The sequence below is a fragment of the Sphaeramia orbicularis genome, chromosome 13 (genome assembly GCF_902148855.1).
Source record: "Sphaeramia orbicularis chromosome 13, fSphaOr1.1, whole genome shotgun sequence".
Classification (NCBI taxonomy): Eukaryota; Metazoa; Chordata; class Actinopteri; order Kurtiformes; family Apogonidae; genus Sphaeramia; species Sphaeramia orbicularis.
The window spans coordinates 30407671-30529377 of NC_043969.1; the positions used below are offsets into that span (position 1 = coordinate 30407671).

Genomic DNA, 121707 nt, shown 5'->3' on the forward strand with positions numbered 1-121707 from the left:
GGTGGCCAGCAGACAGGAGAGACACAGGAGGAAAGCTGTGAGCAGGCCACAGGGAGACAACAAGATGAGGACACTGAGCAGGCGGCACTCCACTGGTAATATGGACTTTTTCATTAACATTAAAATGACTGCTCAGGCTTCTGAATTTTGTTTTGAATCACTGACACTGACTAACATAGGCTATGAAGGGTCTTACGAAAATCTTAAAATTTGATCTCAAAATAAACCTATTTCATGAAGTATGATGTAGGCTGTTTGTAAATATATTACTTTTACTAGTAATGTGCACAGTATATACCTGGCTTTACTATGAATACTCAAAGGCAATAGTACCTCTAGTGATTTCTTGTACACTTTAAAATAAAAAATAAACTCAAATAAATGCACAACAGAGTGGAATTTATATCTGCCAGTCAAGGTACAGGTGAAAAGGATGCCTGACAGTGAGCCTGTTTACATGCACACCAATACGCTGGTCATTATCCGATTTCTGAAGTTGTCAGATTATTCAAGTGACCATGTAAACAGGATAATCTGATGGACGTGATCAGATAGCGGCAGTTATCTGATTATAAAAAATCATATTAACATACCTGGATTTCTCCCCAATACTTCAGTGTCTTCTGCATGTATACACTTAAATCTATTTTATTTCATTCTTTTACGTCGACGCATGTGTAAGCGCAATTAAAAATCGTAGAGACCGGAAGTTAAGTACTCAAATGTGAGCGGAAGACAAAAGGAAGTTTGAGTCTACCATCGCTATGTACTTGTGTACTCTGAAAGAAATCTGATAATGCACGGGAGCATATAAACAAGGGTTTTTCAATTACTGCTGTTCATAAGTGCATGTAAATCCATTAGATCTGATTATTACAATTAGCCAATTACTCACAGTTATCAGACTTTTATGGTCACGTAACAAAGTTCAGTTACCAAAGAAAATTCATCCTGGTGCAGGAAAGACACCAAAACATGTTAATCTAACATTGATTATTCACATTTGTTTTGTGGAGCAATGAAAGTAGCTGCTGACATGAATATAATGGTACAGGCAGAAAAAATTTAATCATTAAAGAAAAAAAAAAACTACAGTTGATTCTAATATGAAAAAAATGTGATGCCATGTCCGTATGAAAAATGTTATCTACCCATCAGGTGTTTCTTAGTGTTTTTCTCAGGCCTCAAAATAATAATGAAACATTTAGGAGCAAAGATGCAGAACAGTAAACCATAACTGGAGGCCAGGATTGCAAAAATTTCGACAGCGACCACATATTTCCCAGGAGAGCTAACATAAGCAGGGACAAAGGCCACCCAAACAGCACAAAATATCAGCATGCTGAAAGTGATCAGTTTGGCCTCATTGAAGTTGTCAGGGAGTTTCCTGGCGAGAAAAGCCAAGTGGAGGCAGGTGCAGGCCAGCAGACCGATGTAGCCCAGAACCAGAGAGAAGCCCACCACAGAGGCCATGGCACACTTCAAAGTGACCTTTGACCTTTGGATACCCAAGTCACGGTGAGGTACTGGAGGACTGAGAGACAACCATATGATGCAGATGATGATCTAGAAGATAAGAAAACACATTTGAACTGAATGTTTTAAATGAAACGGCATACAGTACACAAAATTGAACAACCTAAATTATTTTCATCATTCCCTCAACAAATGGTTCCCACCTGTACACTGGTGAACAGGCAGACACTTCCTCTCTGTAGACCTGGACCAAACCACTTCATCAAAGCTGCAGCACCAGGACGAGCTGAGCGGAAAGCTGCCAGAACCACCATGGTCTTCACCAGAAGACAGGAAACACAGAGTACAAAGCTGATCCCAAAGGCTGCCTGCTGGAACCAACAAGACCAGACTGATGGATGACCAATGAACACCAGAGAACACAGGAAGCAGAGCTTCAGCGACAGAAGAAGAAGGAAACTCAGCTCTGAGTTGTTGGCTCGGACCTAAAAGTGAATGACAGTGAAGGAACAGACAGAAATAACACAACTCAAATATAATTTGTTCATGAAAAACAAATCAGATGGTTGAATGTTGCAAGTCAGTCTCACCATAGGTGTTTGACGGTAGTACAGAAAGACCACAAACACAGCTGTTGTCACTAAGACACCAGACACAGCTACTGTAGTCAGAGTAATGCCCAGTGTTTCATTAAAGGACAAGAAGTCTGTCTGACGACGTATACAGACAGTTCGCTCATTATTGGACCAAAACTCAGATGGACAACGTTCACAGTGGAGGGAACCTTGGAGAAGAAAAATAAAAATTAAAGACGAACTAAATCTGTTATCCAACATTAAACATGGCTTTCTGCTATTTTAATTTCCTCACCTGTTATATTACTAATTTCTCCTTCTCCACATGGAATACAGTCAAAGCAACAAACAGGTTCTCCTTTCCTGTTGGCCTTTCGGGTACCTGGGGGACAGCTCTTACTGCACACTGACACAGGAACCTGGAAATTATAATAAATCATCTTCTTAATGATGGAATCTGCTGAACTGACAAGTCAAGAGCAAGCAATGTAATTACAGTATTACAGAGAAATCTGAATACCTCATTGGATCCTGTGTTCCACTGAATAACTGACTCGTTTAGGTGGATACCAAACTCATTCACATGACCAACCAACACAAATTTGAGTGAACCGTCAGGGGTTTTCTGCCAGTTAATAATGTCATACTTTGGCAGAATATCAGCACCTTGGAAGTGAAACATTTCTCCATGTGGTGTGGAGATGTTTACTTTGTTCAAGTGCTGTAAAAGCTGAAAAAGAATCAATGTCACAATTTCCCTTTAAAGAAATATATGGAATACACTGACTTATTTTACCTCTTTGGGTTTGATGTGTTTTGCAGAGGAGCAGGTGGAGCTGTTATTTGTAGGGCTGTCTCTGTTTGGGCAGGAGAGAAGGCTGTGAAGGGCATGAGCTGCTGCATAAACAGCAAGGTAGATATTATATGTTTCCCTTAGTTGAGACATGTCAATAAAGACATCCTGCACATCCTCCAAAGACTCTGTCCCAGTGCAGGGTGGCAGAGAAGATTTTGGAAGACACTTATTATCAAGAAATGAAGTAGAAGAATTTGATGGATAGTCAGATTTTAATGAAGAGGAATGTGAGTCGAGAGGTGCTTTATGGGATTGTGTAGCTTCAGGACTACATCCAAACTCTCTTTCCCATAATTCTCTTATAAACACATTGTCAGGATGATTATATGGGTTTACACTTCGGAGATAATTTTCAAATCCAGGTATAGTTGAACTTCGAATGGCCACACCAATGACACCACTTGAAAACGTTGTTACAGCCAGATCTTGCATAAGTTCATCACTGGTGCTCCAGGCCTCACTGGCCAGAAACTGTCTGTCAGTCACCTGTAGTGAGAGGACACTAATGTACATTACAACATGTAACACAGCTGATGTTTTTTCCCAGGTAAATGTTTGTGTAGCAATAAATGCAATTAGTTATACAGATTTAGTATTTAGTATTAACTTACATTTCTCTCAGCCAGTGCCAGAAATATTTGCTTTACATCAGTATGCAAACAAAAAATCAGTATCACCCTTGCAGTTGAAGCTTCAATTGTAATTGCTGCTTTCTTGGCATCAGTGATGATTGTTTGTCGGGTGACAGTCTGTACAAAATCGATACAGACCCCCTTTCCTTGAGTCTCTTTTTGGAACGCCTGAAAAAATAAATATTTGATTGTTGTCATGTCTACTGTACACATGAAATGCATTAATGTATTTCAAAGAGATGCATAAATATTAAAGGTAAGCAAATACATATACACCTGTAAAGCAGAATGCCCATAATCAGTGTTTACGATCACCACTCCAACCCAGGCCCATTTGAAGCGTATAGCCAGTTGTGCCATAGCTCTTGCTTGGTAAATATCACTTGGGATTGTTCTGAAAAAACTTGGATATTTATGCCTGTCACTAAGACACGGGCAACTCGCTATGTAGCTAATCTGAAATTAAAAGGAAATGGATGTAAAAAAGTGTTAAGAAGTGTCCTTATTTTTGTCTGATGTGTCTGAATTTGTCTGTGACTTTCTCTTTGATAATAAAACTCACAAGTGGAACAGATAGAGGCGCCAACACTTCAGACACCATTACTGCTGTTGATGATGAAACAGCACCAATGAGCAAAGGAACAGTCTGACCACCTGATGACAACATTAAATATATGATTAAATAAAGACAACTATGATTTGACATCTAAACTTTCTTTCGGCACATTCTGTACACCTTGAGTTACACACTTTTTTTTTTTTTTTTACCTGTTTCCTCTTCAGTTCGTTCGTCAGTTGCAGACTGAGTAGCAGAAACATTTGTGCTGCAGCTGTGTGCGTCTCCTCCAACCAGTATCAGAGCTGCCTGCAGAACCCAGGGGTATCGGCCACAGCTATTCAGTATACGGTAACCCAGCTTCACTCCTTGCAGCAAACGGTTGTTACGATTTATCTCCTCCACCGCAAATACCATAGCATGAATATATCTGACTGTGTCAGGTCTGAAACTGAAACAATGAGAGGCAAAAGCATTTGGGAGTTAAATACCTTTTAACCAGTCACAACAGTTATCAATGAAATATAAAAACAAATAAAGTACATACAAAGTTGAAACTGTTAATCAAATATTATATGTATATGTATCGATAAAAGTATAACAAAGTTCTATCAATATAGCCCATATATTAAGGGATAATTTCAATAAATAAAACTATATTATAATTCTCACTCATTAATGTGAGTGCATGTATTTTAATATGTCATAGCACAATGAAAGTTAATACACACAAACACATGGATATAATACTGTGAAATAAAGAAATGACAGACACATCATGGTACATGCTGTGATAAAATTTTACCCTGTGCAAGTGTCATGATATGGTTTCTTAGTGAAGTCCTGCTCTGTAACTGTAGGCTTGTAATAGAGGCTAAATAAACCACCGATAATCACATCACCATTCAGCAAAAGGCCCTTTTTACTCTGTGCATCCCATCGAGAGCAAACTGATGCCTGAACCCCCTCCAGTCCTATTTGTCTGCTCAGTACAGTGAGAAGCAGCAGAGGGAAGGATGAGCAGGACCATGGAATCAAGAACCAGAGAAACCAATACATGGATGTAGCTGACCTGGACATTGAAAATAAAAATTACTTATTTTAAGACAAAACATGTATTAAACCAAAGCCAGATAAATTCAGTTTGTATACAAGCAAAAATGACCTACCACACCAAACCTGATGACTGAGTTCAACAAGTACAGGGAAAAAATGGTTAAATACCCTACAGATGACATCAGACACTCTGCAAAAGACAAACTGTAAAAACCTAACATCTCCAAATCAAATATAACATCTCATTGTTTACCTGCAGAGAAAAGTGCTTATTAAATGAAATGCATTACTATTTTGTTAAAACACCTATCACCAGGTAATTTTGCAATATCATTTATCTATACCTATCTCATACAATCTGCCCAAGGACAGAGTTGGATGTGAGCTTTTATAAAAGGTACAATAGGATTTACAAGAAGGAAAAACAGATGACATAATCACATGAGTAAAAATGATTCCTCTCTCGTGTGATAGCATGTAAACAACTAGAATGTGTAATGGTGTGTGTGTGTGTGTGTGTGTGTGTGTGTGCGTGCGTGCGTGCGTGCATAGGTGTGTGTGTGTGTGTGTATTATCACATTTCACAAAGAGTAGCTCCCACTACTCTAGAAACACTCGATGTTTAATGTTTTATTCTTTCTTTTTTTTTTCCCTGGTGTGATCCAGAACATGTCTGAACCATATCAGGTTGTTGTAAAAGCCTGTTTTAACAATACTAACATATTACATATGAGCAGTATAGATGGCCTGATAGAACAGCTGAATAGGAATAAAAATGAAAATAATCAACTGTACTGACAGGAGAATTAGCCTATGTATAAGTGTCTTTAACGGTGGGGGAAACAAAAGGGACAGAAGAAACCAATGCAGGATGGAAAGAAAAAGCAAACTTCACTCAGAAAGGCCCCAATTTGATGAGGAAATGAACACAGAACCTTCTATATGTGATACAGAAATGGAAATCATTACACCACCATGTATTATAAGATGACATTTCTGGATAAAAACTATCAAAATATTTGTGATATGCTAATAGTATTGGCTGACAAATGCATGTTGTTTACTGTTGATGTTGACTTCGTCTTCCCATGTCTACAGCTTTTGTATCTGTGCTAAAATTTCATAATAAGCTAGCTGCTTTTGCAAAACTGTAAGTTCAAAGTCAACAACATGTGTTGTTGTCATCTCAAGTGTGTTTTATTGTTTTGTTTTACTTTTCTTTCATTGGAATTATGGTCACTGCAGTTTTTTTCTGCATATCATTTATGTGCTAGATTTATATTTATATGCCCACATCACCAAGTGTATTGAAGATTTTATGAACACCAAGACCATGACTGTCTGGGCCAATCAGAAGCCATGGCTTACAGTGGAGGTCTACAGGCTCCTGAAGGCTGGGAACACTGCCCTCAGAGCTGGTGATGAGGTGGGCCTGAGGACAGCCGGGGCCAACCGGTCATGAGGCATCAGAGACTCTATGTGCACTTACACACCGCATACCCGAGTCTGTATCTGTGTCCGTTTGATCCCAAAATCTACTTAAATTTATCATTGTGAGTGCAAACGTTCTGTGCTTGAGTACTGTGAGTCCAGCTGAGAAGGTAGTTCTGGGTACAGACTGTGTGGACTCCAGTACAATATGTTACTGTGTGAAAATGATCCATGCCTGAGAACAGACGTGACCCAATCACCACTCTGACAACGGAAGTGACTTAATCACCACGAGACCATAGACGGTGCTCCTGTTGTCTCCTGAAAAAGCCTTGGATCTGTCCACTACGGGCTCGCCTTACTGACCAAACCACTCGGTGATATATCAAGGACAATGAAGGTTGCTCTTCTTCATTTTACCTCAAACAGGCTAACAGATAGAAAACTGTTGCCTCCATTGTAGACAAATGAACAGAACCGTCGCTTGGTTGATGACGTAAGGGTTTGTCGTCTTCTGACTTCTGCGTTTGTTGGATCATGACAGAATTCCTTCCACACCACCACCCACTGTTTTGGCCCTTTAACATCCACTCATACTTGGGCACGGGCCACGGTATGTACTTATGAACGCAACATCTGCAGGAAAGGTGTGAACATATCCAAGTACGGTACAGACTTGGATATGCAGTGTGAAAACGCCCTAAGAGGCAGTACTCCAGGATGAAACAACAGAGACACTTGGAGTCTGCAGCAGGGAATACAGACTATTACGGACTACAAGTCCACGCCACAGACCTGTGAAAGCTCCATCTCCCTGCTGAATCATCTGAACGGCTTCTTTGCTTGCTTTGACGCACTGAATGGCACCCCTGCACACAAGACTCCACCCCCTCCTGGTAACCAGGTGATGACACTGTCTCCAGCGAGCGTGAAGAGATCAATTGGGAGGATCAATTCAGGCAAAGCTCAAGGTCCAGACAACATCCATGGTCATGTATTGTGAGACTGTGCAGATTAACTCACAGATGTCTTCATGGACATCTTTAACAACAGCCTGACTATGGCTGTTGTCCTCACATACTTCAAAGCCACCACCATCATTCCGGTCTCAAACAAGTAATCTCCCTCATGCTATAATGACTTGCTTTTACCCCCATCCTCATGAAGTGCTTCAAACAGCTAGTCATGAAGCACTTCAAGTCTGTCATCCCGCCTTCCTAGACCGCTTCCAGTTTGAATATTGGCTGAACCCCTCAACTGATGACACTATTTCCACTGCCCTCCACTCAGCGCTCACACATCTGGACATGAAAGATACATATGTCAGAATGCTGGTGATTTAGTTCAGTATTCACAACAATCATCTCTCATCAGCTCATTCATGAACTGGACCAGCTGGGGCTCAACACCTCAATGTGGAACTGACTTTTGGACTTCCTGATGGGAAGGCAAATAGGCAGTATGGGTTGTCAGCAGTACATCCAACACCATCACTGTGAACACAGGGCCCCCCCAAGGATGTCTGTTAAGCCCCCTCCTCTTCACTCTGCTGACCCATGACTCCACACAGTGACACAGCTTCAACCTCTTCATAAAGTCTGTGGACGACATGACCATGGTGGGTCTCAGCAGCAGAAATGAAACAAACTACAGGACTGAGGTTAGCCACCTAGCCATATGGTGCAAACACAACAATCTATCTCTGAACATTGATAAGATGAAAGCGATTGTAGTGGACTTCAGGAGAGCACACACCCAGCATGATCCTCTTACCATCAGCGGTGCAGCTGTGGAGAGAGTGAGCAGCAACAAGTTCACAAAATCCCAGGTGTGTACTTCACAGAGGACTTCTCCTGGACTAACAACACTGTATTACTGGCCAAGCTCAACAACATCTCTACTTCATTCACAAGCTGAGAAAACCTACAACCCCAGCTCCCTTCATGTGCACCTTTTACAGAGGCACCATTGCAAGCAACCAGCTGTGTGGTACGGTGCCTTCCTAAAGACCTTCCAGTAGTGAGAGCAGCTGAATAGATTGCTGGTGCCCCCCCTTCAGGATATTTATAACACCCATTTCAGTCCTGTATTTTCCTCTGTATTAGAGGTGATCCCACTCACCTCACAGCTTCCTCAGCCTGTTTTCATCATGAGGAGACTGCAGAGTCTTTTGACCATGACCAACAGACTCAAGGACTGACTTTATGAACCATATGTTCTCAATATTAAAAAGTTAATTACCTGCCATTAAACTCCATTAAAATTCATTCCACTCTATTGTCTTTTCTCTTGTATCTGAGAAATAAAAGAACCGTACTGTCAAGCCTGCAACCAGATGTTAGTCTGGGTTTGTCTGTCTTTTATGTTGTTTGTCACTTCCTGTTTTATTTTGTTAATTTTCCCTCATGTGTCATGTCTGTCCTCTTTACTTCCTTTCCCTGATCGTGTTCACCTTTTCCCTGATTACCTGACTCCGCCCTGATTTGTGCCACCTGTGTCTCGTTGTCTTCCCTCCCTTTTGTGTATTTAAGTCCAGTCTCTTCCCCTGTTCAGACGCCAGTTTGTAATCTCTCGTAGTTACTTACCAGTGTTCTGATCTTGTCAGTTTGTCTGATTTCCAGTGTTTGACCCGTTTTGCCATCTCGATTTTTGTCTTTTGCCTGCTCCCTGTCGGTTTTGTCTGCCTCATCTGCCTTCCTGGTTTTGACCGCCTTGCCTGACTTATTGGTACGTGAGTTTGTCTATCCCTTATGTCCTGTTGCCCGTCTGTTAGCTTACCCGTGCATGACCTGTTTCCGTCGCTGACCTCCCTCTGCTTTTCCCTAGTCGGGAAACCGGCTCCGGTAACCGAGCTGAGCAAAGGGTTCACGTCCTCAGCCCAGAGGACGGATCCGAAGAGGATTTCACCATCCACTGTCCTCAAGATTGTGTCACTCATTCTCATTATCAATCTGTTTGTATATTCAGTGACAAATAAATCCTGTGAACTTTATTTTCTGCCTCTGAGTTCTACATTTGGATTCAGTGCCTGTACTAGTACCATTACACGTACATATATTTCTCTTGGTTGTGTCATTGAAATTTTCACTCACATTGAAACAAATAAAAATATGTAACATAGGATAAGTCACCCCCACCATATTATAATATTTATTATTCATATTTGCTATGTAGAGAAAATAAAAAATTAACATGACATGTCCATGTGGATGGTCCAGGCAGAAGCACCTTTATTTTTGTCGTGAAATCGATGATCTCAAAAAGTTTTTCAATTACATTTTCTTGATTAAAATATAAATGTTCACATGAACAATGTTATCTACCCATTAAGTGTTTCTTACTGTTTTTCTCAGGCCTCAAAAGGATAATGAAGCATTTTGGGGCAAAGATACAGAACAATAAACCGTAACCAGAGGCCAGGATTGCAAAAATCTCAACAGCAACCACGTATTTCCCAGGAGAGCTAACATAAGCAGGGACAAAGGCCACCCAAACAGCACAAAATATCAGCATGCTGAAAGTGATCAGTTTGGCCTCATTGAAGTTGTCAGGGAGTTTCCTGGCAAGAAAAGCCAAGAGGAGGCAGGTGCAGGCCAGCAGACCGATGTAGCCCAGAACCAAAGAGAAGCCCACCACAGAGGCCATGGCACACTTCAAAGTGACCTTTGACCCTTGGATACCCAAGTCACGGTGAGGTACTGGAGGACTGAGAGACAACCATATGATGCAGATAATGATCTAGAAGATGAGAAAACACATTTGAACTGAATGTTTTAAATGAAACGGCATACATTATACAAAATTGAACAACCTAAAGTATTTTCATCATTCCCTCAACAAATGGTTCTCACCTGTACACTGGTGAACAGGCAGACACTTCCTCTCTGTAGACCTGGACCAAACCACTTCATCAAAGCTGCAGCACCAGGACGAGCTGAGCGGAAAGCTGCCAGAACCACCATGGTCTTCACCAGAAGACAGGAAACACAAAGTACAAAGCTGATCCCAAAGGCTGCCTGCTGCAATCGACAAGACCAGACTGATGGACGACCAATGAACACCAGAGAACACAGGAAGCAGAGCTTCAGCGACAGAAGAAGAAGGAAACTCAGCTCTGAGTTATTGGCTCGGACCTAAAGGTAAATGACAATGAATGAACAGATGGAAATAACACAACCCAAACATAACTTGTTCATGAGAAAAAAATCAAATGTTTAAAAGTTTGCGAGTCAGTCTCACCATAGGTGTTTGACGGTAGTACAGAAAAACTACAAACACAGCTGTTGTCACTATGACACCAGACACAGCGACTGTAGTCAGAGTAATGCCCAGTGTTTCATTAAAGGACAGGAAGTCTGTCTGACGACGTATACAGACAGTTCGTTCAGTATTGGACCAAAACTCAGGTGGACAACGTTCACAGTGAAGGGAACCTTGGACAGGAAAAATAAAAGATAAAGTAAATCTGTTCTCCAAAGTTAAACATGGCTTTCTGCTATTTTAGTTTCCTCACCTGTTATATTACTAATTTCTCCTTCTCCACATGGAATACAGTCAAAGCAGCAAACAGGTTCTCCTTTCCTGTTGGCCTTTCGGGTACCTGGGGGACAGCTCTTACTGCACACTGAGACAGGAACCTGGAAATCATAATAAATCATCTTAATGATGGAGTCTGGTGAACTGACAAGTCAAGAGCAAGCAATGTAATTACAGTATTACAGAGAAATCTGTATACCTCACTGAATCCTGTGTTCCACTGAATAACTGACTCATTTAGGTGGATACCAAACTCATTCACATGACCAACCACTACTAGATTAGGTGGACCCTCAAGGGTTTTCTGCCAGTTAACAATATCGAACCTTGGTGGAATATCAGCACCTTGGAAGTAAAACATTTCTCCATGTGGTGTGGAGATATTTACTTTGTTCAAGTGCTGTAAAAGCTGAAAAATAATTTTTATTATGCTAATTACATCATCCATGTAATAATTTTCCTTTAAAAAATATATGGAAGGCACTGGGTTCTTTTACCTCTCTGGGTTTGATGTGTTTTGCAGAGGAGCAGGTGGAGCTGTTGTTCGTAGGACTGTCTCTGTTTGGGCAGGAGAGAAGGCTGTGAAGGGCGTGAGCTGCTGCATAAACAGCAAGATACACATTATATGTTTCCCTTAGCTGAGACATGTCAGTAAAGACACCCTGCATCTTCTCCAGAGACTCTGTCCCAGTGCAGGGTGGTAGAGAAGATTCTGGAAGAGACTTATTACCAGGAAATGAAGTCAAATTATTTGATGGATAGTCAGATTTGAACAAAGAGGAATGTGAGGAAAGAGGTGCTTTATGGGATTGTGTAGCTTCAGGACTACATCCAAACTCTCTTTCCCATAATTCTATTATAAATACATTGTCTGGATGATTATATGGGTTTAAACTTCTGAGATAATTTTCAAATCCAGGTATTGTTGAACTGCGTATGGCCACACCAACAACACCACTTGACAACTCAGAGACGGCAAAATCTTGCATTAGTTCATCACTAGTGCTCCAGGCCGCACTGGCCAGAAACTGTCTGTCAGTCACCTGTAATGAGAGGACACTAACGTACATTACAACATGTAACACAGTCAGCAATTTTTTTTGCTAAAACATGTATTCATGGCAAATAACCCAACTGGATTTACAGATTTCAAATATTCACTTACATTTCTCTCAGCTAGTGCAAGAAGTATTTGCCTTACATCTGTATGCCAACAAAAAATCAGTATCACCCTTGCAGTTGAAGCTTCAATTGTAATTGCTGCTTTCTTGGCATCATTCATGATTGCATGTTTGTTGACAATCTGTACAAAATCAATACAGACCCCCTTTCCCTGAGTCTCTTTTTGGAATGTCTGAAACAAGGAATATTTGATTGTTGTCATGTCTACTGTACACATGAAATGCATTAATGTATTTCAAAGAGATACATAAATATTAAAGGTAAACATATACATATACACCTGTAAAGCGGAATGCCCGTAATCGTTGTTTGCTATTACCACTCCAACCCAGGCCCATTTGAAGCGTATAGCCAGTTGTGCCATGGCTTGAGTTAGGTAATCATTATTTGGGACTGTCCTGAAAAAACTTGGAAATTTATGCCTGTCACTCAGACAAGGGCAACTTGCTATGTAGCTAATCTGAAGGAAAAAGAAATGGTTTTTAAAAGGTGTTAAAAAGTCTCCTTATTTTGACTGTGATAATAAAACTCACAAGTGGAACAGATAGAGGCGCCAACACTCCAGACACTACTACTGCTGTTGATGATGAAGCAGCACCAATGAGCAAAGGAACAGTCTGACCACCTGATGAAAATATCAAATATATGATTAAACAAAGGCATTTATGGTTAGACATCTAAATTTTCTTTGGGCACATTCTGTTCACCTTGAGTTACACATGTTTTTTTCACCTGTTTTCTCCTCAGTTCCTTCATTATTTGCAGACTGAGTAGCAGAAACATTTGTGCTGCAGCTGTGTGCGTCTCCTCCAACTAATATCAGAGCTGCCTGCAGAGCCCAAGGGTACAGGCCACAGCTATTCAGTATACGGTAACCCAGCTTCACTCCTTGCAGCAAACTGTTGTTACGATTTATCTCCTCCACCGCAAATACCATAGCATGAATATATCTCAGTGTGTCAGGTCTGAAACTGAAACAATGAGAGGCAAAAGCATTTGGGAGTGAAATACATTTTAACCAGTCACAACAGTTATCAATGAGGTATAAAAATATATATTATGCATAAGAAGTTGAAATTGTTAAACGAAGGCCATATGTATCAATAAAAGGATCAAAAACTTGTTTCAATATAGTCCATATATTAATTGATAACTACAGTAAATAAAACTGTATCACAATTCTCATTCATGAAAGTTGCTTTTTTGTACTTTAACATGTCTCAGCATAATGATAGTTAATACACACAAACACATGGGTATAATACTGTGAAATAACTAAGACATGACAGACACATCATGGTACATGCTATGATAAAAATGTACCTAGTGCAACTTTCATAATATGGTTTCTCAGTGAAATCCTGCTCTGTAACTAAAGGCATGGCATAGAGGTTAAAAAGACCCCCTATGACCACATCACCACCCTGAAAGAGGCCCATGTTGGTGTGTGTTTCCCATCGGGAACACACTGATGCCTGAACCCCCTCCAGTTCTATTTGTCTGCTCAGGACAGTGAGAAGCAGCAGAGGGAAGGATGAGGAGGACCATGGAGTCAAGAACAAGAGAAACCAAGACATGGATGTAGCTGATCTGGAAATTGAAAATAAAAATAACTTCAATGAACCGTCAATGAAACGTCAGATAAATTCAGTTTTTTATGTAAGCAAAAAATTACCTACACTACCAAACTTGACAGTTGAGTTCAACAAGTATACGAAAAAATGGTTAAATGCCCTACAGATGACATCAGACACTCTGCGAAATAAAAACTCTGTAAAAATCTAACATCTACTAAACCATCTCAAAATTAAATGTGACATCTCACTGTTTACCTGCAGAGACAAAAGGGGCTTATAAAATAAAATGCATTTCTATTTTATTAAAATACTGCTCCTAACACCAGGTCATTTTGTAATATCCTTTATCTCTCATACAATCTGCCCAAAGACAGAGTTGATACTGAGCTTTTATAAAAGGTGTTATAGCTTTTACAAGAAAGGAAAACAGATGACATAATCACATGAGGAAAAATGATCCCTCTCTTGTGTGATAGCATGTAAACAACTAGCATGTTTAATGGTGTGTGTGTGTGTGTGTGTGTGTGTGTGTGTGTGTGTGTGTGTGTGTAGGTGTGTGTGTGTGTGTGTGTGTGTGTAGGTATGTGTAGGTGTGTGTGTGATAGAGATGGTGTGTGTATATGTACTGTCATGTTCCACAAAAATCAAAAGTTTCTCACACAACTGTAGAAACGGAATTTAATGTTTTTTGTTTTGTTTTTTCTGGTGTAATCCAGGGCATATCTGAGTCATATCGGGTTGTTGAAAAGTCATCATCATCATCATCATCTTATTTTTGCACATTATCTTTACTCCATTTGGACCAACTATGATGAAAAAAAAGTTGTTTTTTTGCTATTCTTACTTGTATTTTAGAGTGTGACATCGTGGAAACAATTTAAAACAATGTGCAAACAATGCATCTTGACCAGATGCCTGAACCACCTCAGCTGGATTCTCTCAGTATGGACAAGCCGTGGTTCTATGTTGAGCCTCTCCAGGATGACTGACCTTCTCACCCTGTCTCTAAGGGGGAGAACCCAGCTCCCTGCAGAGAAAACACATTTCCACCACTTTTATCTGTTATCTTGTGCTTTGAGTCACTACCCACAGCTTGTGACCATAGGTGAGGGTTGGAACGTAGATTGGTAAATCGAGAGCTTTGCCTTTTTGCTCTTCTCCTTCTTTACCACAACAGCTCCTATTCCATCCTTCCTTCACTCATGAGCAAGCCCCAGAGAAACTTAAACTCCTCCATTTGGGGCAGCTACTCTTCTCCAACCTGGAGAGGGCACTCCATCCTTTTCTGACTGAGAACCATGGCTTTGGTCTTCACACTTGGCAGCAAACCATCCTAGTACAAGCTGGAGGTCACAGCTTGATGAGGCCAACAAGACCACATCACTTGCAAAAAGTAGAGATGTGGCCCTTAGACCCTCAACCCAGACCTCCTACTCCCCCTGGCTGCACCTAGAAATTCTGTTCATAAAGATAATGAACAGAATCGGTGACAAAGGGCAGCCCTACCGGAGTCCAACCTGCACTGGGAATGAATCCAACTTACTACCGGCAATGTGGACCAACCTCTGGCTCCGGTCTTACCAGTTGTATGCCCAGTGCAGCAGAACATGGACCCTATACTCTCACAGCAACCCCCCCACCCCCACCCCCAGGATTCCCAAAGGGATGAAATGAAATGTCTTCTCCATATCCACAAAACACACGTGAACTGGATGGACAAACTCCCATGAACCCTCTAGGAGCCTCATAATTTGTAAAAGAGGTGTGATGGATAAATCAGTTTAGCACTGATCAGAATGGAGTGCTGGGTCTATCTCCCAGTTAGATAATTGATTACACATTGTGTCTGCCACTAGCCAATAATCCATTCTAGATCTGGTTTTAACCAAGAAAACAGTTTGATGTTGGTATTTTTATCTCCAAGGATCATGGAGGCATACTGAGGTGCAGAACAGTCAGTTAACTATTGGGATAAAAGTCTATAAATCTGTCTACCGATTCATCTAAAACTATGTTCCATTGTCTTAGTAACACGTTTTCAGTGACATATACAGTATATATTTTTCTAAGATGTGAAACCATACTATCTACCAGATGTTTTCTATTTTCAGCACAGAAATAATCTGTGATCCACAAGCATAGAATCCAATTACCATAATTGCAGGATGTGGCTGACACTACACTGTCTCCGGGCAGTTATTAAACAAAATTGCAGCTCCTGCTGATTTGTATGTACCATGTTAATCAGATGCATATTTCCGTTAGATTTGGGTTAGTCGATGCAATGGAAACCTTGTTATCGTTGTTGTTATTTCTTTGTTTTGAGCAGAAGAAAAAATAAAACTTGTCTGGGTACAAGGAACTAACAGCAGAGCAAGTAAATGAGTAAATAGAGGTGATCAAAACAATATAGCAGTTGCAATGTACACTTTTAATAATAACATAAATGTAATATGTATTGCGCGAAAAGGAGTGGGAAGAAGAAAACTTATTAAATCCCACTCCCACCTCTCATTTATACAGCATAACACATTACTTTTGATTCTTTAATGGCAAGATTACATCTATTTAGACTCCTAATAATGTAAGTAACATATAGAAAACAGATTTGGAGAACTTTTGTATATTACACTTAGTCACTATCTAATTGATAGTCTGCATAACTTATAATACAATATATTTCAACAATAACCTAAAACATTTTACAGTATACATTGTATACTGCTGCCATCTAGTGGTTACTGAGTGAAACCCTAACATTTTGAAATGTCCATTAAAAAAAAACAAAAAAAAAACATAATTGAATAATGGGTTCAGGTTTAGGAATTTCTGCCACTGATTTTATTTATTTTATATTATTATTATTATTATTATTATTATTATTATTATTATTATTATTATTTAAGTTATTACACTTGACCAAAAAATGTGACACTGGAAAAATTCAACCAAGGTCATATTGTAATTCTTTTGGAAAAATGTATATGTAATGTACATATATATATATATATATATATATATAATATATATATATATATATATATATATATATATATATATATTTATATATTTATATATATATATTTATATTTATATTTATATATATATTTATATATATATATATATATATATATATATTTATATATATATATATATATATATATATATATATATATATATATATATAGTGCTATTTTTGATGTATTCAACTTTTTACAACTATTACCAGAGGAAAATTTTGTTTGGTTTATTAAAAGCATAATCAATGAAAATTGTATTAACAACAGATTACACTGATATGAAATACACAATTTGTTTCCTTTCTGGAGCTTGGCTTTAAGATAAATTAAAATCTACTCAAAACTGAAATGTGTTTCAGTAATGTCCAATAAAGAGGAGTTTTATTTGTATGAAAGAACTTCACAAATGACATAGACAATGCCTTGTGGACAGGCCAGGCTGGTGCATGTATATTTTGTTCAATAAAACTATGCACAACCTGGCTGCAGTCAAAGAAACTTATAACCAATCAATCAGTCAGTCATTTTCTGAACCACTTTATCCTCAAGAATGTTGCGGAGGTGCTGGAGCCTATCCCAGCTACCTACGGGCGAAGGTGGGGTACACCCTGGATGTGTCGCCAGTTCATCAGAGGGCTGACATTTACAAACGAACAACCCAACCATTCACTCTCACATTCACATCTATGGGCAATTTTAACTTGAACAATTAGTGTGTATATATATATATATATATATATATATATATATATATATATATATATATATATATATATATATATATATATGTATATACAGGGTGGGGAAGCAAAATTTACAATGAACATTTAGTTGTTTGTTTCTCAGCAGGCACTACGTCAATTGTTTTTAAACCAAACATATATTGATGTCATAATCATACCTATCACTATTATCCATACCTTTTCAGAAACTTTTGCCCATATGAGTAATCAGGAAAGCAAACGTCAAAGAGTGTGTGACTTGCTGAATGCACTCGTCACACCAAAGGAGATTTCAAAAATAGTTGGAGTGTCCATAAAGACTGTTTATAATGTAAAGAAGAGAATGACTATGAGCAAAACTATTACGAGAAAGTCTGGAAGATACTATTAAAGAAGAATGGGAGAAGTTGTCACCCGAATATTTGAGGAAAACTTGTGCAAGTTTCAGGAAGCGTGTGAAGACAGTTATTGAGAAAGAAGGAGGACACATAGAACAAAAACATTTTCTATTATGTCAGTTTTCTTGTGGCAAATAAATTCTCATGACTTTCAATAAACTAATTGGTCATACACTGTCTTTCAATCCCTTTCAATCAAAATATTGTAAATTTTGCTTCCCCACCCTGTACATATATATATATATATATATATATATATATATATATATATATATGTGTGTGTGTGTGTGTGTATATATGTATATATATATATATATATATATATATATATATATATATATATATATATATATATATATGTATATGTATATGTATATGTATATATATACAGTATATATACAGTGTGTCAGGTCTGAAACTGAAACAATGAGAGGCAAAAGCATTTGGGAGTGAAATACCTTTTAACCAGTCACAACAGTTATCAATGAGATACAAAAAGAAATATTTATACATTTAATGTTGAAATTGTTGAACAAAGACTATATCTATATGTATTAATAAAACTATCTAGAAGGTGTATCAATATAGTCCATAAATTAATAACTACAGTAAATACAACTGTATTACAATTCTCACTCTTTAAAGTTTCTTTTTGTACTTTATGACAATTTATACATACAAACACACACACGTGAATATAATACTGTGAAATAACTAAGACATGACAGACACATCATGGTACATGCTGTGATAAAACTTTACCGAGTGCATTTTCCATAATATGGTTTCTTAGTGAAGTCCCACTCTGTAAATGAAGGCATGTAAAAGAGGTTAAAAAGACCCCCTATTATCACATCACCACCCTGAAAGAGGCCCATGTTGGTGTGTGTTTCCCATCGGGAACACACTGACGCCTGAACCCCCTCCAGTCCTATTTGTCTGCTCAGTACAGTGAGAAGCAGCAGAGGGAAGGATGAGGAGGACCATGGAGTCAAGAACAAGAGAAACCAAGACATGGATGTAGCTGATCTGGAAATTTAAAATAAAGATAACCTATTTTAAGACAACACATGTATCAATTCAAAGTCAAACAAATTCAGTTTGTATGCAAGGAAAAAATATCTACTACATCAAACCTGACAACTGAGTTTAACAAGTACAGGAAAAAAAGGTTAAATACCCTACAGATGACATCAGACACTCTGCAAAAGACAAACTGTAAAAACCTAACATCTCCAAATCAAATATAACATCTCCTTGTTTACCTGCAGAGAGAAGTGCTTATAAAAAGAAATGCATTACTGTTTTGTTAAAACACCTATCACCAGGTAATTTTGCAATATCATTTATCTATCTCTATCTCATACAATCTGCCCAAGGACAGAGATGATTGTGAGCTTTTATAAAAGGTACAACAGGATTTACAAGAAGGAAAAACAGATGACATAATCACATGAGTAAAAATGATTCCTCTCTCATGTGATAGCATGTAAACAACTAGAATGTGTAATGGTGTGTGTGTGTGTGTGTGTGTGTGTGTGTGTGTGTGTGTGTGTGTGTGTGTGTGTGTGTGTGTGTGTGCGTGCGTGCGTGCGTGCATAGGTGTGTGTGTATTATCACATTTCACAAAGAGTAGCTCCCACTACTCTAGAAACACTCGATGTTTAATGTTTTATTCTTTCTTTTTTTTTCCCTGGTGTGATCCAGAACATGTCTGAACCATATCAGGTTGTTGTAAAAGCCTGTTTTAACAATACTAACATATTACATATGAGCAGTATAGATGGCCTGATAGAACAGCTGAATAGGAATAAAAATGAAAATAATCAACTGTACTGACAGGAGAATTAGCCTATGTATACGTGTCTTTAACGGTGGGGGAAACAAGAGGGACAGAAGAAACCAATGCAGAACGGAAAGAAAAAGCAAACTTCACTCAGAAAGGCCCCAATTTGATGAGGAAATGAACACAGAACCTTCTATATGTGATGCAGAAGTGGAAATCATTACACCACCATGTAATATAAGATGAGATTTCTGGATAAAAACTATCAAAATATTTGTGATATGCTAATAGTATTGGCTGACAAATGCATGTTGTTTACTGTTGATGTTGACTTCGTCTTCCCATGTCTACAGCTTTTGCATCTGTGCTAAAATTTCATAATAAGCTAGCCGCTTTTGCAAAACTGTAAGTTCAAGGTCAACAGTGTGTGTTTTGTGATTGTGCTTGTGTGAGACTACCATGAGTATTTGTCACCAAAGGTTATAACAGTGACCAGGTGGAGAATGTTGTGATTATTTACACCATTATGTTTGACATTTAACATATGCTTCATTTTTGTTTTGTCAACTGTGTTTTATTGTTTTGTTTTACTTTTCTTTCTCTAAAATTGTGGTCACTACAGTTTTTGAGCTGGTGATGAGGTGGGCCTGAGGACAGCCAGGGCCAACCCGTCATGATACATCAGACTCTGGAGGCAGTACTCCAGGAGGATAGCCCACCACCTCAGCAAAAGCAGAGACACTCAGAGTCTGCGGCAAAGAGCACAAACCATTACAGACTACAAGTCCACACCACAGACCTGTGAAAGCCCCATCTCCCTGCTGAATCATCTGAAAAGGTTCTTTGCTTACGTTAGGCACACAACAGCACCCCTGCACACAAGACTCCACCCCCTTCTGGTAACCATGTGATGACACTGTCTCTGGCTAGTGTTAGGAGATCCTTGGTAGAATCAATTCAGGCAAAGCTCCATGTCCACACAACATCCATGGTTGTATATTGAGAGACTGTGCAGAGGAACTCACAGATGTCTTCATGGATGTCTTTAATATCTCACTGGCCTTATCCCAATTCACCCCTTACTCCTACCCCTCCATTTTGTAGGCTCATGTGAAGGTGCAGGGGATTTCCGATTCTTGATGAGTCGGAGGGGAAGGGCTAAGGGGGAGGGCTGTTTGGCCCTTGAAACTGAGATTTTTCAGGACCACACTACAAACGGAGGGGTATGAGACATCTCAAATAATTCTGTTCAAATCATCAGCAAGATAAAGGTAAACACAGCAAAAAAGTGCAGCAGTGTTATAAAAGAAGCATACAAATGTACGTAATTTTGTCGTAAACAACTTAATCATTTGATTGACCATTTGATGCCATTTCAATGTGTTGTAGACATCATTTCAGCAGTTTGCAGTTGATAGTTGCAAAAATATACCCAAAGCCTATGCAACAGAGACAGTTGAAGCTGCTGACGGCATGGTGAATACTTTCAGAAATAAAGTTGTCACATCTGTTTATAGCAGCATCGATAAATGCTGATGACGTAACAGGTCTCGAAGGGTTGTCCCATTTCGTAGGGGAATTTTTCAACCCCTACCCCTTGCAACTCTGTCACAAGGGGTAGTGCAAAGTGCAAGGGGTAGGGGTAAGGGGAAGGCTCAAGGGGTGAATTAGGATTGGGCCACTGAGTCAGGCTGTTGTCCCCACGTCCTTGAAAGCACCACCATCATTCCAGTGCTGAACAAGTCATCTCCCTCCTGCTTCAGTGACTGCCGGCTGGTTGCACTCACCCCCATCCTCATGAAGTGCTTCATCTGGCTAGTCAGGCAGCACAATAAGTCTGCCCCCCACCCCCCACCCCCACCCCCCCACCCCCCTCTGGACCACCTCCAGTTTGCATATTGTCTCAACCACTGAACCGATGACGCTATTTCCACTGCCCCCACTCAGCTCTCACACATCTGGACATAAAAAAGACACATATATCAAAGTGCTTGTGATTTAGTTCAGCATTCACAACAATCATCTCCCATCAGCTCATTCATGAACTGGACCAGCTGGGGCTCAACACCTCAATGTGGAACTGGCTTGTGGTCTTCCTGACAGGAAGACCACAAGCATTACAGGTTGTAAGCAGCACATCCAGCACCATCACTGTGAACACAGGGGCCCCCCAAGGATGTATGTTAAGCCCCCCACTGTTCACTCTGCTGACCCATGACTGCCCAAGCACTGCTCTGCAGAGACAATGATCTCCCTTTGAGCACTGATAAGATGAAAGAGATTGTTGTGGACTTCAGGAGAGCACACACCCAGCATGATGCTCTTACCATCAATGATGCTGCTGTGGAGAGGGCGAGCACTTCCAAGATCCCAAGTTTCTGGGTGTGTACTTCACAGAGGACCTCTCATGGACTGACAACACTGTATCGCTGGCCAAACTCAATAACATCTGTACTTCCTCCACAAGCAGAGAAGAGCTAGAGTCTCAGCTCCCTTCATGTACACCCTTTACAGTGGCACCATTGAGGGCATTCTAACCAGCTTCATCATTGTGTGGTACGGTGTCTGCATCGCCTGTTTCACTCCTGTATTCCCCTCTATATTGCAAGAGATCTCACTCACTCATCTTACAGCTTCCTCAGTCTGCAGCCATCAAGAAGGAGACCGCAGAGTCTTCTGGCCAGGACCAGCAAAGTCAAGGACAGCTTCATCCACCAGGCTGTCAGGAAGGTAAACTCCATCCCTGCTCTTACCCCTCTTTGCCTTTTACCACACACACACACACACACACACACACACACACACACACACACACACACACACACACACACACACACACACACACATACAGAAACTCTGAAGTCATCCTCATCTTTCACAACCCCAGTAAACTTGGCCCTGTCCACCACCACCACTTACTTGTTTACTTTTCAGTTCCTTGCTGTTTATAGTTGTATTCTATGTTAATCACATATATATTTTTACTATGTTGATTTGTTGCTTTTTGCACTGTGGGCCTTAGAGTTTTGGAATTTCAGTTTTCTGTGTGTGCTGTACATGTGGCAAAGCTGACACTAAAGGTGACTTGCACTTTAACTGGATTTCGGTACTGACTTTATGCACTGTATGTTCCCAAGATTAAAATGTGAATGACCTGTCATTAAACTCCACTAAAATTCATTTAACTCATTTCTCTCATATTAGAGAAATAAATGAACTTTAAATATATTTGTCTTGGTTGTGTCATGCAAATTCTCACCCACATTAAAGCAAATAACAGATATGTAACATACAAAAACTCACCCCCACCGTATTACTATATCATTTATTTTTCACATTTGTTAAGCAGAGAAATAAAATTTACATATGGCATGTTCATGTGGATAGTCAAGGCAGAAACATCATTATTCTAATCATTAAATAGATTATTTACAAAAGAATTTCAGTGACATTTTATTGATTAAAATATAAAATTTAGTGTCCACATGAAGACAGTTATCTACCCATCAGGTGTTTCTTAGTGTTTTTCTCAGGCCTCAAAAGAATAATGAAGCATTTTGGGGCAAAGATACAGAACAATAAACCATAACTAGAGGCTAGGATTGCAAAAATCTCAACAGCAACCACATATTTCCCAGGAGAGCTAACATAAGCAGGGACAAAGGCCACCCAAACAGCACAAAATATCAGCATGCTGAAAGTGATCAGTTTGGCCTCATTGAAGTTGTCAGGGAGTTTCCTGGCAAGAAAAGCCAAGAGGAGGCAGGTGCAGGCCAGCAGACCGATGTAGCCCAGAACCAGAGAGAAGCCCACCACAGAGGCCATGGTACACTTCAAAGTGACCTTTGACCCTTGGATACCCAAGTCACGGTGAGGTACTGGAGGACTGAGAGACAACCATATGATGCAGATGATGATCTACAACAAATGTTAATTTTAAAAAAAAGGTTTGGTTATATTTTTTATGTGTAATTGTATAAATATATATGTATAAAGACAACATTGTTCTCACCTGTACACTGGTGAACAGGCAGACACTTCCTCTCTGTAGACCTGGACCAAACCACTTCATCAAAGCTGCAGCACCAGGACGAGCCGAGCGGAAAGCTGCCAGAACCACCATGGTCTTCACCAGAAGACAGGAAACACAAAGTACAAAGCTGATCCCAAAGGCTGCCTGCTGGAACCGACAAGACCAGACTGATGGACGACCAATGAACACCAGAGAACACAGGAAGCAGAGCTTCAGTGACAGAAGAAGAAGGAAACTCAGCTCTGAGTTGTTGGCTCGGACCTAAAGGTAAATGACAATGAATGAACAGACAGAAATAACACACATCATTTTTTCATGAGAAAAAACAAATCAAGTGGTTGAATGTTTGCTAGTCAGTCTCACCATAGGTGTTTGACGGTAGTACAGAAAAACCACAAACACAGCTGTTGTCACTATGACACCAGACACAGCGACTGTAGTCAGAGTAATGCCCAGTGTTTCATTAAAGGACAGGAAGTCTGTCTGACGACGTATACAGACAGTTCGTTCAGTATTGGACCAAAACTCAGATGGACAACGTTCACAGTGGAGGGAACCTTGGAGAAGAAAAATAAAAATAAAGTAAATCTGTTCTCCACAGTTAAACATGGCTTTCTGCTATTTTAGTTTCCTCACCTGTTATATTACTAATTTCTCCTTCTCCACATGGAATACAGTCAAAGCAGCAAACAGGTTCTCCTTTCCTGTTGGCCTTTCGGGTACCTGGGGGACAGCTCTTACTGCACACTGAGACAGGAACCTGGAAATCATAATAAATCATCTTCTTAATGATGGAACCTGGTGAACTGACAAGTCAAGAGCAAGCAATGTAATTACAGTATTACAGAGAAATCTGTATACCTCACTGGATCCTGTGTTCCACTGAATAACTGACTCATTTAGGTGGATACCAAACTCATTCACTTGACCAACCACTACAAATTTGAGTGAACCATCAGGGGTTTTCTGCCAGTTAATAATGTCAAACCTTGGTGGAATATCAGCACCTTGGAAGTAAAACATTTCTCCATGTGGTGTGGAGATATTTACTTTGTTCAAGTGCTGTAAAAGCTGAAAAATAATTATTTATTATGCAAAGTACACTATCCATGTCACAATTTCCCTTTTAAGAAATATATGGCACACATGGACTTATTTTACCTCTCTGGGTTTGATGTGTTTTGCAGAGGAGCAGGTGGAGCTGTTGTTCGTAGGACTGTCTCTGTTTGGGCAGGAGAGAAGGCTGTGAAGGGCGTGAGCTGCTGCATAAACAGCAAGATACACATTATATGTTTCCCTTAGCTGAGACATGTCAGTAAAGACATCCTGCATCTTCTCCAGAGACTCTGTCCCAGTGCAGGGTGGTAGGGAAGATTTTGGAAGAGAATTATTACCAGGAAATGAAGTAGAAGAATTTGATGGATAGTCAGATTTCATTGAAGAAGAATGTGAGGAGAGAGGTGCTTTCTGGGATTGTGTAGCTTCAAGACTACATCCAAACTCTCTTTCCCATAATTCTCTTATAAACACATTGTCTGGATGATTATATGGGTTTAAACTTCTGAGATAATTTTCAAATCCAGGTATTGTTGAACTGCGTATGGCCACACCAACAACACCACTTGACAACTTAGAGATGGCAAGATCTTGCATTAGTTCATTACTAGTGCTCCAGGCCCCACTGGCCAGAAACTGTCTGTCAGTCACCTGTAATGAGAGGACACTAACGTACATTACAACATGTAACACAGTCAGCAATCTTCTTTGCTAAAACATGTATTCATGGCAAATAACCCAACTGGATTTACAGATTTCAAATATTCACTTACATTTCTCTCAGCTAGTGCAAGAAGTATTTGCCTTACATCTGTATGCCAACAAAAAATCAGTATCACCCTTGCAGTTGAAGCTTCAATTGTAATTGCTGCTTTTTTGGCATCATTCATGATTGCATGTTTGTTGACAATCTGTACAAAATCAATACAGACCCCCTTTCCCTGAGTCTCTTTTTGGAATGTCTGAAACAAGGAATATTTGATTGTTGTCATGTCTACTGTACACATGAAATGCATTAATGTATTTCAGAGAGATACATAAATATTAAAGGTAAGCATATACATATACACCTGTAAAGCGGAATGCCCGTAATCGTTGTTTGTTATCACCACTCCAACCCAGGCCCATTTGAAGCGTATAGCCAGTTGTGCCATGGCTTGAGTTAGGTACATGCTATTTTGCATTGTTCTGAAAAAACTTGGAAATTTGTGCCTGTTACTAAGACAAGGGCAACTTGCTCTGTAGCTAATCTGAAGGAAAAAGAAAAGGATTTTAAAAAGTGTCAAAAAGTGTCCTTATTTTTTACTGTGACAAATAAAACTCACAATTGGAACAGATAGAGGTGCCAACACTTCAGACACTACTACTGCTGTTGATGTTGAAGCAATTCCAATGAGCAAAGGAATAGTCTGACCACCTGATGAAAACATCAAATATATGATTAAATAAAGACATCTGTGATTATACATCTAAATTTTTATTTGGCACATTCTGTAATCCTTGATACAGAAGCCAAGAATAGCTGTGGATTTATATATTATTTTATGGTTGTTATCTGACGTTAACAAATTAATTAATTTGTTTTCTCAACACAACAAAGATCATTTTTTCGTGATAACAAATAAATTTATTTTGTTACTTCATAATAAGAACCTTATACAGGACCTAGATGCAAGCAAGAACCACATCCTCCACATTGCAGCTTTCACATGTGTTGTACAGAGCAGAACACACATTCAACAACTTATAGCAAGTTACGGTAACTACGAGAAAACAAAGTTTGTTATCTTGAGATAAAGTAATTAGTACGTTATCACAAGATAACCATAAAATATGTATGTCCATGGCCATTCTCGGCTTCCGTACCTTGAGTTACAGACTTTTAAAAATATTTTTTTTCACCTGTTTTCTCCTCAGTTCCCTCATTATTTGCAGACTGAATAGCAGAAACATTTGTGCTGCAGCTGCGTGCATCTCCTCCAACCAATATCAGAGCTGCCTGCAGAGCCCAAGGGTACAGGCCACAGCTATTCAGTATACGGTAACCCAGCTTCACTCCTTGCAGCAAACTGTTGTTACGATTTATCTCCTCCACCGCAAATACCATAGCATGAATATATCTCAGTGTGTATGGTCTGAAACTAAAACAATGAGAGGCAAAAGTGTTAGGGAGTTAAATACGTTTTAACCAGTCACAGCAGTTATCAATGAGAAATAAAAATAAATATTTATACATACAAATTTGAAATTGCTAAACAACGGCCATATCTGTATGTATCAATAAAAGTATCAAACAGTTATATCAATATAGCCTATATATTAATGAATAACTTCAGTAAATAAAATTGTATTACAATTTTCAATCTTTGAAATTTTTTTTCTGTATTTCAACATGTCATAGCACAAGGAAAATTAATACATACAAACACAAACACATGGATATAATACTGTGAAATAACTAAAAAATGAAAGACACATCATGGTACATGCTGTGATAAAATTTTACCTAATGCAACTGTCATAATATGGTTTTTTATTGAAGTCCTGCTCTGTTAATGAAGACATGAAATAGAGGTTAAAAAGACCCCCTATTATCACATCACCACCCTGAAAGAGGCCCATGTTGGTGTGTGTTTCCCATCGGGAACACACTGATGCCTGAACTCCTTCCAGTCCTATTTGTCTGCTCAGTACAGTGAGAAGCAGCAGAGGGAAGGATGAGGAGGACCATGGAGTCACAAACCAGAGAAACCAAGACATGGATGTAGCTGATCTGGAAATTTAAAATAAAAATAACCTATTTTAAGACAACACATGTATCAATCCAAAGTCAGATAAATTCAGTTTGTATACAAGCAAAAATGACTTACCACACCAAACCTGACAATTGAGTTCAACAAGTACAGGGAAAAAATGGTTAAATACCCTACAGATGGCATCAGACACTCTGCAAAAAACAAACTCTGTAAAAACCTAACATCTCCAAATCAAATATAACATCTTATTGTTTACCTGCAGAGAGAAAAGGGGCTAATAAAAAGACATGCATTACTAGTTTATGAAAATGCTGCTCCTATCACCAGATCATTTATCTATCTCTAACCCTATCTGCCCAAGGACAGAGTAGATGTGAGCTTTTATAAAAGATGCTCTTGCTTTTACAAGAAAGAAAAACAGATGACATAATCACATGAGCAAAAATTATCCCTCTCTAGTGTGATAGCATGTAAACAACTATCATGTGTAAAAGTGTGTGTGCGTGTGTATCATCATGTTTCACAAAAACAAAAAATGTTTTTTGTTTTTCTTTATTCTGGTGTAATCTAGGGCATATCTCAACCATATCAGTTTGTTGAAATGCCTGTTTTAACAATACTAACATTACAAGCAATGTAGATGGCCTGACAGAAGGGTTGAAAAGGGACAGAAACAATAATAATCCTTATGGAGTCATTCCAATGGCACAAGTGAATGTAAATGTTCTTGGAGCAGTGAGCTGCAGTTGATGGCACATGGGGCCATCTTCACATATTTTCCTCCGCCAAGGAGGTTATGTTTTTGTCGGCGTTCGTTTGTCTGTCTGTCTGTCTGTCTGTCTGTGTCTGTCTGTCTGTCTGTGTGCAAGATAACTCAAAAAGTTGAGGACGGATTTGGATGAAAATTTCAGGAAATGTTGATACTGGCACAAGGAACAAATGATTCAATTTTGGTGGTGATCGGGAGTGGTGGGGTAGGGGGGCCACTGATCTGCCTTGGCGGAGGTCTGTGCTCTCTTTTCTAGAAAAGCACTCGTAAAGCACAGACCTCCTACCAAGGCAGATATGTGCCCCCCACCCCTGATCACCACCAAAATTTAATTATTTGTTCCTTGTGCCAGTATCAACATTTTCTGAAATTTCCATCCAAATCCGTCCATAATTTTTTGAGTTATCTTGCACACGGACAGACAGACAGACAGACAAGGGGGGGGGCACTGATCTGCCTTGGCGGAGGTCTGCACTCTCCGAATGCTTCTAGTTATCAATCCTTTGGTCAACTGTAGTCACAGTAGAATTAGCCTATGTATAAGTGTTTTTAATGGCAGGGGAAACTGGAGGGCCGGTGGAAACCAATGCAGGATGGATAAAAAAGGTAAACTTAACACAGAAAGGCCCCATTCTGATGAGGAACTGGACACAGAACCTTCTGTCTGTGACACAGATATGGTAATCACTACACCACCAGCCAACATTGTTTACTTACAACCAAATCATTGCTGTGTTTTGTCATCTGTTGTTTGGGACAGCCCAGAAATCACATAGTGTATATAGTGCATACCTGAATTTACAGGAAATATATAAATATGCAAAATCTAAAATCCTAGTACCAGTAAAAGCTTTCACTTTTCTGGTTGTTTTGTGTTTGACTTTAAAATAAAGGTGAAGTCACAAAAATCCACAGCAGAGATGGATTTCTTTCAGTCAGTTAGGGTCCATGTAAATAGGCCTGACAGTGATGTAAGAAGAGGAGCAAGACAGGAAGAAGTAACCCATGGTGTTACATAATGTATGTTATATGAAAGCTTTGTTTCAGTTTAGTTACACATGTAGTTTGGTGCGATAAGGCACAATTCTTGCCAAAGCTACAAGAAGCCACTGTGCCTTTTTTACGTCTCCCTCAAGTTGATGCATGACATGATATGACATAGAGAAAAAACAGGAGTGTATAGCCTTTATGCGTGGAATGATTTGCCTGGTGAACTGTTTCCTGAATTGGTGAATATATTATGACATGTCATCTCTGTACAAAACCTATTAAATATTTGTGATACGCCTGTTGTACCCAGACCTATTGGCTGACAAATGTGTGTTGTTTACCACTGATACTGACTTAGTCTTCCCATGTCTACAGCTTTTGTATCTGAACTAAATGATCATAGTATGCACGCTGCTTTTGCAAACACTGTAAATTCAAGGTCAACAATGTATATTTTCTTGTTATGTGTCTGTGAGACTACCATTAGTATTTGTCACCAAAGGTTATAACAATGACCAAGTGGAGAATTTTATGATAATTTGCACCATTATGTTTGACATTTATCATATGTTTCATTTTTGTTGTGTCAGCTGTGTGTTGGTTGTTTTGTTTTACTTGTGGTGATGGCTGTTTTTTTATGCATGGCATTTATGTGCTAAATTTAGGCACTGACTTTATGCACTACATGTTCCTAAGATTAAAAAATGAATAACCAGTCATTAAACTCCACTAAATTCATTCAACTCTATTCTCTTTTCTCTCTTATAAGAGAAATAAAAGAATCCAAAATATATTTGTCTTGGTTTTGCCATTCAAAGTTTCTCTTGCATAAAGCAAATAACAAAGATGTGACAGAGGAAAAATTACTCCACTGTATTACTAGAACACTTATTCACATTTGTTATGCAGAGAAATGAAATTAATGTATGACATGTCCATGTGGATGATCCAGGCAGAAGCGTATTTATTTTAATCATTAAACAGATCATTTACAAATGTGTTTGAATGTCTTTTTTTTTTTTTTTTTTTTTTGATAAAAATGTAAAATCCAATGTCCACATGAAGACAGTTATCTACCCATCAGGTGTTTCTTAGTGTTTTTCTCAGGCCTCAGTAGAATAATGTAACATTTTGGGGCAAAGATACAGAACAGTAAACCATAACTAGAGGCCAGGATTGCAAAAATCTCAACAGCAACCACATATTTCCCAGGAGAGCTAACATAAGCAGGGACAAAGGCCACCCAAACAGCACAAAATATCAGCATGCTGAAAGTGATCAGTTTGGCCTCATTGAAGTTGTCAGGGAGTTTCCTGGCAAGAAAAGCCAAGAGGAGGCAGGTGCAGGCCAGCAGACCGATGTAGCCCAGAACCAGAGAGAAGCCCACCACAGAGGCCATGGCACACTTCAACGTGACTTTTGAACCTTGAATGCCCAAATCTTTGTGAGGTACTGGTGGACTGAGCAACAACCATATGATGCAGATGATGATCTTGGAAAAAGAACACATTTAAATGAAACAATATAAATTATGCAACATTCTACAACAGCAACATCATTTTCATCCCTCATTCCCTCAAAAACATGGTTCTCACCTGTACACTGGTGAACAGGCAGACACTTCCTCTCTGTAGACCTGGACCAAACCACTTCATCAAAGCTGCAGCACCGGGACGAGCTGAGCGGAAAGCTGCCAGAACCACCATGGTCTTCACCAGAAGACAGGAAACACAAAGTACAAAGCTGATCCCAAAGGCTGCCTGCTGGAACCGACAAGACCAGACTGATGGACGACCAATGAACACCAGAGAACACAGGAAGCAGAGCTTCAGTGACAGAAGAAGAAGGAACTCAGCTCTGAGTTATTGGCTCGAACCTTAAAGTAAAAGTTCAAACAGTTTTAATACAATCACTGGCCTATTTGTTTATAACAAAGAAATCAAGATCAAATTTCATATCCAATCTTACCATTGGTGTGCGACGATTATAAAGAAAAACTACAAATACAACTATTGTCACCACTGCACCAGACACAGCTACTGTAGTCAGAGTAATGCCCAGTGTTTCATTAAAGGATAGAAAATCGATCTGACGACGGATACAGACAGTTCGCTCAGTATTGGACCAAAACTCAGATGGACAATGTTGACAGTGGAGGGAACCTGTTATATTACTAATTTCTCCTTCTCCACATGGAATACAGTCAAAGCAGCAAACAGGTTCTCCTTTCCTGTTGGCCTTTCGGGTACCTGGGGGACAACTCTGACTGCACACTGAGACAGGAACCTGGAAATTATGTGAAATAATGTTTTCATGAACATGCTCTTTTGAATTGACACAGTAAGCATGTAATTGAACTTCCTGTTCATCCGAATACCTCATTGGACCCTGTGTTCCACTGGATAACTGACTCGTTTAGGTGGACATTAAACTCATCCACATGACCAATCAACACAAGTTTAAGTGAACCCTCAGGGGTTTTCTGCCAGTTGACAAGGTCATACTTTGCAGGAATATCAGCTCCTTGGAAATAGAACATTTCTCCATGTGGTGTGGAAATATTTACTTTGTTCAAGTGCTGCAAAAGCTGAAACAAAGAAAATATTATGCTAATTAATTCAAGCATGTCACCATTTTCCATGAAAGAAATGTATGTACATATCACAGGTTCTGGGAAAGGCACAAATGAATGCTTAAATGTGATTTATTTGTTAGTAAAATGTTTGAAACTTATATAATGCTTCTAATTGTTCTTCAGTACAGATTAGAAAAAAAAAAAAAAAGACAAAACAGCAGACAATTTTGACAGAACTGTTGTGACTCCAAAACTTTTGGCCATGACTCTAATGTTAGTTAGTTGGGGCCTCAACAGTTATCTCTGACTGTTATCCATAACTGTTATGTAATAGATGATTTTACCTCTCTGGGTTTGATGTGTTTTGCAGAGGAGCAGGTGGAGCTGTTGTTCGTAGGACTGTCTCTGTTTGGGCAGGAGAGAAGACTGTGAAGGGCGTGAGCTGCTGCATAAACAGCAAGATACACATTATATGTTTCCCTTAGCTGAGACATGTCAGTAAAGACATCCTGCACATCCTCCAGAGACTCTGTCCCAGTGCAGGGTGGCAGAGAAGATTTTGGAAGAGACTTATTATCAAGAAATGAAGTAGAAGAATTTGATGGATAGTCAGATTTTAATGAAGAAGAATGTGAGTCAAGAGGTGCTTTATGGGATTGTGTAGCTTCAGGACTACATCCAAACTCTCTTTCCCATAATTCTCTTATAAACACATTGTCAGGATGATTATATGGGTTTAAACTTCTGAGATAATTTTTAAATCCAGGTATTGTTGAACTGCGTATGGCCACACCAACAACACCACTTGACAACTTAGAGATGGCAAGATTTTGTATCAGGTCATCACTGGTGCTCCAGGCCTCACTGGCCAGAAACTGTCTGTCAGTCACCTGTAATGAGAGGACACTAACGTACATTATAACATGCAACACTGCTCACATTTTTTTTTTTTTTTTTTTTTTTTGGGGGGGGGGCGTTTTTTTTTTTTTAACAATGGTCCAAATTGGATATACATATTTCAAGTATTCACTTACATTTCTCTCAGCCAATGCAAGAAAAACTTTCTCTACATCTGTATACCAGCAAAAAATCAGTATCACCCTTGCAGTTGAAACTTCAATTGTAATTGCTGCTTTTTTGGCATCATTCATGATTGTTTGTCGGTTGACAATCTGTACAAAATCAACACAGACTCCCTTTCCTTGAGTCTCTTTTTGGAACGTCTGAAACAACGAGTATTTGATTGTTGTCATGTCTACTGTACACATGAAATGCATTAGTGTATTTCAAAGAGATGCATAAATACAAGAGGTAAGCATATACATATACACCTGTAAAGCCAAATGACCGTAATCAGTGTTTACTATCACTGCTCCAACCCAGGCCCATTTGAAGCGTATAGCCAGTTGTGCCATGGCTCTTGCTTGGTAAATATCACTGGGGATTGTTCTGAAAAAACTTGGGAATTTATGCCTGTCACTGAGACAAGGGCAACTCGCTATGAAGCTGATCTGAAGGAAAAAGAAAAAGAAATGGCTGATGACAGGGTTTCATCAGAGGTTAAATTTTACTGTGTAAAACTCACAAGTGGTACAGAGAGAGGTGCCAATACTCTGGACAATACTTTTGCTGTTCCGGATGAAGCAGCACCAATGAGCAAAGGAACAGACTGACCACCTGATGACAATAATATGATTACCTGAAAACATCATTCATTTCCATACACTATAACCATGTCAAACTTTTTGCATATTCAGTTCACTATGTGAATATCCAGTCATACCTGTTTTCTCCTCAGTTTGTTCATTCGCTGCAGGCTGGGGAGTAGAAACAGTTAAGTTGCAGCTGTGTTCGTCTCCTCCAATAAGTGACAGAACTGCCTGCAGAGCCCAAGGGTATCGGCCACAGCTATTCAGTATATGGTAACCCAGCTTGACTCCTTGCAACAGAGAGCTATTATGGTTTATCTCCTCCACTGCAAATATCATCGCATGGATGAGTCTTATTGTTGGTGGGTCGAAACTGAGACAGTGAGAGAAAAAAAAGTATTTGGGAATTAAATACCTTTTAGCCAAATACAAGTTGGAATAGTTGGAATTGAATAGGAGTTGATCATTACATGTGTTTTCTTCATTTCCACAGATATGTAATAGCACAACAAAAATAAATACATACAAAAACAAACACATGGACACCAAACTGTCAAATCAGTAAGCTAATGGATTATTTTGAAAATGTTACCCTTTGCAAGGTTTATGATATGGCTTCTCTGTGAAGTCCTGCACTGTAGCTGAAGTCATGTAAGAGAGGCTGAATAACCCGCCAATAATCACGTCACCATCCAGTGAAAGGCCCTTGTTACTCTGTGGACTCCATTGAGAGCATAGTGTTGGCTGAACCCCCTCCAGTCCAATCTGTCTGCTCAGTACAGTGAGAAGCAGCAGAGGGAAGGATGAGGAGGACCATGGAGTCAAGAACCAGACAAAACAAGACATGGATGTAGCTGGTTTGGACCTTGAACATAGACATAAAAGTTATCCTAAAGTTAAAAAAAATAATAATAATAAAAAAGAATATGAGGTATAAAAAACAAAAACTGATATCAAATCTGACAGTGTGACAAGCACAGGAAAAATGGTTAAAATCCTCAGACAACATTCATCTAATCATCAAAGACAAATAAAATATTTCATCAGCTATCTGCAAAAAGAAAGCACATATACATAAAAATATGTTTCATTTTGTTAAAATGGTGTCAGAACATAAACATTCATATCATTTATATCTATCCATATACATGAATCACACCCCCTCCATTCTGCTAAAGTGAAGTGTTGATGTGAGTTTTTATAACAAAAAAGATTCACAAGAAGGAAAAACAAGTGACGTAAACCTGAGCCACATGTTCACTGCGCTGTAGAGTGAACACGTGAGCAATTATAATGTGTGTGTGCATGTACTTTTACACAGTCATATTATGACTAGAGGTTTCTGAAAGTTGATGAGCCAATTTTATGTTTAAAATATGCAAATATTATTTAAGTCTAAATTTATATAAATATTTGCAGATTTCTTTTTTCTCTTTGTATTTCATGTTTCACACTGAATATTTTCAGCATGTCTTCTCCGCACTTTATTTTTTTATAACTTACTTCTGCCAACTGTGAAATTTCCTCATGGTGGGATGCATAAAGTCTTATCTTATCTTATAACCTTTAGGCAGTCTAATTGTCATTACTGGGAGTCAGCTGGGAACATCACTCACAGATTGGGTGTTTTGCTCAGAAAAAAATCTTAGAAAAAAGAACTGGAAGGGCTATAGGTTGTATTTCCTTTTTCAAATATTAACAAATCACCTAAAATTCTCACTAGAGTGTTTAGAATAAATGTCTCTGAAGTTATGCAAAGGATGTGGGTGTACTGCGTTATAGTGGTATATGTACTGCCTCATACTAATGGTCCAAAGGATTTATGTGACCACTAGAGGGAGTAGTGAGCCTCAGAAAGTGACAAGATGGGATGAGAACCAAGTGAATTAAGAATTAACAAACCAAGACCCAAGAACCAAGAATAAAGAAACAAGTGGTACCAGGCACAGCACCCCCTCCCCTGCACTTATTGTAGCTTATTTTAGCATTGAGCCAGCTGTTCATCATGTCTATGCCTATGCTGATGTCAGCATATCAATTGCCTCTATATATGTGCCAAGTTTGAAGATAATTGAAACAAAATGGATGTTTTCATAGACATTTGAAATTTCGCCCATTACAGGTAAATGAGAGAAGAAAAAAGATATTTTAAAATTCATTAAAAAAAATTGGAACTTTGATCTACTTTTCCCAAAATGTAACCACATTTATTCTGGGTCACTGGAAATCTATCACCCCAATTTGGTATGAATTCAACCAATAGCTTTCCTGCCACAGACATTGGAGATTTTGCCCATTATATGCAAATGGGTAAAATAAAAAAGATTTTAAAAATTCCTAAAAAATTGAAATTTTGATCTACTTTTCCCAAAATGTAATGACATGTAGTCTCGGTCACTGGCAATCTATGAACCCAATTTGGTATGAATTCAACCAATAGTTTTGCTGCTACAGACATTTGAAATGTTGCCCATTATATGTAAATGGGAAAAAAATAAAGATTTTAGAAATTCTTAAAAAATTTTGAACTTTGACGTACTGTTCCCAAAATGTAATCAGATCTATTCTAGGTCACTGGCAATCTATAAACCCAATTTGGTATGAATTCAACCAATAATCTTGCGGCTAGAGTGTTAACAGTCAAACAAAGAATCAAACAAACAAAACAAACTGAACCAAAAACAACACCCCCTGCCTCCACTGGGCGGAGTAATGCCTTTTAAAGTCAAAGAAAGTGAGAAAATGATATAAGCTGGAAGTACAGTTATTTTCACTACTGAACACAGCTCTAAAAGGAGTGATCCAGTCTGTGGATACATAACATTAATCTGTTGGTGTTTTAGTAGTTGGTGGTAGTCCTGTGTTCTGGTATGTGACTTCCACCAGCTGCTGATAATTTGGGAAAGCAGCACTACATATAACCCCTTTACAAACATCATACACTTATGAGTCTGGTTTGTCCCTGGTAGAAACTCTGAAACATTTCAACATTTCTGCACATATATAAACACCATAGAATCATTCAGGAAGCTGATGTGGACTGACTTCCAAAGATGAATGCAATCTGGTGCAGTAGACTGAAAAGCTTCTCAGGACAGGAGTCAAGGAACTGAAGAAGGATGCTGATGATGAATAGTGCAAATATATCTGTACTTGTCTATCTGTGTTGTCATAACCTAGGAGGCCAAAGAGGAAGCCAAGAACATAGACATATAAGGCCTCAACTTTGCCATATAGATCTTACCTTTTGGAGGGATGTTCCCTGGTCAGATGAAGCAAAAGTAGAACTTTATGGCCATAATATAGAGGAGAGGTAGGAAGGAAGGCAATGAAAGTTGGTGACTCGTAAACTCATTTTCCTAGATGAAAGACTTCAATTCATAAAACATGTGGCAACATGAAGAAGAATTATGTTAGATTTTAAAAATTTCACGCAAACAACTAAACAAGAATGCAATAATCCTAAAATAGCAAAATGTGGTATAAGGCCGTAGTACATTTTTTGGATAGACCTTCACATAATTCTGTCCTTAATTCAATAGAAAATGTTTAAGGCCAGCTTGTGCAAGGGCACACAAACCAGACACAGTTGACAAGTTCTCGGCCAGAGTGTGGTATGAAGCTTGTTGAAGATTGTTACTCAGTGACTGATACACAGTAATTAAAGGCAATGTCACCAAAGTGGATGCAAACGTTTGATCCTCTGATAATGCGACAAAAAGAAACTAAAAATGTTCCGTTCTCCTCATTATTATTCATCAAGTTTCATTTCTTCAAAATTATTAGGGGATACATAGTGAAGTGAAACCAAATGCACTTAACCCAGGTCTGTGTAAACATCAGATACATGTATTATAAGGATGAAAATCTGTTTTCACACAAACTTATGGGTCTGAACTTCTTTTGGGGGGCAAGTTGCTAAGAGCTGTCAGTTAAGAGAATGTCAATGTATTGGATTGTAGAAATATGAACTGCCTTATACTGATGGTCAAACAGACTCGATCTCCTATGGTGAGGAAAACTAACATGACAAAAAGTGATGAACTGGGAGATTAAAAACACTAAGAAACCACTTTTAGAGTTAAAGAAAGTGACAAAGTGATAAAAGCTAGGAGCACTGTTGTTTTCACCACTGGACACAGCTGTAAATGAAAAGAATGTTTATGAGATTGATGGTGAAATCGCAGTTTTTCTTCTACAAGGGTGAGTTATTATGTGATGTTAATATATTTACTATGTTCACAGTTTATTGGAGTAGGCCTGTTGTGTTCACAATTAAGGATGACCAAGTGACCAAGAAATTAATTTAAATCAATGCAATGTTTCCTGATCCCATAGAAATGTGTATGTGTGTGTGTGTGTGTGTGTGTGTGTGTGTGTGTGTGTGCATAGAGTTTTACATACAAAAATATAAATGATGTCATTTGAATGAGCTAAGGTCAGGAGGGTTACTGTGATATCAGTATCAGTATAGAGGCAGTCGAGGTTGCATCAGTACAGGGATTTGCAAACGCAGAGCAACAGGTGTGCCATCTGTGAGCTCCATTAAAGTAATTTCACGAGCAATTACATCCAATTATGCATAAGGTGCATGGGAATACATTAGGATGTTTGTGATGCACAGTGAATAAAATTTTAACTTTGCATCAACATTTTATTGTGTCAAACTTTATTGTTATTTAACAGAACAGAGCAGAAAAAACATGAAATGTGTTGAAATCAAATATTGCAGAATTTTATTGCATTGGTAGGAAAATGCTCACAGTCCTCTGATGAGCAGCAATACAAAGAAAAAAAAGGATGATTTAACACTGAAACAATAATAGAAAAACTGCAGTTTTACCACAGTCCCTTCCTTAGCATGGCCCTGTACGTTTGTTACTCTTTTTTTTTTACCATTTAGATATACAAAATAAAATAATAAACCAGAACCAACAAGAAATTATTTTGCAGTTTGTATCAAAGCAATTACAAAAATAAAAACCTTTAAACTCCAAATCTTTAAAATTTTCAATTATGTTTTTAAAGTCTACAAATCACAGAGAGCAACAAGTCCAAGCAGGGAGGTTTATGTACTGTATTGCACCCAATACAAGCAAGCCTATGTCCTCTGTTGTATCCAATGCAACTATTATTGTGCAAATGTTGAGCAATGCAACATCTATTGTATAAACTGGTGCATAGTCATGCTTGACATGTTCACAGGTAACATGCACAAACATACATGTAAATGTACAATTAGAACTGGATCTTGAGTAAAACCCATCTTAAAATAAAAACAATGAAAAGAATATTTACACACAACACAAACAAAGAAGTACCACTGAAAAGGAAGGAAGACTTAAATTTAATATTTGAAAATATGAATCCAATATAATAAAAGTGGCTCTTTGACTATACTACACATTCATATGATACAAAAAAAAAACATTCCCTCTCAGCTTGAAACCAATTTATCATTTTTTTTCTTCTTCTTCTTCTTTTTGCTTCATAGTCAGTGTACGCATTTTGACAGTAAATCACAAGGACAAAGATAACAAGTATCTGTACAATCAGTCTAGGAACCCAATAAGAAGGAATCCAAGTTCCCGATTACATTTACACATTAAGCAGAATATCAACAATACACTGCCAGACTAGAAAGACCATTCACTGAATAGACACACATTTCATACATAAATCCATGCTGTCACATCCAACCATGGATCACATGTGATGTTTAATTAATATCGTACAGACTATACTGTCTTCCAGAAATAGTCACTGAATAGGATTTCTTTAACTGTATTGAGGGTAAACTACTGCCCTGACCACATGAGAACAAAGACTGGTAAATATTCATTCCCTTATTCACATGTCTTGCGATGAAACTGAACATGAAGAACCACTACTTGATCCTTAAGCTCAGTTTACATTATAGTCAGAGCTACAGTCGAAGTAGAAAGTACACCTCAGGTTCCGACGCAGAATGCGAGGAGTTTGGAGTTGGAAGAGAGTCATCTGTATAATAACGGTCTCCATAGTGATCCCCATTTCCGTAACGCAATGACGTACAAGCTCCTTCAGGAAGCCCCCTGTCCTCCACACGACCAAGATAGCCTGCTATGTAAGAACCAGTAGAGTGACGGTTAGCTGGTGGATTTTGTGAAGCCGGTTTATTTCTTAATACCACCCCACCGATGCTGGCGGTATTACTTATCAGTACGCCGGCCCGGGGTTTTAGGGCCTCTTGCTGTCTTTCGCGGGCACGGCTGTTGATGTGACGTACTCGGCTTTGGCTGCGAGAAGACAGACGACGGGTGAGAAGTGGTGGGGAACCCTCTACGTTCTCAGGAGCACATGGGGCTAAGTTACTTGCATCTTGTTGGGATGCTGAGGATTTTGCTTCCTGATGCAGCTGTGGAGACTGAGGCCTGTCTCTGTCGTTGTCATCCCCTTCCAGACTGACCAGCTTGCGAAGTTGTGCAGTAAGTGGATCACAAGACTGTGACTGTAAAGATACTGTCCCCGTGGCACCCATCATCCTCTGCTTCCTCATTTGGGGCGTGATAAAACTCCGACTAATAATATTATATTTGCTCTGGAAGTTGCATGATATGTCTTCAGAGGTCAGATCTCCCAGAGACTTGGACTTACATTGACCTGGTGCTGTGTCTTTGGGATTAGATGGGGAACAAGTTGAGGAAGGACCTAAAGTCATCTTCAGTGAATATCTATTTTCAGGCTGTGACTGATGTCTATTATTATAAAGTGAAACAGTTTGGCTCCATGGCTGCTTTGCTGTGTATGACTGTGTTTGACTTTGTCTATGTGGATGAGGTTTGTGAAGAGCCGAGGCCTCTGATGTGGGTGTGATGCGGTTGTAGTCGACATGACTGTACATTGCATCAACCTCAGAAAAAGGAGAAGATAGAGCTTTGTCCCTACATGTGTTAACAGATACTGCAGAGTGGCCTGGGAGATTTTCAGCAGAGGAGGAACCATTTTGGAAGCATCTTACAGACTCTCTTTCCATCTCTTTATATCCTATTCTATCTTGGTTAGATTTGTTTAGCATCTGGCTGCCACAATAGTTTCTTTGTTGCGTGTAAGGCCTGTTAAAATCTCTCTTGTCACTGCCATTGTCATGATAGCTTCGGGGAACAGGGTAGCTGTTCAGATGGAATGGACTAGATTCGTAGGACCTACAGTCTACAGGTTTGTGGAAGGAAGAAGGTTGAGAGTTTGTCTGATGTTGATGGTCACTGGGCAGTTTGTATGAGGCTTGATTCATTGGAGAGGAATGTTGTGGAAACGGTACATGAGACACATGGGAAAGAGGCTGCTGCTGGGGGTCACAGAATGACGCAGGCTTCTTTTGATGGAAGTAACTGGTAGCTGTGTCAGTGTTTTGGTAAATAGCATGTCGTTTGGTTGGACTTGTGAGTCCCTTCCATGGGCTGCAATGTCGCGGTGATGCCAAAATCCTCTCTAATGGGTCCTCATCAACATTAATTTCTACCTCTGTAAAACCATTTTCAGCTGAGTCATAGAAATCCTGGTAACATTTGTCATTTAATGACAAGCCCATGTTTGCTGTGGAAGTATCTCGCTCTCGCTCTGATGTTAGTACTGGGGGATCGTACACCTCCTCATACACACTCTCTTCCTCCTGCTCAACTTCTACGCTTCCACTTTTCTTTATTTGCAAATGGCCTTTACCTAAACACTGATTGAGTTTTGCTGGTGAGGACCCTAAGGTGTTTGATGGGGTGCTTTCCGTACCATCTGCCTGAACACTGACTGTCTGTTTCTTCAGGTTGTACACTGATACAGGTGATAGGACCTCTTCATCCAGAATAGTATAGACCTCTTCAAGCTCAGCAGTTTCAGGGCTGGAAAAGTGAGTCTGAAGAGGTGGGTTTGTATGGGAAGTTTTGCACGGGGAAAGAACATGATTTGTTCTCTGAGCTTCCTTTTGAGGACTGACTGGATAATCCTTTTGAATAGGACTCTTGAGAGGAGATCTGAGATCTTGTAATACTTTCCCTGTGGAAGGCCTGAAGTTTGAGTGATGGGACGGGGTTCGATCATGAGATAATGCAAAATCATTCTGATCCACGGTGCTATCGAACTGGCCAATCAGAGCGGAGATAGAATCGCATGTGTCTTGTTCATTGTCTAAAGACACAGCATCAATGAGTCTAGAGATGGTGCTATCTTGCAAATAACCTGGACTTGTCAACACACAGTCTACACTGACAGGGGAACGAGGAGCTGCAGATGAAAGTGCAGAAGAGGACGATGAGGAGACTGATGGTGCCACTGTGAACATTGTGCTGTTTGATGAAGTTTCTGGTTTATCCGTTCTCATCTGGCTGTTCATAGAAGGGGAACTGTAGGACAATTCATCTGTTCTTGTTGAGATGATCCTTGATTTGCTGATTGCATTATCTTTTGATGGGTAGTTAACATAGTCCACTTCATTTGGCATCCTTCCTCTTCCAATAACCAGATAAGATGCCTCTTCTATTTGGTCCAGTTCTTTATTTCTGTGGATGCATGTCTTAGACTGGGAAGAGCTGCTTAGTTCAATAGAGGCTGATGAGTTAATGAGAAGGTCAACAGAGGAAGATCTGGGCCTGTCGAAGGAGCAGGAGCCTGTAGACACACGAAAGTGCACAAAAGAAGAGTAAATATTTACTCATGATTTAAAACAGTAGGTTCACCAACAACTAAATGATGACAATTAACAGTCTGGCCAATGCAATACAACAGCAATACACAGACAAATGGATCACCATGTGGACCGGTGAAGGGGAAGCTGGAGAATGAAGAGGATTATAAAAGGAAGAATACATGTTCGCAAACATCAGATAAGGAAAGAGATGGTCAAATGGGGTTGTTTTGATCAAATGGGATCAAATGACACAGCAATATTTTTATCAGACCACTGCTGCACAAAATACACTGGGTGGACGCAATACTGATATGTTTCTGAACAATGCAACCTTCAGATAAGAGGTATTTTAGATTACCTGCAGGAACATCCTAGTCAGTTTTCTACTATAAAGAAACACATGAAGATGGGACAGAAAAGGCATGTTAAGGTATCATGGAGAGTAGATTGTAGTCTGGTTGTTTATAAAGTTACATGAGGTTTAGATAGTTATTACAGGAAAAAACATAGAAAGAAAGAAGAGAGAGAAACAGCTTTAATAACAATGTAAAAAGCAATTTGATGGAAAATGCTTCCATAACGGCAAAGTATGTAACACTTATCAGTTGTCTAAATAGGGAAAGAGCAAGTGGTATAGTGAGAAAAAAATATGTGAAATAGAAAAATAAAATGTGATTTTCTTTTCTGCCACAGCAGTTATGTTTAAAAACATTCATTCATCTATATCTTTGCACTCCAGAAATGTTTTAGAGGTAATACACAGCCAAAGAACAAGCCTTCTTATTTCTGCTGTGTGCGTCAATGACAAGTCTGTTACAAGTGATATGTCGAGGGTTCTGTCTGTATATGTGCTCTATGTCCAGAGTTTTTTCCTCTCAGACAGAAATGTGCAATAAATGAGAAAAACAGAGAGTTATATCATTTTGGCTGTGTACGCTGCATGTCGGTTTTATTCACTGAAGCTACAAAACAGACAATGCAAAGGTAAATAGACCATTATACAGTACAGAATGAAGATTATGCGTATTAATATTAAGAAGAATTGTACTTGAAGTGGTTTTAAGGAAAATGTTACATATGTTACCTTTAATAAATGTAATTTCAAAGAATCTTATCAGAAAATTCAGAGCAATTGCATGATGTAAAGAAATACAACTGCTCCCTTAGTTGTCAAAGTAGTGACTACAGCATGTTGGTTTTTTTTGTTTGTTTGTTTGTGTTAGATAATGAATCGCAAAATGTTCTGATGCAAATTTAAATGGTATAAATAATTTGATGCAGTTTGCAAAAGTTGTAATGTATATTTAAATCTGTGACTGTGAGGAGAAGAGAATACTAACCAATGACACTGTCTGTACCCATATTGTGCTGTTCCTTATCTGGAGAGCAGATGGATAGCTGCCCTTGGAGAAGCCTGTCTAAAGGCATGGACATAGGTCTGTGGATCAGGGGAGATCGGGGTTGGTAACGTTTCTCCACCCCTCCATCCTTCCCTGACGTGCCTTGTCCTCCTGCCCCTGCGCTTGTGCCATTCTTTTGGTCTGATATAGAAGCTACTGACTCTGATAGCGCCATCTTGGTCTTCTTGCGTCCTTTTGCGGGAGCACTGGCAGTGCGCCGCAAGAGGTGATCACTGAGGGAGCGTTTCCGAAGGCCACCAGAGCTTGTATCCACAGAGGACTTGGAAGAACGGTTAAACAATCCCCTGATACCTCGCAGCTGATGACCCTGGAAACAGAACAAACAGTCAGTTAAAAAGAAAAAAAATAATAAAGAATTATACATAACTCTTTTCACACATAATGGCTTAATATTAGAGTGGTATAATGTACATCCCCATGTTTATCACATTAAACAAAAAAATGCATGCTTTTATGTGTATTGCCTCTAGATGGCACCCTTACCTTTTAGGTTACCACAAAGAGCAATATGCAAAAATGCATGCATGTCTATATTTCAAAATATAGCATTTTTGATGACAAGGAGAATGGCAGGAAAACAACAATTGCGAAAAAGAATTCAGAACAAAATAGACTAAAGTAAAAGTAAAAAGTACCACACTCTTGTTTAATGTCACACAAATATTTCATTGAAGATACAGCCGACCACAAACTGCACTTTTGCATTCATGCATTACTGTTTCATGCAGCAGCACACAGAGTCTGGGGCATCAGGATACCTTGTTAGATCCTAGAAAGTGCATTATGGTAAAGCTGGGATTCAGGACTAGAGGGCTCCACTAGAAAGACAGAGGATTGAAGGTTGATCTTACATGGACTGAAGTGTTGAAAGGAGACATGTTTGACATTTTATTTCCAAATTCGCTCTTATCTGAACAAAGAGCATCACAGGGGAAACTCTAAAGTAAGTATGCGCGCCAGACAGCACTTACCTTCCCATAGACATCATGCACTGATACATGCACGAAGATGGAAGCCTCCGTCAGTCCCTCCAAGTAAACATGTCTATATCCTGTTGTTAGATATCAAGGGAAAAAACATGTGAGCGGCAGTGAGTCAAAGAAAGATAACAGCCGTCAGCAGTGTCGTGATTGTATAGTTGTTGCCTGAAGAGAGGGCATGAAGGGTTCATGGACAACTCTGATGGAAACAGACAACAAAAATAACCTGCAGAGCCACAGGTCTTTACTATACAAATCAAACACATCATGGTTTAGAAAACTCAAGATAATGTGCCCTGTAGCAATAGCATTTCTAAAGGATGTCTGTTTTTAATGATACAAACTGGTAGTGACAAACTGCGCCGCCTCTTTAGATCATGTCACTGACGCACATGTTCTTTTTTTTATTTTTTATGAAACCTGAAAATACAGAGGAGTTCTGCACAAACCAGGCATTAAGCTGCTGAAGGCAACTGTCCGTTGACCGATAAAGTCTCTTCCAATAGGGTCATGGTCCCAGACGAGGAATCGCACTAGAGCCACCTCTGCCATGTGAAGGGTAAATGACAAAGACTCCTCCCATACTGGGTTAAAGCCTAAAACACACAGTAGATGCAAATATAGATGAAATACACTCATTAACACATATATACATTCATTACAACATATGTTTTTAGTAAATTCAGGAAAATATTGTGACAGACATGCATAAACTTGAGTTTGTAGTGACGTGTCAAATTATGTATTTCAAGGATCAGTGGCCCCCACACTAATCCCATAATACTGCTGAGCTCCCAGGGCTCCATAACCTTTCCCAGAGGAGGCGTTTCCCCTCCCCCCGCTGACTCCCCTCATCTGTAGAGACATGTTAGGGGTGACACCGGTAGACCCCTCCATTCTGCTTCAATTATGCCTCTAATTAATTAATCTGCTTTATAAGCCTGGTGGCGCTGCACAGCTCAAGGTATAAAACGCAGCATCTGTGACAAATGAATTCTATGGTTTTAGCTGTTTTATTGGAATTAAGGCAATAATAAAAGTTGAAACATTATCAGACTATGTCCTTTAACAACTTATTGATTTTGTATGGCTGCTATCTTGGCCAGGTCTCCCTTGCAGTATACATTCCAGATCCCAATGGGACTTCCTGGTTATAAAGATAAATAAAATAAAAACATAAATATGTGCTATAATATCTATAGTTATCATAAAGTATGTATTACTGTATTTTATCTCTACAAAGTATTTAAAGTTTGATTGATGTGAGAACACTTGAACTACAGTCTCAGTCAGTGACATAAAATCATCATTGTGCCACAATCAGATAAATGTCATTACAATTCAAAGTTATTCTTGAGGTATTGTTTTTCCTAAATAACATATTATATTTCAAATTGATGTGAATGTATGTGGATCTTACCATTGTCATCAACAACTCGTGTCTGCTCTTTGCAGCAATCAACTGGCAACCCGATAATCTCCACCTCGACAAACGGATCAATGATCTGTAAGAGAAGGCCATGAAATGACAAAAGTGACAATCAATTCGACTTCTTTTTCAAACACTCTCATAAGCTGTTGAATACGTCTCCCAAGTGAGGTGTTTGAGTTATGGAGATGCTGACAGACAGAGCATTCATTGCAGATGTTTGAATGGTTTTGTACCTCTCCACGGTCCCCCAGCATGGAGTCTGGAGGTTTGGGCAACTGCTGTCCACTAATGATCTTGAGAATGAGCTGCTTCTTTGGGTAAGCTGGAAGTGGGTCATCACTGAAAGGGTTGAAGGAGCCTGGAGGGAAAATATCAGGAAAGCAATGTGTTTGATTTATGCCATCACTTAATCTTAAAACAGTAAACTACATGTTTTTAAAGTTAACAATACCATCTAAAAACTATGTTTAACTATTATGCAGTGTTGTATAGTAACAAAGTAATAATACTTCACTACTGTACTCAAATATGTATTATTGTGTATTGCCTATTTGAAATTAATTAATTAACATAGATTGTCATGATTAGGAGATATTATCACATTTATTAATGATTATATTTGTAGTAAATATTTAAAGTGCAAATAAATATTATAGTTTATATTAAAAAAGTTTGATTATGTAAATCTGATTGTGTGTGAGGTGACTAAAAAAGTGTATGTGAATGGTTTGTATGGAAGTTTTGTGTTATTGTGAAAGTATATATTTTTAAAAAATGTGTTTTAACAAAGCAAAGGAAGCAGAATTAATTCAATTAATAGTTTGTAAAAAGGGGGTGTGAGTCCATAAGTTATATTTCTTCCCACTCCTTTTCGAGCGCCAAAAATTTTGTTTGACATGTTTTATGGTTCTTTGTTAACTGATGATTTCATGTGCTTGAAATAAAACTAAATTAACTAAATATGTTTTGGAATAATTTGTACTTAACTGAGTATTTTTTATCCTGTTAACTTTCACTTTTACTTCACTACATTTCCTAACTCAATTGCATACTTCTACTTCAGTACATTTTTAATGCACAGTATCGTTGCTCATTCCAAAAAAATAAATGAAAGGAATTTGGTGTTTTCACCGCTGAGATTACCAGTGACTGCAACAAAGTCAGGAAACTGATTTGTCATTGGGTCTAATTGCATAATAAGCAAGTGCAAACGACAGTCCACACTCAACCTGTCGGCAATCTGTTGACATGAGCAGCAGTATAACATTCCAAACTCTGACTGCCTTTGGCTGTTATTAACATTTAATTTTACTTTTGTTTTCACTACTTGAGTACATTTAATTGTAGATTACTTGATGTACTTAAGTATTGTAAATACTACACACTTAAAGACTTTAACTTGAGTAGTATTACTGAAGTATTTTTTTGGTAGGGTACCTGTACTTCTACTTAAGTGTGACTTTCCAGTATTTTATACAACACAGCTATTATGGAATGATACAAAGAGGATTATCTCGAGGTGCATACAAGCATATTTCACAATATGTAAATAAAATCTAGTGTTTCTAGAGTGTTACTTTTACTTATTGCGAGATGCATTAGTTCTGCTGTTTAAGTAAGGTAACTGTTGTGCACTAATATTTCCTGCATCTACAATAGAAGGAGCTGCAAAATATATTTGTAGTGCATAAAGTCAAAAGCTAGTTGTTTTTGCTGGTTACATATGAGCTACATTTCACTTTAAATATATTAACCCTTACATGCATTAATTATTATAAAACTAAATATGATTATTTCTCCCAAAAAAGACTTAAATGAGTCCAAATGGATTATTGAGTGAGGTACATATTTTACAGTTGACCATTTGTAGCTTAAACACAACTTTAATCATAAATATGCTTTTTGTTTTGTTTAGTTTTGTTTTTTTATAATAGTGTCCAAAAGCCTCTTCGCATAATGTTACATACAATGTGATCCATTTAGGAAAACTTAATGTAAAATGTAACTGTAGTGGATATTTATTTATAATTAATCAGACAATCCATGAAGTATTTTTGGTTTTGTAGTACTATATCTATATAGACAAAAAACAGCTAAATCAATTATTACAAATATTATGGTTTTAACCAAAGTTTGAACAACAGAATGCACAAAAGGGTGAAAAAATCTCACTTATCACATACACCATTATTAAAATTTCCATTTTGTATTAGTATATTTTAAATAGTCTCAGTCAGTCATTTCCATGCTTGTATTTGTGTGCTTGTTTGTACATATGCATACAGTCTGTTTGTACCTTTGCACATGGGAGGGGGCTTCAGTACATAGCCACTGCCTCCGTTCACCATAAACTTGGCTCTGTTGAGCTGCATCATCCTGCCCTCTGTCTGATAGTTCAAGGCCACTGAAGGAAAGAAGGAAAAAAAAAAAAAATCATATGAACTGACTGGTCCACCTCTACCATGCATACATTGGTTAAATGTACAGGTTTGGGATAAAACAATAAAGTAGGAAAAATCAAGAAAAATGTTTCTAGTCATCTCTGTATGTATTCCCTGTGGGCAAATTTCTTAGAAAAAAAATCAATATAGCTAACTGACTCTCACAGAAAAATCATTTCATTGCTTATAAATGGCAGGAATCCTTGGACATTCCATTTATTTAAGTTGTTCTTTTCCACTCAGTTAAAAATACTTTATTGCAGTTTTTGTTACTGGCCTCCCCTCTGTGAATTATAAATAGTATGTACACATCCTCAACATGGAAATATTCTTTGAAGCATTATTTTTCTAGGACAGAATGATTAAGCAACATATAAAACAAAATAGAAAGACACAAGTTATTATTAATATAATTAATTTACTTTGGGTTTCACTGAAATCAACACAGGGTCTAAATACTAACCAAATTCTTGTTGTTTTCTTCTTAAAGATATAGAACTTTGGAAACTATTAGACAAATTCAGAATACCGCCCTTCATCATAATGTTTGATATCCAGTTCATTTTCAACATCGTATGATTAGAGCTTAATAATGAAACACAGTGAAGTATAGTTGTTTTTGTAGATCAAACATAACTGTGACAATAAAAGGACTAATATTTTTTAGAAGACAGTGCCTTTAAGTTCTTTGTTTCCTGAGTATAAGATGATCTTAATTTATGTTCAATGTTATTAAGAAAATATTTTTTGTTACTGTTTAAATGCCACTTATGTCTTTAGTAAACCTGTAATACAGATATTTCATGTACCTTTTCTCAATTTTTGCTCACATTAACACACAAGTCCTGATGCCTTTACCGGTCACATTAATGACAAATGTTGACTCCTTTGTCACAGTGGAACCATAGTTATCCCTTCAGCTTTTTTCTGCATCAGAAAAAGAGCAGTTTGAAGAAAACACTGAAAGTCCAATATTATCATAACCTTAATCCTCACAAATTCCTTTTCCGACTGTAACTGACTTCATTAATTGTGACACTTGCCAACCCAACATGACTACTCAACTCGTGGAGTCTATACTCTTACCCCTTAACTTCAGATAAAATGACTACTAACAAACCACTGGATGTGATGTGAGTAAAAGCAGTGTGATCCATGCAGGCCACAGAAGAGATCCGCATGTGTTTGCATGGTACATTCACAGTCAGTTAATATGTAATGGCAGATATAAGGCTTAAGGGAAAGCACCTGGTGTTTCCATTAACAGAAAACATCTATACAGGTTAAAAGTTCAAAGTGACAGACAGCTGTCTTACCCAACTGACAGCCCACATTCCAGTAGAACTGGGGGTTGAAATTAGATGAGTCAATGCGATAGGCTGATGGATAAATCCGTGACAGTTGCCTCTGGTTAAAGCCAGGAACTGTTCAGTTTTGTGATTAACCAGGGACTGGGCTCTAGTCTCGCTGAATGACAGAACGTCACCTGGAGTACCTGAAGAGGGAACATGGGTTAGGCACTAGAAAACGACTCTGAGGTAAACACTGAAGCATATGTGTGTGAAGCATTTGTTTGAGAGCGCAGGTGGCAGAATTTGGCATTTCACCTTCATTTAAACACTCCTGTGAGGCTACGGAGTTTGTGAATACCACCAGGTTGGACAGATCTCTACTCAGCTTCATCGTCTTCCTCTTCCTTCCACCCCTGCAGTGATTGCCAGATGGCAGGGGACAATTGCAAGAAAGGACAGAAGAAAATGAATGAGATCATGTAACTATACACAAGATATGTAAAGGAGACGCACATATAGTAACAACTGTACACACTCATACCCCTTCATGAATTTACAGTGGCAACAGCCTAGCAACCAATAGAGGACTGTCAATCAACAAGACAGTGGAACCACAGGAAACAGCATCAAAGACATAAAGCTTAATAAGGGGGCACTGTGCATGTAGTGTGGTAATATTCACATACATTCCTGCACATATACATCAGACAAATACATACACAGTCATGCAGAAAAGACAGTTAGTCATAGAGCATCTGAGATACATGCTTGCAAGAATCTGCATTGGGACAGTTCCTGAGGACATGCATATATGAATACCTAACCAGGGACATAGCGAAGAAGAACAGAGGAATGCAAAGGGCTTATAAACACAGAGCAACAGAGGGAGGTGGAAAAAGCTGAATCTCCATACTTCTTGGTAAATGCTCACTTACAAATGAAGAGAAAGAAGAGGCAACACAGGATAAGGAAAGTGTAAAGTAAACAACGCTGTGTTCAAGATGCAAGATTCATTGGTGAAAATGTGACTCATGTTTTTATTTTTTGCAGAAAGTCAACAGAGATTCAGCTGCTTACTAATTCATCTGACTTTTAAGTCATTTCAATAAAACGTTATCACGACCCCATACTGACGCTCAAAGAAAGGAACTGTGGAAACACAAACTCTCAGTGGAGGGCAGAATTTTGAAGATGAAATGAAAGCAAAATCAAAGTGTCACTGACAGAGACCATTCTGCATAATGAGTATTTTTATTTTTATGTTTCCACTCATTTTATTTCCTCTTGTTAATCACATACACATTTAAATACAGCACTTTTATGTGCGTGGGAAGATGTGTTTTAATATTTTAAGATCACATTTGAAAAAACTAAATCAGTATTAAAAGATGCAACATATCTTAAGTCAAAGTTTCCTTTTTTCGTGATCATATTTGAAACAATTATCTCAGCTAAGATTGGAGAGTGGAGCTGCGTGACGGCACCATATGTGATGCCTCTAGTTTTGACCCGATTTTAATTCATCCCATGTGTTCTGCCTTTCAGTCCATTAAAGTAACTTAAAAATGCACCAGTGTATGATCCAAGGTTGTAATTGAGAAGCCTGTGAGTGTAATGTAGACAAGAATCTAACAATAAAATCAGGGAATGCCATTCATGTTCTATCAGATATTACATGATGAATGAAAGCAGGAGGAATCCCACTTCCCTTCCTTTGCCTGCAGATGAAACATTCAGATCAGAAGCTTTAAGTCTGTCACTGTTTCTCTTACATAAACAAAAATGATTGTGAGTGATCTGAAGTTTCAGTGGTTTTCCTGGCACTACCACTGAATCTCATTTTAATGTAATTCTTGTGGCAGTCAGCAACAATCGGACGTCTCACTTGTCAAGTCCTGTCAGTGTTGTGATGAAATAGGTCAAAGGTCACCTGTTGAACTGTCCGCCAGCCTCCCTTCCAGACTTCTCTTGACATTCGTCCTCCTTTTCCACGCTTTGGCAGCTCAGCCTGGACTTGGAGTGTCTCTGGACATTGATACAAACATAAAAAATACATATTATATAAGAAAAAATTAGCAATGTTTACCCATTTATCTACTATGTAAACCACATTAACTTCACTCTGTATGAAGAGATGCTTATTTTTTCCTCTATTCCTCTATTTGTTCATATTTGCTACCACTCTATTCACTACAAAGATTTCGATGATATTCTACGTAAAAACCTGTAGTAACCAGAGTATAAGCCTTACAGACGGTGATTATTCCTTTTTCTAACACTTAATCCAGTGGATACAATCTTTTACAATCTTGCTTCCTAGATGATGTTTCCAAATTACTTTTTTTTAACCCTTTCATGCGTGAATAATAAGAACCTTAATGGGTCAAAACACAGTAATGTCTCATCAGAGAGTGAATATTAATTGATTGCCATTCCAACATTTATTTCCCTATAAAGTAGCTCCTTGTTTTGGATGATCCCTTATCGTTCAACTAAAGCAAAAATTAATTTAAAAGTAAAAATGTGGATCAAATTGTCTCTAAAATGTCCCATCAGAGATATTTTGAATACCGTTTTTTGACCCTAATCAAGATATTTTTCCAGAGTGTTTTTATTCCTCTTTGGGGATGAAAAAAAAAACAATGCAATTGAATAATTTTTTATGAACCTATTTTTCATGGAGTTGCAAAAATATCCACTCAGTTGGACACCATGCATTTAATTTTTGAAGCAAAGAAACATGTATTTACTGATATACAGAGTGAAAACTATAAAATATATATTTTTAATGCTGCTAATCTGATGTTTTGTTACATTTTAACATATCTAATATTAGTTATTACTCACTTTATGGAGATAATATGCAATAAAAAAAAAACTATTTTGTTCAAGAAAAACAGTTAATTACAGTATAATAACAATAACAAGCAATTGATTTACACTCAAACATGTTAGTGCAGATCAGATTTATCAAGAACAGCAAAGTTACAGTAATGGTATGAATTGCAGTGTATGGGATGGCGCATAGGCATCCACTGTGTTGGCTGATATGCAAAGAGAATAACAAAACCTATGAATATACAAGAGAACAGCTGGAGAATAACTGTCCACTGTGGTGACCACTATGCATGAAATGGTTAATCTGTGAAACCCTGAGGTTCAGGACTGTTTTGAGTATACTCACTGGAGCATACACAGCCCAGCCATTCCTTTGGATAATTTCTGCAGTGATTGATGTGTTTCAGCTGCTTTAACTCTAACTGATGCAGTGAGTAGCTTCTCATTTCTTAAACAACCACCAGTTTGATAGAAGTATAAAGGTTGGACTGTGTTTTGATGCAAAAAGGTCTGATGAGTCCAGACTGACCCGGTTTCAGAGAGGCAGATGAAATGATTACCCATCATGCCTAGTGCTTACAGTACAAGCCTGTGGGGGCCAGTGTTATGATCTGGGGTTGCTTCAGTTGGTCAGGTTTAGGTTCAGCAATGTTATATGTCCAAAAAATAAAGTCAGCTGAACTTGAATATACTGAACTGGACATCAGTGGAGTTTTTTCTTCACCGATGACTCAGATATATTCCAAGATGACAATACTAGGATTTATCAGAATCAAATTGTGTGAGTGGTTCAGGTGCATGGGACATCCTTTTCACAAATGGACTGGCCCCTACGGAGTCCAGACCTGAATCCTGGGTTGAGGTCCGAGGATCTTAACTCAAGGAGACTCAAGCAGTGGTCCAACTCTCATCATCAGTACAAGATCTTGCCCAAAAATGAATGCAACTATTAAAAGGAATAAATGTTATATAATTTCTTATACCATTACTCAACTCTTAAAGATCTAGAACTAATTTGGTGATGACTTCCAAACTGATTTTTCTCTATATCTGACCATTCCTAAGTGATCAATCACCATTTATTATATCATCTTCTACATTTTGTATTTTTCAGTGAAAACCAGGTATTCTCAAATATTTAATTTTACTTAGATGTTCATAAAAGCTCGGAGTAAATCAAAAAGTTATTAAAAAAAAAAAAAGCTACTCTTTCAGCAGAATATATCATTAAGTGAACATAAAAACAAGTGCTTGCAACCATTATTGATCAATCTACATGGGTTTTTCTGGTAAATCAATGTTGCAGAGGATATTGACGTTCAATGTTCACTATGGAGCCTCTAAACATTCAAATGGGTAACATTTGATGACAATGAAAAGCTGTGAAACTGCATATTACCTCATTTATTTTCATGCAATGATAGTGTTAATGGTTCAAAACGTATTAAATATTTGATATCAGTAGATGCTTTGGTCTTTGGCAGCTGTTTAGGTTTGTGAGGATTAAACACTGCGTGGGATAAACGTCAAAGCTAAAGGTGTTCCAACAAAATATTGTGTCTTTGACTTCTTTTTGCCTCCTGCAGTGTATTTCCACCAAGGCAATTTTATAAAAAGTGAAAGAAAAACACAACTCATGCCATTTTTTTAGATCCACCCTATAATTTCTGGGATTTGTTCGTGCCTTACCCTTCACCTGTGTTTAATAAAAATCAAACAGATAATTTTTTTCTCTATCCTGTTGAAAGACAAAACAAATGGTAATGAATTATTTGATGAATTGCCATGAATCTTGATACACGCATTCACTTACACCTCATGAATAATAATAACTTTGGTGATTCTTTGATTTTCATTCACTGTGTGCTCAGGTCAAAAAAAATTCAATTTGTTCAATGATATATAAGATATAGATTGTGAACACGACCACAGAGCTATTAGTACAGCTTTAGACACTGCAGTCTTGATAAAAAACAGATCAGTCCTTCTCACGGGGTATGTCTTTGTCTGTTTAAACCTGCAAAGTGTGTTTAATATGCATACATGACACCACCCACACACAAACTAAAAGTGTAAGATATCTCGGGTGGGCGGGGGATGTCGATAGTCCTTCTTTAGCAAATTGTATGTGTTTCATCAAGTGTGGTATTCATAGAAAGTGTTATTGTAGTAGCAGTTTAATGTGTGTTTGTGCATGTCAGTGGGAGTTTTAGGTGTAGTGTATGTAATTATAACAAGTGTGTATTTGGTGAAGTGTATGTTTCTGTGATAGAAGCAACATCTCTATTGGTATTAAAGCAGAGTTGAGAAGAGGATGAGGGCTGCAGTAATTATAGGGTTTAGGCTGCTTGCCAACAGATTACATGCACCCATGCATGCACGCATACACATGTGGGAGGAGGCATAATATGCAAAGAGCGAGGGTTAGAAGAATGAAGAGGAGACGTGAGCGGCTAAACAGGGGAGGGAGAGAGGAGTCAGTGAAAGGTAAGAAGATAAAACAAGAAGAAAAATGAGAGAAAGGCATGCTGGGAAATGCAACAAAACCAAATCTCAAACACAACAATTATGTAAGAAGAGTTTATCCAAGGAAGAAAATGAAAACAAACAACATTAAGTGTAATCAAAAGATAACGTTGTGGATTAGGAGCTGAAGTGACAGAAAACATTTTAATCATGGCCTACACTATTATCAGCAGGTTTCAGAAGGGGACACATGCCTCAGAGGGAATATGATTAAGACATCCCTTAGATCCGCATGTGTAATTCACAGCTACGCGTAACGCCATTATTCAATACACTGACCTGATGTGTGGAATTATGAGATAAGTAAGGCTGTGTTATTTACGGTCCAGCTACCTACAACAGACCAAAAATGTTTGTATTTCAAGTAAATTTCAGTAAGATTGCTGTTTTTTTAAGTGCTGCCCATTAACAAAGTGACTTATATTCTCTAGTGTTTGCACACAGATGGCCATTTTATTTGGTGCTTCTTCTTTGAGGCAAGTTTAGACCATAAAAGACAGTGATGTAACAGGATCACTGAGATACTGCCCGTTAAAAACAGCCTAGAGAGCCTGATTTACCAAAGTTATTTACTGCCTGTGCTACAATGAAAAGCATGACAGATCCAAATTAATACTATTTAAAATAAAAACACACATAAAGCACTTTTTCCCAGCCACAATCAGACTCGTGGCACAAGACATTAAGGAGTGTAGGAAGTACCCCAGGACACGAGTCCCCCCATACTGACACAGACACTTACAAATACCCATGCTCTTAACTGAATGTGCAATAACCTGCTCTACCTCCCAGTATTCTAACTGAATGTGCAAAATACTGATCTACCTCCTAGTACTTTAATCTTAATGTGCAATAACCTGCTATACGTCAAAGTACTTTTTTTTAATTGAAATGTGCAATTACTTGTTTACCTCTCAGGACACTTATCATTTCTACTACCTCCTTTTTATATAATACTATACTGCTACAAATGTTACAAATGTGCATCTGAGCTCTAAGTGCAATAACTGTTTTCTTGTAGGTTTAGCTATGTTTTATGTTTTGTATCTGCCTGTTCTTTTGTCATATCTTTACCTTTAGTTCAGCTCCCTTTTTTGACTCAGGGAAACACACAAGAATTCCAATGCGCCTATACTGCTATGGATCTGTGAAAATGGCAAATAAAGTCTATTCTATTCTATTCTATTCTATTCTATTCTATTCTATTTTTGCTTTTTATTTAATCTTACCTTCTGTTTTAGCGTTGTGATGAATGATCTGCTTTGGGATTTCTTCAGAACCCCTTTGGACCCCTGTAGAACAGAAAAGAACACTTTCAGAGACTGTTTATGTATACGTTTCGTGCGTAGATATGTATATTTGGTGTGTATGGATCGTTTGGTGTTAATAAGGAACACATTAGCGAGTCACTTAAACCCTAAAGTCAGTAGCTGGAGGGGCTGAATCAGACATCAGCCAATAAAAACAGCTGAAGAGTGGGAGAGAGGAATGAGAACACAAACGTGAAGGCTACAAATACAGTTAGAAAGACAGTGAGAGAAGAATCTAGAGCGACAGAATGAGGTAAAGGGGATCACCAATAAAGTAGGGATGCAACAAGGAGAATAGCACAACTCCCACTATGTTAAAATGGCTGTCAGGAAACTCAAGCTTCTAAAAATAGCACAAGAGGCAAGCAGGGAAATTAAATATTAAGTAACACTGCAGACATTTAGTTTCTTGTCAGTTTTTTTTTTGTCTGTTGTGACATGTTTTGGGTGAAATACCATCAGTGCAGGTAGAAGCACGGAGAAGTGGTCTGACCAGAGGGTACCTGGACCAGAAACCAGTCTTTTCTAGTCTCCTCTTTGACTAATACCATAGCCAGGTTTTATCTGACCTCTCACCTCTTTCTTCTTTCTATTTGTTGACAACATTTTACTCCAGTCCTTATGCAGTGCTACACATTGCCTTAGGGCTGTACCTGCCGGAGGTTCTTCTGAAGGCCCTGGTGCGTAGCCCGCAGCAGAGCACGGATGCTGAAGCTGTCGGTGTCTTCCTTATCACCGATTTGAGATTCTTTCAGCAGAGAGTCGAGTTTCTTTCTAATGTGCGACTCCACCTGGTGATGACCATTTCCCTGTGTGAAAGAAGGAAAATGTAGCAGAATGTAAGCGACAAATGAGGGTTTTCAACAGAGATGCAGGCATAAAATTGTGGACATGCAATTATGGAGAGTAGTGAATTCTTAGAGGCGTGAATATTATAAGTAGAAAGGCTTTTTCTTCTGCACAGCTGGTGGAGATGTTCTATTCAAAACATTAAAACTTTAACACACATTGCCTGCAGGGGGCCCAGTGCTAATGTAGCAACAGCTATGACCTTACTTGTCTTGTGATAACATTCTGGAATTGATGGTTTGCACAGGTTGAGGCAGGAAGAAATATGTTCTGGTAAAATTGTCTTTTGGAAGGTTGAGTAAAATGACGCTTCAGTGCTCCTCTTCATATTTCTTGTAGTGTGCGCTGGGCTACCCTTTAACAGGATAATGTCTCCCCACAATTCTTTGTAGCAGTGAAATTCAAAATAGGGATCAAGCAGTATGTTTGATTTTTCTCCTATTAGTAATCAATGAAGGCAGTAACTGGTATTTGGTGCCAATTCAATGTTTGAACAGAGCTATTGGAACAAATTAAAAACTAAATAACAATTAATAATAATTAATTAATAAATAATTAATAATAATTAATGTCAAATGTCATCAAATCATTTTCTGTTGCAATAAAAATAATTGCAATAAACGTCATCAATAAATTTAATTTTTAAGTTTAATTTTTTTCACACTATGCTTACAAAATTCTTTTTTTTTTCTCTTTTTTTTTTTTACTTGACGTTACTCAATTCTGAATGTTTTTATTTACTTTTTTTTTTGTTTATTTTTGTTTTACTTAACTTTACTCAATTCTAAATGTTTTTATCATTATAAATTTTAAAATGTTAAAACTATAGATTTATGAAATATTTGTCACATTCTGGCCTTAAATAATCATTTTAGGGAAAAAAAAAAAAAACAGGCTTTAAATTTAAAAGAAACATTGATCCGACTTGTATTGTAATAATTATTGACAACTGATAATATTTCAGATTAACAGGAAGAAGTCCTATGAGCTGTAGATATGTGTCACAATGTTTTTGTCCATATGGTGCATGTTTGCGACAAAGTTGAGATACAGTTGTTCATCCGACTTATCAAACCAAAAGTTAACATCTCAGTGTGACCTGTGCTCAGTTTGTATTTAGTTATTTCTTCATAATTTGTGTTGATTTGCTGAGCATTTAGGATAATTATTAATAGTGCTTTAGCTACAGAAATTGAAACCCAATTTATATCTATACTGCATAAATTATATAACTATTCTAATGCAATCATACTCATTGGGACTCAAATGAATAAATATGAGCAAACAGGAGTGTGTTAGTGTGACAAACATTTGCTACATTTTTGTAGGTAGTAGCTTTTATTCCTTTTTTATTTCAATTCCAAGCATTTTAATGAAGTTATATTTATCACAGTATTGTCTATGTTTATAAACTGCAAGAAAAAAGTAAGAATGCACAGAAAAAAAGTATCTTTGGGGCAGTTTTAGTCCATCTCAGTGTAGTTTCACCACAGCAGACCCACACTCATAATATTTTCTTTTGCATAATTATGCAGCCTAATGCTGGTGCAATCAGAGTCTCTCTGCTCTGCAGTTAAATCAGTCCTTATTCATTTCTCTTTACATTTTTGACCTTATTGAGAAATTGAGGTCAAGGAAATTTTTTAGGTAAAGACAGGAATTTTCAGCTACAACCCCGGTCTGACAATGCATGACATCCTCTGTAGTGAGTCTACTAAAGCAGACCTAATGCTAATAAAGTTTGTCAAAGGATTGCATTTTGGGTTCATGCAGAGCTTTATATGTAAAATAAGCAGATACACACTTGCTTCCACAGCCATGCCTCACTAACAGATTAAAGCTGGGTCACAGTATTTGTGCAGTGTCTACTGCTATGATGGCATACTGTACAACAAAAGTGATGCTTATCTCTCACTGGTTTAATGAGCTCAACAGAAAAACTCTCATGAGTAGAAACCTGCCACGGACCCTTTTAGACGGCAACGATCAGCCAAAGCAGTATCTGCAGATTCATGCCTCCAGCTAAATATGGAAGAATGATGCCATATTCAGTTACTCAAATGAACCATCTGGAAAAAAAAAAGGAGTGTCTTCCAGCTACATGTGGTGAGGAGGACCCTGGCACTACTGCATCAGAGGAAAATGAAGTAATGAAGAGGCTCTAAATCTAGTGCAATTCACTGCACAAGAGTAACAGGCATTGGACATCTATCATCAGTAATATCATCCTTTGACTTTAACATGTTGGTGTGATGCTTATTGATTAGAATAAACAGTCAAACCGTACACTCACGTTGAGTCAGGATCTCTATCTGCATCAGTGAGTATTGATTATTCCAAAAGATGGACTGACTGCAATGAAAATCAATACAACTCTACAAGCATCAGCGTTTAGCTCCAATTAGTGGTGTCAAAACATGAACCACAACAACATCATTAAGATCCCATTATGTAGCTGCTGTTTGTGGTGCAGGATGAAGACAGTTAAAACTTTTTTGTTATCATGTTTATTGAAAAGCCTGTATGTTAAAGATTTAATTCAGTTATTTTTCTATGATGTGCCATGAGCAGTTTTGAAATAATTCTGCTGATATATAATTGATTAATAATTTAATAGAGTAATAATAATGCATTAGTGATGAGCTGGTAACACATCCTTTGCTAATTGGTAGCTAATGAATGAATGACTAATAATGCATTTAATTTTTAATAGAATTTGCTATATGTATTATGTATGTGCATATTTACTATGAAGATATGACTTGGCAATAAAATAACAATTCTATGTAATCTTACTTCGACAAACATTACAATCATGGTATGTAACTTTCTTTTTTGCCATTGGGGTTTAATTGTTCACATTTTCACTAAAATATTAAAACTATTTCTGTGTTTTTATTGTGTTAAAGATTGCAGTAATTGTATTTGCTTTGTTTAATGTACAGAAACATGTTGACTTCTGTGAGAATAAAGAAATAATGAAAAATGAATAAAATAAGCACTAAGCGCTGAAATCACTGACATATATACCTTATGTATCTTTTTATATCTTTTACATCATTTTCATCTTTTTATGTGTTTTATAAATAAATTCAAACCACATTTAACCATCTCTCTTCTTCATCTTTCAATCACAACTAAATAACAACCTTTAAACTTAGAAGAAGCATTTATCATGGTAGCATTAGTGCCCATATTTATCTATGTACTGTATATATCAGTCAGTCAGTCATCTTCTGAACTGCTACATCCTCACTGGGGTTGTGGGGGGTGCTGGAGCCTATCCCAGCTACCTATGTGCAAAGGCAGGGTACACCCTGGATGTGTCACCAGTTCATTGCAGGGCTGATATTTAGGCCATGCCTGCACGAAAAGGCATCTTTTCCTATCTGATCTTCTTCTTTGTTGTTTTCAAAAAAGTGCCCTGTATACACGGAGTCGTTTCAGGAAATATCTACATCCACACAAAACCACTGAAAACAACTGAAAACACCTGTATGAAGCATTGTAATGCTCTCGTAAAAACAGAGAAGAAGACATGGAGCATGCGCATGAAACCTTGCACACTGTATACAAACCATAGACTACAGAAGAAGAACAACAACAACTCTCTGTGGTAGATCCAAGAGCATGTAGTGAATATTGTTACCTATGGTTGTTTGTAGCTCATTGTAATGAAAGAGTAGCCGACAATTTTGATTCAATGTTTCCAATTAACTCAATAGCTGCTGTAGCACGAGCACTACTCAGTAGTCTGCCATTGTTGTTGTTGTTGTGAAGTGGCGTCTTACTTCCGGGGTGAAAGGATAGAGAGGTGGGGCTATGACATCATCGTTTTAGAAAAGTTGTGGTTTGGTCGCACAGGCAAAGATACAAAATCAGCATTTTCAAATTTATGCACTCTGGGACCCAGTTTCAAAAAGCTGCGGTTTCAGTGACTGAAAATGCCTGTTTCAAGTGGATGAAAGGCCTATCTGACACAAAACTTTTGCAGATACAACCAAAACTGTCTTCATATGGACAGGGCCTTAGAGACAAACAACTGATCACTCTTACATTTACATCTATGGGCAATTTTTGCTTAACCAATTAACCTGTATTAATGCATGTGTTTGGATGGTGTGAGGAAGTCGGAGTACCTGAAGAGAACCCACCAAACATGGGGAGAACATGCAAATTCCACACAGAAAGGTCCCTGGTGTTGGAATCAAACCCTTAACCTTCTTGCTGTTAGGCGACAGTGCTATCCACTGCTCACTGTATATATCAGATTTATTTAATTAATGGTCACAACTGACACAATAAATTCACACTTAAATGTAACATGAAGTGAAGTGTCAGTATGAGGTGGTTTGAAGGTTCATGCTCCATTTCCATTTCATCTCCACTCTTGCTCCTCTCTCTTACATTATTGCTCTTGAGCTTGAAATCGTCCTCAATTTCATCAGCGCTGTCATCATCAGACACTTCGCCTTCCTCTGCATCTGCAGACAAGTAGGCAGGCAGACGCTTCCCCTGGATAGAGAGAAGAGATGAAGGAGAGGTGAAAATCATATGTTTGACCAGTTCTTATGTCTTAGAAGCAGCAAAAGTCCTTACTTTTACTAGCTTTTTTTTTGTTTTTTTTTTAATAATGCCTACACAGGTTGCACGTTAGTGATGGTCCAAGAAAAACCCTGCAGAACATGATGTTTTACTCAGTGGTTTACAGTCTTCTTGCCTGGTATTTATGGACGGAATGAAAGCCATCAGTGATACATTTGAGTACACAAGAGGGCACAAAACCCAAGCACATGTACGGATAAATGTACAATCAGCTGCAGAGAAGTTCCCAGGGAAGCTCTTTCATAAGAGTGGAAACCCATTAGTAAGCCATTCTGTTGGTGTGAGTGGGAGTTTGGATTTTCTAAGCTTCCTCCTCTGAAATCAATGGCAGGTTCAAAGCTTTCCTCAGTACATCAAGCCTCTCACCTGAAGACATCGCCACCCTCACTATATAACCACCGCCACAGGTAGCCTAATCTATCCTCTTCTGTCTGTGCCTGTCAAAAACCTTTATGCCATTTTCTTTATTGTCTTGTGACTCCTTGGTCTCTGCTCCACCGGGGGGATGGAGAGAGGTGAAAGGCTCTCAAATGAGGGCAGGAGGGGGAGGAAAGAGATGAAGGAAAACTGTTAGAGACAAGTAAAGGGCTTTATAGAAAATCAATAATGCTCTTTTACTTTTCTGGCTGGAAGGGACAAAGCCAGAAGTCATTTGCCAGATGAACAATGCATGCTTTCTTCACATTACAGATAAAGTCCATTTTATCTGGTTCTTATAAAAAAAAAATCCTATAAATACTGAAGGGTCCTGCACCTCAAGATGCTCTCTGACCATTTCTGTCTCTTTCTGCTTCTTCTATGAATAACCTCTCCTGTGCTGCTGGATAGAGATCTTGGTTTAGTCGGTCAAAGTGAGAGTATGGTATCTTTGAGAGGATGGTGTATTAGATAATATCAAACACATTGCACTGACCATCTCCCTGAGAACCTGTCCTGTCTTTTGAGAATTTTTTCAGTAATCCAACCAACAGACAAGCTCGTTCAGCTTGCATCAACATGTTTAACCCTTAAAGACTTAAATATCCTCCAAGAAGCATTCACTATTACTTCTGAACCATTAATCCTGTTAGTACTTTTAAATAATTTGGGTAAAATGCAGTTCCTCAGCTTTTCATCAGCATCAGATTTGTTTTTTTGTCAGATGTTCAGAGACTCCGTAGTGAACATTTTTGCAACATTTCACTAGTAAAATCCATGTACAAGTGACAGTAGATGCTTGTTTTCATGTCAGGTTAATAATGTGTTTTGCTGAAAAAATTCCCTTTTTATTTTTATTACCCACCCCCCCTAAGGGAGGCAATGGGTATTGTTTTTGGTTCAGTTTGTTTGTTTGTTTGTTTCTTTGTTTAACACTCTAGCAGCAAAACTATTGTTTGAATTTGGGTTTATCGATTGACCCAGAATAGATGTTATTACATTTTGGGAAAAGTAAGTCAAAGTTTCCATTTTTTATGAATTTAAAAAAACAAATTCCCATTTACTTATAATGGGCAAAATTTCAAATGTCTGTAGCAGCAAAACTATTGGTTGAATTCATACCAAATTGGGTTTATAGGCTGCCAGTGACCCAGAATAGATGTCATTACATTTAGGGAAAAAGTATGTCAAAGTTCAAATTTTTCATGAATTTATTAAATCTTTTTTTTCTCCCATTTACTTATAATTGGTGAAATTTCAAATGTCTATAAAAACAGCAATTTTGTTTCTATTTACTTTGTACTTGGCACATATACAGATGCAACTGATATGCTGACATCAGCACATGCACAGACATGATGACATCAGCTAGATTGATGCCAAAATAAGCTACAATACGTGTGAAGGGTGGGGTTTGTTGTGCCTGGCACCTCTTGTTTTTCTCTGTTTTGATTAAATAACCTTAAATTTACTGAGTTTGTCTGAATATCTACAATGTTGGTAACTTAAATATAAGAAAATACCGGATTTTCGCTGACAAAAAAAAATGCAGAGAATAATATTACAGTGAACAATGATAAATCACTTAGGAGTGGTTAAAAAAGAGTGGAAAAAAATTAAATTGGAAGTCACCACAAGATTTTTTGAGAGTTATGTATAGGAAATATGCAAATTATTTACTGTTTTGTAAGTACTACAAGGTATAACAGCTGTAAAACCTAAAGAAGAAAGGAAAATAAAGATAAAGAAGTAAAATTCAGTCTTTGTAATTGCTCTTCAAAAGCATTCACATGAGTTTTGATTAATGTCTAAATAAATACATGCATACTAAACAGCTGGTTTGAACTTTCAGGGACAAAGTATTCATGCCTGAAATTCAACATCATTAATTATGTTAAGAAAACGCCAAACTGAGTTACAGTATTTAAGTCTGAATCATTCAGATCAGTGTAATGAGAGAACTGCCTGTTTTGTTGTTTACCTTTCATTCCAGTTTAATTTCAATTAATTTATTTTAATGAGGAATAGTTAAATTAAAAAACAAATAAACTACTGGTTTGAACATTCAAGGAGATTATTTTTGTACGGTTAAACACAACACCGTGTTTCTCAGACTTTTTGAGACACTGCAACAAAAGGCTGTGTAATAAAGTTGCATCAATCAGCTACACAATATAGATGAAAATATTAGGCAACGTCACATATTCAGCTTGAAGGATTTCCCATTCATGTTTGTGACAGTTATTGTCAATAGTTATTATGATAAACGTCAAATCAGTATTAAGTTTAAAGGCTGTTTTTTCTACCTGAAAGTTGAAGAAATGTCACATTTACTTGTAGTTTAAGATTAGACAGTTTATTTATGATCAGAACATGGGAACATTTTCAGAAGTATAGAGGCTGTACACTTAAACCAAATGCAAATAAAATAAGTAAAAAAAAATAATAATAATGTTGAGTAAAGTTAAGTAAAAAAAAAAAACAACCTTTTTGTAAGCAGGAATCAGAATATAAATAAAATTAATCCAAAAGATTAAATGAAAGTATTAAGTGCTATGATATTTGTCGCAATAGAAAATTTAATTATATTTAATTTTGCAGCTGAGCCCACTGTTAGTAGTGTTTGTTACTTCCTGTGTCAGTCTGTCACAAAACTCATGAACTCAAGTCACTGTTATAAACACTAGACTACAATATTATATTTTTGGAGTCGTCTGTTGAAGGGAGATTTAGAGATTTTAACACCATGACATGATTCCTGCAAGTTAATATGTTAAAATAATGCCAACATTTTTAAAATAGTACTTTATTTATTACAATAACTACAAAACTTTCTCAAAATCATGATGAAATATCTGAAAAAATGGCAGAAGTTAATCAAAAATAATGATGTAATATCTAAAAATAAATGCAAACTTCCTAAAAAAATTTTTTTAAAGACAAATGTTTTAAAATAATGACTTTCTTTGTTTCTGAAAATGATGAGAAAATCTCAAAATAATTATGTAATATCTCAAAATAATGACACACCTTCTAAAAATATGAGATAATGTGCTAAAATAATGACAAATTTTCTCTCAATAATGCTGTCATATCCCAGAAAAACTGACAAACATTCTAAAAGTTGGACTAAATATATAGAAATAATGACAAAGTTCTTCAAATTAATTATATAATATCTTAAAATAATGACAAATTTTGAAAAAAATATTGATTTAATTGCTCAAAATAGTGACAAATCTACTATAAATAGGACTTACTATTATATTAATATATAAAAATAAGTGGTAGCGTCCTGCACCAGCACATTTCACTCAGACCTACTGTATCTGCAGATCTGGAACAGTTCTGACAAAGTGTGGACAAAAGTCTGACTGTACAAGACTATCAACAGAACTGCAGTCTGAATATATCCTTGGTGTCATACCTTAATTGTAATAATGAATAATTTCAAGAAAATTCCTCATCGGGAGCTTTTCTAATTCAATCAAGTGCAATTACATATGCAAGAGTTTTGTTTTATGGCCTCTGTTCCACTGTTTCATTTTTTATTCATCTTGTCCCGGAACTTGGGGAACAGTTTGATTAAAAAACACAGTAGCTGCATATATTTCTCATTAAATTTCACCTCATTTTTAAGTGTTCATTTAATCATAGTTATCTGCAGGATTGTTGTCTCTAATTGCAGTTTTTAAAGAATGATTTGACGTCTCTAGCTGAGACTCCTCAGGTTGTGCCTTGTTTGTTGCTGATTGTTGTTTGTGTGTGTTGCAATGACTCAAACCCACAGTCTGTCACAGTCTAAATCAGCATCTCCTTTACTTCTTGCACCTTTAAAGTTAATACAACGGCCGATAGCTCTGTCATCTTTTTCTCCTCGTCCTACTTTTCTCCGTTTATTGGTAATAATTAGCTGCATTGCCACACCTCGGTGCAGCACCGCTCACGCTGTAGAAAAATGAGCACAAAACCAGTCTGTTCTTCACACACATAATTGGTAGGAAATGGATAAATGTGTGCAAGTTAACTCCATTCAAGTGTGCACTGTCTGACCTGCATTTATTTACTGATTTAAAGCACAACTGTCAAACCAGGCATCCATCCATCTCATTAGCGAGCCACAGTTTTTGCTTACTTTAATGAGGATCTTGCCCTGAAGGCTTTGAGGACTGGGTAAGGTTTTGGAGTCTCCAGTCAGTGTGTCTCTCACATCCAGTTTGTCTCCAAAGATGTCACGTAGATACTGGGCGATCTTCTTCTGCTGCTGGATGCTACAGTGGTTCTCTATGGACAATATGACCGGGTACCTAAAAAAAGAAATGACATTAAATTTAATTAAATAAGATGCGTACTCATGTTTCTACAAATCACATAAAACCTGCAGGAGATCGGTCAAGATAAACAAGGGGTGTCAAAACCGGTCCACCAAAGGGTCCGATCCGGCCCATGGGATGAACTTGTGAAACGCAAAAATCACACTGAATATATTAATAGTCAAGGGTGTCAAAATGATTTTAATTAAGGGGCCACATACAGTCTAATTCTATCTCAAGTGGGCCAAACCAGTAAAAGATTATCATAATAAACTCTAAATAATGGCAATTTGTCTTTTTGTTTCAGTGTAAAAAAGTAAAATTACATGAAAACATTTACATTTACAAACTACCGGTATCTTTTCACAAAAAATGTGAATAACCTGAATAAATATGAACAACCTGAAATATCTTTAGATAAGTGCAACTTTAATAATATTCTACCTGTTACTAAATGTTTTTTGTCTTCATAGATCCACTGCTATATGTAAGTTATAATCCACATGAGAAAATAATAAACTGAGACATAATAGTGGTAAAATTGCATTTGTTTTTCTTTAGAAATTTCAGGTTGTTCATGTTTCAAGTTTGTAGATGCAAACATTTTCATCATTTAGTGTTACTTTTTTCACTCTAAATGATAGAGTAACATTTGAAGTTGACATTATTTATAGGTTACTGTGTTATTTTACTGGTCCAGCCCACTGAAGATCAAATTGGGCTATATGCTCTACCTCCCAGTACTTTTAATTCAAATGTGCAATAATTAGTTTTTACCTTCCAGTACTCTTATTATTATTATTACTTTTTTTCTGATCAGTACTCTATTTTACAAATGTGTGTTTGTGTTTGTCTGTAAAATAACTGTATTTATATATTTTAGCTGTGTTTATGTTTTGTTTCTGTTTTTATTCATGTCTTTTTCTAACTCTGTGACTCAGAGAAACACACAAGAATTCCAATGTACCTATACTGATATGTATCTGTGCAAATGGCAAATAAAGTCTATTCTATTCTATTCTATTCTATTCTATTCTATTCTATTCTATTCTATTCTATTCTATGTGGACCTTTAACTAAAATGAATTTAACAACCCTGGTCTAGAACGAGGCCAGTGGAGTGAAGTGAGACTGATCTGCTGACATGGGTGTGAATCACATTTCAGACCGAACTTCCACTTCTCACCTTCAATCAATGAACAGAGAAGGGGTAAATGATAAAAATACAGCTGCACAAATGCCACCTCGTATCTGTTTTGCGTTTAGTAGGTGACTGTGTGTGTGTGTGTGTGTGTGTGTGTGTGTGTGTGTGTGTGTGTGTGTGTGTGTGTGTGTGTGTGTGAGTGTGAGTGACTGCCTGTGTTTTCATTTAGAAAAGGTGAAATGACTTGTGGCCACACAGCAACACAGCTCAAATGTCAGGTTTGTCAGACTGACAGTTCTCCCTCTGGGGACACAGCCCTCCCCTCACCTCTACCCTGATCCACAAAACACACACATTTACAAACACACACCGACCCACACATCCAGGACCTGCTGAATACAAAAAGAGACGACGTGCAAGAAGCATCCAGAGTCATTTCATTTCAGCACAGACTGTGACATCTCCAAGTTCTTCTCAGGTGAAACACAGAGGCAGCTCAATGATCTGTGTAATATATGTGTATGTGTGTGTATGTATGTGTATGTATAGGTGTGTGTGTGTGTGTGTGTGTGTGTGTGTGTGTGTGTGTGTGTGTGTGCCCTCCATTTCAATATAATTCAGCAGCCATTAATCATATTAACAGGTGGCACCAGTGATAACACATCAACTGAAAGAAAGCAGCAAGAGCAAGATAAAGCTCAGAATATTCAGGTTATTAATCTGTTATTCATGTTGCCGTTACTACAAATTACTAATTAATAGGGTTTTGAGAATCAGAGGATATGCAGGTATTCTTTAATTAGTACGCATTCAGGAGACCACTACAAACATATGGTTTTAATTAAATTAACAATGGGAGAGGAGGCTAACAAACCTCCCCTCCTGGATAATTATAACATTCTTAACTAAAATTAATGAGGAAATATGTTCACACATCTGTGTTTTTTAAATTAAGTTTAGGTGTTGATCACGGAACTGTAATAGCTCCTAAGTCTGTCTGTCCACAGCATATAGTATAACATTTACACAACACACATAAACCTGGGATTTCTACATCACCAGTTTATCATGGAATGTATTAAATAAAACAGGTTTCATGCAGAAAAATAAATTCCACATAGAAGCAGCAGAGTGTTTTATGTATTGTATTTAACCCTTAAAGGCTTAGAACTATTTTTGTAGTGACTTGTTTCTCCATTGAATCTTTCCTATAAGTGATTCATCATCATTTATCGTACTATTATCCTCTGCATTTTTTTTTCAGTAAATATTCAGTATTTTCCTGTTTTTATTAATTCTCTTTTCATGTAAATGTTCAATAAAGCTCAGAGAAAATTCAAGGGTTTGTGTATCAAAACAGATAAAAACTGAGGAAAAAGTGACTTTTTTGACAAAATGTATCATTAATTGAGCAGAAAAACAACTGTGTACAACCATGATCATTTACTTAACTGCCTGGGTTTTATTGGTGAATCAGTGTTGCAGAAAATAATGTTCACTGATGCTGCTGAAAAGCTGAAAAACAGCATTTTACCTGATTTATTGTACTGATTAGTGGTTCAAGAGCTTTTAAACATTTTAGAGCAGTAGATGCTTTTTGTCACTAGCAATCTGTTTAGATCTTTGAGGGTAAAATAAATAAAATGTATTGTTCCTGTGGGGAAATATTCTGCATTTAACCCATTCTTGTAGCCGCCCAGGGACCAGCTCCAGGTTGTCAGATGTCCATGCCTTTCAAATTGTCTTAAGCCATTTTCACATGGGAGTAGTACTTTCTGTGAACTTCTGTTAATTTGTAATAACTGTAGAAATTGTCTGTGATCTTAATCCTGTGTGAATCAGCCATGGCTGTAATTTGTAAAGTAAAAATTCCTTTGCAGTATACCTACATTATTTCTATTTCAGACGCACTGTGATAACATTAGTCTAGTGCAAATCAGCATGAAGAATGTGGAGGGGAAAGGCAATATTTTTTGTTTCCTCTGCGCAATTATGCAGCCTATTCCTGGTCAAGTAAAATGACGGCAGTGGTGATGATAGACTAAAGTTTTCTAAGTGTTTTAGGAGTAAATCTAGGAGGCTCAAGTCAGAATACAGCAAGGATATTCACTTAAATCGTTCAGAGAAGCTACATCTGAAAACATGGATAAATGACATACATGGCAGCTACAGTAGGACACATTTTTCTTTCTTTGACAAATATCTGTAAGTTGTGAACCTGCCCTTGACATCAGAACTGAAGAATAATGTCAGTATATTCAAGTAAAAACAGACTTTGACATGAGATACACTAACATAGGGGGTGCATTTCCTAATCACCAGGGGTCCACATGTTATACTAGTCCCATGCGAATACAGCTTTATCCCTTCTTTTGCATCATTATGGATTATTCTGTCACATGTCAGCTCTGGACCACTTCTATTAAAAAGTCTGCAAAATTTGTCAAACCTGTATTTAGTTTGCATGTAGAGCAAAACACATTCAATGACAATGGAATGTACAGGAAATTAATGAAAAGTAATTAAATATATGATGCAGTAGTTGTCAGTTTTGTGGCTGTTCCCAAATAAATTTTTCTCTGTATTTAACTTTTCTTAAGTGATTTATCACCATTTATTATAATATTATCCTCTGTATTTGCGTTTTTTTCAGTGTAAATCATGTATTTTCCTATATTCAATTTATTGATCATGTAGCTTGTCTTAAAAGCTCAGATAAAAGTTGAGGGTGATTATATCAGAAACAGAGAAAACTGAAGAGAAAGTGACTTTTTCAGCAAATATATCAATAACTGATCAGAAAAAACAAATGTCTCCATCCACTGTCATTGATCCAAATCCATGGGTTTTACTGGTGAATCAATGTTATAGAAGATGACGGTGTTTTCACGTTCACTACGGAGCCTCTGAACATCCAAATGGGTCATATCTGATGACCATGAAAAGATGACAAACTGTATTTTACACCAATTATTTACATGTATTGATAGGAGTAGTGGATGAACAGGTATTAAACAGTTTAGATCAGTCGATGATTTTGATCACCAGTGGGTGTTTGGGTTTTTATGGGTTAAATTGCCTAAAAATGAAACATCTAAATTCTATTTTAGTAAAACTACCAGCAATATGATGCCAAATGTAGCCACACTTCATACACTGAGTCTATTCCAACACTGTCAGTATCTGTAAATAAAATAAAGCGTTTAATATCACAGTGGCTGCCATCGTAAGTAGATGCAATAGACGTTAAAATGAGCCAACGTGGCAGCATGAAGCTGCATCATTCAGTACTTTGTTTGGGTATTGTTGGACCCAGCAGAGACAAACAGTGGCTCCTTGGGGAAGCAGAGGAAGCAGATGGCTCAGTAATAGGTGCTAATTACTGCCAGGAACCACAGTGTTGTCTGAAAAACACAAACCTGGTTGTCTAAATGTTGCAACTTTCTTGTTAAACCTCCTGGTGAAGGCTTACATCAGATTCATAGATATTTTATTGTAATAATCTATTAAATGCGAGCTTGAGAATTATAAAAATAGATCTGCTGCTTTAAAAAATAGATGGAAAAGCCTTTTGAGAGCAGTACTGCTATTTCATCCAATAGCGGAAAATACAGCATCATAATTACATTGAATGTTCATTATTTTTATTTACTCTACAAATTGAAAACCAGAAAATGGTGTTAACCCTTTATCAGGCAAGTGACTATTTTTGGTAATTTCCTCAAACATTAAATGTGGGGCCAATCCCATGCTTCAGTGAGGTCCAGAAGCATGTTGGATTTTATAACATTATACAGTGATTCAGAGAGATTTTATGGACATTTTGAAGCTGTAAATAGTGAATATGAGTGATTTTTGTCAGTTTATGACCTCATAACAGTTGTTTTATTTCATGCGTTTACTTTTTATTAAAGGTCCCGTATTATGCAAATCTGACTTTGTGACAGTTTTCTTACAGTAGTGTGTGTTGCAGTAGCCTCATTATGAGGTTAGAATTTGAAAACTGTCTGTTTCCTCCCTGCCTTGCTACACCACAGTTTGTGAAAATGCCTGCTCAAACGGCCGAGTTTGAGTTGGCTCCGTTTATGACGACATAAGCGGATTTAACTCCTCCCCCTGACTGTGCCCCCACCCTCGCAAAGCGAGCCCCGCCCTGGCAAAGTACCTCTTGGACAACAAACATGGCGAAGGCGAGACACGCAAGTTGTGGTGTTGTTGGCTGCACACACCAACACGATAGTTTATTTTTGCTCCCCACTTCCGAGCCTCTCCGTAAAAAGTGTCTGGATTCTGTCTGTGATGGTCATGTACCAAACAACATTCCCAAACGCTTGTATGTGTGTCCCCGGCATTTCACAGACGAGTGTTTTTTAACATGGGCCCATACAGCTGCGGCTTAGCACAAAGACTCCGAATCCAGAAGGACGCAGTACCAACGCTTCGTGACCCAAGTACAAGTGAGGGAGATGTAAGTTCTTATCATTTTTTTGTATCTTTACTGCATAACCCTACATTACGGATAAGCTGGTGGGTGTTGATGTGTACGTCTAACGTTAGCATGGCAGCTAACATAGCTCGGTTACTGCTGCTAACGTTTGCGTCCCCGTTAACATGCAAGAGCTGATAATATCAAGAGACATTCAACAGAACTACTTTGAACACGGGCCTTTTGTGGTTGGCATCAGTATAGTTAGCATCAAGCTTGTTAGCAGCTGCCTGCATTAGTGGCGGCAGGCGTCTTTCTGTGTCAGGTCCACGAACCCGACACAACACCGCCGTTTTCCGTCGGGGCTCAATCACGCCCAAGGCAAAGAAAGCCAGTGTTTGGAAAGACGTTCTGTCTGAGACATGTGTATTGTAGACGAGAGAGCCATGGCTTCACAGTCAACATTAGCGCGTAGTACCGCTAGCGGAAGCCGCGTCCTCTCCCAGAGAGGGGAGGGGGAGTGGGTGTGGGTGTGGACAGATGCGTTCATTTGCGTACCCGGAAGCAGGCCCAGAAACAGACTGTTCTTAGGAGGGCTGGTGAGAGGGACTTTTTCGACCGCTGAAACTCCGAAAAAAGGATGATTTTGGGGCGAACAAACTTAAATACTATGTTTTTGGGCTTCTGAGACCTATATGACGTGACTGAAAAATAGCATAATACGGGACCTTTAAGTGCTGCTCAGATGTTTAAGGTAAGAGGTGGTAGATGATGATGTCTAATAACTCACTAAGGTTGAAATTTTGAATTTCAGAGTATTTCAATGAGTGCCCTATAAAGGGTTAAAGTAATATAGTATTTCTGTATTTGAGATTTTTCACTCACAATGCTGTGCTAGTGGTCTTATTTCCATAAAATGACAGAAACATTCACATTCTGTCACACACATACTGTGAGAGTGTTGACTTACTGATTATTTATGAAGGCATATTTATTGATGGTCTCTATGACAGACTTGAATGGGATCTTGGAGGTCAGAGTGTAGCCATGTTGGACCATTGGTTCTCCATCGGGACCATCCCAGCAATCCACTGCAGGAAGTCAAAAGGAAACAGTGTGAATATAGAAAGCATTTCTCCTTTTCTACCACTGATGTGTAGCATTGTTTTCTGCCTCTTCATTATTCACTGTTCATCCTCTACAGCTGTATCACTGGGATTTGATATAAACAATTCCCATCCACAAACACTAGAGTTAATTCAATGCGTGAATTAAAGTGAAGCTCAACAGCAAACAAAGGCATATGCAAGACCATGCTGATTTCAAAGGTTTTAGGCATTTTAGCTTTGCTCCATCTATGAAGCTGATTTGAAAGTCATTCCCATTTGCTGTGTTTCACACACAACGATTTTTGTAGTGACTTCCAAATGCATTTTTCTCTATATTTTACCTTTCCTGAAGGATTTATCATTATTTACTATCATGTTTTCCTCTGCATTGTCAATAAAAATCAGGTATTTCCCAGAGTAAGCTCATTGTAAATTCAAAGGTTATTATATTAAAATAGAGAAAACTCAAGAAAATTACAGTTTCTGCAAAATATAGCATTAACTGAATCGAAATACAAGCATCTATAATGGCTGTTATTTGCGACATTACATAAAGCTCTGGGGAAAAAAAAGTAAGAGACCACTGCAAAATTATCACTTTCTCTGATTTTACCATTTGTAGGTATGTATTTGAGTAAAATGAACATTTTTGTTTTACTCTCTAAACTACCTCCCAAATTCCAAATATAAATATTATTTAGAGCATGTATTTGCAGAACACAACACACGCTCAAAATAACAAAAAGATGCAGATGTCGAATAATGCAAAGAAAACCAGTTCATATTCATTTCTAAACAAAAAAATACTAATGTTGTGACTTGGGAAAAGTTTGGTGGAATAACCCTGACTTTCATTGACAGCTTTCACATGTCTTGGCTCTGCACCATTACTGTTGGATGACTTCATGCAGCTCCTGGCAGAGAAATTCAAGAAGCTCAGCCATGTTGGATGGCTTGTGACCATCCATCTTCCTCCAGAAATTTTCAAAGTGGGTTCAGGTCTGGAGATTGGGCTGGCCATGACAGGGTCTTCATCTGGTGGTCTGTCATCCACACCTTTATTGACCTCGCTGAGGCCAGGAGCACTGTCCTAATAAAATAACCAGTCCTCAGAGTTTGGGAACAATGTCAGAGCTGAAGTTCAGTAGTTTTCAATAGTTTTTTTTTTTTTAATTCCAGTTACTTTTGTGGTACTAATAGCATTGTTTTTGCTTATTGTAAGAAGATAGTGATGGCCACAGTAGTGGTTTATGGGTCAAAACACGATCTTCAAAATCTCTTTGACGGGACATTTTAGAGACAATCTGACAGATTAGTGTTGCTAAATGACCAACATTTTTACTTTTAAATTCATTTTTCCTTTAGTTGGACCATAAGGGATTATACAAAACAAGGAGCTACTTCATATTGAAATAAATGTTGGAATGGCAATCAAAGTTCGCTCTCTGACAGGACATTACTTTGTTTTGACCCTTATACTTCTCCTTCATAAATAAGACATGGATCAGATGTTTATTCAGTAGAATAAGGTGTGCTTGTGTTTGAATTCAACAGACACAGGAACGGAATGGCTGCCATACGAGGGCCGTTCAATAAATTCATGGCCTCAGCCAGAACAGAACAACACAGACTGATAATTTATATTTTATTTTTCAACATAATCTCCATTTACAGCAATGCACTTGGTCCATCAATGTTCAAGTATCACTATCCCATCACGAAAGAATGTAACATCCTGTATTATAACAACCAGTATTTCTGGGTGAGGCCATGAACTTATTGAACGGCCCTCGTACATGCACACATGCTGATTTAAGAGGAAGTTGCAGTGGTCTCTTAATTTTTTCCAGAGCTGTATATTAGTGAATCAGTGATGCAGAAAAAGACAGTGGTTCCATGGAGCGTCTGAACATCCCAGTGGGTCATATCTGATGACAATGAAAAGTTGTGCGGCTGCATTTTACTTGAATTATTTACATGTGTTGAGAATATAGTAGCAGATGTGTCACCAGCGGCACAAATTTTTTTTAGCGTTCTCAACATCAACTGCTGTATTTCTGACTCAAATAAAGAAATTTTCTTGAGAAATAAAGTTAAGACTCAAATATAAGAAATCATAGAAGCCACTGGAGACGATTTCTATGGAGGGAGCTGCATCTAATCTTTCAGAGATGCGTAATAAGGAACAACAACTGTGGAAGGACATAATGGACATTGTTTGTAAAATCCCTACATTTCCCAGAGACTTGAGACAAACTGGAGCAACATGAATGGTCTATATTTCCTTTGGCCCATGTTATATAGATGGTCCCAGTGGCCTTGACTTTGTTGATTTTATCCTTTGCACCCTCACCTCATGGAGCTACATGAATCCCTCTCTGGTTGTATTTTTTCTTCTCTTATTTTATTTATTTATTTATTTAATTTTTTTCTCCATGTACTTTGTAAAGGTATCTATATCGATATGTAAGTTTAAGCATTGGCCTCTTCATTCTATTTGTTTGTTGAAAAAACAATAAAAGTTTAAGCCAAAAAAACAATAGAAGTCATAGAAGCCATCTTGTTCTATGTCTGTTTCCATTCAGAGTCTTCCTTCCTGATATTTCAATGCAGACTAATATTTACCTTCCACACAGCGGCAGCCGGACTGCAGCACCCAGGCGTACATGTCCGTCTTGGAGTGGGAGAGGAGTTGGTCTCCGGTCAAGTACGTGTTATGAGAGGAAGCAATGAAGTAGTTGCACAACGGCTGTTCCATGTCCTGATTCACCTCATTGTGCAAAGGGTTGAAAATGTCACATGTTGGACTGCGCATGAAACTTGTAAAACCTGGTGAAAAATACAGCACAAGACCAGATCAGTTGTTCGTTTGAAGCTAAGTTTTCCTGTTTAGAGGGCTGACCTAATTACAGTACGAAAAGAGAGTAAAATATGAATTCAGCACATACATATGTATTACATGTTGGCCTGTTACAGATGTCTTCATCAGGGAAATCCCATAGAATGGCTTACAGACAGGCATGTTGAAACGCCAGTGCTGTGGTTTCAGTCCACAGTGATGTGGTTTGAAACCACAGCGCGGGTGGCTACATTTCGTACAGCCAACTTTTTTTTTTTTTAGGTGGAACAGCATGAAGAAGAGACAGCAGGAAGAAAGCATCCTTTCATCCAGAGAGAGGGGATAAAAATGAGACAGGAATACCAAGGGAAAGCGAAATCATAAATCAGCTAGAAAGCAGAGGATGAAAAACAAGAGGACTGTAGAGATGAAACTGAAAAGTAGAGCTGATGCATGTATGGTAGTGTAGGAATGGAACGTCAGTGATAAAACTGGATGTGCAATTACATCATGGCCCAGTCTGCTCTGTGACATAGAAATAAACCATACTGGACATTATATAGAGTCCCACAGATAAGAGTCCACATACCCTAAGTAACACTGTGACACGTTTATGTAAATTGGTTTGTACATGGCTGTCATATCTATGCATATTGTATGTTTGCAAACACACATTTCTGTCCTGCAGGGAAGGCATCAGGCATACTGGTCTGATCATCCAGACACACACAGTGTTAGCCTTCATGCCTCCAACGACAAGATTAGTCTCACCCCTCCTCTCCTCTCGTCTCTACTCCTCAAACTCACTCCTCTTTTCCTGTCACACTCTTATTCTCTCTTTCCCACCATCCAATTCTGATTTCCTACTTTCCTCTCCTCTAGCCTCCCACAACCTGATCCTTACTGTCTTTTCCCTTTTCCCTGCACGGTTCAGCTGCATGTTATGAGGCTTAAGGAACACTCAAAAGTAAATCCCACAACTCTTTTATCTTTTCATTCACTAACTGTCACAATTCAGTGGATATAAGGTGTGCGTTCACCAAACAAAAACGGTGTGTATTTGTTACCTTCGATCCCCATGACTCCTCTTTGTTTGTTCTCATCAGACACTTCAAACTTGTCAATGACGTCTGCAACGTACTCTGGAGTCACACTGACCATCTGTGGAAAAACAAACAAAATGTGTGTAAAACTGGTCTTCTGGCAGTGATTTACTTTACAGCATATATTTGTTGGGGTTTATTTTTTTATAACATGTTCTTCCCACCATTGAATTAATTGTCAGCCGTGTCAAACAAGCAGCATGGCTTAATAAAACAGAGTATCGCAGGCTGCAGATGGTAAATACAACATGATGAAAAATGACACCGTTTCAGTGTAAGAGAGACAAGTGAGTGTCAGGGAGACAAAGAAAAACACTTAGAAAAAAGAGAAACTGTAAAGGACAAGAAAAGGTCTCTTGGGAGACAAACCAATTTTAGGCGTGATAGATTGGTTTAGTGGAGCTGATTCCTGTGGGCAGACAGCTGAGACAAAGCCAGTAACATGTTAGACTAAGGAGATGGAGAGCATTATGAAGGTAGATTTGTTTCTTTATTATTCGGTCAAAAAAAAAAAAAGCTGCTTTAACCTAAAAAAAAATATTTTTAATTACAAAAACCTCATTTCAATTAAAAAAAAAAAAAAATTCAATCAAAAAAAAAAGTGTTCAAATGCAATTTTTTGGGTCACAAATATTTTTTGCATTCAAACACTTTTTTCTTTGATTGACAAGGTTTTTTTTTTTTAAATAATTTTTTGGTTAAAGCAAATTATTTTTTTCATTGAATAATAAAGAAAAAAAATCTACCGTCATAGATATCAGCTCTTCTCTGAAAATTTGTAAACTTCCCTATGGGATGAATAAAGTATCTATCTATCTATCTATCTATCTATCTATCTATCTATCTATCTATCTATCTATCTATCTATCTATCTATCTATCTATCTATCTATCTATCTATCTATCTATCTATCTATCTCTATCTCTCTATCTATCTATCCATCCATCCAAACATCAATCGTAAACAGCTGACTGGAGGGAGGGAACACATTTTGAGACTTTATCATGAATATGTGTTAGGTTTAACGACTCTAATGTGAGACTAGTATGACTTGTCACCTTCTGCTCATTGCGCAGGAAGTTTGCCAGCTCATCCACTGTGAGGTGGTCTTTCCTCTCGCTGTACGCCATCATCAGCAGGAACAGGTCCCGTCTCAAAGACATCATCTTGTAGAAGACGGCAAACTCCTCATACGTCAGCGTGCCTTGCTGATCATCTGTATCTGCTTCCTGTGAGATTGAGATTAAGAAGTCAACAGTGGAACGGAAATACAAGTGATCTGAAAAAAAAAAAGAACGCTCCCACTGCTTTCATACATCTGTGAGATTATGTAACCCAGAAGGACCAAAACGGCCACGGCTACTGATCTAAAATGTTTAATAACCTCTGAATCACTGATTATATCAATATAATATAATAATTCAGGTAAAAGGCAGTTTCTCAGTTTTTCATCATCATCAGATATGACCTATTTGGAAATTCAGTGTATTGAATGTGGAAACACCATCATCTTCTGCAACATTGATTCACCTGTAAAAACCATGTTTGACAAATGACAGTGGTTACAGATGGTTGTTTTTATGTTCAGTTAATGATATATATTCACCGACAGTCCGTTTTTCTTCAGGTTTCTGTATTAGCAGATAAAGACCCCATGCTACTTTTGTGACAGTTTCCAAATGAATTTTTCTCTCTATTTAACCATTTTTAAGTGATGTATCACTAATGCAAATCAGGTATTTTCTTCTATTTAATTCACTGATCATGTAGATGTTATAAACGCTGAGATCAAAGTTGAGGGTTATTATATCAGAAATAGTGAAAATTCAACAAAAAGTGACCTTTTCAGCAAAGAACATAAACCCAGTGTGTCCATCCACTGTCACTGATCCAACTCCATGGGTTTTACTGGGGAATCAATGTTGTAGAAGATGACAGTGTTTCCACATTCACTACATAGCCTCTGAACGTCCAAATGGGTCATATCTGATGACCATGAAAAGATGACAAACTGCATTTTAAATCAATTATTTAATGGATCAAGAGGTATAGTAGATGGTTTTGGTCACCAGTGGCTGTTTGGGTCTAACTTCTGAATCTGAATTGAACATCTATATAAGTTAATTGAAATACCTGCTTTTTACAAACAAAAATGCAGAGGAAAATATAATAAATAGTGAGAAAACATTTAGGAAAGGTTAAATGTAGAGAAAAAAATCATTTGGAAGATGACACAAAAATAGTTTCCAGGGATTAAGAGACATAATGATGTAACAGTGATGTAATTTGCAGCATACACACTGCAATAAATGCACAGATTAGAGCCTGTACCACAAAATATGAACATTTGTATGATTTAATTTTGGTGCAAAGCAGTCACCAAAGGAGGTTAGAATTATTTTAATATTTTCCTGTAAAAGCTAGCACCTGTTGGTATCTGTCTGAACTCAAGGTTTCTTAAGTTCTTTCTCTTTTAAATATTTAGTATCAGTATAAAATATTAGGTAGTCTTTCACATTTGAGAAGTTAGAATGAGGTAATTTTTGCTTTAGAAATTACATCCCAAAGGTTTCCAATTTGATTATTTTCATTTTCATTCAACTAATCTTTGCCACCTTATGGTTTTAATTGCTAAGCGCAGATGGTAATTTCTGCATAATCTGACTCGTTAATATAAATGTTTATGTGCTATACCTGAATCCCCCCTGCATGTACACAGGTGTCTGATCTCTAAAATTAGAAAATGCATGTCAGGTTTAGAAGTGAGTACAGCTGTGGACTCCCACTGCTGCAAATTGTCATCTTTTTCCTCATTCTCTTATCATGTGTACTTCTGATACGACACATATTCACCAGCCGAACAACCACGCACAATGTAGTGGTCTTATACCACAAATGCACTACCTCTCCAGACCAATTTTTTCTTCTTTATTCTGTATCTCACCACATGTTGCCAGAGGACACACGTGCACACAGCATGGCTCACTGCTCACTCTATAATGCTGCCTCTCTGGGATCCCAACATCTCATATTACCTGGATCTCATGGGGGCCCATTCGACTCCACACCAAATCTAATAAAACCAGCTAATGCCTCCATCACACTCTCATAATCAGCTCGCTGTGGGCATTTGGGACTCGATCACAGACAGAATCTACACACAACCAGCAGGATAAATCACTGTGACAGACTTCACCAGAAATACATGGACAGAAAACAAACGGTTTCAGGGTATTTCAAGTAAGTTCACATGCTGTTCAGGTGCCAATACTGCTATCTATCTGCCCATGTTCAGATGGAAAAAGATAAATGAACAACATTTTTTACCTAATTAAAAGCCAACTAATAAAGTGACTTAGAGTGTGAATTTACAGAAAATTACTCAAATCTATTACTTCACAACACCTGCGATACAAGAAGGTGCAAAACTTGATAATTTCACGATATGACAAAAAATATTATGTCTATGGCTGTGCAAAACAAATTTCATAATGATATTTCATGAATTGCAGTTTTTAAGATTTTTTGAAAATGGTGCATAAAACATAACAAAAGTCAACAGAGCATAACAGAAGAGAAATGGAGCAGAATGATATTTCGTACAAAGTTGAAGCTTGGTACCAGTCATGTGTATGTCAAATTATATTAAATTCCAATCAATATTTGTTGAGTTATAATGAATAATGTGTCGTTTTCAAAGTTAAACTGAAATGTCCACAGACTCCACATTCCACAGTGGATGTGGACAATTTTGTACCAGATACAAGATATTGTGATAAGCTATGGGTGTATCAAATTGGAGGCTAATCGGAGTCGTTTTGAATTTTTTATGAATTTTCGAAAATTGCTCAATGATGAGAGATAGGTGAATTTGAGATTCTGTGACCTTGCTGTGCCCTTGAACTTTGGCGTACTTGGCCCAAAATTTATTGGCTTCGTCCCAGGGCCTAGGCCTATCTGTGGGTAAAATTTGGTAAAGATGGTTGTAATAGTTTTCCCGTAAAGTTGCTAACAAACAAACAAACAAACAAACACACAAAGTGACCACAATACCTATTGCACATTGTTGCTCACAAAGTTAGAATAAAATATTTGACCACTTCTCATTAAATAATTGTGACAATGTCATTTATTCTTGATCGATTAAGTCCAACTGGGAGTCACCTCTCAACAGCACTGTGAAGTTGTGTACAAGAACACACTTACGACGACTAAAACCACCAATGAATCAATGTATCCACAGACTGTATCACTGAATAAAATATAAATCCCATTGTTTGACGCTACACACATAATACTGTGGTATTATCAAGTTTTCTCCTTCCATGTTCCTATGCTGTGTCAGCTGATACTTTACATAATAGCTCTGTTAGCTTTGCTCTGTTTTGCGACAGAAAACAGCCACAGTAAAACCAAAAATCACTTTGTTTCGCGTTCTAGCTTTTTTTCAATTTATCACCTTTATTGACTCTTTATAAGTTATTTCTTGGCAGTTCTCATTCCATTTTGTCACTCTGACACTGTAAAAGCCCTCTAGTGTTGGCTTTCTTCACCGTAGGAGACCAGCAGAGTGACTCAATACTCCCTCTAGTGATCACATAAATCTGTCAGACTGTCAGGGTAAACATATTCAAGTCATATCTCTACAAACCAATACATTTGTGTCTTTGAACTTCAGGTCTTTTATTCTGAACTCTCTGATGATACTTTAAAATACAAATATTACATATAGACCCTTTAAGTACCTTTATTGCCTTAAAACTGCACAACCACCTTCATCCTAATGCATGGCTGTTTTAATTGAATAAAACAGGATTGATATTTCTTATATCAGTAGAGAGTGGAAAGGCAAACAGTGGAAAGACAGTTGGAAAGTCAGTGGAGTTGTGACATTATCTGATGTGACTTCTGTTTTAAATATTGAGGCAACCTTCTTCCATTACTTCATTCATTCCATCTGAAATGATTCTCACTTGTGAACATATGAAATATTTCTCACACATTTCTTTTATTTATTCACACATTTGTTTCAAAATTAAAATCCAATAGTAATGTGAAGTCAACATAATCCATGTATACTGTATGTTCAGGCAGAAAACCTTGAAATGATCATATTAGTATCAACACTGATTAATGTATTCTTATGTATTATTTGCATGTGTTATGATTTTTCTATTCCTCTAGTGTAGCCTTTTGAATGTGGATTTTTTCTTTGTTGAGAATGGCAACTGGAATCCCAATTATTATTATTTCTGTATCACCCTGACATCTGAACATTACTATAGTTACATAATGACTTACTAAACATTGGCCCAGATTTAGCTGTGAATAAATATTTATATTTATTTTCTGACCTGAAACATTTGCTTGACCTTCCTCCGTGGCAGATTGACATTCAGCTTGTGTAGGAGCTGATAGATTTCATCAATGTTCAGGAGGCCATCACCGTTCTTGTCAGCTTCTTCAAACGTCTGCTTCATCCACGTTACACACAAACATTAAGGAAACTGAGGCATTAAGTTTGTGTATGTGTGAGGGTGAATATAGGCAAATTAATTAGAAACACAGTTATTTTTATGCCTAATGTTGGGGTTTGAGCTTACAAAAATGAGAGCACCAACAAACCAGAGTCAGATATTTGCTGAGACATGTATGTGATGGATGTGACTGACATCCTTGACTATTGCTAAGTTCACAGTAGAATCAAAGCACCCAAATCTGATCTTTTTTTCACGACAGTGTGAATAGCATAAACATGTTGTTGTTTCCGTTCTGATCTTGGTCATTTCTAAATGTGGTTTGAATGGAATGTGACTTCAGTCTGAACAGTCAGATCAGAATTCATTCGACTTTTCTGTCACTTTAAAGGGAGATTCATCACGACTCTCCAGTGGATGGAGTCACTCACATGCTGTAAGTTAGTTAAAATAAAGCATACATGTGAATGCAGCAGTGAAACAAATCATTATCATCATATATAAGAGTAAAATGCTGACAGGGACCTTGTGCTGTACAATGAATCTTTAAAATGCTTACATGCAGTATTTTAGCTTCTGAATAAGGTTTTGAGTGCATGTCTACTTCTGGAGCATTTTCACAGTGTGTATTAGTACGTTCACTAAAGGGAATGTAGCGCCGCATTATGTAATAATGGTGCAATATGTCATAATGTAATAATTTTTCACCTCATTATGTAATAACGCCATATTTTATAATGACATGTCGCATTTTGTAATAAAATCCTTGAACGCATTTTATAATAAACTGTGCCACATTTTGTAAGAACTTATTACATACTGTAACAGTTACTACAAAATGCGGGTGTAGCACTTTTTTATCAAGGAAATGTAATGATTTGGTGCATTATGTCATAAACCATCAGAACTGATGCCTTGACTGGAAAAAACATCATACCAGCAGAACAACAGTAAGCAGTTCAGCTTAATTAGAATTCTTGAAAAAAAATGTTGGATGTTTCATTGGTTAAACCTAAATCAAATGTAACTGAATTCATTATAATGAAGTGTGTTTGCAAGTTAGAGACAAAAGCTGCACAATTAAGTATTACTGACAAGAAACTCACTGGTGCACTGACATTTGGAAGACACAATATGTACAAGTTATTACAAAATGCAGCGTTTTTACATAATGAGGTGAAAAATAATTACATTATTACATATTGCACTGCACCGTTATTACATAATACAGCGCTACAGGGAATAATCTGAACACTGTAACTGTAACTCCATCACTTTGCGCCGTGTCTTTCACTTCAGGACTGTGACCACTTCACACTAGAATCTGATCTGAGCACAAAAGCTGAGTGTGAACAGAGCCCAACATCCATTGGGTCAAATGTGGATTAAACTAAACACTGTCCATGAACAATATGGCACTGACTATTTCTAGAGATATTATTCTAAATGTGGGTATTCTGGTGGTTCTTTTCTCTCAGTTGCGACATCTTGGTAATAGTCAAACATATGAAACTTTATTTTATTCAAAGGATATTGATCGTGGGTTCGCTGGCGTTTGGCGAGGGAGTCCTCATCACTGATGCCAGCCATCAGGTATCGGAGGCCAGTTATCCAGGTTCTGGCCTCCTCTGCGTTGGATGTCACTAGGTCGAGGGACTCCATGTGGTTTCCATGATAGACAGTGAAACAGCAGGCCTGGTCAAAGCTGCCTTCTCCATGTCGATGGAAGATGTCTGACTGACCGCCCTCTGTCACTTTGTACAGTGAGTCGATGGTGACTGACAGAGGCAAGAAAAGAGGAGAATAGAGCAGAGTGTTATTCAAAAGACCTACAGTAAAAATAAAATGAAAAATGATGTCTGGAGTAGTGAAAGAGTTGCAGCTAAAATAATAAATCCATGTACTATACTGTTATATGTTACAGTTAAAACAAACTTTAATGTTTGGTGGCTTTACTGAGTTATGTTTAGGGAAAGTTTAACTGTAATTTGCACAACGTTCTCCAGTAGGAATCAGGATGCGCAGGCAAGGCAGTTTTCAGTGTCTTCTGAATAAAAATAATAATAATGCCATTCTTGGTGTTCAAATCTTCATAATCTCTAAAGAGAAAACTGAGTAGGCAGAAAAATGAGCATGACAAAAATTATGACTTCATAGTTTCAGTGAATGTTTCAATCATCTGTAAAAAATACACTTCATTACTTCAATGCACTAGTAACTCTTCTCAGCTTCAGATTTTATCATGGTCTAATAGTAGTGGAGTATGAATGTTACCTTTGATTCTCTCTGTTAAAGGAGAGAATGTCCTCCAGTAATAATAATAATGGATTAGATTTATATAGAGCTTTTCTACGAACGCATACTCAAAGCGCGTACAGCAAATCCATTATTCATTCACTCACACATTCACACTCTGGTGGTGCTAACTACATCTGTAGCCACAGCTGCCCTGGGGCAGACTGACGGCTCCAGTGAACTGTGTCTCTACGTTTAAGCAAAGACTCATCTGTCTCCTCAAAATCACTCCTTTTCTCACTTTAAGTCTCTAAAGTGATGTCCCTTAACAGTGCATTGCATAGGATTTATTGTAATCTAAGACTGCACATTTCAGTGGAGTGAATAGCCTTTGCCTCACCATCGCCTACCAAGTGTGGACAAGAAACATTTGAATAATGTTAAAAATAAATAAATAAAAATAAAATCCCATTCTAGATCCAAGGTTTGCTTTATCTGTTCTGGGCTACTGTAGCAACATGGTGATGCAACACAACACATCCTCATGGAGTTAACAAAGGGGTGCCTCAGGGCTCAACTGTGGGTCCACTGTTATTTCAATCTCTACATGAATAATTCTGACTCACTGCACTGCACACTTTTGTTCCAATGACACGATCCCTTACACCCAAACTCCCCCTGTGAACCAGGTTTTCTCCCAGTTACAGACCTGCAGACTGATATTTTTAATTTAAAATTATGTTTTCATCTCCAAAAATCCCAAAAGTGTTTATTTCAAGACCCACAGACACTCCTAACAGATGCTACACCGTAGATGGGGATTTAGTCAAAAGAGTTCAGTAGTATAAATATGTAGGATTTTGGTTAGGTAGCAAACAAAGCTACAAAATTCACATGCAGGATCCCACTCAAAAACTAAAATACAAAATGGTTTTCCTATAGAGACAAAATCCTACCCCCTCCACCTGATTTCAGAAAGAACTGAGAGATAAACTAAATCTTGTTGTTATGTTATGTTATGTTATTGTCATGTCGGCTCCCAGACATTGTCTGAGTTTTGTCTGTCTTTTCTGTTTCGTCTGACATTTCCTGTTTGATTTTGTTAAGTTTCCCTCATGTGTCGTGTCTGGTGTCTTTACTTCCCCTCCCTGATTGTTTCCACCTGTGCCTGATTACCTGCCTCCGCCCTGATGTGTTCCACCTGTGTCTAATTGTCTTCCCGCCCTCTTGTGTATTTAAACCCTGTGTCTTAGCCTCTGTCTTTGCCACTTTGTTTGTTACACTCGTGTGCTTACTTACCAGCGTTCCTTGGATCCTGTCTGTCTGCCCGTTTTGACCCGTTTTTGCCTATCGACCACCGATTCTGTCTGTTCCTGTTTCGCCTGCTCGTCTGTTGTGACCTGGTTCGTTTATCCGACTTCTGACTCTGCCTACTCCCTGTGATACCTCAGCCTCCATCGTTAACCTGTGTGTTCGAGCCTCCGCCTGGATTGACCGTGAGTTTAGCCTGCTGCTCATGTCCCGTTACTTTCTGTGTTGCCTACCTGTGTATGACCTGGTCTGTTTTCTGACATCCCTCTGTTTCGTCCTAGTCGGGTTGCCGTTGGGATTTCTCCGGCTCGGCCACGCTGGCCGCCCGCTGACCCTGATCACGGCCCAGAAGACTAGTCCGGAACCCAGCGTCTTCACGGACTTGTTTATTATTCTGTGTTGTGCACTAACCTTTGTGATTGTGTTAACAAACACTCGACTTCACCTCAGTCTGCTGGTCTTGCATTTGGGTTCAGCCTCTGTACTAAGCTCGTTACAGTTATGTTATGTTACATTATTTTACGTTCAGAAAGTTAAAAAAAAAGTACAAACGTGTGAAATAGAAACACTTAGGAGGTGACTGAACCACAATTTTCTCCTTCCACCATCTGTTCGAGGTCACTAAAGTTGTCTCTGCAGCGTCAACATGACCAGAACTGCAGTGATTTTCACCTGTTTTTAATACTACTTTTTACCTCCTTCTCAAAGAACAAGGTGAAAGTGTTCAGGGTAAAGCTCTTCTTGATGTTGGTGACTGAGCAATTTCACACAAAACTATTTGTATCTTTACCACGAACTGACATGTCCTTGATGGATAAAACTATATTTCATATAGACAAACATCATCTATGTAAATGGAATCACAATTTAAACAGAAGTGAAACATTTGTATTTTGCCATTGACTGCTGCTGATAGTTTTTCCATTCTTAGCATGGGGCACACTAAAAGGGTCAGGGCTTTGGTTCTCTATACTGAAACAGAGCCTGTTTCTCCTTTGAAAGCTAAAAACTGATTGTATGATACTGCCTATGTTAGACTGTGGGGATATTCTGTATACCCATGTTACTGCCACTACCCTGAAACCCCTGAATGCCCCCTTACACGGTGCTCTGCACTCCATTACAGCAGATACTTATCACATTCATCATCATAAGCCATATAAAGGTTGGCTAGACAATACTTTCATATTTGCCTTTTCATCTACACGGCCCAGTCATCCAAATGAACCCCTTTAACATCCGTTCTTGAGCATAGAAGTCATTGTATCACAGGAGGGGCTTGAAAAATTCCTCACACTAACACTGAACTGGAGATGTATGGTTTCTGATATTTTACATCATACTGTTGGAATGACCTGCAGCATAGATTTGAAACTTGATGCTACCACTTTAAAGTTCTACTGGCTTCTGTTCATATTTTAAGCAATACTTGGAACTGTTTTTTTTTTTTTTTTTTTACTAATCTTACTAACTCTGTGCGTAGGCCTATAGAGTTGTGGAAAAAAGTATTAGACCACTCTAGTTTTCTTCAATTTCTTGTTCATTTTAATGCCTGGTACAACTAAAGGTAAATTTGTTTGGACAAATATAACAAAAATAGCTCATAAGAGTTTCATTTCAGAGCTGATATCTAGCCATTTTCCATGGTTTTCTTGATGATGACCAAAATCACTTACGTTCTTACATCAATATCTATGGCATTGTACTGACAAAAACAGTGCTTTTAGGCATTCCATGTGTTCTTTTCTGACTGTTTTAGTCACATGATACACACAGTAGTTAGTACTTGATTGCATAACCGTTGTTTTCGATGACTTTCAATGGTCTAATAATTTTTTTCTGCAATTGTACTTCCGGATGGGTGATTGAATCATGTTATAGATGTGTAGGTAAATATGTATGGACTTTCATGCAAATTGGATCTTAAACTTAATCAGATATTATGAAATGTAATAAAAATTGCACTCTATTAACCCATAAACACCGAAATAGCCACCATCAACCAAAAACCCTCTACTGATCTAAAATGTTTAATATCTGTTGATCCACTAACCTTATCAATACATGCAAATAACTGTTGGAAAATGCAGTTTGTCATCTTTGCATGGTCATCAGATATGACCCATTTGGACGTTCAGAGGCTCCGTAGTGAACGTAGAAACACCATCAGTTTCTACAAAATTGATTCACCAGTAAAATCCATGGAGTTGGATCAATGACAGTGGGTGGAGACACTTGTTTTATGTTTAGTTAATGATAAAATTTGTTGAAAAAGTCAATTTTTTTTTCATTTTTCTATGTTTCTGATATTATGACAAGTGACTTTAATCTGAGGTTTTATGAACATCTATATGATCAGTCAAATAAACAGTAAAATTTCTGATTTTCACTGATAAATGCAAAATACAGAGCATAATATCATAATAAACAGTGATTAATCACTTAAGAAAGGTTAAATAGAGAGAAAAATTCATTTGAGAACTACCACAAAAGTAGCACTGGATCTTTATGGGTTGAATATAATCCACTCCCAATGTAAACATGAAACACTTGATGTAACCTATAGAAATAAACTATTGTTATTTTCTAGTGTTATACCCTAATGAAAACATAATTAAGAATATTATATTCAATTTCTGCTAATAGATCTCCTTAAATCCTATAAACTGCGTCTTTAACTTACTATTGTGTCTAATTCCATCAAATCTCTATTTATTATTAAAAACCTTCATCCATATGCTTACGTTCAGTATTTTTTTTTTTTTTTTTCGCAACAAAAACATCTATTTTTAGCATGTGACATATTCAGTCGGAAAGTAATTTATTTTGTAAAATATTTTGTCTTAATCCATTCAAAAATCCATTCATCCATGAGTATTTCCTTTTACAGTACGCCCTCTCCTCCGTTTACATAATCTCATCTGAAATTCTGCTATGACTGAAAATAACAATATGGCAGCCTGGCACAGACATATACACACAGAATGCACACACATTCAAAAAAAGGCATGGGCAGCTGATGTGTGTTTCTCTGAACTGTGTCAGTGAAGAGGGTCTAAGAGGCTTATGCTGACAAACACACATACATAAACACATTAAATCACATGTAGGGACAGGTCCGTAGACAGATGTATGCCTCAGTGGGTTGACACATAAAGCTAGTAAAGTAAACAAGTGACAGTGATGCTTTGAGGGGGACGTAAAAATATAAAAATGGTAATCCCCACAGGGTTACTGTGCTGCAATCTGACTCTGATTTTAGAAATTCATCAGGCCTTCTGGGAAGAATAACAGTGCAACAACAGCAAAAACGCAGATGGACATGATCTAATCCACTTTGTGATAATATAAGAGATCAGTTTAAAGGATAACTCTTCTTCATGGTTTATTAATGTGGGTCTTAGTTTGGTCTGGATTTTATTTCTACTGGTATGATAACACACAGAGCTGACCACCATTATAGTTCATATCTGGGAATTCAGCATCATCTGTGCAAAACAGACCAGTCTAAGAACCATACAAAGGAAACTGTGAGTACAGCTTTAACAAACGCACTAGGACAAACCTGAGAATGTCAGCCCATAAACAGTTAAAAGTGTACATGGGAAAATTAACATTTATTCAGTTATTTATTTGTTTATTTATTGTATTTGTAGAGTGGGTTTTAAAATAAGAAGATAAGAATTTATTTTAAGAAATGTGATTTTCTAGGTCAATTTTCTAGTCAATATACAATGAACTTTTGACATTCTGTTTTTGGAACATTAATTGTGTTCATTTTATTCTTTTTCTTTTGTTTTTGCTTATTTGTATACACAGTCGCATAAAAAAAATTATTAGACCACCCTTGCTTTCTTCAATTTCTTGTTCATTTTAATGCCTGGTACAACTAAAGGTACATTTGTTTGGACAAATATAATGATAACAAAAATAGCTCGTAAGAGTTTCATTTCAGAGCTGATATCTAGCCATTTTCCATGGTTTTCTTGATAATAACAAAAACACTTAAGTTGGTGCATCAATATCTGTGGCATTGTACTGACAAAAACTGTGCTTTTAGGCATTCCATGTTTTCTGTCTGTTTTAGTCACATGATGCACACAGGAGTTAGTACTTGATTGCATAACCATTGTTTCTGATGACTTTAGAAGGTCGAATAATTTTTTGCGCAACTGTGTTAACACATTTCATTCTAATTTGCCAGTGGTTTCACACACAAAACTAATGGTTTTACAAATAGCACTCATGACAAACATTGACTTTTCACTTTTCATTACTTTATAACAGTAGTCTCTATTATTTCCATATATTTTTATTCTATGTTATAGCAATCATGTGACTGGTAGATAGACAGACATGCATGCAGATGTGTGTGTTAATATGTGTTTATGTATACTCACTCTTGGCCTTCTCACTCTTGCGTGAGGGCTTCCAGCGGATGCAGGAGCGATGCTCATCCAGGTAGAAGAGTCTCACCAGCCCCTTGGAACCCGCCTTCAGCTTCACCATCTGTGTCCCGGACTGCATTACACTCATACATCGCTCCACTGCAGAGGCAAACACATGCAGAAACATGGGATCAGTGGTGCTCTATATTAAGACACAAAGGTAACAGGTGCCTGGCTTTATAGGTCTTTTCTCAGGAAGAAGTAAGAAGTGTCACAGTGTCACACAATTAGATGAGCAGCCTGCAGCTGATGTGGGGAGGAGTTCAAACTGCAACAGAGATGGTACTGTGTGAGCACACAGCGCTGCTTTTCCTCTGCCCACTGACCTGCTACTAAAAGACACAAAGTCACAGAGGGCCTGTAGATGTTTGCTGAGGCAGGTGTGAGCTAGGCCTAAGCTGCATTCACAGACTTAAACAGTTTGAAAGTTGGAGTACTGAGCAGAAGAGTCACTTCATCCAAATTACAAACATAACACAATACTAACTTCCACTCTACAGACAGATAGGGTTTGATATTGTGGTTTTGAGAGCTCCATCTCAGACTGCTGGTTCTAATCACAAGTGGTCATGATCACAGCACTGTTCATCACTGTCCCTCTGGTAAATAATGTAAAGAATCAGCAATCATAACAAATAATCTGTAAAATTAAAAATAAAAACATGAGTGGTAAAAAAAAAACATCGAAATGTGCTTGATTCAGAGTTCCCACATAATTTTACCATCAAAATTTACAGACAAAAACTTATAATATGATTTCATTGACCATTCATGAACTCTCCAAATGTCAATTACTGTATTTTCATATGCACTTCAAAAAAATATTAAACTAATAAGCTGTTTTCTAATGGTTATAAATCCTATAGAGTTAAAATGATGCAAAATGCATTGCTTCTGGTTAAATAATAACAACAAAAGCCAGCCTGGCACCTAAGCCCTCCAGGCATTATCCATTATTAATATTTCCTTCAATGTCCTTGTCTACTTCAGGCAGGCTTGGTCTCTCATCTTGTGAAATTACAGACAAAATTCAGGAATTTAAAGCCCATCTTATGAATGTACGTGATCTAAATTCTGAACATCCACATTTATCCTGAGCTTACTTTCAATATCTGGAAAGTATTTGTAGCTTATTTAAGGTTGTACTTGTGTGACAATTGTTGATTCATTTTAATTGTGAATTGTTAAAATGATACCACTTGAGAACTCCCGAATCTGCAAAAACCTCATGTGTGACCTATTTTGATGTTATATGGAGAATTTCAGCAAAATGTTGTACCCACAAAAATTCAATTCCCTGATATTTTCAAAATGTATAATGCATTTTTCTGCATTTCATGAAATTTACCACCTTTAAAAAGCTATTTTAAAATCATGTGTCTTTTCCAGGTTCTTCATGATGATGGAACTTCAAACCATATATCTGATTTAATGTCGAACAGCACCATTTTATAGCTGTTTTAAATACAGTGACATTTATAACAATCTCTTCTTCATCAGGTTCTCAACATGACACATTTATCACCAGGCTAAAGTGTTATTATATTCAAACATGAATACATTACAAAAAAACTGTTGGTATTTTATTTTATTTTTTTACATTTTTACATAAGTACTTGGAAATGACAAAACACTGTCTCTTTCTCCTCTGCAATGGTTCAGTTAAAGATGCTTCAAAAGAACAAGAGGGAGGGGTGGAGGGGATAATGGTGGACGGCTCTGAAAAGGAGAATAGAGGGACTGAAATGATGGTTAGAAGTGACTTTGTATTTGATTGCTTGAGTGCTTGGCACTGTCCAGCACCACAAATGGATGAAAGCGAAAAAAAAAAAAAAAAAAATCTAACTTTTTACTTCTTATGACAGCTGGTGGCAGGGATAGAGACGGGGATGACAGAAGAGAGACAGTAAGATTTCCATCCTCATTAGCTGAGTGTGTGCATGCATCTGGTGTGTTTGTGTGTATGAAAAAGTGTGTTTGGCCGCATGTGTGTGTATGTGTTTTCTTCTATACATGCGATATCTAAGTGTACATGCTCTGCTATAGCCAATAAGGGCCATACACACTAATCAGATCATTACATATTCACATGATTAACTTGTGTTTTATAAAACTGTAATATACTGATACTACAGAATCAGATAAATGTGCCAACAGATGCTCTTATAAGATCTGTGTGTTACTGTGATGCAACATAGATGTAACCTAGAATTTTTTTCAAGCTGCGGCAAAGTAATACAAAAGCAGCATTACACTAAGCATGTTTTAATACAGAAGCAGAAAGAAGAGCTCCTGGAGTATTATTAACGTCACCACTCCCTGTCTGAAGCTGTAGTGGATTAAGGACACATGGTCAGGTGCTGTTTAATATAGAGGATGCAGAAAAACCAAATGCAGGGTTGAAATTTAGATTGAAGTTTTGCACGTAAGTTAACAGTAATCATTTTTTTCATTCTGTAATTGTTACTCATTTTCATATGCATTTCAGATCCTCCAAAATTAAGCAAAAACATATTGTTTTTACTAAAGCAACACTAGCCAAAAAGTCGTGAATCCTCCCTTCTCCAAAAACCCAAACACTGACTTGTGAATTTTACGATAGAATCCAGGGATTCTAACTCATCATGGGTGAAAATAATGACAAAGATTCAAACTACAATGAATAAAATGTTTTAAAATAAGCATTACAGTGTTGATTTATGGTTGAGTTTTACATCAGGATAGAGAAAAACAAATACATTGTAATGAGTAATGAAATTCACAGTGATGTTTGACTTTTCCATTCCACCTTTCTGAACGTACATGATCACAATGTCACACTAGTGTCGTACAAACATTCTGTCGTGTAGTTTCTCCTCAGATCTGCACACATTTCATAGGACATCTGTTTTGATACTATGACCCCAAATGGTTGACTTTGTTAGATTAAATCATTTTGTTTATTAAAGTAAATCAGAATTACAACAGACATTTACATGTGTTGAGGTCAGGTCTCTAATAAAGCTTGAAAAACGTGGGGAATATCAGATAAAGTAGCATACAGCTGAGTTCTAAACAACTTCCTGTTAAATGTTGTTACATAAATGTTCCTGTTAAATGTTGTTACATATACCTTGTGTACTCCCCAGCCACATAGTCCTCTATTTTGTATTAACCTTGTCTAATTTATTCCCTTCACAGCTGATTGGCCTGGCAGAGGAAGGAATGCCATAGAGCCCTTTCTCTCTGACTGCCACTGCCTGCTGCCAGTGTCACTGTTCTTTTTGCCCTTTAGTTCTAGGTTTAGCTTGGTAGTGTGGGAGACTGACCCAGTCTTTCAGTTTAACATTAATTCTCCTCTCTTTTGCTGCTGGGATCCCTTCTCCTCTTTGTTTCGCTCTTGTGAAAATTTGTGTTAAGCAAATCATTATTTTGCACACTACAGAAGTTGCCCTTCTTATGTGTTATGTGTCCCTGATTTACCCCTAGACATCTGCATCAGGGACCGTAACAATGGCAGATTATTGAAATGCACAGTGTTGCCATGGCAACAGCCCCAAAGCTGTAATGCAGGTGTGTTCAGGTCAGGTGTGTAATTCAGCATGTCAAATCTGAGGTAAATTGGATGAACCAAATTTGATTTCTAAATACTTCCTGTTTCATGGCAAAACCTCAAATTCATACCGTTGTCATGGCAACAACCTCAACAATGACATGCAGATGAGTTCAGGCCAAGTCTATAATTGACCATGCAAAAGTCAGGGCAGATTGGATAAACTTCATTCAGATCCAAACTACTTCCTGTGTCAATTGCCTCTATTCCAACAACAGTCTGCATGGTTTGCATTTCCACCGCATCTCAAAGTTCTGGAAAACATACTCAAATCAGGTTTGGTCTTTTCAAGTCAGCGACCTGAAGTCCAGCTGAATTTCTCTTGAGCATATTTGGCAAATACATTCAATGAGGTCCAGGGTGTTTTGAGCATATTTGCTGAATACACTCTTTTGAGTAGACATATTATTGCAATGCACTTGTAGGAGCAAGCCGAATATTCAGCAAATGGACTTCGTCGTCTGTTCACTTGTCATTGCTTCTCTTCTTTTTCTCCATTTTCCAAATGATCAAAACACAAAGAAAAGCTTTTAGAAATAGAATAAATAAGTTTGTAGTTGTGCACTTGCTTATACATTGTAGATAAATGTAACTGCGGAACACTGCGAGTGTGTTCCACCAATCTGCATTCTTCAGCATATAGCCCCACCCCTCAAGAATTCTGGGAAATCTTTTATAGGGTTGAGAGAAAGTTTTTTTTCTTAACCTTAACCTTTAACCTTTGAACCACCTTGTCGAGGTGAGGTCATGCAATTAATTCAGTTTTTTGGAACTCTTAGGGTGACAGGATATTTCCTACAGGGGTTGGACAAAATAATGGAAACACCTTCACCTCAAGATGATAATGCCCCAATCCATACAGCTAGAATTGTTAAAGAATGGCATGAGGAACATTCTAATGAAGTTGAGCATCTCGTATGGCCGGCACAGTCCCCAGACCTCAACATTATTGAGCATTTATGGTCAGTTTTAGAGATTCAAGTAAGACGTCGATTTCCACCGCCATCGTCTCTAAAAGAGTTGGAGGGTATTCTAACTGAAGAATGGCTTAAAATTCCTTTGGAAACAATTCACAAGTTGTATGAATCAATACCTCGGAGAATTGAGGCTGTAATTGCCGCAAAAGGTGGACCTACACCATATTAAATTATATTTTGTTGATTTTTTAAGGTGTTTCCATTATTTTATCCAACCCCTGTACATGTACTGTTTTTACAGACTACTTAAATATTCCTATGACCAGTAAATCTCCATTGATCTGAAAAAACATTCTCCATTTATTCAACATAGTGCATACATACACAAGAGAAAAAAGTTGCACAGCGCTGATCTCTTACATAACACCAGGCCACACTGTCTGCAGAGAAGGGGGTTGAAAGAGCTATCACTATGCAATCCTGCGCTGCCTAGGGAAGGGAAGGTGTATACAACGAGGATTACCAACTTCTTTGAACTTTAATTCCTTGATAAGCATCTTCAGCTGCACATAGATCATTTAAAGCAGCAGAGGCAAAAACCCAGAGATGGGTAAAAAAAAAAAAAAGAAAAAGCAAAAAAACACAAGTACAGTCAAGTAATGTGGTTTCACTTCAAAGACATATTTTAAAATATTTATTTTTGGTAAAATAAGCCTCCAGAAAAATCAAGATATTTTTCTGCATGTACTGTATGCTGAACGTAAGGCTGTATTTTTTCAGAAATTCATGGCTTATAAGTTTTTAATAAAAATATTATCAGGCCTATCATCACAAAGCTTGGCAGAAAGATAGCATGAAAATTCACATTTAAAATCATCAAATGCAACACTGTGAAAACTGAAAACAGGCCATGGGTGAGAAAATTTTCATCTGATGAATATAGTGAGAGGACATACAGCTAGAGTCAAACCTCTTATGTCACCAAATCAGATATTCAAGCATCCTTGACAGAATGCAGACCGAGAACAGTTAACAGGCTCTAGTGCTGAGGATGGGCTTAGTAATAACATACATTTTATTCTCAAACTATCCAGTAGCATAACATACATAGATGCAGCAACAGAAACATGAACTATGTATTGTCTCCCAACAGGACACATAATGAATACATGCAATATCAAGAGAACAACCACTGAAATAAATAATTAAGCTTAGCCTCTGTTTCCGACATCATCTACTTTTAACAGACTTATAATCAGGGGTAATCTTTGGATGTACATAGAAGTCCAGTGGGGGCATAACTTCACATAAAAAGACTACATAAACAATGCATATTAGTACATATATTTTCAGAGGAAGCAGCATGAAATAAGACATAAAAAATAAGAATAAGATATAAGAAAAACTGTTATTATTAGTTATTATAATTATCATCATACTGTTGTCAGGAGAATCATCATTAGGCTTTTCACTTTTCTTTATCCTCTTCGCACAGGGCAACAGCAGCATTAACTGCCTGATCATCATCATCATCATCATCATAATCCCATACTCTGAATTGGTTTTGGTTTGTATGTTTTTTTTAATCTCAGCATTTTGACCTGAGGATATGAAATTAGATTCAGTGTTTTGCTCAAATTAACCTGGGATAGCGGTGGTAAAACCTGGGGCACCATTAAGGGGGGGGTGAATATGACAGATTCATGGGGCCCAGCATTTGTGGGGGGCCCATAGGGAAGTGGAGGGGGTTCAGTGGATACAGGTTAGAAGTTGTGAAAATGTTGTGTAAGATCCACGCTGTATAATAAAGTCACAGAAGTCAGGAGTCGGACGTTGAAAGCATGTTAAGATTCAGTTTCGTTTCACACCAATGTAAGTTACATTAGTTATGGACACAACCCCCCCTCCATGCATATCTGATGTCACAATGAACCACTCTCATCCTGCAACTTAACACCAAAAGAAAATTATATAATGATTGTAAATAGATTTATCTGTAACAAAATAAAAGACAATGGTTTGACTAAATATGAAAAATGATCATCACTACATAGTTGATAAATAAGGGCCAGATGCACAAAGAATGGATTGCGTTCACTAGTGTCCAGGGGATTTGCATCGCATTTGTGCCTGCAATTTGCGCCAAGAATATAGCACTACTGACATAATGGTGCAAACACACTCATAAAGTTTTGCACAGGACAGCAATTTTCCCTTTTTTGGTCCTAAATTTCTAATGTTTCAGGTGTTTCTCTGCATTTCAGCCACAGGTGGTCCACAAAGAAAATGGCAAAAAGCCTAAGATTTCATGTCTTTAATGAGTACATACATGCACACACAGTTCCCACCGCAATCAGTCGTGTTAGGTCAATATATAATTGAGGGACTTTTTGAGTTACCTTTCTAGGGTAACATAGCTGACAGGTATAGTTGACATTTTTGCTGTTTTCAGGCCTAAAATCAACAACTTGGCATTTTTACAGAAAGATTCTTCTATATATTATACACGCAATTGAGTAAAATTGAAAGTTATTTATAAAAATATTGTAGTAACACTGTTGACATAACAGTGTGATAAATACACACTTAACTCACACACTTCTTTATATTAAATAACTAAGAAGGAGGAAAAATAACATATCTTGGAGTCTTACCAGTGTTTTCTTCAGGAGGAAATGACATCATGTGGAGCAGGTCATGTGATTTGGAATTAACACACTTCCTTGAGAGGTGTTTTTGTAATGAGTAACTTAGTTGAAAGTGATTTCTTGGACACAGATACAATTTGTTATTTTCCATATCAAATTTTATCTATCTATAAAAGAAAAATCGGTCATGATTATCTCAACGTAATAAAAAGAACACAGTCAAAACCATTTTTGAATAAGCTCATTTTATTATTGTTTAGCTAATTAGAAGGTGGTTGTTATTAAATTCAGACTGTTATTTAGTTGACATTCTAATATATTTAGTTATTATTTAACTATTTATGAATTATTTATTAATAAGTGATTATTTCCATAATTAAATAATTATGGAATATTTAAAGACATGGTCATAATGAACCTAAAAATTATTATTATTATTATTTTTTATTTTATTTTTTTTTTACTTTTAATAAAGATGGATGCAAGATATATCCCATGGGCTTCAAAAGTCCCTCAAATTACACATTGAATCTGTCGTGTTTAGATAGTGTTTTAAATCTATAATACAATCTACAGATATGTCCATCCAAACCGGCTCCAGGTAATAGATTTCAGGCAGGTCTGGAATGTGTTTTATTAATGTCAGACATTTAAAATAATGTCATGTGTCTTGCATGTGCAGAAATATTAGTCCTGATGTTCTGTTTGGTGTCACAACTGGATGTTTCACAGAGCCTATGAACCCCACAACAGATCATGTACATTTATTCATGGCACTGTAGCAGTAACTTCATTAACAGCAGATCAGTCAGGATTTGACAGTCATTAATGATGCGTGTTCTGCAACAGTTAAATTTGTAGATTGCATGATAATAAGGATAAACAGATATGCAATGAAACAGTCTGACTGAAAGTGCTTACGACTTGACATGATTAAACATTAATTCAATATCATTCAAGCTTCACACACTTGTAGATTTGGAGATGCACAGCAGGTGGTATAAACACCAGCCAAACTGCATGTAGGAATTTGCTCTGGTCTTTTGTGAATTAGATGTTTTTGGCAATAGGACTTATTTACAAAGAGGTGGATTTTGCACAGGATGTACTGTATAAATATTCCATGATTTACATCTATGTTATGGATACAGGCCCAACATTGACGCTATCTGCTTAGGGGTAGTTTGTGAATTACACACAATATTTTTGACTCATTTGCACCAATTTTATCCCCGCAAAAGCTATGTAATCAATTCTGGATCTGGCCCTAACAGCAGTAAAACATAAAATAGCTGTTGCATAAATAAAGGATCTCAAAACCTCTTTTACCGCTGATAAATTCTCTCATGTATGTTCGTAATGTATATGCGACCATTGTATTACTGTGTACAAACTCTCAGTCTAGTGAAAGTAATGGGACACTGAAAACACTCTGAGATAGAAGTAAAAGGTTTTGTATCAAAAATAAGAAAATAGGCTGTTGTGCATTATTTATCTCACAGCCAGTTCTGAGCTTCACAGCTTCATTACAGAGGGAGTGCAATAAAGGCCACTGTCAAATGTGGGTTTCCCCGAGTATTGATCATTCTCACAGTCTCTGCTCCACTGAACAGTCGAGCTGTTCTGGGTCGTCGATCTCAGCCTGTTTCTGGGTGTAAAATCCATGATTCAGACCAAACAAGCACCTCTCTAAAACTTCTCCATCACTCAGAAGTACCAAGTCATAAATCAGGCCAAAGTGAATAAATGCTGTTTGCCACCGTGAGTGAGTACATGCCTGTTCTCCAACAATTCCCTTGGAGTATAAATACTAAGTCTTTTTTTTTCTGTGAGGCAGTCAGATATATTTCACAGGGGAAAGAGTAAAAAGGGAATAAAGAAGCCTGCATATGTATTATTCTACATAACAGCCAACACAGGGCAGCTCACCAGAAAAATCTAGAAATAGATATAGATAGCATGTATCATCTCGTGATCTGATAGGAAAAATGCATAACTGTGCACACTCTGTTTAGTCTGTCTGTATGTATGTATATGTATGTTTGTATGTGTCTATGTATGTATGTATACGTATGTTTGTATGTGTCTATGTATGTATGTATGTATGTATGTCTGTGTATGTTTGTATGTGTCTATGTATGTATGTATGTATGTATGTACATGTATGTATGTACCTTTAACTCAAATGACATTCTGACCCAGATATTCCCTACAAGGTAGATCGATGTGAAGTGTCTTAAAGTTGTAACACCTCTGACAGCTCCTGGGGTGGCTCCAAAAAGCCCTGATTCCCAAAGATTTATTGAACATTAGTTTAAAAATGCTACATCATTCTTTTTCTTCTGGTCACATCTATTTTATTTGGACCCTCTAATGAGTGTTCTGGTGGTTCATCTTTAAATTCTTACTCCGTTAATAAGATCTCTGCTGAATAGAAGCTTTGATGTCTGCTGTTTCCCATCCTGATTGACGGGTCTCTGTGACAGCTTGTTCGCCTGCCGAGTCAGACTTTCAAAGTTTGGGTATTTTTAATAAATCACATTTTAGTCTGCCTGTTGTGGTTAATAGGTTCCACTAACTAGACTATAAAATGACTTTGTTACACAGAGCGGATGAAGTTTATTGAGGTCACAATCTAGTATTCAGCATTCACTCCCTCAAGACCCTTCACAGAAAGCTCCAACACCCCACAGCTCCACCCCTTTTGTCCAAATATGGTCACAACTGCAAATAGCAACTATGGTCTCTACCCTATCCCAGTTTTCCTGGGATTTTGTTGTTGTTCTTCTTGTTTTTCTCCATCAAAATATAGGGCAATTATTTGTTTTGTTTATTTGAGTTTGTTTCTCTTAACCTGTTAAGCAAATGGAGGGATAAGTGTCTTGCTTAAGGGCACATCACCTAACAATTTCCCTGCCATCTGGGGAATCAAACCGGCAACCCTTTGGACATAAATATATGTGTTAGTTCTTATATTCTGGTCTCAGACTGTTTTACTCTTCAATGTTTGCCCATTTAAGTGCTTGTTGTTCAAATTGGGTTCTGTTTTCTGAAAGTTTTTGGGTTTTTTTTGTTTTTTTTTTGTTTTTTGGCTTTTAACTGATGTTCTTTAAGAATGTGTATATAGCTATAAGCTTTGTGTGGCATTACCATGGCAACACAGACATGAGGTTAAATCAAATTTAGGGTTGGGACCAAAAATGTGTTCACAGAGCTTTTATTGGGTTGCCAAATGTCAAGTAAAATATATATCAATAAACTGGTGTGTGATTAATTTTCCTAATTAAAATGATAAAACAGTAAAACAGTTCCCTGGTAAATAAATGTTGACCAAAGCCCTCTCAAGTGTAAAGACGTAAGAAAAAAACATGGAAGATGACACAAGACAAAATAGAAGAATAAACTTTCTGAGACATGTTTGTCCACATTAGCATTAGAAGTATTTGCTTCTTTTGGGCAGGAGGTATAGAAGAATAAAAAGTCGGACAAACAGGCTAAAAAACAGCTTTTATCCTTGGGCAATCAGACTGATAAAGGCCTAAGGGAGACCCTTGGGTCAGTTTATACTGTCCCAAACTCTGTGTAATATAAGTATGTGTAGGCAAAGGGTCTGAACTGTGGATTTTAATGACTGTTTTAGTGACTCACTGATTTTACTGGATGTTTGATTTTATTGAATGTTTTGATTTTATCAGATGTCTTATTTATTGCTATTCGTCCTTTTATTTTGTGGCACTAAAGAGGGTAAGCTCTACCCAGTTTCGCTGTATAGCCATTGTGCAATGACAATAAATCTATTCCATTCTATTCTTTTGGAGATGGTGAGTTGATTACTAAGTTGCTACCTTTTTAGTGGTTTATGGGTCAGTGAAAATGTTGGTGTATCTTAGTAAGTTTGGATCCTGAGGAGACAAAAATGGATCATTTGGGTCTCAAGCTCAAAAAGCTTATGAACAACTAGTCTAGCCTTTCACTGTACACATTTCTGCTTATATCCTGTAAGTACGTCACACTTCATCACCATTCAGACCTCAAGACTCTAGATTCTAGCCTTGAGGATATGATAAAGATCTAGAAGCAGAGGAACCAAGGCAGAGGTATAGGAAAATTAATGTCTGCCTGGGGGAGCGGAGTAGCCCTCCAAAGATGAGAATCAGTGTACATGACTCTCAGATGAAAGATTATGGTTTCAGTGGTCTGTGCACCTTAACATTGATTCCTTATCATATTTCCCTTCAAGCACTGATGCTCAGATTAAACTGCACTTGCTTCAGTTCAACCACACATGTGCAAGATCATGTGAGAGAACTGAATCTAGTTTCTTATTGTCACTTATATGCAATTGTATGTGGGACAGACTGCATCATATGAGCTTTGCCAGTTGTCTCCTTGCAGTCTCACATTACTTAGAGTTCAAGAACACAGTAACTGAAACAACTCAGACAACCTGTTAAAAAAAACACATTTTCTGCCAGATACAGAGAATTTCCTGTCAGACCACTATTTTTGCTATCTCTTTCTAAGGAAATACATATTGTGTGTACATGTACTGTTGTGTGTTTGTGCTTCTGTGCGTGCATGTGTATCCATGTGCATGTGTAAAAACTCATCATCTCTGTCGGCACTGAGCAGAGAGACGTCAGATCAAAGCTTTGTCTTGGCACCAAGGCCTTGGCAATTCAAACAAATTTTAATAGGGTAGGTGATAGAGATGCTGCTGTGATGGCCTGATGAACAAAGCTTTTCCTCACTTAGATCCATACAATGAAGATGGGGCTGCAACAGCAAACACAGAACACCTGGCGTCATATTGTGTTCTTGCTCATCATTACCAGTCTTAATATAATTTTAAGTAGATTCAAGAATCTCCATCCCATTACTTCAGCTTCCCTTCTATGGGTTTATGATGTATATGTTGTATATATTTCATTTTAATTATTTATTTCATTTATGCATTTGACTTACAGGGGAATACATATATATATATATATATATATATATATATATATATATATATATATATATATATATATATATATATATATATACATATGTGTGTGTGTGTGTGTGTGTGTGTGTGTGTGTGTGTGTGTGGGTGTGTGGGTGTGTACGTATGTGTGTGTGTGTGTGTGTGTTTGAAGTTAGATTTTTTCAATCTTAAGTCTAAGGGTGATGAGTAGCATGAACTACAGTTCTAAGATTTATCATAATTTATTCATAACTACACAAATTCATATTCAGCAGCATCTGCCTGATCCTTCATGCACTATTCATGTGACATAAGGCTCCACCACCCAAATAACAAGTCCAACTCTTGAAACGCAAACATAACAATCAATAAAAAATCCAACTGAAATACTTATTTATGACTCACTGCTCTTTTTCACCTGTTAGCCTTTATAACCAGAGGGTGTGTTTTGTGTACTGAACTTTAATCAGGGCACTATTCAGTTCTGGTTGACAGACTGTCCACAGGACACAATAAATGAGACGTTTACACATCATAATCTTTTTGCTGGCATTCCAATAACACACAGAAATGAGCAGAGCAACAAACAAATCTTCTCTTGCATGTAATGAGCGATGGCTCATTAAAACCAGCTTTCTGCAGGTTCAAAGTTATGGTAGCAGAAAGAGTGCAATTTGATCATCCTGGGGATATTCTGATACATAAACATGAGCTCCTGCTCCTTTCCTGAACTATAAATAGCAACAGTAACCAATATGTTCAATATGCAATATGTTCGTCTGCTCACATTTTATCAGCGGTAAACAGACAGTAAGAAAAGCAGGACAGTAACAGTTTGCACATTCTAGAATTCTATTTCCTCCTGAACTGTAAGGGCTTAAAATATTCCCACACTAACAAGACTGTTTATAAAAGACAACACACTGAGCGACTCTGTCTAGACACATATTAACTTACCAATCTGTGTGAGCCTGCATTTCTGTGGTACAGCCACAGTGCCACCAATATGGTAGACATTACGTGCCAGTAAGGTCGCCACAGTCAACACAGCTGATTTTTTAGCTTGTCCATAGATAAATGTAGATCGCATTTTATTGCCAGAAAGAGTTGTGGGACCAAAAAGTGAAGAGCAAATTTCCTCCATTTTCAATATGAGAAGCAAGAGTCCACTTCTCACGTAAGATCCTGTATCCAAAACACTGAGCTTCACCTGTAGCTGGGTCCAGAAAATACTGTTTTGGTTTCCCTCATATCACACTTGTTGGACACTCCAGAGTGGCGTCAGACTGACAGAAAGCTTCTACACTTCAAACAAACAAACATGGCAAAACTCCTGCTGTTCATCTTCCTCTGTACTGTCAGAGCTGTGGCGGCACCTTCATCTGACAGTCTTCTCCCTCAACACACACATTTCCACCTTTCTCCTGGTCATCTGTTCACTACTCCCTCCTCCTGCTCTTCCCATCTATCTCCCTCTGATGTTTCTCAGAACATGTGCAGCTGTGACAGTGTGGCTGCCATGCAGCGTACTACTCGAATGCACACACTTAGATCCAGTACTTATCAGCTGCAGCATTGTTGTGTAGTTTATGGAGTGATTATAAAGAGGAGGAGAGTGCAGCAGATGCGTGTCTCTGTATATCAACTGTGTTCATTAGGGTCAAACAGTGGCACACGAGGATGAGAATGATGACATAACATTCATGATAATACCGTACCAAAACTAAGATTTAATGGGTTGACCTGTGGGAAGTGTATGAGTGCAGATGTGTGTTTGCTACAGGAAGAGTCACCAAAAATACACAGGCTGCACATCTGTCCATCTTGTACTAAATGCTCGCCTGTTTCACACAGGCTTCACCCCCCAAGGCTAAAGTCCTCATCGCCCACGCCTCTACTGCATGTACTGACATTTCTGTACTTAATCAGCAATCAGGAATAACTCAGTCATTTTAGAAGTGCAGGAACAACACAATGTGTAAAAAGGAGACTACGATTTTGGAATGATTCCACTTTTACTCCTAGGCTGATGTTTACACTATACTGAGCTTTGACATCATGAAAGATGAGAATACAAATGAATGAATGGGTGATCCTTCATCCTTAGTTTGGGTCCGTGTAATATCAGTCACAGTGTATTAAGGCAGCCTTATTTTCCTTCATGAGCAAGAACAGCAATCCAACTGCTGCTGAAATAGGACCTGTCATTAAAAGCTAGGGGGATTTGGTCTACAACTCAAACCCAGGGTGGATGGGTAGGTAAGCAGATAAGTAGATTTTTTTTTTTTTTATTAAGAAAAAATAATAAAAGTAAATTCTTTACAGTTTCAACCTTTCATGCCTTGGATGTGTTCTATTATCTTGCTGAAACATCCAGTTTTGACCTCGATGGAACAGAGCATGTGCAGAAGGGAGTAGGAGGGTTTCAACCATGGCACAATACTTGGCAGAGTTCAATGACTTAAAAGTAATCACTTGTCCATTGGACATATGCACAAAACTTTACCGATATTTACTAAATGTCAAAAAAAAAAACAGTAGTGTGTAATGTTGGTTTTTCCAATGAATCACAAATGTGATGATTTGTTTATCTATTATCACGAGATGTCACAAGAAGTCATTCCATAAACATAGCACCAAACATACTGTACTTTCCGGACTATAAGCCACTAATTTTTTCTTGTTTTGAACCCCACGGCTTATACAGCGATACAGCTCGAGTGTAGATTTATACAGGCTAATGGCCACCAGGGGGCGCTCTAGCAGGAAGCGCAAAAGTGAGGCAGACAGGTGGAAGAGGTGATGCGGAGAGGAGAAGTTTTAATCTTAACTTTTAACAATCATTTTGCGTGTCATGCACAAACCCTCATCATGGAAAACACACGAAGAAATGCATATGATGCAGCTTTGAAGTTAAAACCAATCGATGCGTCTGTCGAAGAAGGAAATAAAGCTGCAGCACGGAAGTGCCATTGAGCAACAACGGAGGAGAGACTGAGAAGGTGTGGGATGGCGCTGAGGCTGTTCAACTCTGACACTGAAGTAGACGACTGCAGTGGTTTAATGAGCAGAAGGAAGATGAAGATACAGATCAATGACTTTTCTGGGTTTTTTAACCAGCCGTGTTCCTGCCATGTTACAGCCACTGTTTGGAAAAAAGCAGTTAAGGTATGAAAATAAATATTTAAATAATCTTTCTGTTTAACATCTTTCTGTATAAATATCTCATGTCACAACGTGGACACCTGCAGCTTAAAGTCAGGTGCGACTTAAAGTCAGCCGCAGCTTATAGTCAGGTGCGGCTTATATTCCAGTGCACCTTATAGCCCGGAAAGTACGGTAAATATCTATTGTTTTGAATCTAGAATGCTCATTACCCCTCTATCCCGTACTAAATTAAAAAACATGTGTATCCACACATACCGCGCCATGCTTGGTTTAACCCTATAATGCCAAACGTATCATATTTGATACATGAGTTGTAAAGCCCTTTACATGATCAGTGTGATTTTTTTTTCTTGAAAAACCTGATGTATACAATTAGATACACGCAATACACGGATAATCCACCAGGGGGAGGAATTTGTTCACCAGAGGCCTTTCCAGTGACACTACAAGATTGTTAGAAGGCAGAACTTTGCCAATTTTGAAAAGGAATTACCAATTTGTTAGACATGTTTTTGAGCATTGAGACCCGATGTATCAAATATGATACAAAAATCATACATGGAAATTGATATTTGAAAAAAATGGGGGTTTTTTGGTTGTTCAAAAGGACCAATAAAGGCTCCAGTTTCAAAGAACTGGAATTTTCTGTCAATGATTTAATGGTTCAGGCTTTACAGGTTTAAAACTTTTCTTCTTCGCTTTTTGTAACATCCATCAACATTCGGGTTTTTTTTGTTTACGTGACTCTAGTTGCACAAAAAGGTCTTTCCATTGCAGTTTTGCATGATATACCAATTCTGCTATGCCTGAAAAACCACCTCTTGCAAGTGCAAAAACTTTTCATGGAAAAACGAGGGTTTGGGTGAAATTGTTGTTATTCCATTTGGCTAATTTTTATGCACAGGTCATATTCGCACAATTTGGGGGTCAATGGAAAAGCAACTAGTGACTGTGAAATGCATAGGGTATCCAATAGATTTTCCACCACTGTAGATATCCTGTAATTATAATTTATACTTAATACAGTAATCAGAAATAATCAATAACGAATAAATAATAAACAATCAGAAATATTTATTATTACTTTACTATATTTATACTACATTTACTATACTATATTATAACCAGCTTCATTTCTCATCATAATACCAATTAACAACAGGGCCTACTATACTTTCTAACGTGTTTAATACTTAATTTTAAAGAAATCATAAAGGCCTACAGTAGATTACATAATCAGGCAGCATGATTTGCAAACCGGTAAAAATCAAAGACCACTACTAACACCTCATGTAATCCCATCAGATTTTCTGTTAGTCTGGTTACATCATCCATCCTTTTTTATAGTTTCTCTCAGGACACCCAGGAGCTTATGAAATTAAATTAGTCAGGACACACAGCTCACTGACTGACGATTACTTCTGGACAAATGAAAAGCAGGCTGACTCCCGTGATGAGGCAAATGTTAGCTCATAGCTCAGATGTGACATTGCAGAGTTTAGTTGTTGGCAAAATCCAAATCCCATCAACTGCTCCATCAGTAGAGGCTAACAAAATGACAAGTGGGTGGCCATATTTTTTCAAGCATAACACCTGGACAAAAATGAACAAGTAATAAAGTAAGGTTTCATTCATTTATTTTGTCTGTTGGCTTGTTTCTGTTCAGGGTGATGGAGGTCTAGAGCCTTTTCTTGTACAAGGTACACAGATGATAGGGAACCAGCAGCCTGATTTAGGTGCCAGTCTACTGTGGCTAACACAAAGACAGATTCCAACTCACACCTATGGGAGGGTTATAATCGCTAATCCACAAGATGTGTGCTTCATTCATCACAAACACAAAGGAAATCTACATGAATACACAGATTACATGCAGAGTGCACACAGAAAGAATCAATGCCAACTAACGTCAATGTAATTAAATTCATTGCCTAATTTTCTTTTTAACATCCAGAACAGAAACAGGACACATCTAAAAACCTTGTACTTTGATCAAAAATTATGCATCAGGTCAGTAATTTGCAAAACAAAGAGAGATGTTTATTTGTTTTCACATTAATTTGACATAACATTAAAGTTTTATGCCATTAAATATTTGTGACTAAATACAAAAATATATTTTACCTCCAAAAAAAAAAAAAAAAAAAGAAGATATGTCAAAACAGAAAAAAATGTTGAAAAACCCGGCTAATCCACGTTGTTAGTACTGGGTCAGTGTGATATGATCAGTTATGACTGACAGATGTCTACCTGAATTCATGACAACCTGTAAACAACTTAGCAACCACAATAATCATTAAATTGTGGAAGTACTTGGTTTTCAGGGTCAAAATTCAGTTAACAGTGCTTCTGGCCAGGAGAGAAAAAATATAAACATAGATAAGCAGTAAACCCAAGAGAGTCTCTTAAAATGTTTTCCAGGTTACTTATTCCAGATCCTGTTAATTAGAGTGCATCAACCTACTTGTTTGTGCAGTTTTTTAGACATTATAAATGGGAAAATTCATAATACTGTTAGATGTGAAACTGAGGGGAAATAGTTGCATCTGATCAGCAATGCACAATTAGCAATTAGAATGACAGCTTTTATTTTATTACACTGTTCTTTCTTCTATAATGCAGTTTCCTTCACATGTATATTCTCAGTGAGTCTCAAATATAGACACCTGGGGGGCAAATTTTTATCCTAAATAGTTTCTAAAGCAAACTTATTACACAAAATCCTCTATGGGGGAAGTCAAAAATATTTTGGTGTTCCTCATTATTAGCAACATAAAAGGTCAGGAAACACAGGGAAATGACATGCAAAAAAAAAAAAAAAGAAAAAACACACACTCTTATCTTACAGTCACTCACTTCGTCTAATTAAGAGCGCTCATGGCAGTGCTCAAGCCGCCAGTGCTACAAATGGGTTCCCAGGTTCCCCCGGGGTGTGGAGTGAAGAGCAGCACCGGAATAAAAATAAACACGACAACTGCAGCATGATAATGCCTTCACTGAAGATGCTACAGGGGGCTCCCCGAGTGCAGGGGTTCAGCATTGACATCAAAAGAAGAGAAGTGTGGCCTACGTGTGTGAGAGAGAGCGGGTATGTGGGTCTTATGAGCACATTTAGTGTTACTGACTGTTACTGCTGCTTCTTTCTTCTACATAAAAGCCTGGTTGGATGATTGGGAATAGACCAAGATACAGTATGTTTAGCAGCAGAGTCCGATGTGTATTCCAACTGCTTTACGAGAAAGGTTAGATGGAAACAATATAAGCCATATAAGCCATATTACCATCTGCCTGGTGTTTTATTTTGGGACACATGAGAGGCCTAAAAGTGTTGGATACGTCACTAAGTGGACCGGGCATCAGGGTAGATATGAATGGACAGAAGGAAATGAAATAAAAGCCAGTATTTATGGTTAATTTTCTTGCCATTTCTCACTCTCTCACACACAGTGGCAAAGAGCTCTCTAAATGCATTTGCAAACTGTCCAGCAGCTGTAGCTTCATGATAGCTTTGAGGGTCCAAAGAGCTTACAGCTTTCCTGCTCACATTCCATATGTTTGAAGCACCAAAAGAGGAGAGCACCAAACTGGTAAGTCAGATGTCATCTTTGAAATTGTACATAAATGACATTGCAGATGACTGAGTAACACATAGAGGAGAGGAGAGGAGAGGAGAGGAGAGGAGAGGAGAGGAGAGGAGAGGAGAGGAGAGGAGAGGAGAGGAGAGGAGAGGAGAAAAGAAGAGAGGAGAAAAGAAGAGAGGAGAAAAGAAGAGAGGAGAAAAGAAGAGAGGAGACTGAAAATATGGATTGGTATGAAGAGCAGAAGGATGAGAGTGTGTTCCCTCCCTTGGTGTCTCTTAGCATCTCTGCCCTGGAGCGACAGAAAGGAAGAGGCAGAGACAAAAGAGGGAGAAAAAAAAGAGAGAAGGAACGTGCTGAGATTCATCATCATCAGCCAAGGAGAAACACATGAGGAGAGACACATTTTACATGGAAAAGCCATTTCCTCCATGTTGAGGAGATTAGCAGCCGTTCCTGATCCTCCAAACCGTCTTCCCTAAATCTTTTCCCCTCTTTTTCCTCATCTTAGCCCAAGGTTTGCCAAAATAAAGACAAGAGGTAGATCTTTGTCCACTATAGGCTAGTACTGACCTTTCTCCCTCACATCCCAATGTTCACATTAAACAGAAACACACAAACTAAGGAGGTGGCTGAAGACTGACAACTTGACACCTCCTGCTTTCTAAGTGCCAAGGATGCTCCATATTTTGACAGCATATGGGAGACCGCAAAGGAGCTGCCTTAATAGCCCAGGGACCGCTGGGGTTTCAATTTTGTCTTCAAAGCTTGACCCAAAGCTCTGTCACATTCTGTGGTGCTCAACATGCCCTGCCTGGTCTGTAGGAGGCTCTTATTTCAGCTGATGACAACAATAATCCAATCCACCTCTGCTACTGAGCTGTGGCATGTTGAATGGCTATGGGGTCTGTCTATCTGTCTGTCTGTCTGTCTGTCTGACAGGCATTGTCTCTCCTAAGTATCGCACTGACTAAAACTATAAACATCTTAGTGGTTATGTTTGTATTTCCAAAGATTTGCATTTCTGTAGAGAATTTAGTGAGATTTTTAGTGGTACACCAACACCTATGTGCTGTATAGACTGGGGCAGAACAAGCCTTGTCAAATCGACAAATTAAGAGGCTTTTCTGCCCCCTAGTGACAAATGCAATAGGGCATTTTCAGCACCAGGGACAGTTTCCCGCGGCTTCACTTGTACCGACTGCTCACCACCAGAAATGTCAGTATCAGTCATCGGTCTGCAAATTCACACAAAAATGGAATAAATGGTAGTATGAGATTACTTTCTGCACATTGACACCTAATATGTTGAAAAATAATCATTACTGCTTAATTAATCCTCCATGCAAATTGATAAAATAGTGGATGCATCAACAACACAAAACAAGCGCAATGGAGTAGACTAATAATTACGCATGGGCTTTGGCTTTTTTGCAATGCAGGTAGGTGATTATCCAAAGGAATGCGTGCAGCACAGAGTATATTCTTCCATGTGAGGCACAAAGATGTAATAAACAAAACGACAAAGAGACACAAACTGAGCTCTTACCCCTTTCCAAATTGAAATTTCTGCAAACTTCAAGTTCTGCCATTTAGGACTAGAGTTGTTTGTCTCACAATATCCCTCCATGCGCTTTGGAAAACATTCTTATTGCCTTGTTGCAGTGGTTTATATAGTGCCATATGAAAAAGCTGAATTTGTCCGTTTCTTCATAATCGGAGAGTGTCTACAAGAAGCGCGCCATGTTGATGAAGTGCCACTTTTTGCTCCAAAAGAATGAGACCCTAAATAAACTGTTCCTCGGGCACCTGCCTTTCTGTGCGGTCTGCAGAGTGAATTCACAACCCATCAAACCTCTCGCATCCACAGCCTGTGCGCGCACATCCTCTCTCCTCAGACGCAGAACAGAGGCAAAATGATAAGCCGCTTTCTCACGCGCTCGATGGATCGACGGAGAGTGCTTGTTAATAAGCAAGAGCTTAACACTGCCGTGGAAAAAGCGAGAGTGAATGATAGCGCACACAGCACTGGCTTAACCACCAGAGTTGGCCCTTTGGACATTCCATCAGCTTTTCCGCCTGTCTGGTTCAGAGGTTTTGGCGACAGCGCAGCTCCGTTTGAATTCCCCACCAAAATGAACTCTTGTCACATCCGCTTGTTTGTTTGTTTGTTTGTTACCGTGAGATATCCCTCGGGTTACATCTTTGGGAAAAAAGTAACCAATGCGCAAAGATGCCAATGCTATGACCCACTTTACGCTCTCTCTCTCTCTCTCTCTCTCTCTCTCTCTCTCTCTCTCTCTCTCTCTCTCTCTCTCTCTCTGTGCGTGTCTCAGTTTAGGTATGAATGCGTCCTCTGAGACACAGCAGGAAACGTGTAATAAAAATGCAGTGTACATAGATGCGCTCTGAGTGCCAAGTGGGAAATGAAAGACACTAAAAAGAGCAAGTTCTATGCAAATATTCATTGATGGTTTTTATTGTGTGTGTGTGTATGTTAGTGTGTCCAGGGTGCAGTGTATCATCCTGGTTGAGTCATTTCCCTAATGAAACTTTGGTCAATCTGGGACTCACAGATTAGTCTTGTTCATTGGCCCACATTAAGGCCATTTCATTTAGGATTTCAGGAGACAATTATAGAGTGACTTAGCACACTCACACATGCACAGTTGAGTTCAAACACTAAGAGACAGAGGTCACCAAATCGATTAGTGCTATCCAGAGGAACAGAAAGACATCATGTCTGGACACCGCTTTAAGTCTGCACTCACAGGTGCATGTGTGTGAGTGTGTTTTCAGCATGCTCTCTCTATTAGCAAGTACCTGTGGCTTTCCAGTAATTGCTCAGGTTTGATTTAAGTGTAAAGCTTGTCTTCTTCCACACCTGCCTGATCACAGAGAGTCACCACCCCTCCTCCAAGCACCCCCTACTCTGATTTATGTACCATGGTCAAACAGAAACCATCACCCACTCTGTCACTCACAAAAGACTAGAAGCAACCAAGAAGACAAGAAAGAGGCAGAGCGAGGAAAAGTCATGTGGAAAATAAATGGTAAAAGCTAAACGAGGCATATGTTTTCAGAAATGTTTTCCCCTGAAAAGAAAGGACTGTGAGTAACATGACTGAATGCATACTGACACTGGCCAACAGGGTAAGGAGCTTTGTGACCATACAAGTAAAGAGAAACAAAAATTTTATTTTTATCTTTAAAAGTCTTTGTTCTTTCTTCTCCTAAGGGTAAAAGATTAAAAGGAAATGGCAGAGAGTAATTTTTGTGCGTAGCCATTTTAAGTTAATTTTTATTTTAATTTCTATTTGAATGACTTTAACCCTTTAAACCCTAAGCCTTAAATGGTCTGCCTGGACGTTTTTTCTTATTTTGACTAACTAAAAGGTTAGAAAATATGCTGTGTGTGAGTCCGTTTGCCCATTTTTCCAGACCACTTTTTTTCCTATATGTTTCAAAATCCACCAGTCATTTACAATTTACTGCATGTTATAATTCAGCTAAAACGGCTTCTTCTCCCGATTCTAGGCGTGAGTGAAATTATCGTAATGACCCAATGAAACCAAAAAGGCAAAACATCTCAGGTTTTCAGAAATCATAGGAATTTTCCCAAATGCACAAACAGTGAAAGATTTACAACCATCCAAAATGCATATGTGCAGGGTGTGTCAGCGATGACACGTCAGGTTTTAACCCATAAAGACCCAACCATCCACCATCTACCAAAACCATCTACTGATATAAACTGTCTAATCCATTTTTGATCCACTAATCCATGTCAATAATCGGTGTAAAACACAGTTATTCATGTTTTCATGGTCATCAGATATGACCTATTTGGACATTCAGAGGTTCTGTAATGAACGTGGAAACACCGTCATCTTCTACAACATTAAGTCACCAGTAAAACCCATGGAGTTGGATCAATGACAGTGGATGGACACACTGGGTTTATGTTCAGTTAATGACAGATTGGACTGAAAAAGTCACTTTTTCTTCAGTTTTCTCTATTATAATCTTCAACTTTACTCTGAACATCTACATGATTAGTAAATTAAATGTTGGAAAATGCCTGATTTTTGCTGAAAAAAAACACAAAATACAGAAGATAATATTACAATAAATGGTGATAAACCACCTAAGGACAGTTAAATATAGAGAAAAATTCCCTTTAGAACTACCACAAATGTCACACTGGGTCCTTATGGGTTAAAGAGTTAATATGTCTCAGATTTTAGAGGACTAGCAGGCTGAGGTTAAATAATCCCTATGAGGAAGCTACACAAGCAGAAAATGGGTGCAAAACACAGAGATGTAAAAATATCCTTTTCTTTTCTATGAATGACAGAAGGGGAAACACAAACAGTTGTATTTACCCTCTGCACAAATCAGGTCACCTACAGCAGACTAACAGAGCAGTCAAGCCCATTTTCGACCATGGTTCACTGACATGTAGAGTTAAAGCACATTCATTCAGTCGGCAGGGGTGAGACGTGGACGCAGGCTGCATGTTAGTCAAGGAGAGGCTTTAAGTGGTCTGTCTGCTGTGGGTGTGACAGCCACAGAGGCAGACAACACAACAAAGATTTGTCATGGATTTGTCTGGCGGATCTGTCAGCATCACCGCCTAAAACCTCATTAGTCAAGATCAAACTGATATAGATACGCCTGCAGCCACTGAGCTCTAAGGGAAAAAGGACTGTGACTTTGCAAATATTATTCAGTGTCAAATCACAACACATATCAATACAAGAGTTTCCACTGCACATGCACAATAAAAAAAAATGAGTGTAGTGATCTAATACGAGCTAAATTACAGGTTTTGAATGGTGTGTCAAGACTGACTTCTGCCGTTCAAGTGAGAAGCAAAGGAACATTACTGAGGATGAGTCTCCCTCTACTGTCTACTTACATGACATACAGTTTGAAAATATTACAGGAAACATACATGTACAGTATGTTCATTGTATTCAACTGTTATGTGTGTGTGTGTGCGTGCGTGCATGCGTGTGTGCATGTGTGTTAGACATTTACCCTGAAAGGTGCTGTTGTTAGTCAGAAAGTGCCGGCGGTACTGTGGTTCTCCTTTCCGATTCACCACCCAGGAACTCATGGTTGGAAGGAGGATCCAGATAACTCTTCAAAGAGAAAAACAGGGAACACACAATGTTAAGTGTGGAATTTTGAAACAGATATAATGTGTTTTGAAAGCTGATTTGAAAGTAGATTTTAATAAACACCCATAAGTTATCGAGAAACTGACATACTTTAGCATCCACCTCTTTCTCATCCTCCTGCAGTATCGGTGTCATTGAGACAGTTTGGAATTGTTACATAATTCCTTTCTGTCATATTCTCTGATCTTTTGCATTGTAGTTCTTAGGATTTGTCAGGACCACTTTTTGAAAGTTTTGATCTTGTCTCGGTCTTGAATACATTTTTCCTTGGTCTTGTCTTGTAAAATGAGGACTTAGGATTACATTTCATGACCAGTCGGAACCACAACTGTATGGATATCACAGTACATTTCCTCATGTCTCTGTCATTTATTCATTGTTATATATTTGTTGTTGTTGTTAATTTTTATTGGATGGCATTTACATTAACCCAGAAAAACCCAGAGCTACTTTTGTGGCATCTCCCAAAGGAATTTTCTGTCTATTTAAGCTTTCTTAAGTGATTTATCACAATTTATTACAATATTACCCTCTGTTTTTTGGTTTTTTTTCAGTGAAAATCATGTATTTTCCTATATTTGATTCACTGTTCACGTAGATGTTCATTAAAGCTCAGATAAAATTTGGGGTTATTATATCAGAAACTGAGGAGCCTAAAGAAAAAGTGACTTTTTCAGCAAAATATATCATTAACTGAACATAAACCATGTGTCTCCATCCACTGTCAAATTCCATGGGTTTTACTGCTGACTCAATGTTCTAGAAGATGATGGTGTTTCCACATTCACTACAGAGCCTCTGAATGTCCAAATGGGTCATATCTGATGACCATGAAAAGATGATAAACTGCATTTTACACCAATTATTTACACATATTGATAAGATTAGTGGATCAACAGCTATTTAACATTTTAGATCAGTAGATTGTTTTGGTGGCCAGTGGCTGTTTGGGTCTTTATGGGTTAAATCTTTTAAACATTTCTGTCGGGTGTCAAGCTTTGGTCATAGCATTCTGCCTGCTTGCTGGTAAAGGAAATCATCACTCCTCATACCATATCAATCTGTAAATTAAGAAAAAGTTTGCTGCTTTGTCTCATTCACCTTAAATATCTCAATACTCTGGTCTTGTTCATGATCTAGTCTCACTTTTATGGCCTTGACAACAACACTACTGATGTTCCTTCATTACCAAATGGTCAACACAATGAACCCTTTTGAATATCTACCTATTTTTCCATTTCTCTCAGCATGTGTTCTCATTTATCTTCCTTTGGTTTCTAGTCATCATTATTCCCGGATTCCCAGTTTTCCACTACTTCCTCCTGTTCTTGTTTGATTCTTGCCGCTCCTGCAGATAGTTTCTCCGCTGCAGTGTTTCTCCACCTGTTGCTTGTCTATCTTCCTGTGATTTATTACTTCCTACTAAAAACACACACCACACTCATCAGACATAGACCCGGATGGGCTTGGAGCCTCTGGGATGGTTATTAGTGTTCGGTGCCGGCTGATATGTTGAGAGGTGACCGTCTGGTTGAATGCATACTGCTCATGGGTCGAGTATGTGTGAGGTGAGAGTGCTTTGTGATGACCCTGTCACCACTTCACTTTAAAACAGGGGACGGTGTGTCTGTGCTGTTTATGGCCGACCACACGGACTTAGACTCACTCATAAATCAGGATTAAAGGGAAAGTGTGAGCCTGATTGGAAAAACTGAGATGTGATTATATTTTGTGAATAATTGTATTATCAATTGTGTTAATTGGGGTTGTAAAAAAAAAAAACCTCAATGTCTGTCCCTTTTACTGTACTTCATAATGAGGCAAGAAATGTTCTGGAAAATAAAGTTTTAATCATTAGTAATATAGTTTTGGGGAATAACTGTAACACCATTATCTAATTACCTCCGCCAAGGAGGTTATGTGTTCATCTGGGTTTCATCGGGAAACGTTGATACTGGCACAAGGAAAAAATTATTAAATTTTGGTGGTGATCGGGGTGGGGTGTGTGTGTGTGTGTGTGTGTGGGGGGGGGGGGGCACTGATCTGGCCTGGTGGAGGTCTGCGCTCTCCAAGCGCTTTTCTCATTATAAAATATGATAACAATCAGTTACAGTTTCAGACAAAGGTGATACAAAATAATGGTGACTGAGAAGCTACATCCAAACTCTGCTCTACTCTACTCTCTATTTACAGTAAAATGTAACATAAAAAGGCCAAAAACAGGGTCCCTCACTCTAATATTTAACTTTGATTGTGGCATGCATTCAACATGGCACTGTCTCAATAAGTTTACGGAATGTCACAGCATTTATTTCTGTAAGTTTCAAACAGATAGGTGGAAAAAACAAATTTAGGCCAAAAATAATAATAAAGTTTCGGACACATAATGTTGCTAAACCTACCCCTGACCAACTGAATCAACCTCAGATCATCACACTGCCCCTACAGGCTTGTACTGTAAGCACTAGGCATGATGGGTAAACCACTTTATCTGCCTCTCTTCTTACCCTTATGCATATACTGTGGAACAGAGTCTATCTGGACTCATCAGACCACATGATGTTTTTCCATTGCTCAACAATACAATCTTTATGCTCCCTAACAAACTGATGGTTGTTAAAGAAATGAGAAGCTACTCACTGTATCAGTTGTGGTTAAAGAATTTGTTGCAGATCAAACGTATTAATCACAACAGTAATTATCTAATAGAAGGATCTTACCTATTTCCTTTGTTGAACCCAGACAGGGACTTTTTTTTTAGACAGACAGTATATAGGTAGAGGCAACAAGAACATCCGTCAGTGCAGGAAATTCAGTAATAAATTCCTCTAACATTACTGTAACATGTCCTAAATATATGCTCTTTGGATTTTCAGATTTTTTTGCAGTTACATTATTGTGATGCAGTAGTTAAAAGAGGCACATAATTATTTAACCAGGGATCTATAAGTCAATAACTACATTAACCTTTACAATAGTGGGAGTTTGTTACTGTGGAAGTACATGTGAAAGTACTGCTGTTCTCTGATGGCTCAAATAGGTGCCGGTGCAGGCAGTCTACTTTGTAAGAGATGGGCAAAGCAACAAAGAAAACTAGCAAACAACTTATATCAGTAGGTATTCTTATTCAGAGTTTAATCCATGCCCTTTCATGTTTTGGTTGTGAGTTGAACTCAACTGAAATTTCACATCATCATTCCTGACTACAATAAAACATTTACAATATAGGGGTTTTAGAGAGAGCACTGTTGCTTTCATGTTATAAGCACAAAACGTAATCTTAGGCTTTACTCCGTGATGATTAAACCTTGCATCACCTTGTCCTTGAAACACCTCTTAACTGCTCTAAATGCTCTGCAAAGCTTGGCCCCCTGTGGTTCCTGTTTAATTACAGAATAATGCTTCTAAATTACAGCTTGTTTTCATAGCAAAGTCCAAATTAGAGATGTAGAGGTAGATGACTGGGGACATTGTTTGAGTAGCTTTAATGGCATGTCAGGTCTTGATATTAACTATAGCAAGATTATATAAATCCACCATAAACACTGGAGTCACTGTGCATGAGGGAGTCACCGAACAGGCCACAATATAACCTGTGTAAACACTGCACAGCAATGATGTAATCTTAGTGTTTGCACTGTTGGTGTTTTAAGTTTTAACATGTGCACAACCATCCACATTTGTCTATGTACACTGTCATGTTCATGTTGCACAGGTTAGTAAAATGACTCTATTCCTCCTCCCAACCGCATGTAACACAAGTAGGCATCTCATCTGTTGCAGGGCCCAGACCTCAGGGGAAATACAGTGTGTCCTTTTCTGTCCATTGGCCTATTGAAAAAGAAGTGGCTTAAAAATAAGTGTTTTAAAGCCAGACCACCTGATGAGCCACTCTGTCTGAGGCCCTGAAAGGAAGTAGGTCAAGAATACCCCAGAGTTAAAGTTTCAGAGTGGTATGTATTTTTATTACGCTTAGAAGTGATTAGAAAATATTAATTCCGGCGGTTGATTTAGTGGCACTGTAATATCTTAAGTCATATTTTAACTTCCTTTAACTTGGTGTGATTGTCAAAATCATTGAACAATGACATTTCAGTTTCACTTGTACCATCAATAAAGTGACTTAATCTCCTTCAGTGTTGTGTGATTATTATAGACAGAGATTATCATTTAACCCATAAAGACCCAGTGTTACTTTTGTGGTAGTTCCCAAAAGATTTTTTTTTCTCTATATTTAACATTTCTAAAGTGATTTGTCAGAATTTATAGTGAAATTATCCTCTGTATTTTGCATTTTTACTCTGAAAATCATACATTTTCCAATATTTAATTTACTGATCATGTAGACACTCATAAAAGCTCTAATTAAACTTACAGTTATTATACCAAAAAACAGTGAAAACTGAACAAAAAGGGACTATTTCAGTAAAATATATTAACTAAACATAAAACAAATGTCTCCATTTACTGTTATTTATCAAACTCCATGGGTTTTACTGGTGAATCAATGTTGTAGAAGATGATGGTGTTTCCACGTTCACTACAGACCCTCTGAACGTCCAAATGGGTCATATCTGATGACCATGAAAAGATGACAAATTGTGTTTTACATCAATTATTTACATGTATTAATAGGATTAGTTGATCAACATGTATATTAAACATTTTAGATCAGTAGATGGTTTTGGTCACCAGTGGCTGTTTGGGTCTTTATAGGTTAAGAGAATTTCAGTTTGCACGCTACACACTGAGCAACAATACACTTAAAAGTATGTGCATCTACATATAACAATAGCCTTCTCATGCAGCACAGACTCAACGGGGGCAGCATCTGTCACCCCATATTGACATGTGCAAAAGAGTAAATTATTGAACAGAACATGATGATGTATATGACTGTTTTTATTTTCTATCACCCTCTTGCCAAATTGATGTATTAATCAGCTGCATTTAGAAACTGACATGACATAAAATCTATCTACTTTGAATAATATATGGGTGCTTCTATGAAAATGGTACCTAAAAAAAGAACAGAGGGGCTAAAAATTCAAACCAGATGTAGATTAATGTTATAAAGCAAGTTTGGAAGCACTTTGGGTCTATTTAAAAAAAAAAAAAAAAATAGGCTATTTACTGTGAGAAAAGAGGAACTATGTTTCAGATAAAACACATTTTTAAAATATTCTTATACAAAAATCCACATGTAACACAGTAAAATGGACACGAAAATTACACGCTACTATTTTTTCAAATATCTTTTTATTCTCTCACAGGTACATTTTGGGAATCTACCTAAATATGTAAGGCAGAGTGTTTCACAAAAATGACCACTGTTGCAAAATCACTCCAGATTTATTTGTGTTTAAATGGGCACGTTCCGCATGTAACACAAGTGGACATGATGGGTTACATACAAAACCTGAAATGAGACTGCCGATTCATGAAAAAACTGCATGTCTGTATTAGAAAAACCACTAGGATCATCAAATTTAACATAGTGTCTTTAATTAGAGCGCTATATAAAACCATTTCAAGCCATGTTTTCAGATCAAATGCACTGACACCTAGGTAGCTTTTCCTGTCCCAATTTTGGTCCTATTTTTGGCCCCAATATTTTATTAAAAATTCATTAGTTTTGGGATGGCTCAGATCAAGAGTATAATTTTTTTTTGCATTTATCTGAGGTCATCATTAGGTACATTGTGAGGGGGAACATGTCTAAATTTCTCTTTTATTATTGGGTCTAAAAAGCTGACAAAGTGCCAGGTACCAAAATGACCCCAGTTTCATAGAGGCACCCATATGTAACACTACAATTCAACCTGAGTAATTTAGTAAATTAATTTTGATATCATCTCCATCAGTTGTATTGCTTTGACTTTAATAGGATAGGTCTTCTAATATAAACCAACTTGCTGCTCTACAGAGTCAATGAGTAGCTAGTAACTAATTGTTAAGCAGTTATAACACAGAGAGCAAACAGTCTTGGTATGCAGATGGTGAGACAGATCCTTTTATGGTACAAAGGAAGTGTTCACAAATTCAGTCAGTTCCTGTAAACAACAAGGGAAATAAAATAAAGGAAAAGAAATGACATCAAAGTTGATTAAATCAATACTTTAACAATCTATGATGTCTTTAACCAGGCTAGGAGGAAGTGTCTGGTCAGTGCTGTTTCAGTGAGTATTTGACCTGATAAGACAGAGACAGAATGAACTGTAGGCAGCAGGGTTACCAAGGGGTCAGAGTAGCATTACACGGGGGGCAGCATGGACACTGAGGTTATTTCTGCTCTGCAACAGACGCTATAGCAACATTATAAAGTCATAAAGAAAACAGCGCAGGCAGAGGAATTTCCCCTGCAAAACTGTTAACCACCCTAAGAGATAGATGTAATGAGGCCAGTGCTGTTTAGGACTGAAAATACCAAAGGAAAAAAAAAAAACATTTTCATTGTCAGCACAATGCGCATGCGTGATAAATATATTAAAAAGATGGCCTGATACACAGTGAATAAGAGAGATGATTTATTTACATATGCTATGAATTCACTGTCAGCGTGGGAACATTTGACCTATCAGATGGAACTATGGAAACATTGGACTATGTATGCACAATATTCGGTCCAAACTACCCAGTAGTTATGTCAGATTTTTTTTTTTAAATATTAAAAAAAAAAAAACAAAAAAAAAAAACAAGGGAAAAAAAACATTAAAAAAAAAAAGGAGTGGGATGAAGTACAGCTTAGATACTCCCACCCCCCTACCCTATCTTTTTCTACTGATCACAAAGTCCCATGTCAGTTCCTCAAAATACCTTAACAAATCTTACACATGTCAAAAT

The 121707-nt window shown here is 37.7% G+C and overlaps 5 protein-coding genes across 5 annotated transcripts; all 5 read right to left on the minus strand.

Moving 5' to 3' along the window:
* Nucleotides 1–1143: 1143 nt before the first annotated feature.
* Nucleotides 1144–7680, minus strand: LOC115431127 (extracellular calcium-sensing receptor-like). The gene is made up of 14 exons (XM_030151367.1): nt 7606–7680; nt 6446–6583; nt 5265–5281; nt 4901–5167; nt 4308–4546; nt 4111–4193; nt 3816–3995; nt 3519–3707; nt 2848–3393; nt 2572–2781; nt 2347–2470; nt 2067–2260; nt 1680–1961; nt 1144–1566 (listed from the first exon to the last, which is right to left on the minus strand). Exons 1-14 carry the CDS (start codon nt 7678–7680, stop codon nt 1144–1146), a joined length of 2967 nt encoding a protein of 988 aa, XP_030007227.1.
* Nucleotides 7681–9897: 2217 nt separating this feature from the next.
* Nucleotides 9898–21614, minus strand: LOC115431128 (extracellular calcium-sensing receptor-like). The gene is made up of 14 exons (XM_030151368.1): nt 21591–21614; nt 20484–20552; nt 14876–14904; nt 13624–13800; nt 13033–13271; nt 12843–12925; nt 12581–12760; nt 12284–12472; nt 11616–12161; nt 11318–11527; nt 11096–11219; nt 10822–11015; nt 10434–10715; nt 9898–10320 (listed from the first exon to the last, which is right to left on the minus strand). The coding sequence occupies exons 1-14, from the start codon at nt 21612–21614 to the stop codon at nt 9898–9900; spliced, it is 2769 nt and encodes a 922-aa protein (XP_030007228.1).
* Nucleotides 21615–23298: 1684 nt separating this feature from the next.
* On the minus strand, nt 23299–27652 carry LOC115431817 (extracellular calcium-sensing receptor-like). The gene is made up of 12 exons (XM_030152467.1): nt 27399–27652; nt 26889–27033; nt 26218–26301; nt 25963–26142; nt 25666–25854; nt 25332–25543; nt 24998–25190; nt 24698–24907; nt 24473–24596; nt 24200–24393; nt 23816–24097; nt 23299–23721 (listed from the first exon to the last, which is right to left on the minus strand). The coding sequence occupies exons 1-12, from the start codon at nt 27650–27652 to the stop codon at nt 23299–23301; spliced, it is 2490 nt and encodes an 829-aa protein (XP_030008327.1).
* Nucleotides 27653–30476: 2824 nt separating this feature from the next.
* LOC115431129 (extracellular calcium-sensing receptor-like) lies at nt 30477–34477 on the minus strand. The gene is given in 11 exon segments (XM_030151369.1): nt 30477–30899; nt 31003–31259; nt 31262–31283; nt 31376–31693; nt 31785–31994; nt 32327–32872; nt 33017–33205; nt 33314–33493; nt 33577–33659; nt 33766–34004; nt 34224–34477. Coding segments are annotated over 11 exon segments (2721 nt in total).
* Nucleotides 34478–38340: 3863 nt separating this feature from the next.
* Nucleotides 38341–111928, minus strand: LOC115431806 (1-phosphatidylinositol 4,5-bisphosphate phosphodiesterase eta-1-like). The gene is given in 24 exon segments (XM_030152456.1): nt 38341–42271; nt 43631–44018; nt 44470–44529; nt 44683–44762; nt 45141–45287; nt 46112–46196; nt 46357–46481; nt 48420–48527; nt 49881–49982; nt 49985–50059; nt 50172–50269; nt 51787–51881; nt 56450–56512; nt 57184–57339; nt 61787–61894; nt 66537–66708; nt 73255–73375; nt 76019–76222; nt 77300–77393; nt 78394–78564; nt 82690–82819; nt 84347–84590; nt 90759–90905; nt 111228–111928. Coding segments are annotated over 24 exon segments (5730 nt in total). The 5' UTR covers nt 111271–111928; the 3' UTR covers nt 38341–39557.
* Between the last annotated feature and the right edge of the window lie 9779 nt (nt 111929–121707).

Excerpts from the sequence above, each read along its gene's own strand:
- LOC115431127 (XM_030151367.1), bottom strand. The coding sequence starts at position 7,680 with ATGGTGGTGGCTTTGAAGTATGTGAGGACAACAGCCATAGTCAGGCTG. Across the intron at positions 1,962-2,066 it reads ACTACCGTCAAACACCTATG|GTCCGAGCCAACAACTCAGA; the intron begins GTGAGACTGACT and ends ATTCACTTTTAG. Across the intron at positions 1,567-1,679 it reads GCCTGTTCACCAGTGTACAG|ATCATCATCTGCATCATATG; the intron begins GTGGGAACCATT and ends CTTATCTTCTAG.
- LOC115431128 (XM_030151368.1), bottom strand. The coding sequence starts at position 21,614 with ATGAAGCACTTCATGAGGATGGGG. Across the intron at positions 20,553-21,590 it reads AGCACTTCATGAGGATGGGG|ACTCTGAGTGTCTCTGCTTT; the intron begins GTGAGTGCAACC and ends TCTTTGCCGCAG. Across the intron at positions 12,162-12,283 it reads TTGCACTAGCTGAGAGAAAT|GTGACTGACAGACAGTTTCT; the intron begins GTAAGTGAATAT and ends CTCTCATTACAG.
- LOC115431817 (XM_030152467.1), bottom strand. The coding sequence starts at position 27,652 with ATGTCTTGGTTTCTCTGGTTTGTGACTCCATGGTCCTCCTCATCCTTC. Across the intron at positions 24,597-24,697 it reads GGAACACAGGATCCAGTGAG|GTTCCTGTCTCAGTGTGCAG; the intron begins GTATACAGATTT and ends TATGATTTCCAG. Across the intron at positions 24,394-24,472 it reads AGAAATTAGTAATATAACAG|GTTCCCTCCACTGTGAACGT; the intron begins GTGAGGAAACTA and ends TTCTTCTCCAAG.